At 42.7% G+C, this 125,844-nt stretch overlaps 3 protein-coding genes and 1 long non-coding RNA gene across 12 annotated transcripts; 2 read left to right on the top strand and 2 right to left on the bottom strand.

Moving 5' to 3' along the window:
• The first annotated feature begins 18,364 nt into the window (after positions 1-18,364).
• On the top strand, positions 18,365-38,319 carry Prdx4 (peroxiredoxin 4). Of its 5 annotated transcripts, none has more exons than XM_021250196.2 (8): positions 18,378-18,814; positions 25,925-26,042; positions 27,964-28,080; positions 33,109-33,231; positions 34,925-35,055; positions 36,883-36,917; positions 37,971-38,017; positions 38,211-38,319. In XM_021250196.2, exons 1-8 carry the CDS (start codon positions 18,520-18,522, stop codon positions 38,212-38,214), a joined length of 870 nt encoding a protein of 289 aa, XP_021105855.1. In that variant the 5' UTR covers positions 18,378-18,519; the 3' UTR covers positions 38,215-38,319. The 5 variants fall into 5 exon arrangements, with proteins under 5 accessions (XP_004872272.1, XP_021105855.1, XP_012923770.1 ...); XM_013068316.3 differs by having other exon boundaries at positions 18,379-18,814; positions 37,971-38,021; XM_087193631.1 differs by lacking the exon at positions 18,378-18,814 and adding an exon at positions 20,872-21,189 and having other exon boundaries at positions 37,971-38,021.
• Positions 38,320-50,905: 12,586 nt separating this feature from the next.
• On the bottom strand, positions 50,906-81,021 carry Acot9 (acyl-CoA thioesterase 9). 4 transcript variants are annotated; one of them, XM_004872217.4, is made up of 16 exons: positions 80,831-80,997; positions 73,806-73,903; positions 72,806-72,832; positions 71,752-71,797; positions 69,474-69,644; positions 69,193-69,230; positions 64,194-64,277; positions 63,616-63,719; positions 58,566-58,639; positions 53,780-53,847; positions 53,095-53,206; positions 52,848-52,938; positions 52,587-52,672; positions 52,011-52,098; positions 51,717-51,867; positions 50,906-51,207 (listed from the first exon to the last, which is right to left on the bottom strand). In XM_004872217.4, the coding sequence occupies exons 1-16, from the start codon at positions 80,848-80,850 to the stop codon at positions 51,119-51,121; spliced, it is 1,347 nt and encodes a 448-aa protein (XP_004872274.1). In that variant the 5' UTR covers positions 80,851-80,997; the 3' UTR covers positions 50,906-51,118. The 4 variants fall into 4 exon arrangements, with proteins under 4 accessions (XP_004872274.1, XP_087049756.1, XP_004872275.1 ...); XM_087193630.1 differs by lacking the exon at positions 80,831-80,997 and adding an exon at positions 74,888-74,958; XM_004872218.4 differs by lacking the exon at positions 72,806-72,832 and having other exon boundaries at positions 80,831-81,003.
• A 9,456-nt stretch (positions 81,022-90,477) lies between these two features.
• Positions 90,478-101,635, bottom strand: LOC147823252 (uncharacterized). Of its 2 annotated transcripts, none has more exons than XR_015444099.1 (3): positions 97,595-101,635; positions 93,025-93,189; positions 90,478-92,851 (listed from the first exon to the last, which is right to left on the bottom strand). It is a non-coding gene; the product is annotated as an uncharacterized LOC147823252 (long non-coding RNA). The 2 variants fall into 2 exon arrangements; XR_015444098.1 differs by having other exon boundaries at positions 101,296-101,633.
• Positions 101,636-101,851: 216 nt separating this feature from the next.
• Sat1 (spermidine/spermine N1-acetyltransferase 1) lies at positions 101,852-104,755 on the top strand. Its single transcript, NM_001310241.1, has 6 exons — positions 101,852-102,082; positions 102,252-102,303; positions 102,392-102,475; positions 103,882-103,983; positions 104,075-104,115; positions 104,238-104,755. Exons 1-6 carry the CDS (start codon positions 102,017-102,019, stop codon positions 104,406-104,408), a joined length of 516 nt encoding a protein of 171 aa, NP_001297170.1. The 5' UTR covers positions 101,852-102,016; the 3' UTR covers positions 104,409-104,755.
• Positions 104,756-125,844: the final 21,089 nt, after the last annotated feature.

The following is a 125,844-nucleotide window of genomic DNA, read 5'->3' as shown; positions in this document are numbered from 1 at the left end:
AGCTTTTTTGCTCAGTCCCAAGTGGGCCCTTGTTTGAGGCCTGATTTGAGGACCCCTACACAACCAAATCCTCATTATACTCAAATAATATCAAAAAGCCTCAAAATTTATGCTAACAACTTGCCCCCCCCTTGGTGCATATTTGCCATGGTAACAATGAAGGTATTCCACTGAATCCTCTGTACAAAGACATGTGCAGAATAACACACCTGGAACTTAAGACCTAGGGTGAAAGACTTGATCAGCAATGTCTCTACCAGAAGTCTTACTGGCCCCTTGGTCAGAAGAGGCTCTAGAGCATTGGGTCTCCCTAAAAAGGGCACTAGAACAACTGAAGTTAAGGGGAGGGTCACACTACCAACAAGTGGAACCTATTAACTGCTTAAATAAAGCACTCTTCCAGGGCTGGGACTGGTGTTTATGTGCCATTTGAACAGACTATACTTTATGGAGATGGCACCTTTAATCAGCACTTTCTTTTATTGGTTTGAACCCAGGCCTTTTACCTTCCCCAAAATAATCAATATTTCAGTATAATTTTCAGAATTATACTTTTATAAATTTATACATTTTTAATAAAAATTATACTTTTCAGAATTTCTTTCTAATTTTAGAGATGTAGACTTATTTTAATAACTTGGTCATTGTAAAAGGACAAAGCACAACCTTTTGCTACCATCTAGTGGAACTACTAAGCTTTACACCGAAACCTTTCTTGATTCAACATAGTCATTCTACTGCTTCACTTATCACCAGAAGATGCCCCGAACAAAAACAGCAAGAGAAGTCCTTGGTGCCCATCTTGACCATGCTCTCCAACATACATCACCTCCAGATAGCTCTGAGCTAAGCTTACAATATTCACAAGTACTGTAAAGTTTACATATCCAGAAAAGTAACTAGGATATTTTAAGTTATTAGTAGAGGCTAGCAGAAAGAACAAAAAGAGCTGCAAAAAAGCCAGCATTGTGATGTGATGACCTTTCAGACCTCTCTGTCCTGAGGACATGAGGTCAGCCAACGGAGAAAGGGCAGCTCCAATAATTCTTTACTCTAATCTACTTCAAGTCTGGTTAGAATTCTAAACTGCTATGTGATGAATAATAAAGCTACCTGAGAAAGAGAAATCTAGTTATTGATCAATAACTTGATCTTCTTTTACAGAATTGGTAGCTTTATGTGAGAAAATGGCCAAGCTTCCTGCTACACACCTTAGCCTCTTGCCCCTGCCCTTCCTCCTAGAAGCTACATAGTGGTAAGTAATCCCCAACTTTGTGAAGGAAGGGAACATCTAAGATGACAGAATAAGAAGATAGCAGCCCTAATATCAGCTATAGAGGTCCCACCTGGAATTTTACATCACAGAGAAATGAACAAGTGGGGATGTTAAAGTAGGAAGCTGGAAAGAATAGATGAGACCAGAAAAGGAAATACTAATGGAGATGTCATCTTCACACTGACGAAATTGGACAAAGGAGGGACCTGAGATGAGAAGAAGTTTATTTATTTTTTAAGATAAAATTTGTTTATTAAACCACTCATGAACTGATTATTAAAAACATTTCACGGGTTAATATGTAAATACTCTTTAACTCTTAAAGCTCACTTTTTAGTAACCAAAACCCTAACAATGAGAACACAAGAAACTAATTTTAGTAAAATACTAATTTAGTAAATATAAATATAAAATATTTTGCTTTTAAATCTAGTTTTGTAAGTTTAACTATCTTAGTTACTTTTCTGTTGCTGAGACAAAATACCCAATACATAAAGTTAAAGGAGGAAAGGTTTATTTAGCTCATGGTCTGTCGAGGTTTCAGTCCATAATCGACTGGCTCCAAGGCAGGGTGGCATGGCAGACGGGCAATACAGAGGAGAAACAATTCATGGCAAGCAGAAGGTAGCAAAACAAGTGAGAGACAAGACATGCCTCTTTATGTCCCTTATATTGTATCCAGGCTACTAGGGATTAGGGCAGTGCCAAACCAATCAGTGGACTGATTTAGTAATCACCCACCCTTAATCCTAGCACCCTTAATCCTAACATTGCACCATAAATCAGTCACACATTCTAACTTCAGTCACCTCTGAAAAACCCCCACCTATGACTGAATGAGGCTTTGGGGGGACATCTAGACATAGGTCATAACATTAACCAAGAACATTTCAATATGTTATGAAAACCTTATAGCTTTAGACATGGAAATCTTAACCTTTTAATTATAGCTAACTTAAATATTTCTTAATGATTGCTTTAGATGACTCATGAGAATCAAATCATAACATTTAAATGCTTTAAGCCATACATATTATCTTTAACCAAGGAAAAACTTTTAATTATTGCAGACAAACAATAACAGACATTACATTTATAAAACCAATCTTTTAATATTATCTCAATTAGATAACAAGCTGGATGAAGATATATTACCAACTTTAAAGACTTCTCCATTTTTATCTTGTTAAGTCATTATTAACCTGGTGAACAAAGGTATTTGGGCTCTATCACAAGTATCTATCTATATACCAACTAAAATAGAACATATAACTGAAATTGACACGCAGAAACATATACGGCAACCCAATCACACATAAATGTTATGCTATCAAATGTTAAGGATTTAATTTGTAAGTCCTATGTAAGACTTGAGGCTATCAGTCCTCATCTGATAGTGTTTTTAAATTAATTTTATTGGTATATTTTAGATTTACATTATGATCACATTCATTATAGGGAATATGTACCTGTACATAATGTATCTTTTTTTTCCATTACAGGGAATGTTATTTTACTTTGCATCTCTTGAGTGACTAGTGATGTTGAACATTTTTGCATATATTTATTTGCTGTTTCTACAAAATAGAGGGGGATAGGAAAATTATGGAAATTATGAATGCCCAGGGTAGGAAAGAAATGGAATCCATGAAACAGATTGAATCAGTGGGAAAACTTTTTGCCAGCTGTTCCTCAGAGAAAGGACTAATATCTAGAAGTAGCATCCAACAATGGCTAGTGATGCAAAGAAGAAAAATATAAGATTAATTGGAATCAGTGAAAAAGCAGGAGGTAGCACAAATGACATAAAAAAACCTGTTTACAGAGGTAATGGCAGAATACTTCCCAGAATTGAAAAAGAATTTGACTGACAGATAAGTGAGGCATATAGAACTCCAATTAGCCATGATAAAAAAATCTACCCCAACACATATAATAGTCAAGATTCCAGAAATTTAGCACAAGAACAGAATATTAAAAGCCGTTAGAGAAAAGAAACAAATCTCCTTTAAAGGAAAGCCCATCGGAATTACAGCTGACTTCTCAACACAAACCCTTATGACAAGGAGAGCTTTTAGTGAAGTATTTCAAGCCCTAAAAGAAAACAACCTCCAACCAACATTGATGTACCCTGCAAAACTATCTTTCAAAATTGATAGAGAAATAAGACACTTCCATGACAAAGAACACCTGAAGAAATTCATGACCGCCAAACCAGCACTCCAAAATGTTCTGAAGGATATTCTAGAAAGAGATAACAAAGACTACAACTCCATGAATCCCAACAGAATAAATCCACTAGGCAAGGCAAGGCAAGTAATTAAACAGAAGGGAAATATAGGGAACCAACAAAAGTAAAATAACATGACAAGGATAAGTCAATACGTATCAGTTATAACCATCAATGTAAATGGTCTCAATTCACCAATTAAAGAAACAGACTGGCAGAATGGATCAAGAAACAAGATCCAACAAAATGCTGCATACAAGAAACACATTTAACTAAAAAAGAAATTCATACACTGAAAGTCAAATTCATACACTGGAGTATAAAACAATACTCCATATGACAGGAACCCAGCTATTTTATTTACAGATAAAGTGGATTTCAAGCCAAGACTGATCAGAAAAGACAAAGAAGTTCACTACATCCTTGTAAAGGGAACAATCCGAGAGGAAGAGATAACAATCATAAATATATATGCACCAAATACCAGCACACTCAACTATATAAAGCAAATGTTAATAGACATGAAAAATCAAATAAACACTAATATAATTATAATGAAGGATCTCAATACTGTCACAAGTAGAGAGCTACAATTAGATAAAAAATCAACAAAGAAATATCAGAGCTGAACCAAATTTTTGAACAAATGGACTTAGTAGATGTGTACAGAGTGTTCCACTCCACAACATCAGAATAGGCATTCTTCTCAGCTGCACATGGGATGTTCTCCAAAATGGACCACATAGTAGCTCATAGAACATGCTTAAGTAAATGCAAAGGAATTGAAATTATCTGATGCATATTATCAGACCATGGTGCAATGAAATTAGAAATCAATGGTAAAAGAAACCACTGATTCAATCTGTTTCATGGATTCCATTTCTTTCCTATGCTGGGCATTCATAATTTCCATCATTTTCCTAACCTTTGTATCTGTATCTTCTCTAGATTCACTAATCATGCCCTTTATGGTCATATATGAAATTATCTGAGAAATTATTTCTGATTTGATTTTTTTTCTAGAGTCTCATTCATTTGCTTTGCTACTTCTGCTGTTACCACTTCAGAGAGTCCAGGTGGGTGGCTTTTGAATTGTTCCACTTCATTGGCGCCTGAGTTTGTCACTGGGAATCTGGAAGTCTGGGGTTACTCACTTCCATGTTTTCTCATTCTCTATTTTTTTAGCTCGATTCCTGCATTGATGCTTGTAAATTGTTTATGGTGGGTATCTTTATTGTTAGAACCCTTAGGAAATGATTACTTCTTAGAGATGTCTTCCAGGTGTAGCTGGCTTTTCAGTTTTGAGTCTGTCATGAGATCATACCTCCTTGATTTATTGGGGATGAAAAGTTGCTGCCTATTTGGCCTAGCCCCTGGTTCTTTCACATTGGCCTGTGGTATTGTTTATGACCCTCAGGCAATCTCAGTCTTGGCATACAAGGAAGAACAATTGATTAGAACAATTATGTCACCTTGGCTAAAGTAGTACAATCAGCAATAACAATAGCATCTTACACACCTTAGAAAATGATAAACTGTAGTAACTATTAATTCGCCACCTTTAACTGTATAAACAAACCAGAAAATTGTTTACAGTCAATATCCTCTCAATATGGTGACTTTACTCTCAGGGGAGAAAATTTAAAATATGTTAGGGAAAAAATAGAGAAATAGAAGAAGAGAAAGAGATTAGAAGCAAGGCTGGAGGATAAAGGAAGATTACACAAGCTTTGGGAACTGGTAAAGAAGACAGGAGGGAAAGAAAGAAGGCAGAAACAGAAACAAGAACAGAACAAAACAAAGAAAACTAGAAACAATGTTCTCACACATATAAAAACAAGAACAAGCAATCAAGAAAAAGAAAAAAAAATAGAATAGAAAAAATAAAAAGTAAAGAAAGGAAGAAAAGCAGAAAAAAATGTTCACTTCAGGGAGTGTCTCTGCTGTTGCCAGTAGACAGAAGAGGCAGACAGAGCCCAGATCCATGTTGATTGACCCTAGCAAGCCAGCAATAGAATTATGGTGGTGGTGGATAATCCCAGCAAACCTGGGCCTTTAGTTCCATTGAAGTTCAGGCTGCTTTTTGTTTCTGCCTGTGAGGCTGGGACCCTAGTATTTCAGCCCACAACATTCTAAGTCACTCTTGCCAACTTGAATTCAGCTGTGCCTCACCCTGACACTTGGAAACACTAGATGGAGCAAGCCCACAGCTGCTGAGTTCTAATGTCCATTGGCCCCTTTCCCATTTGGCTACCTGCCAATTGCCCTCCCCTGGGGGACGTCTGAACCCAAATAACTCACCAGCCACCACAGTCCAGTGTCCACTGCTCCATTCCACTGGTGCATTTCTCCATGGAGGTCTCTCAGGTTGCCAGTAGTCACTGTTCCTCTGCAGGTTCAAGCTGCCCCTCCCATGCCATGAGCTTGGACTCAGGGAGAAAGCATCATTTGCCACCTCCCTCTCATTGAGGTCCCTCTCTTCAATCTCTCCATGGACTCTAATCCTCACTTCAGATCCTTACTGGGTCCCGAGGACCCACTTCCCTCCTCCTTTTCTTCTTCACATTGCTATATCCAAGAATCTTGGATTCCAAATATCCAAGAGGCTGTTTCTTGTTGCTCACCATTCCACCATCTTCCCAGAAGTACTGAGGAGTTTAAAGACAAATCTATGGGAAGCACCAAAACTTAGAGAATGGGAGGAGAAAGAGTAGTGATAGAGGGAAGAGTCAGAGCAACAGAATGAACAACAAAGGAGCACAAAAGTCATGGAGATAGAAGGACCATCAGTCATACTGAAGAGGGGAAGGCCTAAGAAAGGCCACATGGATTTGTACACCTATAGGATGTCACTGTGACCACTCCCTTTGGTTCTCTGCTTTTCATACAATCTTCTAATTGTCTTATCTACATAGTGCACCTCGATCATCCTTATGTGGTTCACCAATTCCTTCCTTATATACCTTGTACCACCTTAGAATATCTCCCATCCTCAGACATGTGGCTACACCAGGAACACATTATTAATTATCATTTCATATTCACCATCATTATAACTATTATCTATATTTGCCTTTATTGGTTCAAAAGTATCCACCCTTAAACTCATATGGGTCCATAGTCCAATCATAGAGTTATATCCACAGCCAAAGCAAAGCTTTTTACTATGCTGAGAGCTCCTAGGAACCACAGTGATTTGTCTCAATGTCCATAATTTCTGAAAGGATAGAATCTTTGCATGCCATCAAGTCCCCAACATATCTTGATCAATGAATAAGACCTCTGGTTCCAGTTAAAGGATAGCTCTCTACTTTTACCTTACATCTCTTTGTTCCTGAAAGAAGAAGAGTCTGGGTAGAAAGGTAGCCTTGAGTACTTTAAATAAACAGCAGTCTGAACAAGACAGAGCTCAACAACAGGTTCAAGGTCTCTGTGTCCTCCTCCTGCCATCAGAAAGGTAGTTGTGTCTAGACTGCCTTGGAATATGGGTCAGTCATTAGGCAACGGGGTGATTTCCATACTTTCTTTTCCAGCAAAATTGCCAGGGATCACTCCTCTGTTAGCTGAGAATCCAAGTCTCTATAGCCTTGTGCTTTTGCTCAAGCCTAAACTTTAAGGTCCCTTCCCTCCTCTCTGTGTAGGAATGAACCTCAGTACATTTCTGCATAATTGAGCAACTATGATCAGGAGGGATTATTTTAATCTGTATACACTGTCACCAGTCAAAATAAGCAGATTCTAGGGCAGGGATTTAGCTCAGTGGCGCTGTGCCTGCCTGGCAAGCATAAGAATCTGAGTTCAATCCCCGGTGCAGCAAAAAATTAAAAAAAATTTTAAAAAAGCAGATTCTACATCTCAGTGACACAGAGAGGAAGGCAAAAACTAGGGAATTGTTTTATTGTCTTCTTGAATTCATGGGTTTCTCTTTCTTTGAAAAATCTACATGAATCAGCATAGTTCTCAGGGACAAAGGTCACAAAAACCTCCTGTAGCTAAAGATTTTGGCAACACGATCTGTGGCTGCATGTCAATATTTTAGACATTACAGAGTTTTTTATTCTGCAGTTCTATTCTGGAGAGGAGGAGCACCAAAAAGCCCTGTGTTTCAAGAGACTATGGAGTGGAAAAGAAAGTGCTTCATGACAACCTTTCAAGGGAGATAGGAAGATGAGTGGGACATGGCCTCTAAGGAATTCTTCACAACCTCATATCCTCTCTTGTTCCAGAATGATGTCTATACATTTTGCCATACTCAGTTGAGTTACACTACAAGATTGTCCCTGCAGGGCCTATGTGGATATGTACAAGGTCACCAAGACAATATGCATATGCGGTGCCCTACACATGGGCAACACCAAGGTTTTTGCCTCTGGAGATACCTATAAGTCAAAAGATCTGTTGCTGCAGGATGTACTACCCATCCGGCACCACATGTTTCTCTGCAGAAGTGTGACTTGCATGACTGGAGACCGCAATGGATTATGGGATGAGGTGTGGAATGGATGATGCAAGTGCAACAGCTTCGATAGGCTTTATACATGGCCCTGGGTTAGGAAGATATAAAGACCAGTGTCTGACTCGTGTCTGAAGAGATTCTGGGGCTGGAACTGCCCTTACTAGAATATACAAAAGGAAGCTGGCTAAGGAGTGACCTGTACCTTTACCTCTTACAGAAGAAAAGTTTGTGTTCTCCATGTGGACCCTGAGAAAAAGAGTTCATCACAAAACTGTAATAAACAAATTAGTGTGGTAATGGCATAAAAACAGGCCAATGGAACAAAACAAAGATCCCAGAAATAAATCTACATATATGTATGTGGTCAACTAATCTTTAACAAAGGGCCAAAAATACACAATCGGACAAGGACAGAATCTTCAATAAATGGTGTTGTGAAAATTGGATATATGCACACAAAATAATGAAACTGGACCCTTACATAACATACAAAGATCAACACAGAATGGATTAAAAATTTTAAATTTAAGACATAAAGCCATAAAACTTCCTAGAAGAAAACATAGAAGGAAAACATTTGACATTGATTTTGGCAGGGGTTTTTTTTGGATATAACATGAAAAGGACAGTCAACAAAAGCTACATAAAACAGTGAGACCACATCAAACTAAAAGTTTCTGCACAAGGGAAACAATCAACAGAATGAAATGGCAATCTTCAAAATGGGAGAAAATGTTTGCAAACTATACCTTCCAAGTCATTAATATCCAAATTCTCAGTGGTTCCGCCGCCTGCCTTGCAAGCACAAGGACCCGAGTTCAATCCCCAGTGCCAAAAAAAAAAAAAAGCTCAGCTAATGTCTCCATTGGACCAGGGATTTAGCTCAGTGGTTTCGCCGCCTGCTGCGCAAGCGCAAGGTCCCGAGTTCGATCCCCAGTACCAAAAAAAAAAAAAAAATTAATATCCAAAACATATAAGAACTCCTACAACTCAGCAGCAAAAAAGAAAAAAAACTCAATTTTAAAATACACTCTAGATATGGTAGCACATGTCTGCAGTTCTAGCTATTCAGGAGGCTGAGGGAGGAGGATAGAAAGTACAAACACAGCCTGAGCAACCTAGCAAGACCCTGTCTCAAAATAAAATAAAAAGAGATTTGGATATCTCTGTGGTAAAGTGCTTGCCTAGCATACATGAGGGCCAGTGCCAGGGAGAAAAAAACCTATATTCTCATGTCTACTGCAGCATTATTTACAATAGCCAAAACACAGGAACAATCTAAGTGTCCCTCAATGGATAAAGAAAAGGTAATACATACATACAATGGAAGATTATCCAGACTTACAAAACAAAGAAATCCTGTCATTTGCAACAACACAGATGAACCTTGAGGACATTATGTTTAGTGAAATAAGCCAGATGCAGAAAGATGAATACTCCATGAACTCACCTATATATGGAATCTTAATGAACTCATAGAAACAGAGACCTGAAGGAGAGTTACCAGGGGCTGGAGGTGATATTGGTCAAAGGGTATAAACTTTCAGTTAGCTAAAATGAATAACTTATGGAGATCTAAATACAGCATGGTCACAATAGTTACTAATGTTATAGTATATACTTGTAATTTAAGAGGCTAGATCTTAAATCTCAACACAGACACACACACATACACACAGGTAACTATATAACAGGTGGTTATGTTAGTTGACTTCATTATGATCACTTCACAATGTATACGTACACCAAAACATCAAGTTGCACACCTCAAATATATACAATTTTATGTCAATAATAATTCAATAAAGCTGAGGGGTTTTCTAAGTTTGTCTTATATAGCCTGGAATTAACAAAACTGGGGATTAATATCAGGCTCACACAAATGAAGTCTAGAACGTAGGGCTGGAATGCCCAAACTAGATAATGCACCTCTACCACATGCACAAGAAAGACTGCTTCCCAATGTCCTGTTACAGTTATATTGAGTGACCTGAGACTGTATTAAAATTAAAGCACCTGAGCCAGGGATTTAGCTCAGTGGCGCCAATCTGCCTTTCAAGCACAAGGTCCTGAGTTCGATCCCCAGTACCAAAAAAACATTAAATTAAATTAAATTAAAGCACCCAAGAGGAGCCCTTGGAATGAAAAGAGGGAGAACAACAGAGAGATGAGTCACAAAATCCTGGCCTGAATTGAATGGGCATTTAGTATCAGAGGCTGTATTTGAACTTTACATTTATCATTTCAGCAATTCATTTCACAAATAGCAAGAATTATGAATCTCTCTTAAATACACTTGAAGAAGCATCCAGAACTGCATCAGAAAGTAGCAGGAATGATGGGATGCATGTGTTTGGAATGATGGGAGTATTTTAAGAAGGCTTAATGGCAATGTGCTTTTCACTGTAATACATTTTGAAATATCCACTGTATATTTTGATCACCCCTGTATGTCATCTCATACACAAAAACATGTAAGGCCAAGGACAATGCCCAAATAATTATTCCACTAAAAACCTTTTAAAAACCTCTTTTGTATATTGGCATTTTAATATTCAGAAAGGGAGCAAAAATCAGAATGGGTCAAAAGTAGGTCAGGCATGATGGTACACTCCTGTAATCCCAACACTCTGGGAGGTGAAGACAGGAGAATCACAACTTTGAGCCCAGCCTGGGCAATTTAGAGAGAACCTGTCTCACCGGATGTGGCAGCTCACACCTATAATCCCAGCACTCAGGAGGCTGAGGCAGAAGGATTGCTGTATGTTTGAGGCCAGCCTAGGCATATAGTGAGTTCAAGGCCAGCCTGACCTACATAGTGAGATCCTGTCTCAAAAAACCAAAACAGAGAGAACTTGTCTAAAATTTTAAAAGTTATAAAAAGGGCTAGAGTTGTAGCTCAGTGCAAAGCCCAAGGTTTCAAGCCCCAGTACTGCAAATAACAATAACAATTCATAATAATAATCATAATAATGCAAAAGTGCTACCTCCCTGTGATACATTTTCCATATGTAAAAAGTTAACAAGGTAACAAAGCAGTATGAATGATCTCAATGTGAGCTGTAAAATACCGAACTGCAACTAAATGGTTTTCTCTTCTGTAGCCCCGTGAGCAGGGCAAAACTCTCCGTATCCCCACATACCCCAAAGAGGATGAGAAAATTTCCTCATTAGGACAAGGACTGGAATGGCTGACCCAAGTGCAGCATTTCAGAAAACTCATGTTCCCTGAACTCAGAGCAACATAGGACCTAGTGTCTGATTCTTGTAGAGAGGGAAAAATGGGGCTGAAACTGCCCATGCCAGTAAAGACAGAAAGAGGCTGATGTAGGAGAGATCTGTACTTTCTCTGGCTGCAGAAGAAAGTTTGGCTTATATTCCCCAGAGTTACAGGGATCCTGGACTAATATGTGGTTCGTGGAAATGAAGTCAAGAACCTGGGCCAGGAACTGAGTGCATTGAAGGTCCAAGGGAGGGATGGCTTGCAGTGGACAGCACTTTTACCACCTGCTGGAAGCAGAACTGTGTTTTCCATGGTCATCATATAGAACCGGTGAAAGGAGTGCACTAGACTGTCTTAAATGGAAACCACACAAAAGGAGCAACTAGAGAGACTACAAACCTCAATGGAAGTGAGGACCACAAAGGCCTAGGCACTTGGAGTGAGTCTAACGTCCAAACAGAAGTAGGATCCATGGGCCCTTCCGTTAAATAAAGGCAAGCACTAGTATCAGACTCGCCAGAGAAGAGAAGATGCAAGCAGAGCCACTCTGCTGAAGGAAAGGACCGCATTTGCCCAGGTCAATATGTATACCCTTAGAGATGGTGGGTATTTTCTTGGACAAAGATTACTTTCCCCTAACCTTAATCAAAAAATGTTTTAAGTTAAGAAAGCCTGACTTGTGTCTTCTACAGCTAATGGGACATGGAACTAATGTCTGTCTGACTCATGCAAATGAAGTCGGGAATCAAAGGCTGAAAATGCCCAGCGAGAAGACATAAGAGGCCTTGGCTTAAAAGTGAATTACATTTCTACCACACGCAGAGAAAGGTCTGTGCTTTCCACAGTCAACCTGAGAAGCCTGTGAAAGTGAATTTGTTCAATTTGTCTTAAAAGGAAAGCACCAAGGTGGAGCACACAGATATGATGACCCTAGCAAAAGTGTGCGGCACAAGGTATTAGGGAGCAGGGAAGGGGGGGATCTAATGGCTGGTTGTAGGAAAGGCAATGGATGTGAAAGGAGCTACTGTATTGCCCCCAAAATAAGATTGGGTCTTATATTAATTTTTGCTCAAAAAGATGCAATAGGGCTTATTTTCAAGGAATGTCTTAGTTTTTCATGTACAGCAATCAACATGTATTCATTTCCTCGTGTACAAAAATCTACATTTATTCAAACACAGTCATGTCATCTTCTCCTGGAACATGGCCATAACCCTCCAAACCCCAAATTCCAGCCTAAATTTCTTGTGACTTCACTTCCTGTAGGACCATTGGCCCCAATCTCTCATGTCCAACAATACAGCTCTTCTTAAATGAGCACTTCTTGACCGTGTAGCCGGCTTGTAGTGCACTGACGGCAGAGCTGTCAGGGATTTTATCCCATGAATTCTTCACCCAAGTCACAACCTCTTGCAGGCCAGGCTTCACAAAGTTTCCATTAAATCAAGTGTTAATCGAAGATTTACGAGAGAGGAGTGGCAACAAAAATGATGACAGTGAAGAATGATGGTCCACACAAAAGCGATGAAAACTTTCAGGTACCAAAATTCAGAAAACATTTCTTTATTTCACAAGAGCGTATTAAGTCTGCCCATTACAATACATGTTGTATATGATGTATTGGACTATGAAGATTCATATTAGACACAACCACGTCTTTTGTTATCAAGCCCGCACGTTATTCATGCATTGTGTCCTTGCTCCGATTGGTCATTCAGCAATAAGTTTCGAGTTTATCTATTTATATAGGTGTTTACCTCTCATCCAAAAGTGCTTGGTTAGGTATTTACAAATGCTTAATTATAATTTATATTATAGTTTAAGTATTAATCTCAATAATATTAATTCTTTGTATTTAACTATATATTATTATTATTTTACAATTCAATATGTCCTTCATATGTTGCAACAGACATACTAAATGTGTCTGTCTGTCTGTCTGTCTGACAATCTTAACTGGACCTTATTTTGGGGGTAGGGCTTATATTACCAGTATCCTGAAAAATCATTCTAGGGCTTATTTTCCAGTTAGGTCTTATTTTCAGGAAAATATGGTAGCAGTCTGAGGTCCCTTTGGGATGTTCAAAATATGACCATAAAAGAATCAAATCAGGATTTCCTCTGTTCACAGCCTCAAGGCCACAATCCAACTTTGCCAACCATGCTGGGGTATACTCTTCTCTACCTGTGACTCTCTCCCCACATTAAGAGTGGTGTGGTCAAGAAAAGAAGAGACAAAGACACAAAAGGCAAAAAAGTTATTATATCCATCCTACTACATTTATACATTCAGCACTTAGCAGGATGACAAAAACCCAGGAAAGCTCCAATTGAAGTGGGCAGAAATTTCTCAGTATTCAGGAGTGTAGGGCTTTGAATGACATAGTACACTTGCCTTCTAACTGCTTGGAAGTGACAATGGGATAGTTGATTATTTAAGAGTAAACAGATGATTAGCAAATCTTCCAATGATTCCCTCCTGTACATGGAAAGACTAGATCCCTAAGGCACTTTTCATGTGTACATAGAAGAAAATTTATGCTCCCTTTACGTTCATCAAAGAAATGCACAACAAGCTGCTGCTCACGACCACTTCTGGAAGAAAGTTCTCCTTTTAGAAAAGGATTTGCCTTCTCTCCAACAATTATGGAGCAACAATATAAAAAAAAAAGTACCTCAAAAAAGAAACCAAGAAGGGGAAGAAAAAAAAAAAGAATTGGGATGTGTTATGTACATGTATCGATTCCCCACGATGAATGTCATCATTATGTACTGCAAACACGTACTAATAAAAATTTTTTAAATAAAAAAGAAGCCAAGCTGGAAGCAATTGTGCACACCTATAATCCTAGCACTCTGGGAGACTAAGGTAGGAGGATCATAAGTTTGATCCCAGATTGGAAAAATTTAGTGACTTAGCAAGAAATTGTCTCAAAATAAAAGGACTGGGAATGTACAGTAACTCTGTGTGGAGGCCCTGGGAAGGGAGGAAGGGAAGGGAAGGGAAGGGAAGAGAAAGGAAGGGAGAAAGGGAGGGAGGGAGGAAGAGAGGAAGGGAGGAAAGCCATTCTCAGAAAAGACTGGGCAAATATGAACAGATATCTTCTGGGACAGGAGATGTAATATCCCATTTCCTAGCTAGCCTAGCTTTCCTAGCCTCACTAGGAAGAAGTTAAAATCAGCCTGTATTTCTAGCAGTTGTTAGATGGTCCTTTAAATATGAAAGAAAAGAAGCTGCTTGAAAAACCCACTAGCCTTAAGACCCTGGTTTGCAGGTTGAGAAAGAAGCTCATCCTGGAGATGGTCCTCCATAAACAAGGAAGGTACTATAACTCAGAGACAGCTGAAGGTGATTACACATGTGGTGGGGCCCGTGCTTGCGCACCTAATAGCTCATAGAAGGATAACATGAAGGGACACTGGCTGTCTCTCCTCTCTGTGGCTCTCCACTGGCGGGTTTTCTCTCCTGATCCTCCTTTTTCCTCCATTCTTCTTGATTTTCTCCTGTTTTCTGGGTTCTCCAGCCTCCTTCTTTCCCTTCTTCTTCCTTTTCTCATCCATTTTCCCAAGGAATATCTATGAAGGATGCAGTGGTTCTCTGACTTAGCTTGGGGCCCCAATGGTACAAGGAAACATTCCTATGGAAAAACTTGGACTCATGGGGTCCTGTTGTAATCCATTTCCCCATTCTCATCTTCCAAATGTATGGTGTCTTAGTTACTTTTCTCTTGTTGCTGAGGCAAAATACCTGACACCCACAAGTTAAGGGAGGAAAAGTTTATTTGGCTTACTGTTCATAGAGGTTTCAGTCCACAGTTGGCTGGCTCCAAGGCAGAGTGGCAGGCAAAAACAGCAAGCAAAGGACAAGACAAGCCTCCTTCTGTCCCTTATATTGTATCCAGGCTACTGGGGACTAGGGCGGTGCCAAACCAATCAGTGGACTGATACAGTAATTACCCACCCTTACTCCAAGCACCCTTGATCATATCATTGCACCATGAATCAGTTCCACTATCACACACTCTAGATCCAGCCACCTCCGAAAAAGCCCCGCCTATGACTACATGAGGCTTTGGGGGGACATCTGACACAATCCACAACATATGGTTTCACACAATACATATGCCTGCAAATGCTCTGGGCCTTGAGTATCTCCTACTTCCTGTCAATAACCAGGTTCTCGTGAATATTCTCAATAGTTATTTATTGGTAATAAAGTATATGCCAGACACTCTAATTGTTCCTGACAATACTGTGAGCAAAACAGCAATGGTGCCTTCCATTGTTGAATTCATAGTTTAATGGATATTTATCACTTAATCATAGAAATGTATAATTACTAATTTTAATATCTACTATAAAGGAAAAAGACCAAGCTCTCACATTTTATAAAAGAAACTCAAAATTCTCTCTACCCCTAATCCAAAGACAGAGCATTACAATAAGTGTAGAGCAACAAGGAATCTGAACACTGAACATCTGAACTCTATGCCAGCTTTGCCAATTTCTACCTTAGTTCCCTCCCCTTTCTAGGCTCAACTTTCCTCCTTTCTAACTTATGAGGGTAATTCATGTTACACATTCCCTAGATTTCATTCAGATCCTGACCTTCACTTCATCCCTGCCAATGTCAAGATTTCCACCTTATTGCCAGGCACACACCTTATTGGTGTGCACTTATTGGTGGCGCACACCTGTAATTCCAGCACTCAGAAGACTGAGGCAGGAGGGTGGCAAGTTTGGGGACATGCTGGGTTATATAGTGAATTCAAGAGTGAGGTCAAGGCCAATCTGAGCTATATAGCACATTCTTCTTTCTCAAGAAAAAAAAAGGAAAAGATTTCCTTCTTATTGCTTTCTGGACATGTAGGGTGCTCATCTCCCTTCTTGAAATGAATTTCTTCTACTCAGGATGTTTCCTCACCTTGTTACATCCACCTCTTCTTCAGGACTCAAACATCACTTCCTCAGGAAAACCTTTCCTGAACACTCACCCACCCACCCACCCAGGCTAACTCCTGCGTTCTAAACTATAGACCCTCAGTCATCTGCTATTCCCTTCATTGCACTTATAGGTTCACATTTCTACGTGTATGTGAGCGCTGGCTTCATATCTGTGTGCACTGCTGGGATTTTAGCTTGACAGTTGCTGGAATGTGGTTTTTTATTATTGTTGCCTCCAAATGGCAGTGTCTAGCATGTAGCACATGCCTAAAAAGTATTCCTGAAATTAAGGAGTTAATCTAGGATCCTTTCAAGCAGCTACACCTCTATGAGGATGACCAGGTGCACCGTGACAGATGACTCTCAATACAAGAGTAAGTGGAACAATGACAGTGTTAGGCAGCAGGGAACATGCGTGAGGAAGACATCTGCTACATCCCCTCAATGCCTGTGTAAATATGCACAAAACCTGCCCAGCACAGATACCCTTGATTTTAAAACAATTAAAGATTTTTTTAAGATATTTATCTTTAAAGATTTTTAAATATTATTGTAGCAAAACACATATCCCTGGCTTATGAAATACGCTTGAGAAAAGCCGTTCACTCAGTGCTCTCATTTACTCTAACAAATGTAAATCAAGGTGAAAATTATGTTTGATATTTGCCTTTCTCCTGTCCCCTCCTGCTACCAAACCCTACCTACATATATACAAATTATAAAGTAGCAAAGCATGTCCGTGTTGGTCTGAGGGCTACTTTCAACACTCAAACAGTCAGAACAGCCATTTGTGATTACTACTTTATGAGCCTTTTCTGGCCACCCTACCCCCCCCACCCTCACTTCTTTGAACTCCTACTTTTTCAACTGACTCTGATATTATCTAATATGAATGGGAAGATTAATAATGTTTTTGCCAGGAACTGCACTAAAGCTTTACTTTTAGGGGGCGTAGAACAGTTATTTACTCAACTCACAGTTTATGTGGGTCACAAATTAAGGAATGGCTGGGGACGGGGTCTGGCCCAGGACATTTCGTGAGCTGCAGTCTCATTGCCTATGAGGGCTACAGTTACCAGAACCAACAGGAGCTGGAAGATCTGCTTCCAAGGTGGTACAGTCACAAGGCTGGCAAAGCGGTACCGAGAGTTCAGGGGAGGCCCCCCGTTTCTTTCTACACTGGCCTCTCAAAGGTTGTTTGAATGTCCTCACGACTTGGTACAAGACTTCTAGAATGAGACAGGGACAAGTATTGCAACACCGTTACTTCAACAAAATGACAAAAAATCTTTAGAAAGCTTGGCTTATATCCCCTGCAAGTTAAGGATGATAGAGACTAGCAGTGGTGGCAAACCTGTGGCACACATGTTATTTTTCTTTTAAGACAAATGATGTTAATGTATGAGCTGGGGTTTTTTCTAAACTAAAAACTCAGTATTCAGGTTTAATTGCGGTGTTGGCACTTTGCAAAAGATAAGTGGGTTTTGGCTTGCAGTTTGGGCCCTCATCTCTGTAAGGTTCACCATCACTGGACTAGTTTTTGACTCCCAGGCTGAGGCTGGAGCCTCTCTTGCGAAAAGGAACAATAAAATAGCAGTTTTACATTTATGTAAAGTCAGGCTTTACATTTACCCTGTCATTTCAGTTTTACAACACAAGCAAAGTATCGCCTTCCATCTGCAGAAGCAGAAACTGAGGCTCTAAAAGGTTAAATACATTTCTCAAAGCTTCAATGCCAATGTGAGGTATCAAACCTTAGATTTGGGCCTGGGGGTGTAGCTCAGTGGCACTGTGCCTGCCTTGCAAATGCAAGGTCCTGAGTTTGATCCCAAGTACCGCAAAAAAAAAAAAGCTTAGATTTGAACCTAGAAATGCTGACCCCAAAACCTACGCTCTTAACTGCCATTTGTGGTGATTCTTAACCATATTTGCCCATTTGTGAAACTAGTGATACCCAAGGACCTGTGGAGTTGTGGTCCCTGCCTTTGACTGCTTTTTAACTCCCCAGGTGAGTCCAAGGTGCACCCTAGGTTTAAAAGCACTCCTCTGTGTGTGACAGTTTTTGTTATTAACATGGGTAGGTAAGTGACTCCAGCTGGAGGGCAAGTGCCCAGAGGGCAGCCCCCCCCACCAGCCCCCTGCTGGATGTCACTATGACATCACAAAGTCTGCACGCATTTCATTGGCTGAAAGGAACTGCCACTCAGAATGTCAGCTGCCAAGGGGCTCCAGTGTGCCTGAGAGGCACAGAGTCGGTGCCAGGGAGGTGGCCAACTTGGTCACTCTCCCCGGTGCGCAAGGGGTTCCCTGGGGCCCACTTGGTGAGCAGACCCTGCTACCAACTGGGGAGTCTCAGCTCAGCCCCGGGGGCAAAAAGGCGCAGAGACATAATGCTCTCCCGCCCTTCCTTTCCCAGGGCCAATCTCAGAGGCCCAGTTCAGTCCCTACAGTTTAGGTTGGTGGCTGTTTATCCAGCAGTCACCATGGATCACCGAAGCCGACCAAGAGGCATAGGCCTGAGGGGGTCCCAAACCCCTCGGCTCCCACTCCTCTTCCATGTGGAACAAGAGGCCAGGGAAGGAGAAGAATGGGAGCGACAGCCACCTCATCAGAGGCCACCTCGTCAGAGGCCTCCTCCTACCTATACGCCTCCTGAAAGCGAAGAGCTGCAGGAAAATGTTATGGGTAAGGACAAATTTTCCCTCCCTGAGCACAAGGGGGCTGGCTTTAATCCTTTGCCCACAGAAAGCAGGAGACAGGAAGCAGAAAACAAAGCACGTAGTGGCCAGAAGCAGGGTGAGCAATGTTTGGAAAGGATAGATTTTCTATCTGCCTCGAAGGGTTATCACAAGGATTAAGTATATAATATATGAGAACAACTTGAAAGTGAGAAAGACTTCTTGGAATATTAGGAATTACTTATAAAACCAAGCGCTTACACTATCAAATGCTTATCCAGGTTCTTTGGGAAACAAAGACCAATTAGACATTGATTTCAGCCCCAGGGAGTTGACAGTTGATGGAGGAAAATCAGTTAGAATGGCTTCTGTAGGATTCAGAAAGATGACAAGAATTCCCAGAAAGACACGGGGTTCCTGGGGGCAGAAAGCCTGCTGTTGGCCCCCTCTTTCCAGTGTGTGCTGTGTCTCTTCTCCCAGCCCCTACTTCCCAATCCTAGTCAACATGGGCGGCTGATGGAGTCAATGTCAGAAGAAGCAACAATTATGTTCTGGGAGATGGGTGTTTGTGGGAACTTTTCTGGGTTTCTGTTTTGGTGGTGGTGGTGGTGGTGGTGATGGTGTTTGGTGCTGGGGACTGAACCAAGCCTTACGTTCTCGCGCTGTACCACTGAGCCGCACTCTCAGCTCCACAAGTTTTGATTTTTTAAAAGTACACACCTGCGACACGATTGTGCGCGCACACACACACACGCACGCACACACACACACCCCAACTGCCTGTCTTCCCTGTAGTTCCTTTCCTGCGGGAAGAGAATGGTCTTAGAGATACTGCCTTTCAGATTAGACTTTTTTTCTTTAAGTTTTCCCCTCAGACTGAAAGGGACTACGAATGGAGAGGGGAATTATGACACTGCTTACACATTTTTAAAAAGGATAAATGTTTATTAGAGGACTAGAATGCAAGCCATTAGGCTTTGGGGGACAATAGCATGCAATGGGGCGGCTTTGCAGGATGAAAGGGTCTAAGAGTGGTCAGGGATAGAGGCCGGAAATGGATCACTTCAATGGCCGGAAGCCAGTCCCGCGCAAAGTTTTGTGGGAAAAGTGTGGGAGGAGGAGCACACCCAACTGGAAGCGTCAAATTGACCCAGGGCGCAGGTGCAAAGTTAAGGGGGAAGGCGGGGCTGCACCTAGGCATTGGAGGGCAGAGAAGGCCTAGGGTGGGTAATAGGATAATTGTCACAAGATGGGACAACACTGTACTGGGAGAGGAGTTTTCTGGGAACTTTACAAGTCTTGATTTTTTTTTAAAAAACACCCAAAACTGCCTGTTGTCTGCTTTTAACTTACCCCTAGATTTAAAAGAGCTGCGGCTACAGAGAAGGGTCATGCCACTGTTCGCACCACTAAAAGGGGAAAAAACAGTAAAATGTCTATTAGGATTCTCAATGCATTCTTCCCATCTGAATCTTTGCAGCACTTGACCACCTCTCCATTACCTTCCTTACTCTTCTCTTCTCCCCTCTGATGCCCTTCCTTTTCTCTCATATTTCCCTTCTGTTTTCATGTCATCTCTTTAAAACATTTTAGATTGCACATGAGAAAATACGCCATATTTGACTTTGAGCCAGCATATTCGCTTAATTTCAGTTGATTTGTTCTGGGTACTGGAGATTGAACTCGGGGCCTTCACACTGAGCTACATTCCAGTCCTTTATTTATTTTTTATTTTGAGACAGGAATTTATCCATCCCCCAGCCCCAGTCTCCTAGAGTGCTGGGATTACAAATGTGCACCACCACGCCCAGTTTGGTTTGGTTTCAAGGGGATAGTGTGTAGGGGCTTTATGAAAGAGATGGGCGTGGAAGGACGTCTACGACCTACCCGGAGGACGGCTGCAGCTCTGGAGGCGGTTTGAGGACGCCTTTCCAAAACTGGGCAAGTCGGCCGAAGTCCGCCCCAAGGCGCAGGCGCAGACGCCCACCGCGGGCAAAGAGGCGGGGCCGGAGCCCACGTGGAGCGGGGGGGGGAAATGGGGCGGAGCGGGTCTCGCGAGGCCGCGCCCTAGCTCGCGCGGGTGTTGCGCTAGCGGCGGGAGAAACTGCGCGCGCTACAAGGGACGTGTCTGCGCTCTCGTGGTCATGGAGGCGTCACCGCAGCTACAAGCCGAGAGGACTCTGGCCCCGAGATGGGGCCGAAAGCTGCTGCCGCTGCTGCTGTTCCTGCTCCAGACCGGGGCTCTGCGGGGCTTGGAGACCGAGGAGAGGCCCCGGACCCGAGAAGAGGAGTGCCACTTCTACGCTGGTGGACAAGTGTACCCGGGGGAGGTGTCCCGGGTGTCAGTCGCAGACCACTCCCTGCACCTAAGCAAAGCCAAGAGTAGGTGGTGCCCTGCGGGGTGGGGGGAGCCGGAGACACGTGGACACTGCTCCCCGGGGCTTTGGAGGAAGGGGACTAGGCTTGGGCGGCACTCCCTGGGCTGCCTCCGGGCCCTGACTCTGCTTGCTTCTTCTAGGGGGCTGGAGGGTGGAGGTGGGGAGGTTCCAGTTGTGAAGAAAGGGATGGTTTCTACTGATCAGATTTTGGAAGAGTTAGTGGTTACCCCAAAAGCCACAGATGAGGGAAAGAAAGTGGCTCTAGCCCTGGGCTTACAGACATTGAGGGTGTTGTGCAAACTGAAACAACTTCCTCAAGCATCGTGAAGTGACTTGCGGCACGTCCGGCCTCTTCCCGTGCTCTTTGGGGGAAGCATGCATTGAATGGTTGAATAATGATTCACAGAAAGTTTGATTAAACAGAAAAGTGGTGAAACAATATACAGGTCAAATATTTCATTTTTCCTTTTTTGTTATTGTTGCATTTTATAAAGACTTTTATAAGCCATCTTCCCTAAAAGCTGTATAGTTCATTGATGCTTTTTTTGTATGTTTCCACAAATCGGTCACAAAGTGTACTTTGGAGGGAGGAGGAAGGAGGCTGGAAGCTAGCACATTTGGGTTGATGATAAATCTCGTGGCTTATTTGTGTCCTGCCAGCTTGGCTTTGGATTATTTGCATTTCTGTCCAGTGTACAAAGCTTATGACCACTTGCAGGAGGACACGTCAGACTAAGCAGATAATGAGAAAGTTGTGGACCGCTGCATCTGGATGTTGAGGTAGCCAAAAAGAACTGACCAGGAGGGGATACAAATAAAAGATTATCCCTTGCTTGCTTTTGCATAAGCTACTTTTCCTACAGATCATTTGACATTCAGTAGATGTGTACTTGGCTTTTGTGGTGGTTAGGGCATGTTCTGTGCCAGTATTCAGTGAAAAAAGTAATGCTTTACCATTATGAATCCCCCAGAGGTAAGCCAAGAGCATTGTTTTGAATTACAGTGAAGTGGGAATGATAAAGGAAAAAAACTGTTTGCCTTCTTAAACATTCTTTCATACTGAAAGTTAACTACATTTAGATTTTTGTATTTAGAAAGCAGTCTTGCACTTTCAAAATCACTATTTCCCAGTCCCATTGGTTTCATTTGCCTGGAAAAATATTTTGAAATACATCAGCCAGTTAATTCTTTCCTGATAGTATGTATACTTTCCCTAGGAAAGAAATTCACTTCCAAGTTGCGTATGGAAGCAAATAATAATAGCTTTCCCTTTACCAGAAAATTCTTTCAATTTTTATGTATTTGCTACATCTCTGTGTCATATGTAGACTCATGTAAAATTACAGATACAAGGACTTTTATTCATAAAATGAGGTATTATAGGGCCGGGGATTTAGCTCAGTGGTTCCGGCGCCTGCCTCGAAAGCGCAAGGTCCCAAGTTCGATCCCCGGTACCAAAAAAAAAAAAAAATCAGGTATTATAAAGCCATTAAGACCATATTTTCAAATCATCTTTAGTAACATGAAAAACTTGATACTTTACCATTTCCTTTAAGAAAATAGAAGAAACTAAACTGGGGGCCCAGGACAGGATCTTGGGTGTTTAAAAAAAGACTAGAAAAGATCAAAATATTAATCGTTTGTTAATGCTGGGTGTGGTAGCACACTCCTGAAGTCCCAGCACTAGGGAGACTGAGGCAGGAGGATTGCCAGAGTTCAAGGCCAGCCTGGACTACATAGTAAGACTCTGTCTCAAAAAACAAAAAAAAACTGTTAAGTTGGTAGGTGTTATAAAGTGATTTAAATATTATTTTCTATACATCTCTGCATTTAATAGAATCTGTGTTAATTATATAATTTATATTCAGGACAATTCTTGTTTACTTTTTAATAGATAACAGATTGCTTTGAGAATTCTATTTATAGATCTTAGAAAAGTAACTGCAATTCTTAAATCAAGAACCAAAAATCTCAAATGCCAATTTTCTGAAAAAAAATTTTTTTTCTGATACAGTTTTCCCAATATGCTAAAATCTTTAAAGATTGTCATTGTTACAGATCATTAGAATTATCATAACCTTTTATTTGAGCAGCATTTAAGATATATATATATACACCATGAACGTATGGTTTATATATATAATATAGCTTATATATAGTAGTAGTAGTAATAGCAGTAATAATATATAGTATATAGTATATACCAGTATATACTATATACTACTAGCAATACTATATACTACTATATATACTATATATACTATACTATATAATATACTATACTAATATATAGTATATACTATTTGGGGATTATATTTATAGATCTTAGCAAAGTAACTGCAATTCTTAAATCAAGAACCAAAATCTCAAAAGTCAATTTTCTGAAAAAAAAAATTTTTTCTGATATAGTTTTCCCAATATGCTAAAATCTTTAAGGATTATCATTGTTACAGATCATTAGAATTATCATAACCTTTTATTTGAGTAGCATTTAACATATATATACACACACCATATATATAGTTTATATATATAATATAGCTTATATATAGTAGTAGTAATAGTAATAATATATAGTATATATAGTCTATACTAGTATAGACTATATATACTATACTAGTATATAATATATACTACTAGCAATACTATATACTATATACTACTATATATACTATATATACTATACTAATATAGTATATAGTATATACTATATAACATACTATACTAATATAGTATATACTATATACTATATAATATACTATACTAATATAGTAGCATTTAACATATATATATACCAGAGCCAGGGATTTAGCTCAGTGGTTCCACTGCCTGCCTTGCAAGCGCAAGGACCCGAGTTCAATCCCCGGTACCAAAAAAACATATATATATATATACACCATATATATATAGTTTATAAATATAATATAGCTTATATATAGTAATAGCAATAGCAGTAATAATATATAGTGTATAATATACTATATATAGCATATATAGTATATACTATATATAATATAGCTTATATATAGTAGTAGTAGGTATAGTAGTATATACTACTATACTATAATACACTATATTATAGTATACTATATATACTATACTAGTATATACTACTAGTAATACTATTACTAGTAATAGTATATGTATATGTAGCACATGTATATAGTATATAGTAGCAATATACTATAATATATGTAATATACTATATATACTATGCATAGTGTATATATAGTATATGCTATATATACTATACTAGTATATAGTATATACTACTAGTAATACTATTACTAGTAGTATATGTATATGTAGCACATGTATATAGTAGCAATATACTATGCTATAATGTATTTAATATACTATATTATATATGCTATACATAGTGTATATATAGTATATGCTATATATACTATAATATACTGTATATAGTATATATAGCATATACTATACATAGTGTATATATAGTATATGCTATATATAGTATATACTATATGCTACTAGTAATACTATTACTAGTAGTAGTGATAGTATATGTATATACATATATAGTTTAATACCCTTCTTCTGTCTAATGCTCTCTCCTGGCCTTTACCTAATCAGATCAGGATTATTTATGAGTTAGGCTGCTGGCTCAAGTAATCACGTTATATATTAACTTCACAGAGAAATTCACCCTCAGTTTGTCTTTTCGGAGTAACCACAAATGCTGGCTGTTGTACAAAAGTATAGGTGTTATTTTTCTAGTAATTTCAGTCAAACTTGGAAGCAAGTATTGACCTCAGTGTATGTGATGGTTCTGAAATTATAAATGCATTAACAGCATGAAGCTATATTACAAAAGGGTGTTGGCTACAATTACAGTATGCCCTTACTAGAGAGCAGCACTAACTATTCAGTTTCATCAGGTCATCTGAAACCTGTTCAAGGGGCTCTCTTTTTTTCTAAGCCCTCTAGGAAAATGATCCCATGGACTAGTGCATTTGCTCATTTCTTCCTCCTATAGGGTAACCTGTCTGTGGCAGGTCCTCCCCTGTGTAGGTAAGAAACTGGACAAACTAAATTAGTACATCCAGAAAACTATCGTGAAAAGCTAATTATTTGAAATGTAGAAGTTGATAAGTTGAGGGTGGTTATATTGAAGTATCCAACAGGTTTCTTGCAGGCATGGAGTATAGGGAGTGAGCCTGGATAGAAAAGAAGGCAATTTCACCCCAAGTGAAATTGAACATGTCCTCCTATTATGGACATGGGCAACAAACTCGCTACCTTCATCAGTACTTGCTTGTGTCTGTTGTGAATACAATCACAGATACTTTTGTACTATGTTATAGTTATGGCAGGTGTCTTGAAACGTCATTTCTACTCATTATTTTAAATAGTCATTAAATCACTGCCAGATCCTGTAGCTTTAAAGTGTTGATAAAAGAACACATATATTGCTGTATCACTAATTTAGGTTTTTTAATATTTTGATGGTTGCATTGGTTCCCATAATTCTGTATACAGTATTGTACTTTTTGAATTCAGAAACATTTAAGTTCTTTTTTTTTTTTAAGTTCTGAGAAGTCTTTGAGCTTCACCAGCCTGCCGGTTAGGTGTAGGGGTGCTCAGTGGTAGCTCACTTGCCTAGCATGCATAAGGCCCTGGGTTCAGTCCCTGGCACCACCAAAAAAAAAGAGACAACCTCATGCCATCGTCAACTTTCACAGAGTTACAGAACATCATGTCTTTTTCTTTCTTAGTTTCCAAGCCAGCACCTTATTGGGAAGGAACAGCTGTGATAAATGGAGAATTCAAGGAGCTGAAATTAACTGATTATCATGGGAAATACTTGGTTTTTTTCTTTTACCCACTTGATTTGTAAGTAATACATGTAAATACTGCAGCATCTAGTAAAACCTCCGTCTTCTATCATTCACTATTCAAGAACATCAAATAGTAAGAAATTTCTATTCGGCTGTTGGTTCTTAAAAAGGCAAACTGAAATAAGAAATTAAAAAAGATAGCATCTTAGATGGAGAGTGAAGTTGGCAGATGGGAAGGATTTGAGAATGACAGAGTAAGAGACAAGAGAAGGAATCTTAGAATTGCCCAGGGCTTGGATTAGGATGAGAAAGAGGGGTAAGTGGAGAAATCCTTGGATTGATTAGAGAAGCAGAAACAAAAAAGAAGCCAGAAGAGGCAGTTAAAGAAAGATGTCCACATGCAGAGTGTGGTGGTGCATGTCTATAATCCCAGCACTTGGGAGGCTGAGACAGGAGGCTCACCTTGAGTTTGAGGCCAGTCTGAGCTGCATAGTGAGTTCAAGGCCAGCCTAAACTGTAGTGAGACCTTGTCTCAAAAAAAAAAAAGTCCGCAGTGCTAAGGCCACAAAGATTTCAACGGGGGAAGAAAAATTTGATTTAAGGGATCCCTTTTAGGAGTTGGCATTTTTAAAGCAGGCTTGAAGGCCCTGTACTAAATCTTTTGTGATATTTTCTGTAAAATGTGATGCTTTGTGAAAACTGCATTTTATAAGATGCTGTAATACAGTGTCATTTATGTCACTGGATTAGAGATCTCACATCAAGGAGGAGACATCTGTTGCTATCTTAAGAGAGGAGGATCTTACAAAATGAAACTATCAAACATTTCAATTAAAAAATTACCAATAAAAAATCTTACTGAGGAAAAAGGATAACATCTACCATGTATTTCAGAGTCATAACCCATTAACCTCAGTCTCAGTACTTTAGACTTGAAATCTACACAGTTGTGCTCTTTGGGTTCAATCCCCAGTGCAAGAAAGAAGGAAGGGAAGGGAGGAGACAAAGAAACCTGCCTGATGGACTGTTGGGATCCCACCACAAGCTGTTCGACAGAAAACAATCCCACCCTCATAAGGAAGATCCATGCTTGCTAGATACTTAGCTATACCAGTAGGGTTAAAAGTTTACTTTTTTAAAGTGTTCATTGGAACGCAGTTTAAGGAGTCCCTACCAAGAGATGAAAATACTGCCCTAGGTAATAGTCACTAAACATGTGCTTTTGACAGCATGATGGTGTTATGGTATAAAACCCCTGCTGCACAGGGTGGGAGAGAACCTATACTGAAGGGGTGGGGGTTCCTGGAGAACACCACATCATCTCCAAAATGCAGTTAGCTGGCCATGGTGCACACCTGTAATCCTAGCACTCGGGAGGCTGAGGCAGGATCACCATGAGTTCAAGGCCTGCCTGGGCTACTGAACTACTGCCTCAAAACAAGCACACACACAAAAAATACAAGTTAGATGCATCTAGCTCAGAGGATTGGTAATATAGGAATATGTAAAACAATAGTGAAATGATGTAAAATTTGTGTAGATTACTTGAAAGCTATAAAGCTAATCAGGATGAGAGGAGAAGAGGAAGTAAAAAGAATTAAGATATGTTATATGCATGTACCAACTCCCCATGATGAATGTAATCATTATGTACTACAAACATGTACTAGTAAAAAAGACCAAAAAGAGTTAATAAAATTGGAGTGCTCCTATAAGCGAGAAGGGAATATTGGTTGACCATTGAGCTTACTGAGATATAATTGGGAACTCTGTAATATATATTTATTAAATATTTAATCAAATGACAGTCTTTTAAATCAATTTCATCTTGAGAAGGCCCATATATAAAATTGTTCTTAAGGTGCATTTTTATATATTAAAAGTGTTTGTAAAAATTAAGTCATTTGAACATTCAGGTCATTTGAATATTCTTATTTGAGAATACTGAAATTTTTTTTTTTTTTTTTACCTTTCAGCACATTTGTGTGTCCAACTGAAATTATCGCTTTTGGTGACAGAATTGAAGAATTCAGATCCATAAATACTGAAGTGGTAGCATGTTCTGTTGATTCACAATTCACTCATTTGGCCTGGTCAGTATTTTGTACTTAAATTTGTAGCAAAAAGATAAATGTATTTCCTTCTAAATTGTGGGCAGATAAACATGATAATGCCATTTATCAGACAGTTGGGGAATAGATTTATCTGAGAGCAATATAGTGAGCTGATAGTTCAATGTAGTTATGGTAAAAATGTTAAGAATTGTATCCATCCTTGCAAAATTAGGGAGGAGGGCCAGGGATTTAGCTCAGTGGTTCTGGCACCTGCCTCACAAACGCAGGGTCCCAAGTTCGATTCCCGGTACCAAAAACAAAAAAAATTAGGGAGGAAAGTTAAATATAGGGATGTGATTTCCATAGCAAAAACTACTAGATTATATGATTACTTTGTTATGATCATTTGAGTAATCTTTATCTTTATCTGGAGGAAAAAAATCTTTAAAATATAGCATTTTTCTTCTCTGCAGTTCTTGAGTATGATAAGTCAAAATCATAATACCTTCTATACTTTTCAAAAAGGAATAATTTTAGCCAGGGATTTAGCTCAGTGGTTTCGCCACCTGCTGTGCAAGCGCAAGGACCTGAGTTCAATCCCCTGTACCAAAAAAAAAAAAAAGGAATAATTTTAGAAAGTAATTCTTTTAAATTCATTAGTCATGAAAAATTTTTTTCACCTAGTTACTTACAAAGAATTGCAAATCAAATGACAAAAGATGCCATTTCTCGCTGTCTAATTGGCCAAGATTTGAAAGATTGAAGAGGAAGTAAAAAGAATTGAGATGTGGGCCGGGGATTTAGCTCAGTGGTGCCACCACCTGCCTCACAAGTGCAAGAACCGGAGTTTGATTCCTGGTACCAAAAAAAAAAGAATTGAGATTTGTTATGTACGTGTACCAACTTCCCACGATGAATTTAATCATTGCATACTGCAAATATGTACTCATAAAAATTTTTTAAATTTCGTTAAATTGAAAAACTACATCGAATATTGGCAAAAGTATGAAGAATGGCACTTATGCACAGTGATTCAGCATTTCAGGAGAGCAGCAAGATGTCTCAAAATTTAAAACACACATGTATGTGTAAGCACAATTTTTTGCTCATAATTTTGTGTAACAGAGATCATTCAGAATTCTTTTGGATTTAAAGTTTAATGTTCAATTCATTAAAGTTACAAATTCAAGGGCCGAGGATTTAGCTCAGTGGTTTCACCACCTGCTACGCAAGCACAAGGACCTGAGTTCGATCCCCAGTACCAAAAAAAAAAGTTACAAATTCAAAATACAAATTTTTCTCCACATATTATTACATATACACATACATACACATGTATAAGTATATATAAAAAATTTTAATTGGGGCCAGGGATTTAGTTCAGTGGCACTGCGCCTGCCTTGCAAGCATAAGGTCCAGAGTTCGATCCCTGGTACAAAAAGAAAAAAAATTATAATTGATTAGGGGCTGCAATTTCATTATTGTTCCTTAAGAAATTAATTACTGGACAGGGAATGTAGCTCAGTAGTAAAGCACTTGCCTGGCAGACACAAGGCCCCAGGGTTCAATCCCAAGCACCACACACACAAGAAAGAGTTAATTCCCTTTTCTCAGTTTTCAGCTGGCATGGTGGTGCATGCCTGTAATGCCAGCACTTTGGTAGGCTGAGGCAAGAGGATCTCAAGTTCAAGCCCAGCATGGGCAACTTAGCAATTTAGCAAGATCCTATCTCAAAATAAAAAGTAATGTACAAGAATTTCAGGGATGATCTAACCCCAGTACTCCTTAAACTCTTCAATGAAATCAAGAGAAGTACTCACAAAGCCATTCCTGGAAGCTAGCATTACCCTGATTCCAAAACCAGAAAAGGACACAAAGAAAAAAGAGAACTACAGCCCAATCTCTTTAATGAACATAGACACAAAAATCCTCAACAAGATACTGGCAAACAATGCAGCACATCATCAGAAAGATCATACATCATGACCAAGTAGGATTCACCCCGTGGATGGAGAGATGCTTCAACATACACAAATCAATAACTGATAAATCACATAAACAGAAGGACAAAAATCACATGATCATCTCAATAGATACAGAAAAGGCCTTTGATAAAACCCAGCATCCATTCATTATAAAAACTCTGAAGAAAAGAAATGTAAAAGGACCTTATCTCAATCTGATAAACCATTTAAGACAAACCTGCTGTCAATATCATTAAGTGGGGAGAAGCTAAAAGCTTTCCCTCTAAAATCAGGAACAAGACCACCACTCCTGTTCAATATAGTTTTCAAAACATTAACCAGAGCAATCAGACAAGAAAAAGAAATAAAAGGGATATGTATAAGAAAGGAAAATTAAATTTTCATTATTTGCAAATGACATGATCCTCTCCATACAAGGCCCAAAACATTCCCTCAAAAGACTCCTAGAATTAAAAACCAAATGTAATAGGTGTTTTAGTTACCTTTCTCATTGATGAAACAAAATACCCAATGCTCATAGTTAAGGGAGGAAAGGTTTACTTGACTCAGAGTCTATAGAGGTTTCAGTCCATAATCAGCTGCTCCAAGGCAGGGTGGCATGGCAGACAAGCATCGTTCATGGCGGGTAGAAGATAGCAAAGCAAGGGACAAGACAAGCTTCCTTCTGTCCCTTATATTGTATGCAGGCTACCCACCCTAGGACATGTGTAGCACTCATATTTTTAATCCTAGCCAGAACTTTGCCAAACCAATCAGTGGACTGATTTAATAATCACACACCCTTGATCCCAGCACCACACACTCTAGATTCAGCCACCTCTGAAAAGTGCCAACAAGTCATAACAGTATGGTAACAGAATGCAAAAATCAACACAAAAGTCAATAGCATTCCTGCACATCAGTAATAAACTCACTGGGCCAGGCGTGGTGGGGTACACCTGTAATCCCAACACTCAGAAGGCTGAGGCAGGAGGATTGCTGTAAGTTCAAGGCCAGCCCGAATTACAAAGCAAGACCCTGTCTCAAACAATAAAAATAAACTCTTAAAAAAAGATTGGGGAAACACTGTCTTTCACAGTAGCATCAAGAAAAATGCAGTAAAACCTTGGTTTACAAGAATAATTTGTTCCATTCATAATCCAAAGCAGCAAGAAGCCAGGCGTGGTGGTGCACACCTGTCATCTTAGCACTTGGGAGGCTGAGACAGGAGGATCACTGCATGTTCTAGGCCAACCTGGACTACATAGTGAGTTCAAGGCCAGTCTGAACTGCATAGTGAGACTCTGACTCAAAAAAAAAAAAAGCAGAGAGAAAGAGAAGAACCAGTTGTGATCATGTGACTTTCAGTGTGCCGTACTACTCTTATTGTAATACATTACTCATTTATCAAGTTAGAATTTATTAGAAATGCGTGCTTATCTTCTGGAACACTCGCGGAACAAGTTACTCGTAATCTAAGGTTTGACTATACTTAGAAATTAACCTAACCAAAAAAGTGAAAGACCTCTACAACCAAAACTGCTCAAAAAAAAAAAAATGAGGACATCAGAAAATGGAAAGATATCCCCTGTTTCTGGATAGGCAGAACAAATATTGTCAAAATGGCCATACTCCCAAAACTTACAAACAGATTTAATGCAGTGCCAATCAAAATACCAACAGCAAGCCGGGTGTGGTGGCGCATGCCTGTAATCCCAGCATTTGGGGGCTGAAGCAGGAGGATCACCTGAGTTTGAGGCCAGCCTGGACTACATAGCGAGACCCTGTCTCAAAAAACAAAAAAATAAGCCAGGGATTTAGCTCAGTTGTCTCACTGCCTGCTGCGCAAGTGCAAGAAACCGAGTTCGATCCCCAGTACCAAAAAAAAAAAAATATATATATATATATATATATATAGAGAGAGAGAGAGAGAGAGAGTGCGCTAAATAAAAGGTGAGAATAGGAAATAGCTAAATAGATCTTTTGCATATGGAAAAGGGACCAAGAGATGAAGGAGATGAGAAAAGAATTAAGATGCGTTATGTACATGACCAGCTCTCCATGAAGAATGTGATCATTACATAGTACAAATATGTGCTCAGAAAAAAATAACAAAGTAAAAATAAATAAATTAAGAGTATGAAAAGGGCTGGGGATGTAGCTCAACGCAAAGGACCTGGGTTCAATCCCCAGGACCAGCACCGCCCCCCAAGAAAAAGAAAGTATCTCAATTTTCAGACAAACCTTTTCAAGCACTTAACTAATTCCATTAAGACAAAATCTCCTGAATGTTAAAAGTAACTTAACATATAAATATTGACTGATTAGTTCTTAATACAAAAAATATTAAACCTAGGCTTGTTTGTATAACCATTCCTACCGTGATTCTAAATCTTCCTAGGGTTAAAACATGGCTGTAGGAAAAACTGGATCATCTCAGATAATTTGGGATCACTTTCCCAAGAGAATCTGGGGCTGTGTTCTCAGCCAGATAGGTTTCATACCACTCAAGACTTCGACGTCTTGGTGGAACTGGGGCCGCAGACATCTGGGACAGGATTGCCTTGGTCTCTTGGTGCCGTGTCATTGCCCTCCTGTTAGGACCTCAGCCCATGAGCTCTGTGGCCTCAACTTAACAAAGCACTTCATTCTGAGGATGGCGACTATCTTTCTCCACCTCTTCCTGAGGACACTGCATTGCTTTGCCTCAAGGCTTCTGATCACATTTCTGAGGTTATGTTTGTGACAGTGTGTATCTCGTGATCTGTCAAGTCCATTTCTAGAAATTAATCAGGCAAACATACAAAGATGAGAATACAAGGATGTCTCCATGAAACAGTTTACTGTCTTATCAGTAGAGATTTGTAAAATACAGTATGTCCATTCATCAAAAATGGGTTTTACACACCAATATTTAGTGTTTGAAATGAACATATTGTTAAATGGGGAAAAGACAATAGTAAGCAATTAGCCTGATGATGTTAGAGAAGGAATGTATATATTGAATGTGTGTTCACATATGTGCGCGTGCAAAGAAAGACTGCTTGCTGTTTGAATGCGTGCTGTGTACTCAGCTCTGAGAAGAAAGCGTTCTGTGTTACAGGATTAATACTCCTCGGAGACAAGGAGGCCTGGGGTCGATAAGGATTCCACTTCTTTCAGACCTGAACCATCAGATCTCAAAGGACTATGGTGTCTACCTAGAGGACGCAGGCCACACTCTGAGGTCCTTTTCTGTAGTTTATATTATGAAAAACCCAAGTACATCTATAATCCTCTGGAACTGGATGTTGTTTATAAGTTAGAAGATACAAATTTTGAACAAGTATTTGCTCCGCTTGGCAGAAATGTTGTAGATGTTCTTTAAAATAACCAGCGGGTGCTCTAAACTACATTATTGGAGCTGGAAGGTTATTTAGAGGTCTTTGTCTGACCCTATCTTTTTCCAGATAAAAGATATAGATGCCGAGCCAGGCATGGTAGCACATGCCTGTAATTCCAGCACTCGAGAGGCTGAGGCAGGATGTCACTTAAGAGGCTGAGGCCTGCCTGGGCTACATAGTGAGTTCAAGGCCAGCCTCAACTATATAGTGAGACCTTGTCTCAAAAAACCAAAAAAAAAAAAAATTTAAATAAGCCAAAATAATAATAATCATACATACATACATATAAATATCATAATACTTAACAAACCTGTGTCTTTGGGATGGGAAAAATTAAAGTCATATCTTTTGGGGGGAGGTGTTGAGACAGGGTTTGCTATGTAGTTGAGGCTGGCCTTGGACTCACTGTGTAGCCTAGGCTGGCCTGAAACTCGTGACACTCTCCTGCCTCCGCCTCCCGAGTGCAGGCTTGACAGGTGTGCACCACCACACCCAGCTAAAGCAATATTTTAACCAGCAGCTCTCACTGGGTTATTTGAGCTAACACATGCCAACATCATTCTTTGAAAAAGGGTAGTTTTAGCCTAAAAGGGTGGTAGTTTTGTTATTTTTACATTGCTAATTTACTCTGCAGTGCCAGTAACATGTTTCATGTGAAAGTGTTAGTTTTTTAAATCCTGTTTTTATAACTCGTTTATTCAGTTACAATTCACATACCATACAGTTCACCCATTTAAAGAATACAATTCAGTGCTTTTTAGTACATTCACAGGGTTGTGCAACCATCACCAGAATTTTAGAACATTTTCATTACTCCAGAAAGAAGCCCTGTACCCATTAGCAGTCCCTCCTTATTCCCCTCAGCCCTGGGCAGCTATTCATCTACTCGGAGGCTGCGTGGTTGCCCGGTGTGGACGGTTCATGTAAGTGGAAGCCTGCAGTACGTGCTCTTTGGTTGTCAGCCTCTTCACTCAGCACATTCTCAAGGCCCATCCGTCCTGTATCATGCCGCATTGTCCCAGTTTCTCTCCTTTGTACCTGCCAGGTCCCTAAGGTTTTCTGCTTTCATAAAGTATTACTAGGTTAATTCCCAAAGAGTAAGTATGTCACTAAAAAGACTGAGGCAGTTTTAAAATGTGGAATTATTTGAACATTGACCAAGTAAAATTAATACTGTTTTTAGCTATTTTAACCTTACTTGAATCAAGTTTCTTTTTTAAATTGTTTTCGTTTCCAAAGTGATATACGCACATCGTTGTTTCAAGTCATATAATCCTAAGCAACCATAAATGCTAAGGTACATTTCATAGCCAAAATCAATTTGAAAGCTACCTTTTAACAGTGATAATCCCAAATCCCACAGTAGATGGAGGAGGAGGTACATACATGTCCACGAGTGTGTACTGATAAATAGGGAGCGAGCTGTTGGTCCTGTATAGCATCCTTCCGTGTGGATGGTACAGGTAGTCACATTAACTAATACTTGTCTTAACTGAGAAGCAGTGGCCTCACGTCTGCCCTTCTTGTGTTTCACAGAGGCCTCTTTATTATTGATGACAAAGGAATCCTGAGACAGATTACTCTGAATGACCTTCCTGTGGGCAGATCGGTGGACGAGACCCTACGTTTGGTTCAGGCATTCCAATACACCGACAAACACGGAGAAGGTATCCTGCCACTTCTTAGTGTGGGAGATAGTAGCGTAGTTCATTTGGTTTCTTATCCTGAAGATAATTTGGAAGGTTCCAAAGACTTTTGACTATTTTCAATTTATTAGATCCTTTTAGCAAACCAAAGTATTATTTAAAGTGCTTTCAACAATATATCACTATTCTCCTTCCTGGATAAGAAGTAAAAATACTTAGTATTTACATAGTCATTTTGGATAAACTCAAAGAGAAAAGTCTATGCTACTACAATTTTTCAAACCATGTTTCTGTAAACTTAAAATGTGCCGCTATGGCACATGTTACTGATGTAGCTTTCATTCGCACATTTACATTACTGGATTTGGCTCTTTAAGTAATGTAACCCTTGTGGTTATTCAGTTTCACACTGGTAATCTATGAATTTATCCTTTTACTCCAAGTTTTATCAGTGGCTAAATAGAAAAAGTGAGATTTTGCTAAAATAGAACATGTTATGTACACCTTTTAAATATGTGGCTCAAGGGCTGGGGATTTAGCTGAGCGGCACAGCGCCTGCCTCGCAAGCACAAGGTCCTGAGTTCGATCCCCGGTACAATAAATAAATAAATAAATAAATATGTGACTCAGTACCTGAGTCGGTGTGTCCCGCAGTCTCTGGACAGAAGAGCATGGTTATCAGTGCACGGCGCTGCAGGACAGGAGACAGACATGCTTACTGGAAGTGTGTGTCAGTTTAGAGGAGCCGTTGCCATCCCTTTTCAGCTCACCAGATGACCAAACTTTCCAACTTTGTCAGAGAAGAATTCCACTTCGTTTCTTATATTGAAAGTGTATCTATAAATAAATTAAAGAGCAAAATAATACATAGATAATAGAAAATAGGGAGATAGCTCTTTCACAAAAGGGAAGGGGACCAAAAGAAGGAGGGAAAGGAGGCAGAGGGGGAGGGAAGGGGATGAAAAAAGGATTAAGATGTGTTGTGTACATGCACCAAATCCCCCTGAGGAATGTAAATATTATTCACTGCAAACATGGGCTGATAAAAATTTTAAAAATAAAAATGTAACTAAGCCTAATTGGTAAAAATGGAAATAGATTACCTGCCTACCAGTCAGCTCCACGACTAAAATTTCCTAGTGTGAACAGCTAAGCTAACAGAAGGCAAGTGCTAGCCAAGCACAATGACTCGTGCCTGTAATCCCAGCACCGTGGGAGGCTGAGGCAGGAAGATTACAAGTTCGAGCCCAGCCTAAGCAATTTAGGGAGACCTTATCGCTAAATAAAAAGAGGGGGTGGTGCAAGAGATGTAGCTCAGTACAGAGGCCCTAGGTTCGGTCTCCAGTGCCAAAAAAAAAGTCAAGTGCTTGATGGTCTGGAAATATTAATATATTCTATTTCAGTTTAATATAGAAACAAAAAGTTTAAGAATTGTGTGTTAGGTACTTTTCTCAGGCAAAATACCCAACATCCAAAGTTAAAGGGGAAAGAGTTTATTAAGCTCACGGTTTGTGGAGGTTTCAGTCCATAATCAGCTGGCTCTAACGCAGAGTGGCACATGGCAGAGGGGCATCACAGAGGAAAAACAGTTCATGGTGCCCACATGGTAGCAAAAGCAACAAGGGAACCTTAACAGCATCTTTCTCCCCTTTTATCTCATCCAGACTACTAGTGCCCTTGAGCCTAGCATTGCATCATGAATCAATTCCAGCATCACACACTAGATCAAGCCACCTGTAAAAAGCCTCTGACCACATGAGGCTTTGTGGGGGACATCTAGATACAAATTGCTAAAGAAAGAAACTAAATTCTGTTGTTAAACTGTCTTTTCCATTTTTGCTCCTTTAGTCTGCCCTGCTGGCTGGAAACCTGGTAGTGAAACAGTAAGTCATATTGATTTTTTTGTTAAGGGCATGGCTAGAGCCCAAAAAGCAATATGCTAACCTTAGGGTAAGCTTTCTGGTCACAGAACTGCCTCGATTTCATAGGTGAAGTAAACATTGCTAAGTAGTCCTAGAGTACAGACGTTCTCTGAACTGGAGGAAGAATATATGAAACTGGAAAACACAGAATATGGGGTTTGGTGCTATGAATTTTAAAACTAAGTGTCCAGAGAAATATACTCTTCCAAAAGACAAAAACAAAAGGCAGAGTGGAGACTTGGTAGAGCAAATTTATTTTATGGAATTTCTTCTGATTTTATGATCTAAGAAAACAATCCTATCCAAAACCTTCCTATATGTAATAAAAAACCTTGGAGAAAATCTGGTTTAAAGAACACTGAAATGATTCTCTCCTTGTCATATGAAGAAAGAAAACACTGAAACAGGTACACTATTTTAGGATGGCTGTATGATTTATAAACAATCTCTAAAGTAGTCTCTGGCCAAAATGCAGTTTGGAAACTTGCTTAAATATCTTTAAATTGTTATCTTCTAAAATCAAAAGTTTTAGCCAGGTGTGGTGGCGCACACCTGTGATCCCAGCACTCGGGAGGTTGTGGCAGGAGGAACTCTGAATTCAAAACTGGCCTGGGCTACATAGGGAGACCCTGACTCAGTATGTTATACATTAACATTATACATTAGTTAATGTATAACATAATCTGAAGTCAAGTCATATTAGAAATATTATTTTAAGTCTGAAGTTTCTAAGGCTATGATGCTCTTAGGAGCACTTTTCAGCATATTCATTCACTAGTTATTAAAGATAATAGCATTTTTGAATTCTTGATTTTGGGGTTTGTTTTTTTTTTAATTTGAAGCTTGCGATTAAAAAGTTGCACTCCAGACCTTCAAAACTTCATTTGCTGCCCTCTGAGTGAACACAGTGCCCTCTCTTCAGGCTGTTGTGGCATACCATCATTTAATCTGCAAATGATTTTCCAAATACATTAACATCTGTACCCATGCTCTCAATGTGTTTGATTTAACTAGATCAAACCTGAAGATGCCATGAAAGCCTGGTGGCCAAGAGAAGAGCTGTAAGTAAGTTTTGCGGCACTTGAGTACAGATGTTAATTTATTAAAATTATTTGCATTTTGGGGTCATTGAGATTAGTAGGTAGGACAGATACAGTTTTGTCGAGAAATGGGCAACTAATGCTAGACTACTAGTGATGTACTTTGGCTTTTGAAATGAATAATTTGGTTTTTTCTTATTTTTGTTTTTAACAGATAATTCCAGATCCAGCTGGCAAACTGAAGTATTTCGACAAACAAAATTGAAAAATACTTCAAGTTACAAGGCTTCAAGGTTCTCAATAAAGGTCACTGTTTCATTGCATTACAGTATTAATTTCTTGGAGAATATAAAAAAATCCATGTCACACTCCAAAGATATGTACTGTTAAGGGTAGACAGTGATACCAAAAGACAAGAAATGGCAGATTAGATCAAACTGGTAATGAGGATAATAACTGACACTTACGAAGTGTACACCATGGGCCAGGCTTTGGATTAAACAAGTTGGATGCAGTTCCATTTGGTCCTCAAGAAACACTAGGTGTTCTCAGTTGTAGAGACAAGGAAACAAGCTCAGGTAAGCAGCTAGCAAAGGCAAAAGCAGACGGAACACAGACAGGATCATTCTAGTTTCTGAGCTCGTCACACCCTAGTGATTCACCTCTCCATACCTTTCAGGGTGGCGGTGAAGAACAGGTTGTGACTCCATAGCTCACTGCTTTGTAATAAAAAAGCTCTCTGGCCCCTCTTCAGATTTGCATATTTAACTTGCACCAAATTTCTAAGTATCAGGTTGTGTGTTTGTTTTTAGTTTAAGAAATAGAAGGTGAGCCCCTGGGTACATATAGCTAGCTCTTAACATATGACCACACCCAAAGCAGAACTCCAGTGCTCCACCGTCATCCCAAAATGGCAGTTATTTTATTGTAATCATCCATAGATAGGCCATATAGTCAAATACCAGGAGAATTTACCTCGTCCTGTCTTTCCCTAATCCCCTCTCCTAGTACTCACAAAAGCTCTTCTTCCTGGGGGAGCCAGTCGCTAGAAATGGTGGGATACTACTCGCTTCCTTGATGAAACAATCCTGAGATATAGCAGGTGATCAGTGACAGGCATTTGTGGGTGGACACAGGGATCCCACTGCCATTTATAACCTTTTTCTACAACAAATGCTAGTTAACAGTCAAGATTTTAGAAACCAACCTATTAGTAAAGTTGAAGACTGCTACTACTTTGATGTTTACACAGTTTGTGATAATCTTTTTTTTTTCAATCAATACATTGGAGTTGGGATCCTGTTCTCAGATTTTTTCTTTCTGATTTGAAAACTACAGATTCTCTTCCTCAAAGAACCTGTATCATCTTGATTAATAGTGTCTTTAGAGTCATTTCACCCTCCTGTTAATTTGAGGTAGATTTACAAGGACAGTATTTTTAGATCCACTCCAGAGGAAGCCAGTCATTAATGTTTTGGCTCTCAGCAACTATCAGTCACCTATTCTAAATGCCTGGCATACATTAGTGACCAAGTGCCAAATTTCTGCCCTCAAGGAGCTTAGTATTTGATTACTGAAACAGGTGCTGATAATGTAGTGATTTCTTGATAACTACAGATGAAAATGCACCCAGGCCTACTACTTTTCATATTAACTGGGTGGTATAAGCAGCCTGTGAGTAGAAGTACTTAATGCACCCCTTTTCTGTGCCTGGGATTCGGCCTCTGGGACATGCACATGGCACTGGCTAGAGATGTTCTTAGTTGTCAAAACTGTGGAAGGGTTGGGGGTGTCACTCAGTGGGAAAGCTCGTACTTAGCATGCATGAGGCTCTGAGATTGATCCCCAGCACCAAAAAAGAAAAATATTATTGGCATCTAGCACAGGTGCTGCTAAACATCCTACAGTACACAGGACAGTCCCACAACAAAAAATAAATGGCTTTAAAAAACAAATGGTGAGGTTGAGAAACCTTCCCTAGAGACAGCTGCCAACAGATGAAGGGAAAGTGGGAAAATGGTAGTGTTCAGTAGCTGCCTGTGCAGCATGAGGTCAAAATGCCACGAGTAGGAGCTTATCCATAGCAACAGGTGAAGAGATGACCTGAAGCTTCTGTAGAGCACATCAGGCACTGTCCTTCCGGTGCACTAACATAAATGTCTATTCTTCCAGCTTCTCCCCTAGATTTTGGGTCTTCGGTTGAGTACTTCCCAATTAAGCACTGAAAGTTCTGAATTTCCCATGAGCATAGTGGGATGCTTTTTAAGAAATTCTGTAGTTTCCAGGCTATCAAGCAAGAGATTGTTCCCCACATCCTACCTCCACCCCATCATCTCTGCCCAAAGGCACAGCTGACCCTACATCCTAAACTTCCCATCTATCAGTAGACTTTCAGGTTGGATATTGTTCTCAAACATTAACCACTATTTTATTAATGATACGTTCATATCCTAACCCCCAATATATTTTGTTACCTATAAACTGTACGACAATACTATTGAGGTAGGGTAGAAGAAATAAGTAGATAGAAAGGCAAGGTTGTACTTTTAAGAAGACTACAACTTCTGGGACCCAGTCAAAATCATTCAAAGCAACCCATAGCAGCATTCCTTTGGTTAAATTTAGGCTCCTTTCTGTCCAGACTCCATCAAATTCCTCAGGAATACTGAAAGGCTATAAATTGGCCTACATTGGGAAAGTAAAGAGCAGTAAGCTAAGACAAAGGAATAGGCTGAGAGATTCAATGAATGTTTTGATTACCTATCAAAAAGAATTAAAAACTGGGCCCTTACCTGTAAAACGGCCTAGCACCTGTCTGGGGGTTGAGTCACGTTTTCTCAGGGTTTCCACCCACTCAAGAGCGCATAAATATCCCTACTCTAGGAAATAAGGGCTCCCCCTTCCTATCTCTCTCCCATACTCCATTTCCTTGTGTGTACTAAAATTTCTGTCTAATAAACCCTCGGCCTCTTCCTGATGTGTGCTGAAAATTCTTCTTCTGCAACAGGAGTCAGAACCTGCAATCTTGTTCCACAGGGGAGTGGGTTAGGTTCCTTATCACAGCTCTAATGCTCTCCTTAGACCCTGTTCAGTGACATTTTGTCCTGAAATATCTTCTTTTCTTTTCTCTTGGAGGGTGCTGCAGCTAGAACCCGAGGCATCATACATGCTAGGCAAACATTTTACTACTAAAGTATCACCCTGGCCCTCTGAAATATCTTTGAGTGTTTTAATATATAAAATGTAATGAAATATATGTTTCAGGTAAATAGCTCCATAAAGGTCTGTGTCAAGGGGAGAATATATATATATGTGTGTATTTATATGTATACATACATGTTCATACATTCACACACATGAACATACCTAGCTTTTAAAAAGGAAAGAAAATTGTTCATCATAGTTAATATGTATGTATTTTATAAATAGCAAAGCAACTTTTACCAATATCACTACAAACAATATAATTTTGGCGCAATATTGTACGTTTATGTAAAATGTTAAAAAAACACATTTTAGGGCCAGGCATAGTGGTGCATGCCTGTAATCCCAGCACTCCAGAGGCTGAGGCAGAAGGATCATCACGAGTTTGTGGCCAGGCTACATAGTGAGTTAGAGGTCAGCCTGAACTACATTACATAGCGAGACTCTGATTCAAAAAACAAAAAAAAATTGGGGCTGGGGATTTAGCTCAGTGGTTCTGCCACCTGCCTTGCAAGTGCAAGGACCCGAGTTCCATCACCGGTACCAAAAAAAAAAACACAAAAAAATCATTTTAAAAGATACCTTTCTGAAGCTTAAGCTTGCAATTTTTTTCCAATACTGGATTGAACCTAGTGCTTTTGCTAGCCACATCCCTAGCCTGTTTTTATTTTGAGACAGGGTCTCTTTAAGTTGCTAAATTGCCCAGGCTGGGCTCGAACAAGTCCTTCTGCCTCAGCCTCCTAAAGTACTGGAAATACAGATGGACACCATGTATGGTTCCAAACTTACAATGTTTTTATTTAAAATTCCAGCCAGGTAGAGTGGTGTATACCTGCAATCCCAGCATTTGTGAGGTTAAGGCAGGAGAATCTCAAATTCGAAGCCACCCTGGGTTACATAGTGAGTTCCAGGACATCCTGTCTCAAAAACCCAAAAGAAAAACAATTCAAATGCTAAATCAGACACCCATATTCACCCAAGTCACACATTTGTTCTACAGAAATTATTACCTACACATGTGTAAGATACTTTGCTAGCTAATATTTTTTAAATATGACAACTGCAAAGAGCCTACAGACTCATAAGTGATATCAGTATGTAAAAAAGGAATTGCAATACAGTGTGATAAGCTCTGTGGAGACTCCAGAGCATGAACAAGAAGGCAAGACAGGGAGGATGGAAGGCATCACAGGAGGGAAGATATACACCCATTTCCTGTTATGGTTTACGTCTAGATGTCCCCCAAACCCTCATGAGCTCATAGGTGAGGCTTCTGGGAGGTGCCTGGATCATGGGTGTGTGATACTCTAGTGGAGTAGTTCACTGATGAGGTTATAGCTAAATGAGATGCTGGGAGGTGAAGCCTAGTTGGAGGAGGTGGTCACTGGGGGCGTGGCCTGAAAGCATCTCTCTCCCTCCTCCTCCCTTGATCTCTCTCTGCTTCCCACTGCCATGGCATGAGCTGTTTCTCCTCTGCCCTGCCCCTTTGCAATGCTGCCCTGCCTTGGAGCCTGGACTGAAACCTCTACAAACTGAGCCAAAATAAACCTCTCCTCCTTTAATTTGCCAGTCTCTTGTACTGTGTCTCAGCAATGAGAAAGTACCTAAGACACTATTTCTCCACCGGAGACCACATCTCCTGAGAGCACAGTAGTCCTTACAAAAAAAGACAGTATAGTAGCCCCCACCCCATCCATGGTTTGCTTTCTGAGGTTTCAGTTACCCTCAGTCAACCGCAGTCCAAAAAATATTAAATGAGAAATTGCAGAAATAAATGATTTATGAGCTTTAAACTACCCCATTCTGACCAGTGAGATTGAATCCCATGCCACCCACTCCATCCCATCTGGGACATGGGTCATCCCTTGTCCAGTTCCCATGCTGTACACATGACCTTCCTGTCAAGCACTTAGCCACCTCCATTCTCGGATTGACTGCTGAGATACTGGGTTCGCAGCCCTTGTGTTAGAGTGACCCCTAGGAAGTGGCCTAGCACTGTCACAGTGCCTACTTCATTCACTTCATCTCACCACGTAGGCACTGTACCATGTCACACTGTCACAATACGAACAAGGGTGAGTCCAATAAGATATATTGAGAGAAGGGGCACATTCATGACAGTATTGTATATTATTATCATTAAACTTAATCATAGGTATGTGTGTATAGGAAGAAACAGTTATATATATATATATATATATGGCTCAGTACTAAGCTATCAGGCATCCACTAGGGTTCTTGGAGTGTATCCCCTTGGCCAGGGGGTGGGGGGCATTGTGCTTGTGACCAGCATGAACAGATGAAGACCAACTGGTGTTTCTCTGTCACAATTATCTCCTGGGAAATAGCACAAACTTTAGAGTTGATTGGCTTGGGTTAGGGGTCCAGTTTTGGACAAAGCTAGATGGAAGTTAAAATTGAACCTGTAGTCTTGATTCATTAACTTCAACCTCTGGCCATGTGCACAATTCAGTCAGGATACAAGAAACAGGAGTTGACTGGAGGCTGAGGCAGGAGGACTGCAAATGTGAACCTAGCCACGGAAACTTAGACAAGTAAGCAAGAACCCTGTCTCAAAAAAAAATTGAAAAGGGCTGGGGATGTAGCTCAGTATGAAGGCCCTGGAGAGAGAGGCCTCTCCTTAGCACGGGGGTGGGAGGGGTGGGAGGGGGTGGTTTGCAAGTTTTCTATTAAAGGAAGGCATTGCACCAAAACTGAAAGGCCACAAGATGGCAGCCAGCACAAGAAAATCAGCGACTTGCCACATTCTTGAAGCCCTTTGAGGCTAATCTAAAAGAATAATCAACTCTTGAATGGCTTTTTTTTACAAATCTAACTTTTTTTAAAAGGTAAAACTTTAAAAAAAAAAAGTAAAGTATAAAAATTCAAAACTAAGTACAACTTCGGCATCATAATTTGTACCAAACATATTCTGAACTGAATTTGTACTGAATTTTTTGACGTGTCCAAGTTATAAGTACCTCTTACATCACCTAGTAAATGCCACCTAGTAAATGTACCATGCACATTCATAACAAGTGGCCCACAACTCTTACTATTACTACCTATGATGCTGCATTCCGATACTTTTTCATGTTCACAACTCCCTAAATTTTGACCCACTAATTACTAATTTCAAACCCAGTCTGAAAACATACCTTTTTCCATATATATATATCATGTCTACACTCAGGATGCAATAATGCCTGGTGTGTGTAATTTTCATCTTATTATCATTATGGTTTTGTTCACATACCATTCCTTCTATCAAAGGTACACAATTTCTGTAACACAAAAAAACATTTTTTCTTTGGTTACTGTTATGGTTTGTGGTTAGATGTCCCTCCAAAGCCTCATGAGGATGAGGTGGGACTTTCTTTTTCAGAGGTAGTTGAATCTAGAATGTGTGATGCTAGGACTAAGGGCGTGTGATTACTAAACCACTACACGTGAGTGATCGGTTTGGCACTGCCCTAATCCTGGTAGTTTGAACAAGATAAAAAGGGCAGAAAGATGCTGTTAAACTCTTGTTACCTTTGCTACCTTGTGCTTGCCATGTTGTTTCTCCTCTGGGATGCCTGTCTGCCAACCACCCTGCTTTGGAGCCAACTGATTATGGACTGAAACCTCTTCGAACTGTAAGCCAAATAAACCTCTTCCCCTCGAACTTTGGGAGTTGCGTATTTTGTCTCAGCAAGGAGAGAAATGTAGCTAACACAGTTACTATAATTCTTTCACACCTCTGGGTTAATGAGTGGTTTTCAGAAGGACTTGTTTTATTCTGAGGTTCCAACTGTTTAGCATTCACATCTGAAGTGGGATTTGATGTTTAAGATGATATATAACATATTCATAAAAATGTTTCACTAACTGAACAGCTTTTCCCCCCCATGAAAAGAGTGTACAGCCCTAAATGAGAGGACCGGGAACAAGAAAGATGGCCCTCCTTCCGGGGCAGGAGATAAGACCGGAAGAGGAGAATTCTCCACCTAACTCCCAGAACTAGCTAGGTGCAGAGGTAGTGAAACCTCACAGATACCATGTTTCTCCCAAAATAAGACCTACCTGGAGAACAAGTTCTAGCATGATTCTAGAAGAGACGTCCCCTGAAAATTAACCCTATTTCATCTTTTGGAGCAAAACTTAATGGGTTTTACTTGTTTTCCAGGTAGGTCTTATTTTCAGGGAAACAGTACATACAGTTAGGACAGCCCCACTTCTCAAATGATTTAGCTCAGTGGTGCTGCACCTGCCTTGCAAAGCACAAGGTCCTGAGTTTGATCCCCGGTACCAGGAAAAAAAAATGTCACACTGCCTGCCAAAACACCACCAGCTAGATCAAAGGACCCCCAAATCTACTTCAGGTTGATCCCCTTAAATCACAGTAATCTCATGACACAACAGTTTTACCTAGAAGCAATATATAAAGACCTTTGAATCCATGTTTGAACTTGCCAAATCCTTACTTATTACTGTGTGTGTGTGTGTGTGTGTGTGTGTGTGTGGTACTGGGGATTGAACCCAGAGCCTTCGCACTGAACTATATCCTCAACCTGTTTTTATTTTATTTTGAGACAGGATCTTCCTATGTCAGTAAGTTGCCCAGGTTGGCTTGAACTTTCAATCCCCCTGCCTCAGCCTCCCAGAGTGCTGGGATTAGAGGCGTGTACCACAACACCCAGGTCCAAATCCCTATTTTTAATTCTTCTCTATTATTACCTGTTTTATAGTAAATTCATTATTTGTTACCAAGGAAGGGGAAAGAAAACACAGGTCACTTTAGCGAGTCAATCACAATGGTAGCAAATGTTTTACTCTAAGAGAAGCTTAAAACAAATGTCAAAAATATTTCAGCCATCCTTCTCTCTTATGCTTGAGACCCGACCACATTATATACATATGTGTGTGTATATAAACATATGTATGGGGCCAGTGATTTAGCTCAGTGGTTTCATCGCCTGCTGCGCAAGCTCAAGGACCCGAGTTTGATCCCCGGTACCAACAACAACAAAAAATGTATACATATATATGGCAATAAGTAACACTACCCTAACAGCAGAGAAAATATGTAAAAAATGTGGCAAAAAAACAGGATTCTAGACTTAGTCTGGGCCTAACCCACTTAGACAGTTATAGGGTGGGCTTTGGGAAGCTCCTCTTCCTTTCTAACCCTCAGGCTCCTCACCTGCAAAATGTAGGTGATCATGGTATTGACCTCAAAGAGCTACTGTGAGAATACCTTATGTCATCAGCACAGTACTGAACGCAGCAAGAATCCAACACCTATTAGTCATAGAGATCAAGTCTTTTTGATTGCTAATGACATTGTGTAACTGATTTTTGCCAAGTCTGTGCCACATTTCATGAACATACAAGTTGCCACAAGGTTCTGTAAACTGAACAAGCTCAAATTCCTTCCAGATATTTTCATGCTCAAGTATACAGCGTTATTAAATTTTAGCTTGACAGCACTCAAGAGGAGGAAGGCAGGGAGGATCGCTGTGCTAGGCCAGCCTGGGCTGGTGAGTTCAAGGCCAGCCTGGACTATGTAGCGAGACTCTGTCTCAAAAAAACAAAACAAAAGAAAAATTAAGTAAAAGAAAGAGAGGTGAGAGAAAGCAGAGGTGAGAGCAGAGAGAATGCAGGTACCCGAGGGAATGTAGAATTCCTACAGAAAGAGCCGCAGCGTCATGACACTCGTGTGCAAAGCATGCTGAAGTCAACTCCTTTCCCCCTTGTGCTAATCAGCATTGAATCCTGGGCCTCCTAGGCAAGTGCTCTACCATTGAATTACACCCCCAGACTCCATACTTTCCTTAAGTTTGAGCCAGGGTCTCACTGAGTTGCCCAGGATGGCCTCAAACTGAAAATTCTCCTGCCTCAGCCTCCCAATTAGCTAGGATGACAGGCAAGAACCACCATGCCCCAGTTTAGTGAACTAAACTCTCCTAAAGAAACCAATGATAAAGCAGGTCAAGAGGCTGAGACAGGAAGATCCCAAGTTTGAGCCCAGCCTGGAAAACTTAGCAACACCCTGTCTCAACGTTAAAAGTAAAAGGGCTGGGGATGTAGTTCAATGAAAAGGCCCTGGGTTCGATCCCCAGTACTGGGGGTGGGCAGCAGGAAGAACAGCCAGGAGCGGTGCCTCACGCCTTTCATCCCAGGTATTTGAAAATCTGAACCAGGAGGATTCCAACTTGGAGCCCAGCCTGAGCAACTGAGGACTTAGCAAGATCTGGTCTCCAAAAAAAAAAATTTTTTTTTTAAGGCATGGTGCTGGAGATGTAGCTCAGTGTGAAGGCTCAGAGTTTGTTCTCTGGGACCAGAAAACAGATTTCTGGAGCCGGCCGACGTCAGAAGGGGAGGGTTGGGGCCGGAGCCGGTCCGAGCTCGTAGGGCGGGGCCGGGCGGGGCCGGGCGGGGCCGGGCGGGGCCGGGCGGGGCCGGGCGGGGCCGGGCGGGGCCGGGCGGGGCCGGGCGGGGCCGGGCCGGGCGGGTGCCAATTCCTAAGCAGCTTCGGCTTGCTGGGGAGGGGGCACGGCAACTGTAAGACGCAAGCGCCGGGAGCCCTCTCGTGTATCCTTAGTCTCAGAGTCCAGCGCCGAGGGAGAGGGGAGCTGAGCAGAGCACGGCCTCCTGTACCACCAACTTTGAATAATCCTATTCCACCGCGCAATGGGCGCGCCCAAACGCGCTCTGTCTTCCTTGTCCAATGCCAGTGCTTGATCTGCTTGGAGATCCCAATGGAGTCTGTAACCCTCCCTTGTAACCACACAGTGTGTGAGCCCTGCCTCAAGGCCAACGTGGAGAAAGCAAATTAATGCTGTCCCTTCTGCCACCTCTGATCGCTTCGTGGGCTCGGTCCCACCACCGCACATAGTCTGTCGTCAGGATGGAACTGTGGGGGACAATTCCAAACCACGGTCCCAAGAAATGCAGGCCCAGAGCCTCCAGGCAAGAATCTGTCAGTTGGTCAGTTCCCCAGTTAAGTCACCCTGGGGGAGGGAGGAGAGATGAGGAGGAGACGCGCAGGATGGGGCAGAGTACAGTCCAGCGGGAAGGAAGACAAAGCTAGTGACGAGTACAGAGGTTATTGGCCAAGGAGGAAGGAGGGGGAAAGTTAAGCAGGAGAAAAAAGCCACTCGAGATAGAACAGCTGCAAAAGGGCAACAGGCCAGAAAGCTAACGTTAAAGGTTCCTGTGAGGAAGGGAATCTCGGCTTCTCCTTCGAGGTCCAGAAAATCTGATCTAGTTACAACCTCGTCACCAGAGAAATGGGGGTCCAAACAAATACTGAAGAAGTCCAAGCAAGACCAAATTGCTGAGATAAAGAGTTAGGTGTCATGCTTGAGACTCTACACTCGGAGTTCCTACTCTAGAGAAGCTGAGCCTGGTGGCGAAACAGAGAGGAGGATCGTAGTATCAAGTATGCCCCAGAAAGCTGGAAACGCTGCCACTGAGAAAGAAAAGAGAGCCTCAACACCTGATCAGAAAAGCTATTTCCAAAAGAAAAAGCCAAGCAGCTTCCTTTGAAGCACTCACAGATCCATGCTTTTCTGCCACGAGAAGGGAAATGTTCCCATCTTCCTCAGGTCCCGGGGCAATAACCTTTAAGGCAAAACTGATAAATTTGGAGCACTGATTTTTGAGAGACATAAAGAAGCAGAAGACAGGTTATTTGCAATACAACTTCAGAAACAGATGGATAAAAGTGCAAAATGTGCAGCACCACCAAGAAAAAAAAAGCAACAGAAGGCTAGGATGTAGCTCAGTGGTAGACCCTTTCATGAGGTGCTGTATTCAATCATCAGTACCACAAACATAACAAAAAAGAGGGCTAGGCTGGAGCTGAGTGGTAGATCACTTGCCTATGTGCATGAGGCCTGGGCTTACATCCCCAGAACTGCCAAAGGAAGGAAAAACCACAACAGAAACAAAGAGATTTACTGTACGAGAGCTATACCACAGTATATTATGCTGTAGAACCTGAAACATAACCACGTGTCTGTTTCCTCACTTTTGTTTCCTCGTAGTATCATTTATATTGACTCTTGTTTACAGACAAAAAAAGAAAAGTATGATATGTGGGGTTTGCCCTTTATTACCCTGAAAGTTAAATCAGAAGGCAGTGGTTTCACTTTGTGAAATTTCACTTAGGAGACTGATCTTTTTTCATTAATATAAACTTTTAGCAAACAAAACTTTCTGCTGGTGTCTAATCATCCATCCTTTTAATGTAAAACTATGACCAAATACCCTAGAACTAATTCTAGCTTACATTTGTCAATGTTTTATGTTATTAAGGTATTTTTCTCCAAATTTTGTAACTGAGATTCGGTTAATCTTTGCATATTTGATGGCATATATATCAATATTGATTGGATAACTATGGGGACAATTGGGTGCTAATTTAAAATTTAGTTTGCCCTTTGGAAAAAAACTGCCCTCTGAATGATGATTGTGGTGATATGAAGTATAATCAGAAACCAAATATTTCTAAAATAGACTAGCTTATCAAATCAGTATTCCCTTTAAAAAAAAAAACAGGGTCTTGTTATGTAGTTCAGGCTGGCCTTGAACTCCTGGCAATCCTTCCTGCCTCAGCCTCCTGAGTGCTTGTGACTACAGGTGTGCACCACCACGCCCAGCTCAATATTCCTTTTAAAAGCAATTTCACTTTATGTTTTAGGATAGACACTGTTGAAACTCATTAAAAGTTCTCTATTTAAACCTTAGAATAGCCCAGGACCCAAAAGGGGGGAAAAACAGTTGCTGAAGTTATATATTTAGGATTTACATATTTAACTGTTTGTCTAAAGTTTTCCTAAAGATTTAAGATATATTGTCTCAATTTTTACACTTTCTGACATTATACCAGTTATTCCTTTTTGTTAGAAAATAGTAAAAATTTTGTGTTATTATAATGTACTGCTACTGTTTCTTCTCATTTTGGTGGAAAAGTGTAAGCTAATACTAAAGCTGTGAGGGTGTGAAGAATTGAAAATTAAGAGAATTATTAAAAAGAAAAAAGTTCCCATCAACTGCTGAGGAGGATGCCTACCTAGCATATAGCAAGTGCTCTGTAAGCATGAGCAGCAATTATTATTTTTAATCAGATATAGACTGCCCAGCCCCTAGCAGCATGCCGAAGAGCTGCATAGTAAATGAATGAACAAATGGTCCTGTGTCTCTCCATAGAGATGATTTCTGAATACTTCATGGTATTTTCAGACCTGAAGCTTCCCACAAATCTTTCGGAGGCCATATCCTATGTTGAGTCCCTTCACCCCAATATTTCATCTTCCCTCTGCTAACAACAGTAGCTGAGAAACAGAGGGAAGCAAAATACAATCCTGTAGGGTGAATGGGATTTTAGACAACAAAGGGGAATTGGTCAGGTTTAAAGAACGTCATCCTGCCTGTAATCCGAGCACTTGGGAGGCAGAGGCAGGAGGATGGCAAGTTGGAGCCCAGTCTGAGCAATTTAAGACTGTCTCAAAAAAAAACAAAACTGGGATATAGCTCAGGGTGAAGGCCCTGGGTTCAACCCCCAGCACCACAACAAAGGGGAAAAAAAAGAATGTCCTCCAAATGCCCTGGCAGGAAACCTTGCATACTGACAGTTTAATATGAGCAAGAAAGGAAAGGAACTTGTCCAACTGGGTAAACAGGTATTCTACCCTAATTCCTCAGGTTCACAGTGAATACAGCTTTAAAAGGATTTATTATTTAATAACACTGTCCCCCCTGCCCCATCCAGTCAGTCTCATTCTGCTTCTCTGTTCACCCTATAGGCTGAATGCTTTCTCCTTCCCTATGAGGACGAGAAGCAATACTAATGCCAATGCGTCTGCTCCAGCCTTCTCAAGTGAGATGTGTCGCTGTGGGTGGAGACTGCTTCACAACAAAGGAGGTGAGCTAGGGATCCGCAAGGCAGTCCTTCCTCAAGGTCACTGGGACACTCATGGAGCTGAAATGCCGCTGCCCATCTAAATACAACATGGAATCTGAAACACAAGAAAGATAACCCTGGAGAAATTTGCAGCACTTTGGAAAATCACAAAGTTGACCATTTGGGAACATGGAGACAGTAACGAGCATGCGAAACCGGCAACAGGGATGCGCTGTTGAGCTGCTGGGATGCAGCATTCCCAAGGCAGCAGGCCACACCTCTTGTCACTTTCCTCTGGCTAGACTGGTCCTGAATGACCAGTGGCCGCTGGCACCAGCCCTGCAGACAACAGTCAGGCGGGCAGACCAGCAATAGCTGCCCAAAGCCCGGAGGCATCTTTGGCTTTCAGAGTTGCAGAACCTCAAAAGCAAAATCTCCTAAAGACACATTCTCAGGCCAGTTTAGAAAGAGAACAGGGGATGTAGCTCTCTGGTTGAGCACTTGCCCAGCACATACAAGACCCTTGGTCTGATCCCCAATACAGTACTGCCCCCCACCAAAAAAGTAAAAAATTTCTTTAGAATGTCTTCCCTTCATCAGGGAAACCCAATTATGGCTGCTTACCTCCATATGTTTTGGGGAAAACCAAGGGCACGTCTTTTTCCGACATGAATGTAAAATGAAAGACATTGGTGGTCGTGTGCTCTTTACTTAGGAGAGAGGCCACTTCACTATGTACTCTGACTTGAATGTAATTGTTCTGAGTAAAGCACACCTAAGATTACAGACACCGGTTAGCCAACTGCATTTGGAAGGGGGAAAAGGCAGTCACAAGAGAAATAGCAGCTTCGGAATGGAAACCTCTTCTAGCTCTGAATGACAAAACTCAATAGTTTTTGTCTCTTATCTCACACCTACCTGTGAGGACAGAAAGAGCAATGAGCCAACATCAACAGGTTTCTGAAACATGATATCGTCCACTGCTACCACAAATGGTCGGGAACAACTATTGAAGAAAGGCAGAATCTGGAGTGAAGTTCAAAATTCAAATGGTCTTAAATTTTCCCCTAACACTCAACTAAATCAAAATAGAAATGAACAAAGAATAAACTTAGAGAAGGGAGAAATGATGAGACCAGTGATGAATGGGAAAAGATGCTGCATGTAGCCACACTAGGCCAAAATCACTGTCTCTTTTCCCTTCCACATACTCTCTTCCTATTATTTCAGTGGGTTTCTCTTCTAAAAGGAAATGTCAGAGCCAGCTGGTACAGGTGTGAAAATATAGTCCATTTCCTGACTGGGGATGGAGCTCAATGTGTATAGCACTTGCCTAGCATGCGCAAGCCCCAGGGTTCAACCACTAGCACTGCAAAAATAAATAAACAACATACGGTACTTCCAAACATAGGCAGACTGGTCTAAAATGTTTCCTGTAAGTGAAGTGGTACAAATTGCTTCTCAGAAGTTAAAACTGCCTTAACTCAAACTCACCCGAAGCTACAAGCAGTAGCCCACCCCAGTTCATATGCTTTCCTCATAAGGAAACCACCAAAGATCCGATTGAAAATGTTCCGCTCCTAGAGGATATAAATAAGTATTAATAAATACCAGCGAATGGCCACCCTCATATGCAGAACAAAGGAATTAACAGTTCCACAGAAAAGAGGTCAGTTTAAAGGCATGTCAAATCTTGGACAAATATCATGAAGGCAAGCCAGCCTATGCAGGCTACTTCCCACTCGATTCCAATACCTGAGGGTGGCAAACTTCCAAGCTCTTCAGCTTTGTAGTCTCCATCCACACTGCACCAGGCGGCAAAACTCGACTCTGAAAACTTATAGTCCTGTAGAAATGGAGATTAATCACACTCTATTAATAGCAGGGTTTCACCGCTGAGAAAGAAAAATTTGCAAACAAATCTCAATATATTCAGGCAAGTGTGGCTCGGGAAAAGGCCAAGACTTAAATGCCTCCCTGAATTCTCAGCACCCTCACTTACTTTGGGTCCAGTGTGCTAAGAAACATCTCGTGTATGGTGGTCCTCTCCTGGGCACTGGGCGCCACTTTCAGTAACGAGGTGGAGCTGAGGGCAATCCTCCTCCCCTTGTTCACTGGAACATGGGAGAAGGAGCCATGAGCAGGAGGTCACACTACAGCACAGGGGGGGCGGGGTGCCCTGGAGCCTAGAAAGTCCCATGAGAAATGATATGCATATCCAAGCGAAGGCTGCAGAGACCACAGAAAATTCCCAGTGAGGGGTTCAGGGTACCGTTCAGTGGTAAGCCCTTGCCTAGGATGTGGTGCAAGGCCCTGGGTTCCATCCTCAGCACCACCCTCCAAAATTTCCCATCAGTCTTTGCTTTCAGCTGGAAATGCTGTTGGCTCAGTGTGAGACCACTTGGTATCAGCCTCATCTAGAGCCCTGACCAGCAGTTATGCTGTAGACATTTCCCATTTCAGTAAGAATGAGAAAACAATTCACTTAATGAATGTTGATCAGTGACACTGCTCAAACTATGGACTCTAAGGAGCAAAAACAAAGGTGTTTTTACTTTCAATAAATTCTCAGCATGAGTAAGACATTTGACTGGTATGTACAGTCCATATATAATCTTAAGTAATCTCTTCTGAAGTATAATTAATGTACTTCTAGATTTTCTTTTAGTATAAACAAATTAATGTACGTTCTCCTTGTCTAAAAAGCTCCTCCTCCTCTGGGCTTTCAGGGATGAGTGGATTTACAAATGCTGGCCTAAAAAAAAAAAGAAAAGAATTCAGTTTAAGATGTGCCATTATCTAATAAAAATTGAAGATCCACAACTACTAGTTTTAAAGTACTCTGTCATTTACTTGGGGTAATTCTTACTACCTTACACATGAACACTGGAACAACTAAGGGAGCCTTCTGGTTATAAACTTATCAGTACACTAGAAAGTTCACATTATAAAGATACTGGTGCTAACCAAAAAGTGTAACCTGATTTTAATCACAAGGAAACAAATACTGAATGGGTTGTAAAACATTCTACAAAACAGCTGGCTAAGATTCTTCAAAAATGTCAATGCCAGAGCCAGGCGTGGTGGCACATGCCTGTAATCCCAGCATTGCCTGTGAGCCCAAGGCAAAAGGATTACCTCAAGTTTGAGGCCAGCCTGGGCTGCATAGTGAGTTCAAGGCCAGCCTGAGCCACATAACGAGACCTTTTCTCAAAAACAAACAAACAAACAAAAAGCCTTAAAAGAGAAAATGACAAGGGGACTCTTCTAAAGGAATATACGCAAATGCAATACAAGATCCTTGACTGGATCCTGAATCAAGGAAAACATTATAAAGGATATTTTAGGAACAACTGGTAAAATTTGAATATGGATCACATATAGTGGACCCTTGACTTACAAACTCAATTCACTCACAAGGACGGATTGTAACTCAAGTTGGTCAGTTGAAGGCTCAGGCTCCTCTACACAGCCTTCAAAGTCTCTCTCCTATATACAGGCAGATCTCAGTATCCCTAGAGAGACATTGGCCCAGGATTTCTCAATCCCACACAGGAAAGGATGTGGTAATGTTCCTTCTAGAACTCTTTAAGGGTTAAGTCTGTATCTGAGACCATCTGGAAGCACAAGCGGCCAGCATTCAGCTCGAAACTCAAGACTTTGTTCATAAGTTAAAACTAAAATTCCGGTCATAACTCAAATTGTTCATATGTCAGGCCGGGTGCAACTCCAGAGTCCACTGTATTAGGTAATGTAACTGATGATATTATTGTTAAATTTCTTGGATATAATAAAGGCGTTTAGGTTATATAGAATTACCTTGTTCTTAGGAAATACATGCTGAACTGAACTACTAATGGATAAAGCAGTCTCAAACTTACTTGCAAATGATTTGAAAAAAAAACTGTGTATATGTGTATATTAATAAAGGACAACAGAGTCAGGCAAATGTGGTACAAAGTTAATGGGTGAATTCAGGTGAAGAAACCTGAATTTGTTACATTATTCTTTCTCCTTTTCTGTAAGCATCAAAAACTAAGGGAAAAGTGGGTACTTCACTGTGATAGAATCCAAAGGTCTCACTGGGTGTGGTGGCGCATGCCTGTAATCCCAGCACTCAGGAGGCTGAGGCAGGAGCACTGTGCCAGTTCAATGCCAACCTGGGCTACATAGTGAATTCAAGGCCAGCCTGAAATACACAGCAAGACTCTGTCTCAAAAAACTCCAAAATAATAAACTAATAAATAAAATATCTTTGAAAAAAGAATCCAAAGGTCTGATTAAAGCATAGTGGAAAGAAAAGAACTGAGATGGCAGCTTGGAAAGCTGAAACACATCACCTGGCAGATAAACCTAAAGCAGTGCCTCAGAGGGTGACAGCAGGGGCTGGAAGGAGGAGCGAGAGACGATTCCTTCCTCGGATCAGAGTCATCAAGATTATTTTTCAGTTTTCACTTGGTTTGTCAAGTACACTTTGCATATCACAGAAAAGAATTCTCATTGCTGACTCCTAAATCGAGTTTCTAATACAGATGAGATTTCCCATAGGCCGATAGACTGTCCTATGCAAAGAGCAATCAGTAACGGTCCCTGTTTGGATGCCTTGGGCAGAACTCTCACTGGGAACCAAGAATTCAATTTCAGAGAAAAAAAGATAAAATATAAAGTCAAATAAGGTAAAGTCTATTTGGTTAAATTTGACTTGGAAAGGACCATATGAACATGAGGTTTTTAACATACACCCTAGCCCGGTACATTGAGAAGGCCTAGAAAAAAAGGACAAAATGGTAGTAATATATAGTTCTGGTGCCCAGAATTTGAGCTCTACCTACCAGTTCCCACTAAGAGGAACCCCACAGCTCCCCGGAGAAGTGGCTCATTCTAAGCTTGGGCAGGAAACATATAAGCTAAGCCTAGGTGTCTTGTCATATCAGAGAGCAGAAGGTGTCAGAGGTGAATGAGGACAAGTTCAAAGGACATGGAAGCCCCTACAGACTGAAGACGGCATACCCTGAGCATCAAGAACCATGATGATAATTTACTGAAATAAACCATGGATTCACAGATACCTCTTTTAAAAAGCAAAAGAAAGGTAGGAAAACCATGTCACTGACTAATAAACCAACTCCTTATTCTGAAAATGTATAAAAAAAGGGCAAAGATAAAACAGTGATCCCGACTTTCCTTTATAAATCAAATAGCCCTAATTGAAAAGAGAAAGCTCACCTTTGCAGAACGTCAGCTAACAAGTACAAAATAAATGACAGAACAGGAGAGTCACTTTATACACCCTAATGAAAATGGTTATAGCAGTGATCACCCATGGACATTAAAAGCACTGGAACAAGACTGATGGGGAATTGGCTGGTCACAGGCTAACAAAGTATATCCTGTAATTGTAGATCACAAAAGGAAAAACTGAACTGAATTTCACACTGGACAGATCAAGCTGTCACTACTTTTTGTTTGTTTTTTGGTTTTTTGAGACAGGGTCTCACTGTGTAGTTCAGGCTGGCCTTAAGCTATGTAGCCCAGGCTGGCCCTGAACTTGAAATGATCCTCCTGCCTGGGAAGACAGGCATGTGGCACCACACCCAGCATGCTGTCACTATCCGAACACACACATCAATCTTGGTTAGCATCACTGTGAGTGGAACAACCTGTACCTCTGAAATGATGTGATCAGATACAAGATACGCCACCACCAATGGAGTACTTGCACCAATCTGCTGAATCGCAATTTAATACAAGGCTGTGTATCTGACTTCAGTTTATACAAAACCCCAGGAAGAGAACAAAGTTAAAAAAACATATCATGAAGAAGCACTAAGACAAATCCAGAAAGTAGGGGATTGTATGGAACAACTGACCCAGCCTTTTAACAAGTTAATGATATGAAATAATAAGAAAGCAATAAGGAAGGGCACACAACCATTCTGGATTAAAACAGATTAAGACTCTGCACAATCCTGTAAGTATACCAAAAGCCATTAAACTGCACACTTTCCATGGGTGAATCATGTGATATGTGAATTATATCTTAAGAAAGCAAGCCGGATGTGGTGATGTACACCTATAATGCCAGCACTTAGGAGTCTGAGGCAGGAGGATCACTTGGTGTTTGACCCCAGCCTAGGCTACACAGTGAGTAGAGGGCCAGCCTGAACTGCACAGCATCAAAGAAATGCAAAACAGGGCCGGGGATTTAGCACAGTGGTTTCGCCGCCTGCTGTGCAAGCGCAAGGACCCAAGTTCGATCCCCGGTACCAAAAAAAAAAAGAAATGCAAAACAGGGCCGGGGATTTAGCTCAGTGGTTCTGCAGCCTGCCTCACAAGCACAAGGGCCTGAGTTTGATCCCCAGTACAAAAAAAAAGAAATGCAAATCAAAACTACAACCAGGCCCAAGGCTTGGCATGGTAGCGCATGCCTGTAATATGAGATATTTAGGAGGCCAAGCAGAAGGATCACAGCCTGGGCAATTCAGCAGGACCTTTCTCAAAAAATAAAATAAAAAGGGTTATGGAGGTAGCTCAGTGGCAGAGCAACTGCCTAGCATGCCTGAGGCCCTGGGTTCAATCCCCACTATAAAAAAAAAACTTTATACACTAAGGTTGGGAATGTAAACTCAGCCATTATAGAGAACATAATATATTTAAAGAAACAGATCTACCGTGGGACCCATACAGCCCACTTCCGGATATGCAACCAAAAGAAATGAAGCCAACATACCAGAGATACCTGCATGCCCACGTTTACTGAGGCAATAGACATAGAGTCAACCTAGGTACCCATCACCAGATAAATGCATAACGAAAATAGGGATATACACAAAGAGGGGTGAGCCAGCCATAAAGAAGAATAAAATCCTGTCATTTGCAAGAAAATGGATGAAACCAGAGGTCATTATGTTAAGGTAAATAACCAAGACAGAGATAAGAAGCTAAAAAAAGTCATCTGAACATAGAACAGTGGTCACTAGAAACTCCAAGGGTTGGGTGGGAAAAGGGTGGGTGGATTATGCATGTACAAAAATACCACACCAAACCCCATTAATGTGTGTGATTAATCAGGGTTAGTAAGTATATGCAAATACTCTCATTTGAAAAAGATGTCTACACTGAAGTACTTTGAGGTGAAATGGCATTATGTCTGAGATCTGCTTTAAAATACTATTTCTTAAGAGAAAAAAACAGGGCTGGGGATTTAGCTCAGTGGTTTCGCTGCCTGCTGCGCAAGCGTAAGGACCCGAGTTTGATCCCCAGTACCATAAAAAAAGAAGTTGAAATCACCAATAAATATATGAAAGATATTTAAAAAGAGAGAGAGAAAAACAGCTGAAGTAAATTTGGCAAAAATGTTAAAGTTATTATGTTCAGGTGATGGGTAAATGGAAATTCATCATACTCTTCTCTCTACTTTTATGTATCTTTGAAATTCTTCAAAATAAAGAATTATGAAAAAGCAGCAATTACCCTTTATTGTCAGAATCACGAGCCACCATTACAAATGTCGCATCCAAAACAGGACAAAATTCATCACCATGCAACTAAAGAACAAAGAAAAGACAATGCAGATATAAGAAATGCATTTCTTGGGAAGATGGCACCACTCTGACAGCATGTGTGCTCCAAGAGGTTCCAAAAAGGCGGGAGGAGAGGCACGTGCTCAGCGCCACCTGCTGAAGGTGCAGCCTGAGCCAGTCGGGCAGCAAGGCGCTCTGAGAATGGCGGGAGGGCAAGGGGGAAAAGGACAACTCAAAACCCAAACAGCGCGCAAAGGTCACACATGGACCTTCTGTTCACGGCCCCAAACCTGTCCACAACACATAGACCCTGGGCTTCCTTCTGGCCCCACCCTTCCTCCCGGTAGCACATCTACCCTATGTCCCACCACACTTGGACACAGGCTCTTCAAGGAACTGTGGAGTGCCAGCCACCAGCATGCGCTTATGCCTCCTTAGCCGGGCGCAAGGGAGTTCCCAAGAATGGGCAAAATCAGCGATGGTCCTATGGATTCATTAAATGTTTCTGATGTACAGGCCTTTGAGGTTTTAAGGTGTTTCTTTACTCCTCATAAGTCTGTACTTCTTCCTGGGCGTGGTGACACACACCTGGGATCCCAGCGCTCAGAGGCTGATGAGGCAGGAGGATCACAGGGGATTCAGGTGACCTGGTCACGGCTGCCTGTAGAGGCCCCCACTGGCAGTGCCTGTGCAGTGGGAAGAGTCTCACCAACCTCACTGTGCTCTCCCCTACTCAAGCCTTCCTCTCCTCCTCCCTCTGCCCAACTTTTTCTTTCTTTTTGATTCCAGGCACAATCCTCCATGCCTAGCAGTTCCTCCATTCTGCAAGGCCCTGGCTAATCCCATTAAGAGGCCACACAAGCCCCCAGGATTCCTCTCCAGCGTGCACTGAGGCTGTCCTCTGAGGCTGTACTCATACCTCCACCTCTTTCCGAACCACAGCAAACAACTGAGAGGTGCTGGAATACAGTGGGCTCTGCTCTCCCAGCCACACCTTGGCCTTCCTCATGGGCCTCGGGCTTCCAGATGTCCCACTCCTGCCCTGTCCTTGTTCCCAGGCTAAGCTCATCAGAGTGCAGAAAGTCCTCCCTTCATACACTCCCCAATTTGGAGTTGGTTCATGGAGATGCCATCGCAAAGGGAGCATGTGGAAATGTGTAGAGATGTTTTGAGGGGAGCTTTAGTGGAGGTGTCATCAGGGAGCTAAGCACCTCACAATGCAAGGCACAGGTCTGCAGAACAAACCATTTTCCTATACAGGGCTGCGGATATAGCTCAGTGGTAGCGTGCTTGCCTAACACACATGAGGCTCTGGGTTCACTCCTCAGTACCATAAAAAAAGAATTTCCCTGAGCCAGGAGCAGTGGCACACACTTGTGATCCCAGGACTCTGGGGGGCTGAGGCAAGAAGCTCACAAGGTTAAGCCCAGCCTGGGCAACTTAGTGAGATCCTGTCTGAAAATTAAAAATTAAAAAAGGCTGGGGATATAGCTCAGTGTGAAGGCCCTGGATTCAATCCTCGCTACTGCAAAAAAAAAAAAAAAAAATTCCTGCACAAAACGCTAACAGTGTCCCTACTAAGAAATGGTAAATAATATAATCATTTATGTGGCTGTCATCTGACTGTATGGTGAGCTCTGTGTGGACAAAGTCTATTTTTCTTCATATCTGTATACCCAGAACTCAGCACAAAGACTGGCAGATAGCAGCTTATGTTTGCCAAATGGATGAACGAGGCAGGTCATTATGGAGCACTACTAGAGCACAAATGCTGAAAGAAAGGAACTATGTTTGCTCACTGCTGTCTGCTAAGCATGGATTAGGTGCACAATGAGCAACTGCTAAGTGAATGTTACATGAATGTCAAGAAGTGGGCTGGATGCCTCACACCCAGGGCCCACTGGTGAAGAGTGTTTGCATACTGCAGGAAAGAGGTCAGACAGCAGGTCCTGAGGCAGCAGCTCTGGGGAAGGAAGAGGTGCTACGAGCTGGGAGGACTGGGAAGGGACAAAGCACAAAGTGACCGGGGAGTACAGAGGGACTGTGGCCATGCGGAGCCAGGGCACAGGGAATTTCAGGCAGAGGAAAAAGAACAAGCAGTGAGATTCACTCGCTCCCAATTTCAATTCTGCTTTATTAGAGCAAGCACTCACTAGTGCAGTGCAAAGACTGGGAGTGAGAAGATGTGTAACTCCCCACAATTAGGCTGCTTGGTGTGTACGGGTGAGCTCAGGTGTGCAGATGGGAAAGGACTGGAAAAGTAGGTTGGAGCTGGTTTATGGAGCACCTTGGACCCAAACTAGTTAGAGAGGTTTAGCTTTTAATCCACAGATAATGGTCATTGAAGTTTTTCAGGTTTTTTTCTTCTTGTGGTACTGGGTATTGAACCCAGGGGGCACTGAGCTACATTCCCAGCCCTTTAAAAATTTGTTTTAAATTTTGAAACAGAGCTTCTCTGAACTAGCTGGCATTATAGGTGTGTGTCCCTTCACCCAGCTAAGGTTTTCAAGAAGGGGAGCAACGGGATTCAAGATCAGCTTTGGCAGATTGATCTGTTAAAAATGGATAAAATCTACAAAGAACAGCAGGAGGCAGATGAATGAACAGACATCAAGGCACTCATGCAAGAGGCTATGAGGACTTGAGGAAAACACAGAGATAGGGAAGAAAGGACTTTGGTGAGTGGCTATGGGTGACAACTGGGAGGACTTGCCAGAGGTCTGCACAGGAAAGGGAATAATCAAACCCACCACAAAGAGTTGGAGCTGGGAAAACAGGAGGCTGACAAAGGGGAGACTGGAGGGGGATCAGGGCCTGACGTTTTCAGTTTGAAAGGCACTCAGCTTGAGGTTGCGACAGCACATTGAGGTAGGGAAAGTGAAGAGGCAGAAAGATGAGTGTAAAGGTCAAGCTTAGAATAAAGATTTGGGACCACCTCAAAGGTACTGCTAATAAATTAACAGTATTACCAGGAGCAGTTAGTATGTGACAGGAACCATACCAAGTACTCCTCATGCATGGGTTTGTCTTCATTTCGCCCTTCCCTATTTTCACCTTACACTTAGGAAACAGGCTCAGCAAAGGTAACTAGGTAACTTACATTTACATGGCTAAAAAGTGGCAGGGCAGGGATTTAGCTCAGTGGTTCTGCCGCCTGCCTCACAAGCCCAGGGTCCTGAGTTCGATCCCCAGTACCAAAAAAAAAGTGGCAGAGCTGGGAGTAGAAGCCACATCTACTCAAACCGGAAGCAGAGGGCTAATCTTCCTGCCACTTCTCTGGAATAGACAGGATTACTCCAGTTATGAGTTATTAATCAACTGGCCAATGAGGAAAGCAAATTTTTTTTTAAAAACTCTTTACTTGTCTGATACTGTGTAGCAGTGAGCAGGCTCCTATTAACTAAAAATACTTTTGAAAAGAACACTGACAAATCCAAATTATGGAATATCCCCAGCAACTTCATTATGTTTTATTTTTAAAATAATATCACTAAAAAAAGACAAAAAAAATTTAAACAGGATTACTATCAGTTATATCAACATGGGAGTTGAAAGACTTAACTACTTTGATATATACACAATAAAAAATACTTACTTTGACAAATAACTCTACTACATGGCAAGTTTCAGGCTTTTTATTACGAAAGCAGAAAATTTTCTTCCATCAAAAGGTAAAATGCTTCATAACTCCATGGCAGGAAAAAATGCATCTGAATGATGGGTCTATTGAATACCCTGGCATAACTGAGTAAGTCATTCTTAAATAAGTTTTCCACAGTGAATCTTGGACATACTTTGAATATTTAATTTCTGTACTGAGTACTTGTCAAATTTCATCGTTTGTCTATAAAGCTATCCCCAGTTTTGCTCACTAGAGGAGACTGGCTGTTTCTAACTGCCACCTAAACGGTGGTTATAGGCTGAATTGTGCCCCCTAGTAAGACATGAGAAAGTCCTAACCCTCAGACCTATGAATGTGATTTTATTTGGAAAGGGGACCATTACAGTTAAGAAGAGGTCATACTGAAGTAGGCTGAGGATTAGTAAGGATTAGTACAGTAAGGATTAGTATCCTACCAGGAGACAAGAGACATAAGACACACAAGAGGAAAAGACCATGTGACGATGGGGACAGAGACTGAATCAGGGCTGCAGCTGCAAGCCATGGATTGCCAGCAAGCCGCAAGTAGCAAAGATGAGGCAAGAAGGCTTCTCCCCGCAGGCTTCAGAGACAGCGTGGCCCTGCTGACACCTTGACTTCAAACTTAAAGCCACCAAACTGAGACATTAAATTTCTGTTATTTTTATGCCACCAGTTGGGAGTACCTTGTGGTAGTTGGTGGCATGGCGACCCTAAGAAATTAACACAGTGATCAATTCTATGCACGTGGTTATGGTTAGCTCTGGGGTGTTGCCCAAAAGCTGTAGTGCTGAACAATCTGTTAGGAGGTGGGGTCTGCTTGGGGGCGGGTCACTGGGGCGTGACCTGGAAGCTCCCCGCCCTGGCTCCTCTCTTCCCTCTCTGCTTCAGGCAGAGACCAGAGCCAGGACCAGAGCAGCTGTCCACCACCTAGGCCCTTCCACCATGCTGCTTCTGCCTTGGAGCAGCTGACCAGGAACCCTAACCTAAGCCTAAATCAAATAAACCCTTCCTACTTTAAGTTGTGGGTGTTGGGTATTGTGTCTCAGCCACTTAAGACTAAGATACACGTCTCACGGAACTCAGACTTTTGTAAAATCCTCCTGGGGAAGACCAGAAACAAGCACCTTTAACATGGAGAGGCATATGATTAGAAAATAATAAATATTAAAAGATAAACATCAAACACTGTGTCAGTCTTTGTCTGGGAGGAGGATGTTAACCTACCATCCGTATGACATGAATTTTTAATGATTTAGCTACATACCTGTCTCTGAAAAGACACGTAAATAAAACTTTTCTCTCACTGAGATTAGCTGGTTGTATCTGAGCAGTGGACGATCTTCAGGTGCACATATACCTGGAACATCTGCATCTTCACTTCCATGGATGTCTTCCCAACCCAGCTAACATGGCCACTGAATTTAATGTCCTGTTCTGGGCTTAGGCTCTTCTTACACATATCTGCAAAAGAGAGAATCAGTCTGTGTCCAAACCACACTGAAAACTTTCTATACTGTAAATGGACAATATCATTCAAAAATTTGGCAAATTCCACTACATTTCTATCTTGTCCTCAAAACTAACTTTTTTGACATACAAAAGAAATTTGCTATGTCTATTCAAAAAATGTAGACAGGGCCGGGGATTTAGCTCAGTGGTTTCGCTGCCTGCTGCACAAGCGTAAGGACCCAAGTTCGATTCCCGGTACCAAAAAAAAAAAATGTAGACAGTGCAAAGAATATAAAAAATAAAACCAGAATCATGCAAAAATCCTTCCACATAATTATAATAAATACCTTGATATAATACATTCTAGATATTTTCACACACACATGTATACATTAAAATTCCCTATAAAGGGGACTATTTCATCTAATCTCAATATCTTATAACTACTAAAAATTCCAAGTATACCTAGAAATTGATATTGCTTACCAATCTTGTCCACCAGGGCTGTAACTATCGATAAAGGGGACATCTTAGTTGCGTGATTTTTGGTGTGCATGTAGCAAATGAGAACTGTAGGAAACCAGGAGAATATCAAATAAGAGAAAAGCAAAATCATTTATCAACATTTGCAATTTTCTCCCTGAAATTCATAAAAAAATCTTGTCTTGAAGACCAATCCCTGATAATCCACTAGTGATCTAATCCTAGAACCAAAGACTTTTATAAACTAAAGTAGTGTAATCTGGAGATCCTACTATCTGACTGCTCCCTCAGATTTAGTGTGAGGGAGGAAAATAAAACCCAAAGCCCAGGCCCACAACATGGCTTGTCACCACCCCACAGAGACACAGGGCTTCAGAGTAAGAACCCAGCGTGAGTCTGACAGTAGCAAACATCTGCAGAAAAGAGGAGCAAATCACAAGGACTCAGCTACCTGTTTTCCTCCTGACTCTTTCCTAATCATGAAGCAGTTCTTTCACTCCGCTATCTCTCCTTCCCAGCACCACCCCTGGCTCCCACTTTGTCCTGTGGTCTTCTGTATCCTTTCCCCATCTTAACAAGCATTTCTATGTGCCAAGCATGGTTCTATGCACATCAACTCATTTAAACTTAACATTTCTCCCCTTTAATCCATTCAAATGTGTATCACCCACCATCAAGACAGGGTAGAAATTCAATAATAATATTTGTTTAGTGACAGCAAATCTTTCCATCCATGAACCTGCTACAGGACACAGTAGAAGTGAAAGCCAAGAAAGTCCATTTAAAAGCCTTTCTGAGTTTGTCATGGTGACACACACCTGCAATCCTAGCACTCTGGGGGGACTGAGGTAGAATTGTGAGTTCAATCCCAGCCTGGGTAAATGAGCAACTTTGTGAGACCCTGTCTCAAAATAAAAGATAAAAAGACATAGGGATGTTGCTTAGTATGAAGGCCCTAGGTTAAATCCCCAGTACCAAAAACATAAAAATAAAAAATGAAGCTTTTCTCATGCCTAGAAAAGAAATCATGTCTGACTTATAACAATAGTATTGGAAATGAAACTATTCAAAAGCTAAGAAGACAGATTCAATAAGACTTAAATAAACCCAGGTTTCTCACTTGGGTTAGTGAGAAGCAGAATTCAGAAGGAATACAATAGGCTATTCCCAATGCATTGAATATTTGCAGGTGGTGCTGGGAATCAAACTCAGGGCCTCGTGCATACTAGGCAAACACTCTACCCCTGAGCTATACCGTCAGCCCAACAGGCTGAATTGGAGAAGGGTAATGGTACATCCAAGTGAAAATATCCAATAGGCAGAAGGACAGGCCGGGGTGGTAGTGCACATCTGTAATCTCAGTACTCGGGAGGCTGAGCCAGGAGGATCTCCATGAGTTCAAGGCCAGCCTGGGCTACGTAATGAGTTCAAAGCCAGCATGAAATAAATACTGTACATAGTGAGACCTTACCTCAAAACAAAAAGCAATAGGGGGCTGGGGATTTGGCTTAGTGGTTCCGCCGGCTGCCTCACAAGCACAAGGACCCGAGTTCAACCCCTGGTACCAAATAAAAAAAAGGAAAAAAAAAAGCAATAGGCAGGAGGACAGACTGATTGGAGCTCAGAAAAACAAGCCAGCAAATACAGCTTCAAAAGTGAAAGGGAATATTCTGTAAAGGTTTACAGAACAGAGACAAAACAATAAAACTGATTCCTTATGCTTCTGCTTCAGACAAAAAAAAGTATTCAGCATACTGAAAGCAACTGAAGTTGCTGATATAGCAAGTGTCTTGAAGAGGTGGAACAGAATCAAGTGAACAAATAAAAGAAACTGGCCACCAACAGGAGGCAGTGAGGAAAGAGGGTAATGGCAGAAGAGCTCATGCATACAGGGACACCGAAGTAAACCAAAGTCAAATAGACAAACATAAATGTGTGCGTGTGGAACTTGTTAAAGCCAGTAATTTCTAACTAGCTTTATTCAATGTGGAGAAAAAGGTAGCTAGAATCAGCCTAGCCACAGGCTGGTGTCTGTGTTGTAGAAGCTATCAGAGTCTGTCTTTGAACACTTGCCTGGTGGGCCAGCCCAAAAGCCATGAGGTAGGAGCAGGCAAAGCAGTCTGGAGGGGAGCAAGAAGGACATCTGTACAGCGGGGCAACAAGAACAACAGCCCAGAACACCACAGCCCTGAGCACAGGAAAGAGGGGGAACCCCACACAGAGCCCAGGAGAGACACAGGGAGCAACTATGAGGGGCGAGGGCTGAGAGCAGTGGGAAACTGTCAAGGCAATATATGAAGCATCATAGAGCCAGCTGGAGAAAGGAACTCTAAATATTCAAGTGAGAATCCTGTGGTGTAGAGCTGGAATTGGAGCTACTGTAATGGTAGGAACAACATAGGAATAAACTGAGTGGCACTCAGAGAGACGGAGGGTAACCAAGGCGTATTGCACTTGTGGGCTCAGAGGAGTTTGCCACTCCAAATTCTGAACCCCAAGCAAGGATTATGCTATTCTTTTTATACAGAAGCTACAGAAGCAGAACAAAGGCAGTTACTCAAGCAGTGACAGTTTGTAACTTAACATATCTGGGTATTCTTGGTGAAGAGAATCAGGCTCCCACAGAAACAGGCTGTAGCAAAACCATTATCTATAGGAACAGAGTTGTCAGGACAAAGAACAGCTGCCACAGGGAGGGAGAAAATTAAGGGGGAGATGACAGCATTAGTTGTGGCCTTTAGTGATTTATCTAATACTTAAGACTTAGGTTTTATTTTTTGAAGTTTTGCCTTCCTCATCACTATCAGTAGAACCTAGCTGTAGAATGAGGAAGCAGACAGATGTAACCGTGCACATATGCACCTAAATTCCCCAGCTCTTCCACTGAGAACACATGCAAGTGCTGACAGCCAGCAGCTGCCGCTCCGCAGAGACCTGGGTTTCTCAATATCATTCTCCACTGAAAAGAAGCAGGGCTCCTTGGAGTTGGCTAGCTGGAGCACTAAGCCAGGGAAAGTACATAAGGAGCCTAGAATATACCACTGTGCCAGAAAGTGAAGAAGTGCTCAGAGAATGATAAGGATATATTGAAAAACCAGAAGCGGGGCTAGGGATTTAGCTCAGTGGTGACGCTACCTGCCTCACAAGTACAAGGTCCTGAGTTCAATCCCTGGTAGCAAAAAAAAGAAAGAAACAAAAGAAGCTACCTTGAAAGGACTGAGATGGTATGGGAAGATACGATCATCCAAACAAACGATAATAACATATGACCCACTCAGTAAAATAACAAGCAGTAGCTGGGTGTGGTGGTGTACATTGCTAATTCCAGCCTGGGCTACATAGCAAGTTCAAGGCCAGCTTGGACTACTTACCAAGACCCTGTCTCAAAAAATAAAGAAATAAAATAAGCCAGGGATTTAGCTCAGTGGCACCGCACCTGCCTTGCAAGCGCAAGGTCCTGAGTTCGATCCCTGGTACCAAAAATAAATAAATAAATACATACATACATACATACATAAATAAATTGCTGAGTCTACAGTGATTTAAAAATAATAACTGAGCCAAGCATAGTGGCTCACACGTATAATCCCAGCATTCTGGAAGGCTGAGACAGGAGGATCACAAGTTTGAGCCCAGCCTAAGCTACTTACTGATTTAATGATTCTCTGGTTTCTCTTCAGATCGAATAAATCTTTTGCCTTTTACTTACTGATTTAATGAGGCCCTGACTCAAAAAAAAAAGAACTGGGGCTATAGTTCAGTGCAAAGAACTGGGTTCAATGTCTAGTACTGACCCCCCCCAAAAAAAAGTATGTTGAGGGGCTGGATATGTAGCTCAGTGGGAGCACACCTGCCTAGCATGCACAAGGCTCTGGGTTCAGCCCCCATCACTGCAAATACTTACAACAATAAAAAGCTAAGAGGGCCGGGGATTTAGCTCAGTGGTTCCACCGCCTGCCTTGCAAGCTAAGGACCTGAGTTCGATCCCCGGTATCAAAAAAAATAAAATAAAATAAAAAGCTAAGAGTCTGATGAGGAAGGGGACATTTATTTAAGGGCTCATAGTGCCTCCCTACAATGTATTTATTTACTACAAAGGGAGAAAGAATACAGAAGTCTGGCAGACATCAATCACCTTCATCAAGCAACCAAAGTTTACATCCTCAGTAATGGGACAAACAAACTCATGCACCACTTAGCGGGACGCAGTAAGTATAGCACATCCCTTTGGTGACATCCTGCCCAAGATGGGGGTTCAGAAGCTCATCAGGAGGAAACAGAAGACGAATCCAAAAAGAAGGACAATCCACCAAAGAATTGGCCTGTGGCCTTCAAAAGTATCAAAATAATGAAAGTCAAGGAAAGATTAAGGAACTTTTCCTGACATGACAGATGAATGCAACATGGGAGTTCGAATAGGATCTTCATGCGATAAAGGAGCACTGGCAAAACCTGAATGGGGTGAGGAGCAGACGTTGTATCACGTGGGTGTTGATCTCCTGACTTTGGCAGCTCTACTACAGTTATGTAGGAGAATGTCCTTCTTTATAGGAAATACACATTAAAATATTTGGGTCTGATGTGGCATCGTGTCAGTAACTTACTCTCCCAGGATTCAGAGAAAAACAAGTCTTTATATTGTATTCGCAACTTTTCTGTAAGTTTAAGACTCTTAAAAAATTATCAGAGGGCTGGGGGTGTAGCTTAGTGGTAGAGCACATGCTTAGCATGCATGAGGACCTGGCTTCAATCCTCCATGCCCAAAATAAATTTAAAAATAAAAATTATAAGAAAGCATATTCAGACTGTAACTCCTTAAATAGGAATCTATGTCTACAGAGAGAAAATTAGGACAATTCAAAGGTAGTAGAAGTCTTTCTTTTTCTGTGCTTTTAGAATATCCTCATCTGTGCAGTTTAAAGAGAAAAAAGGCTCTTTTCAGTCATAGGTTTCAACATACAACTAGAAGACGTATTAGAAGTACTACTACTAATACTAGTACCTCCTAAGCTGTCAAGGTCCTCAAGAATCCTGCCAAACCTGTAAAATAAAGAAAACTGTGAATTAAATAAAAATCATGAGGATATTTATTTAAAAATAAATAATGCACTTTGTGGTGAAGAAAATGTTCTAAAATTGATTGCAGTGATGGTTGCATAATATTGTGAAAATACCAAAAGCCACAGAATTGTATACTTTAAATAGGTGACTTGTATGGATTACATCTCAAAGTAGTTACTAAAATAAAAACGAATAACACAAATAAAAACAGTGCCACATTACCTTACAGTGTTTTGAACTGTCAAATATTTCTCTCGTAATTCAGGCTCACTGCCCAAAGGCAAGAGAACTTCGATATAACTGTCCTTCATTCTCCTAGGGGGCAGGCCTTCCTGAGACTTAGCCAAAAAACTGTGAAGCAACTTCCTTTCCTCCATGGCTCTTACATGGTCTCTGAGAAGAAAACGAAAAACTTCATAAAACAAGAGCAGCAGTATCCCACAATTCTAGTGACACCCAGGCCACTCAGACGCCATCAGAGGAGGAAAGTCTGGATCGACTTCATCTTCTGGTCCTTCCCTCCCTTTGCAACCACCACTTGGTGAAACTGAACATTTCTGGTGATATTTCTTAGACTTGCAGATAAGGAAAACAGAAATGGGGCCGGGATTTAGCTCAGTGGTTCCACTGCCTGCTTGGCAAGTGGAAGGTCCCAAGTTCGATCCCCGGTACCAAAAAAAAGAAAAAAGAAAAGAAAAACAAACAGAAATGACATAGATATTCCTGAATGGACCATACAGTCATCAAGAATAGGGTATTTCAAATCAAGTTAAAAATACATAGAGATGGGCACAATAATATATAAAGAATAGCCTCGGGCTGGGGATGAAGCTCAATGGTAGAGTGCTCACCTAGCGCGCACAGGGCCCTAGGTTCAATCCTCAGTGCAGCAAAACAAAAAACAAACAAACAAAAAAAACCAGCCTGGCTCCTGAACTCCGTATTCCCTTTTCTCACCCAGAGAATCCTCAGATTCTCTATGCCCAGCTTGTGTCCCCCCTCCCCCCTCCCCTTCCCTTCCCTCCTCTCTCTTTCTCTTTGGAAAGAGAGGCAGAGGAGGAAAATGGACCATACTCAAGAAGTATCAGGCATATGCCAGCTACACCCAGCTCCTATCTATCTTCTTTTTTCTTTTTGGTACTGGGGATCGAACTTGGGACCTTGCACTTGCAAGGCAAGTGCCAGAACCACTGAGCTAAATCCCCAGCCCCTCCTATTTCCTTAAATGCAGAACAAAAGGTAAAAAGAGAACAATAAAAAGGAGATGGAAGAAAAGGAAGAGAAGAGGAAGGCGAAAGAGAAAAGAGAAATGAAGGGTTAGGGGACTAAAATGGTGACAATATCATTAACTAAGACGTCTAAGATTAATTTATGAAGTAGTATTCCCAAAAATGTTTAGCCTACCGAAAATATAGTAGATAGAAGAACAAGTTAAGTGGTACCAGGTAAACAAGCAAAACAAATGGTCAAAACAAATGGTTTAGCCTCTTAAAAGCCAAACTCAAAGGGGAGATGGGAAGAAAGAATTGTCAATCATTCCAGATTAAGGAGTCATAGCAACCAAATGCATCATATAAACCTATACTGTATCCTGATAGTCTTTAAAAGGCTATAGAAGATATTCTGAAAATAGCTGAGGAAATTTGAATATGGATGAGTAATATACTATTTAGGGGATTAGTATCCATTTCATTGCATAAGAGAATGCCTTATTTATCAGATACACAAAGGCTGATTTTGTGATATAAAAGAAAGTGCTTCTTTACTGGAGATGCATGCTAAAGTGTCAGGATGTCTATAACTTACTTAGAAATGGTTCAGTGAATATGTGTGTATTGGCAAAGATGGCAAAATGTTAACAAGTATTGAATCCAGATGGTGGGTACATAGGTATTCATTCTTCTTTTCTGTAAACTGAAATTTTTCATATAAAAGACTTTAAAAACATGTCATTAGATAATTTGCATACCAACAACAGATTGTATGTCTAGTGGTCACTTGTCCTCTTATCTCATTCTAGCCAAGAAGGATATGATTTTATTTTACAGCAGGGAAATGTTTAGCAAAACAGAAATATGGGAAACCTGAGTAACTGTCAACTGCAAGAGGTAATAAAGAAGTCAAGTTGCATAAAATAGAAAAAACAGGAGACTTGGGTTCAAATCCCAAACTCTGACTCTCTGAGTTTCAGTTTCATGTATAAAAGTGGAAGAGGAACACAGGCCATAAGCATGTCACAAGGTTTGTTATGAAAATCAGTGACATGACATACATGAATCACTTTGAAAAATGCAGAACATGTGTAAATCATGGTATTTTCTGACAGCAGTGTATCAACTAATACATGTATTAAAATGTTGCTCTTTCCCCCCAAGTAAAAATAATCTCTTGGCCCCTCTCCAAACACAGCTCTCCATCCGTACGAGCAGCCCTTCGCCTGGGCCTAACTGCAGCCATAGCCGATACCTTGGAGCTGGAAAATGAACGCAGGAGTGCATACCTCCAGTTTGTGGATGCGCCTACGATCTCCCGCAGCGTATCCCGAACTGCAACAAAAATAAAAAGGTCACTCTGTGAAGCAAAGACACATGAGAACTGGATTACTGCAGTGAGCTCAAGCTAAGAAAAGTGAGTCATGTGCTCAGTAGATTTCAAGACTCATGCATTCCCATTTGTAACAAACAGCTCAGGGAAGGGATCAGGTCTCTGCTTCCTGAAAATCTGAAACACCTATACAGCCTCCTTAGTGCAAATGGGATAGCTTTGAGGCAATCACTGGATTTTTTTCTCCATACCAAGGATTGAACTCAGGACCTTGCACTTGCTAGGCAGGTGTGGTGCCGCTGAGCTACATCCCCAGAGCGCAATCATTGGATTTTATATAAAGAAACAAAGAAGAGTTAAGTTCAATTATCCATTCAATGGGAATGTTAGGAATTGAGTCCTTTTTCTTCTTTTTTTGTTTTTTGGTTTTTGTTTTTGCAGTGCTGGGCATGGAATCCAGGCCCTTGCACACACTGGCCAAGTGATCTACCACCAGCCATAAGTCCCGTTATGATGGAGATAGTATGAACAGGATTCCCACCGCCTTTTTTCTATTTTCTAAAGGACTGGGGATTGAATCCAAGGCCTTCACATTGACTTACATCCCCAGCCCTTTTTGGTTTTTTATTTTGAAACAGGGTCTCACTAAATTGCCTAGATTGGCCTCGAACTTGCAGTCCTCCTGTCTCAGCCTCCCAGGCCACTGGGATTACAGATGTGTGCCACCACACCCAGTTTCAACCCATCTTTTTATAAGCAATATTAAAATCAAATTACTTGGATTAGGGAGTAATATTAATATCCAAATCTGAGTCTAATCATAACTGATTTCTCCCATGTTTGTACTATCCTAATTGTTAAAAGAGCTTAAACTAGAAAAATAAAGCAGAGACAAATAAAGATAAGGCAAAGAATATAATTTTAGTTAATGCTCACTGTGCAAGAACGAATTAGCTTAAAACAAAATGTAAGCACTTCACAGAAAGGTTGATACTAATTACCACACACACCATGATTCACATGTATAGGTGAACATGCTATAAGATAAAGGGAAAATCAGTTAGATAATCAGTAGCAATCAAAGACTAAAAATAAACCTACAGTATAACCAGTGTGATGACTTCACATTTTTTCCCTAGCATTTCAAAATATATATTCCAGTCATGGGAAATTAACTATAGCTACCCTTGGTCCTACAACAACTAAATAATTAAAACAAAATATAGTTAGATTAACATGCACTTTAACTTTTATGCAAAATGGCTGATTTTCTATCAAACAACTGTGTATACATCACAAATGTGATACACACACTTAATTAGTTACATCATAAAGAACTGCAAAAAATAACCATTAGTAAATTACTCTTATTTCTGACTTTTTCCTATTGCATTCCTTCAATAAAAGAATGAACACAAAATACCCCAAATTTAAGCAAACTACTGATGCTCGCTAACATAAAATGATTACTAGTTTAGTCGGTGTGAGAAGAGAGGCAGATATTGACAGCCAAGAAGGAAGCATAATTTTTAATTTTATTTACGTATGTAGACACACATATTTATTTGGACCCTTTAAAAAGCCACAACTTTAATTATAATGAATACTCCAAAATTGAGAAAGGTAATCCATAGTTTTCATATCATATTAGCAAGTGAAATCAACCTCAATTCAGTATGGATTACCAAAACTACCGACTAGGAGTATTTAGTTGGTACAGCTGACAGGCTCAGCTCTTCTGCACGGCTCTTCCTTGCCTTCTAAACCTACACACGGGAAGTGGACATCATTTCACTCAAAGAGTTCAGTTCCTAAGGCTCCAGGAACAACAGCTCGAACTCTGAATGAGCTTGTCCCACAGTCATTCAGCTTTCTTGGTCACTTTAGAAATGAGACGTTTGGAAATAGGTGGGCCTCATGACTCCCAAAGCAGCATTCTATGCACTTCCTGGCTCAAAGGAAAACAGGAGTTTGCACCACACAGGTATGAAAGGGAAAATCCATGCTTGCCTTCCTGGATGTGAAAGAGTCCCTGTCTCCTGGGATCCTGGGGTCCCTGAGTCAGTCCTCGGCCAGCAGGAAACAGCCCCTTGCTCAAGGCACAAAGCCTATAAAACAAGACAGAACACACTTCAGGCAGACTCCCCAGCGATCCCCAGCCCTACAGCTCCTCCGGAGTATATGGCCACACCATCCCCTTAATATAATGTCTTTTTTTTATGTTGGTACTGGATATTAGGGACTGAACCCAGAGCCTTTGCACTGAACCACCACCCTTTCTGCTTTTGAGACAAGGTCTTGCTAAGTTGCCCAGACTGGGCTTGAGGTTGCAATCCTCCTGTCTCAGCCTCCTAGAGTGCTGGGATTACAGGCATGTCCTACCATGCCCAACAGTGTATATACTGTCTTATACAAGTCTGTAGTTGTTTCCCAAGTATATATATATTTGCATGTAAGGGTATTCTAAAAATCATTTCTCCTCTAGAGTAAACATTTCTTGAGAACAGAGACCAATTATATAATTATGTAGAAAATAAATAAAAGATATGAACCAAGTTTAACGGATTTAAACTTGCTCCTTCTATTTTATTGGTTTCAGAAGCCCAGAATTGATTCAGTAAACAACCTGGCAAATGAATTATGAACATTTAGTTTGTTCTTTATTATCACACCCCATTTCCTCAATAAGTCAGTAAACCAATTATAAATTAACTATCTTTGAACACTGAATTAGCCTCTTGTAGATTCAAAGAAAGTACTTACTAGACTTAAGCAGACATTTCCTAGCTCTCTAATAGATAAAAGAAAAGCTACGTGCCCAAGTGTGCTAACCTACCCTCTCAAAATAAGTTGTTTTAAGTTGATCTTGGTTCTACTGCTTAAGTGTGGACTCCTAAGCACACACTGTCACATCATGCGTAACACACATATATTAGGCATTAACGACTGGATCTGTGACAGCACAATTAAGGAATGTGAGGGACTGAGGGGATCAGGAGTCCAAATACTGTCTCTCATTCGAGCTCAAGTTACTAGTAAATGCAAGGATAATGACTAATCAACAATCAATCAATTGGCATAGTGGCACACACCTGTAGTCCCAGCACTCGGGAAGCTGAGGTAGGAGGATGACCATGAGTTCAAGGAAAGCCTGAACACTGGCCTTGTCTCAAAACAAAACAAAACAAAAAAAAATCCATCAGAAAAAGTCAGTAAAAACAGTCTGTAAAATCTATGGGTAGTTTTTTGGGGGGGTACCGGAGATCGAACTCGGGTCCTTGAGCCTGCACAGCAGGCAGCGAAACCACTGAGCTAAATCCCAGGCCCCTATGGGTAGTTTTAACACTGTGTGCTGAGCGAATAAATCCTTGCCTGCCACTACACCGATTAATCTAACTGCAAAGAACACATAAATGTGAGCCCTTGCTCAGTGGGTAAACGAGCTCTGTAGCCATCCAATCATCTCATTTGGTTGTGACATAGTCGCTGCCGGTCCCTCAGGGCCAAAGTGATTGCTAGAGGGCTTTGGGTTTGGGCTTTAGGTTTATTCTTCAATCTCAAAGCTAACAAACCATTATCTTTCTTTGGCTTTATTTTTTCACACTATTTTTTCCATTTGTATACTTTTGTACCTAGATTAATACTCCAGTCTTCTTATTCTTAGTCTTCTAATTTGATTTTCCCAGAATGGGATTTGAATTTTCTCTTTTCACAATTTCACTTTCTGTATTTTCTTTCTGTCTTTTTTGGTTTTTCCAGATAGGATCTCACTATGTAGTTCAGGCTGGCCTTAAACTCACTATGTAGCCTAGGCTTGCCTCGAACTCATGGCGATCCTCCTGCCTCAGCCTCCCAAGTACTGGAATTATAGCATGCACCACCATGCCCAGCACTTTCTGTATTTTCTGTAGGCTCAAATCTCTTACTGAGAGAAGTAGGTTATATATTCCTTCATCCTGCCATCTAAGAAACTTTTACTGTGCAACTGAATATATGTGGCTTTATTTTGTTTGTTTTGAAATTTGTTTTTTGTTTTGTTTTGTTTGTTTTTTGAGCCAGGGTCTCGCGTTGTAATCAGGCTGGCTTTGAACTCACTGTGTACCCTAGGTTGCCCTTGAACTCACAGGGATCCTCCTGCCCCAGCTTCCCAAGTTATATGTGGTTTTAAAAGAAGGTACTTAAGGGCTGGGGATTTAGCTCAGTGGTTCTGCTGCCTGCCTCAAAACCACAAGGTCCTGAGTTCAATCCCCAGTACAAAAAATAAAAATTTGGGGCCGAGGATTTAGCTCAGTGGCTTCACCACCTGCTGCACAAATGCAAAGACTCGAGTTCGATCCCCGGTACCAAAAAAAAAAAAAAAAAAAAAAAAAAGAAGGTACTGGGGGAATCAATTAGATAGACAGATAACACACTAGGAAAAGCTAATACCTTTCCATTGCTACCATTCACTGAAAGAGAAAAAAAAATCATGCCCTCAATACATTAGTTAATAGGGGCCAGGGATGCAGCTCAGCGCTGTGGCACCTGCCTGGCAAGCCTGAGCCCCTGAGTTCGATTCCCAAAAAAGTGCATTAGTTAATAATTATAATAGATGCAGTAACTGTATACACTATAAGAAACAATGAACAATGAGATGTTAATTAGCTTGATTTGACCATTTCAGAATATGCACATCTATCAAAATATTGTATTAAACAGGGTAAATATATATAATTTTTACATGTCAACTATACCTTAATAAAATAAATTATTGTTAAAAAGAAATAGGATCTGATTCTGAATACTTACACGAACTAACAGGAGTTATATAACCAATCTCACATATTTGGACACAGGAATTTTGGCTTTGTTACTCTAATAAGCACCTTTTTCTAAAGAGTGATGAAAGCATTCCTCCTGTCTATATGAGGGGCCATACAGTAAAGAGGCTGCACATGAGCTGAGTGACCTTGGGCCAGTTGTCTACCCTCCCTGAGTCTCAATTTCCTCATCTGTAAAATGGGCATTTTAACAATACCTAACACATAGGATTGTCACAGGGATAAAGAAGGTAACTTTTCACTACAATTTGCTACCCTATCTACTGACAACCTGATAAAAAACTGTGACCTTCATGCCAGCGGTGACAGGAATACATTTTTGCTGCCACACAAAATGGCAGCACTGTTTCAGGAGGTTCATACACGAACCCAATGATAACTCTATAGACTCCAATATGAAAAGAATTCTCATTAGAGCCAACCTGAAGAAAGTGAGGCTTAATTTCAGATGATTTTTCCCCCCAGGTACGAATCAACTAGCACACTGACAGAGCAGATAGAACACAATTCTTCTGATTCTCCCACCAAACAAATACACACACACACACACACACACACACACACACACACACACAAAACTTCAAGTTACTTCCTCTACATGTACGGTCATGCACAGCATGATGTTTTGTCAACAAAGGACTGTATATTTTAAAAATAGAAAAAAACTCACAGAATAAGGATTATATATATATAGATATATGTATATATCTATTTATATGTATATCTATATGTATATATATCTATATATATGTATGTAGATAGATAGATAGATAAAAGAAATATGCCAGGCATGATGGCAGACACCTGTAATCCCAGCTATTCAGGAGGCTGAAAAAGGATCACAAGTTTGAGGCCAGCCTGGGCAACTTAGTGAGACCTTGGCTCAAAATAAAAACGAACGGGGCTTTAGTTTAGCACTCCCTGGATCTGCAGCACAGAAAAAAGGAAAGGAAGATTTTTGCATAGCTGTATAACATGTTTCTAGTTTAAGCTAACTGTTTGACCCAGAGCAGCTTGGAATCTTACAAGCTCCATTAATTTTAAGTGTACACAAGTATACAATTTTTCATCTCATATTTTTTGAGGGCCAGGGATTTAGCTCAGTGGTTCTGCCGCCTGCCCTGAAAGCGCAAGGTCCCAAGTTGGATCCCCAGTACCAAAAAAATATATATCCTATTTTTTGAGACAGGGTCTGGCTATGTAGCCCAGGCTGGTCTGGAACTTGGATTCTTCTGAGCTGGGCATGGTGCTGCACACTTGTAATCCCAGCACTCAGGACACCAAGGCTGGAGGGGCAGGAGGATCACCATGAGTTCGAGGCCAGCCTGAACTGCACAGAGAGATTCTATCTCAAACAAAAACAAAAACAAATACAAAACTTGTATTCTTCCTGCCTCACCCTCCCAAGAACTAGGATTACAAGTGTGTGGCACCACACTCACCCCTATATCATGTTTTTCTAGTATCTTTTCTGTGTTTAGACACAAACTTATTGGCTACAGTATTCTGTACCACACCATGCTGTATAGGTGTGTACCCCAGAAGCTACAGATATATAGGCTGGGTGTATAATAGGCTCTACAGTCTAGGCTGTGACAAAATCATCTAAAAACACACTTCTCAAAATATATCCCCAACTGGGCACAGTGGCACAGGCCTGCAATCTCAGCACTCTAGGAGGCTGAAGCAGGAGGATCACAAGTTCAAGGCCAAGCTGGAAAATTTAGAAACTTAGCAAGAGCCTGTTTCAAGAAATAAAAGGGATTGAGGATGTAGCTCAGTGCAAAGGCCCTGGGCTTAACAACCAGTATCACAACAAAATTGTTAAGCAATGCATGGCTGCAGGGCAGAGGCAGAGGAGGTGGGAGAATGGTTTGATCAATATCCAACCTCAGTACCTCAGAGTCACTGGCTTATCCCCTAAGAGTCTCACTTAAAAACTGTCATGAGTACTTCTCAGATGAAGAATTAGAAATGGCAAATAAATATATGAAGAAATGTTCAACATCATCGGTCATTTGTGAAATGAAATTGAAAAAACACTGAGATTCCACCTCACCCCAGAAAGAATGGCTGCTATCAAGAAATCAACCAATAAACGCTGGTGGGGTTGTGGGGGAAAAGGAACCCTTCTCCACTGCTGGTGGGAATGCAGAATGGTGCAACCACTGTGGAAATCAGTGTGGAGATACCTCAGAAAACTAAAACTAGAGGTTCCATTTGACCCAGCTATTCCCCTGCTGGGTATCTTCCCAAAAGAATTAAAAGCATCATATCACAGCAATATATGCACAGCCATGTTTATAGCAGCACAGTTTGTAACAGCTAAATCTTAGAAGTAGCCCAAATGTCCATCAACTGGTGAGTGGATAAAGAAGATGTTTTTTTTTTTATACAATGGAGTATTGCTCTGCTGTAAAGGATAGGCTTCCGACATTTATCGCTAAATGGATGGACCTTGAGATCATACTCTTAAGTGAAATAAATTGGACACACATGTTTAAATACCACATTGTTTCTCTGGTGTGAGAAACCGAAAGTTGAAATAAGGACTGAAGTGTATAATGGATGTTGGGAAATGGGAAGAAAGTGTTCAAAAGAGAAGGGAAATAAGGGAGGAGGGAGGGAGAAAGGACAAGAAAAAAAGTGAAAATAAAAGGAAAAAATGAACAAAAAAATCTGTCATGAGAACTTTGCAACACTCAGGTCCCAGAACCTTGTAAATGAACCTCTCCAATGAACAAAGAGCGAGGACCCCAGCCCCTCCACACCTCACCTAAGGAGTCCCAAAAGTCACCTGAAGGTGTGAATACAAACAGATTGGCTCATCTTAGATCGAAAGCTTCCAGTGGGTGGCAAGAACCTTCGGTGCAATAACAGGCAATGCTGGGCCGGGGATTTAGCTCAGTGGTTCTGCAGCCTGCCTTGCAAGTGCAAGGACCCGAGTTCGATCCCCGGTACCAAAAAAAACAAAACAAAAAAAAAACCAGGCAATGCCATTTCTATGCCCTCTGCCCTGAGGAAATTCTTCCATTTACAGACTAAAGAAAGTCAGGTACCTTTTGTGAGTCTGAGGGGAGAAGAAGTTACAGAGGCTGCACACCAAATAACCTAATCGTCTCAGTCTGCATTCACTCAAGAACTCTCCCTAGACACTGACCACACGGGGCTCTGGGAGGTCACCACCAAGGAGGGCTTCCAAACTGGGAGAGGCCTGCAGGACACTCCTGCTGGGGAGAACACGCGCACAGGACCAGGGAGCTGGAGGAAGCCTTTCACCTCCCGTCTAATGGAAGCTAACTAAAGTCCACTGTGGCCCCTCTTACGACCGTGAGCCTGTCTTCAAATAGTGTAATGAAGCTTTTATTTTTCAAAGTATTACAGGAGGGCGGGGTCCTGTCCCTTTCAACTAATAATAGCAAGGTCTCCAGGATCGGTGAGAGATCCAGGCCGCGGAGGGAACTGATGGGGTCAGTGGCAGCCAGAATCACTGTGGGTGGCAGCAGACCGGCAGGGCCAAGAGCAGCAGGATGGCTTCAGAAACTAAATCAGGTGAGCCCCCTGGGCCCCAGCCAAGCTGCAAAACCTTGGAAGGGCGGCTGAGGAGAGCCAGGTGTACGCCCGAGTCTAAAGCCCTCAGCGCCTAGCTGCGCCAGCTGCGGAGATCACACACACTCAGTGGCATTCACCTTGCTCAAGTGGCCCAATCAAAGCACCTCCATTTCAAGGGCCTGGCTGCTCCTCAAATGAGAAGCTCCAATCAGCACCAGGGCTCTAGTCACAGAGTCCCCAGGCCAACAGGCATCCTGTATTCTTTGGCCGTCTTGCAATACATCAAAGTTACATTCCTTCCTAGTGTGTCAAGCACGCAACCCTAAAAGAATTTTCAAGGAAGGGCAATTGGCTGGAGAGGAGGCTACTCAACCCCCAAGTTTCCACCCATGAGCAAAGAGAAAGGAATTTCGGGGGACACCCAACTTCCTCCCTTGAAAGTCCTGATTTGCTCTTACTACTGAACTCCATGCCGGGTGTCGCTAAAATGGGGCGAGGTGTACTCATCCTACGCTTAAGGGCCCGGCTCCAGGCGCCCTTTCCTGCCCAGCCCAAGGCCCAAGGCATCAGTGCCACCCTGGGCCTCTTCTCCCGCCCGGCCCTCTCCGAGCTCCACAGCAGGGCGTGGGCGCCGCCTGACAGGCCCTCCACGTAGCTACCTACCGCAGTGCTGCCCGCCTCATTGCGCTCGGCCACCAGCCCCGCGTGGTCAGCCGAGGGAACCGAGGCAACAGAAGGGCGACAGAAGGGCGCAGGCACGGGCGCGAAAAGAATCACCCTCTCCGCGACCTCGCCGTCGCAGCTACGCGGCCCCGGGACTCCGCCGCTACGATGAGGGCGGGGCCACGCTGCCACGGGGCGGGACCACCTCGCTGTGCCCATTCCCACCAATCAGCTAGGCGGGGCGTGCCGCCCATCCTCTTCCCTCCTGCCTTTGTTAAGTGAACTGTGGGGCAGCCCCGGGGGCTTGACCTCCGGGCGAGACTCGGCGTGGCCCTGTCTATCTTCTGTCCTCCTACTGTACCCTACGCCTTCGCGCGGTCTGTAGTTCTTGCTAGCAGCTGCATGTTGGAATCTCCTGAGCAGATTTCTGAAATAGTAGTGCCTCGGGTCCACCCTCTGGAGACTCGGATTTGGTCCCGGTTGCATCCTGGGCTTTGGGGTGGCTCAAGTGCCCCGGGGTGATGCTAATGTCAGCGAAGGCTGAGAACCGCTGGTCTCACGTGGAAAAACCGGTTCCTCTGAATCCCCACCTGCCCCCTCGCCTTTGACAGTTGGACACCTTAGCTGAGTCAGTTTCAAGGCCCAAGAGTTGAAGATGATTATCAATAGACAACGACCTGATTTTCCACTTCATTTAATGACTTCTTATTGAGCTGTTTGCATTATGCCAGGCACTGTGTAAACACTGGGGTCACAAAAATAATTCATTAATTAATTTTAAAAAGACAAATATCACATCAGGGGGCTTATATTCCAGGGAAGATAAATCAACAAACCAAAACTCGGTAAAGCGTATAAAGAGGAAATAAGCATGGTAATGAAAATATTCTCAAGTCTTGTGTTTTTTTCTTTAGTAGTACCTGTTTGTGGGGCATAATGAATACATTCATTAAAGATAGTGATTTCCTAGGAGGCAGGGATCATATCATGTTTGCCCCCCCATACCCCACGCTTAGTAAAAATGTGTTGAATTACACTAGCTGTTTTTTATCACTTCCTGTGCTACAAATGGAGTGCGGTCTTTGGCTTTCTCTTTCCTCTCTTCTGCTTTCTATCAGTGCCACCCAGAAGGCCCCCTTTGGGCCTGCAGGGTTACCCCTTCATTTTTGTTCAGTGGTTGTTTTGTTGTGCTTGGCATCCACTATACTTCCTTATACTCCTAGCATGCAGTGCAATAAATATGGTACTGAATCATACTATTTTTGTTCTTGTTTTTACTTGAAGTTTTGGTTAAAAGAATAGGAGGCTCGGGGAAAATAAAAAAGTTCAAGAGAATTGTTCAGGTTACATATATGGTGTAATGGGTAAAGACAGCTTATAATTTTTGTGCCATTAAGTCACCTTCGACAGATAATAGGAAATACGGAGGGCCTTTGCAAATGGGATAAGGAGCAAGAGATGGAGGGAGGAGAGAAGGAAGAACAGTGACATGAAAAGAATTGCGATGTGTTATGCGCATGCACCACCTCCCCACAAGGAATGTAATTATGGACTACAAACATGCACTAATAAAAATAAAAAATTTTTAAATTAAGTCACTTTCCAATAACTTCCAATCCACAGCCTGCCAGTCTCATCAGTACACAAACAGCATTGATTTCAACTGGAACCGCTGGAAGGAGGACGCGAGGCCAGCAGGATGCCTTCTCTCCCGCACCTATCTTTGCTTTCGTCTGCAGATTAGCTTCATTCTTTTTTCTCTATTTGCTTTCTTAACACAGGAAACGAGGCTCCTGAACTTACCTTTTACAAGCACAGCCACATGGCTAGAGACTGATTCAAATTTCCGTGTCCCAAGTACAAAAGTCCTGAATTCCCAAGCCCTGCTGAGATTAGGTCCACACTCAGAGTAGTCAGGCCTGCAACAGAGTGAGCGAGGGCCTACTGATTCACCTGGGCCCGTAGTCTGGTGCCCGGTCACAGTGAACTAACATGGCTGCTTCCCTAGGGGACCATACAGAAGGGCTATGGAGCATTTTCTTAACAAAGAAGTTCTGAACAACCAACCCCCAAATGTCCACTGTAGATGTCCTTTCAAGGGGAACATTCTGTCACCATTTAACCCACCTTACTTTCAACCTCAAAGAAGCCTCACTAAATCCAGCCAGCCCATCTCATCCATGTGCCTCCATCTCAAATGGTGGCGTGCATATGATTTACATTAAGACAGCTTAGCAACCCGGATTTCTGGGTTTGCTGTTGTAAAGTATATATGCTGTCACATTCTGGATAGCACAGACAGAAGGCAAAGTGCTCACAAAATCAGAGCAGGACACGTGGTAACAATTATGTAACAATCAGCCCTCACTGTCCTTATGGAACACATCCTTGAACCCACCTTTGTGTTCTCTTATTTTGTCCTACTCTATTTTCTGTATGGCCTTGGGATAACAGAGATGGTATCAAATGTATAATTAAAATTGAAATCACTTGATCTGCGTGTGGTGGCCCACTCCTGTGATCCCAGCACTTGGGAGGCTGAGGCAGGAGGATTGATAAGAGTTTGAGGACAGCCTGGGCTACAAAGTGAGTTCAAGCCCAGCTTCAATTACATAGTAAGACCCTATCTCACATCCCCCCTCTCACAAAACCAAAAAAAAAGTAATAATAACAAAATGCATTGACAGAGATATAAAATGCTACCAATGTCATTATTACAAGCAAAACAATAAAGTCAAATAAAAAAACCTACCAATACATCATCGGTTCAATCTTGTTAAGAGTGAAAAATATCTAGTAACCATCTTTCCTTGGGCTGCCAAGCCATATATAATTTTTCAACCATATAATAATTTTGGATATCTGCTCTAGGTAGAGAATGTTCTTGGAAAACTGTCATCAACTTTCAAAAAGAAATTAATGTATGCTCGTTTCATAGTGAAAAACTATTTTTTAAAATTAGCTTATTTTCTGGAGTATATACATAATACAAAAGGATCCCAAAATGAAGTTGGGAGGGAGAAGAGAAAGTGACAAAAAAGTATTTTCCCCTAAAAACGATACAGTTTTTATTTTTGGTTTTTTGGTTTTTTTGTACCAGGGATTGAACTCAGGACCTTGCGCTTGCAAGGAAGGCGCAGTAAAACGTTACCATTTTGATTGACATGTACAGACTCAACTATGGATCTGGAGCAAAGGTGAGATGTTTGGCAGAAGTCAGTTCAAGTATGGAAAGCCCACAAGACACTAACTCATCTAGAAGCAGGAATAAAAAAAACAAATATTGTAGATGCAGAATGTATCATCTATTGGTTCTATCTCTAGAGGCCACACGTTGTCCATCAAGATCCCCTATTGACTAAGCCATGCAGCGCTGGGCATGGTGATGCATACCTGTAATCCTAGCACTTGGGTAGCTGAGTCAGAAGGATCTCTGTGAGTTCGAGGCCAGCCTGGACTACATAGTGAGTAAAGCTTTTATGTAGTGAGACTCTATCTCAAAACAAACAAACAAATAAACAAACAAACAAAATGGGAAGCCATGTAATTTGCATTGATCTCCATTCAAGCCAAAGTTCTCACACATGTAGCCATCAGTCTAAAGTTCAATGCCAATGCCTGGAGCTATGAATGTCCCCAAAGTGTAACTGCAAACACAACCTATGGGACTGCACTGCTGGACACAATGAAGCTCTGGCACAACATGGCAACTGCCAATTCAGAAAAAGGACAGGACCCGAGTGATTAATGCAAACACCTACTGGATAAACAATCTTAAATGAAATATTGCTCCCTAAACAGTTCCATCCAACTACTCGGGAGACCTTCCTCAGGTCCATTATTCATAAAAGCATCGAAGTGGAAACAAGCACCTTTCTCATCTATAACTTGGAGGCGTCACCATGGATGGTCCCCTAGGTCCCAGCCAGCTGCACTATGCCATGTTGGAGGGGAAGGGAGAGGAAATAGAGTTAGATTGTACATATTTCACTCAGCACTAGAATTGCAAACTGTATATTAAAATTTAGATGAGTCTTTTGATAATCGGAGGTACAATTTATACATCCATATTAGAGTATTCAACTGGATAATCACTTTGCTTTCTAGCACTGAGGAAATTTCTCCAATGTCTCCTCAAACTTGGCCTCGGCAATGCTACTCTTCTGCACTCGTGGTGTGTGTGCTTTGCATTTGTCTTCCTCAGGCTTCTCATCCTATGCCCAATCTTCCTGGAATTCAGCCAAATCCGTCTGGGTTTGGGGACGGATTTCTTCTGTGGTGGCGCAAATTAACACCACTCTGGGCCCTTCTCAGGCTGTGGTGTGTGGATGGGGGAGGGGTGGGGAGAAGCGTAATTCAGGGGCATGGAATGAGCGTCCCACCATGGGGACAGCAGGTGGCAGCTCTTGGCACCCAGTTGTGTGTGGAGGCTGTGCCCCGTGAGTTTGGGCCGCCAATGTTTTAAGAGAAGCCAGAAATCTATTTTGTATGTGAAAAGTCTTGGTTCTTAAGCATTTGCATAATTTAGAACACACTGCTAAATTCTTTATGCTAGGTCCGGGGATTTAGCTCAGTGGTTCCACTGCCTGCCTTGCAAGAGCAAGGACCGGAGTTCGATCCCCAGTACCAAAAAAGAAAAAAAAAAAAGTACACAATCTTTATGCTTCATGCATTTCTCTGTCTCTCTTATGCCTGACAATTTAAAAAGACCATTAGGTAGGTAAACAAAAACAAAACAAAAAAAGAAAGAAAAAAAAACAAAACAGGAATGGTCCTTAACATCCAAGAGTTCCTCACCTAGAAATGCAACCAGGGCCGGGTGTGGTGGTGCACGCCTGTAGTCCCAGCACCCCAAAGGCTGAGGCAAGAGGATTGCCATGAGTTTGAGGAAAGCCAGAACTATATAGCCAGATCCTGTCTCAAAAAAACCAAAAAAAGGAAAAGAAAAAGAAAGAAATGTAACCAAACGTCCCAGTGAATAATGAACAGCAAACTATTCACCCTAGCAGGACAGAGCATGGGAGAGGCCTTGGTGAGGAGGCAGGACATGGCTGCAAGCCACAGAGAGGAGGTGACACTTGAGCGAGTCTTCCCTTAAAGAAAAAGAAACTGAACGACCCAAATTGAATTTTCCAGGTTCATAACCCTCAAAAAGAAGCTAAGAGAGCCGGGGATTTAGCTCAGTGGTTCCGCCGCTTGCCTTGCAAGTAGAAGGTCCTGAGTTCGATCCCTGGTACCAAAAAAAAAAAAGAAGAAGAAGCTAAGAAAATTTTTCGAAAACCTAAAAAGAAATGTTTTATTTGTTCTTCTGTTTCATATTAGCACATGCTAGATGCCTGGCTAATTAAAATGTGTCCCTTTAATTCAAGGTACTGGGGAACATGGCCAAGCACCACTGTGTCAACAGTCTAGGAGGCCATCTCCTGGTGACAGTGTCATCATCACCACCAACCCAGATGAATCTTGTACTTTGTGTCCTCAGCAGAAGTTTGTTTCCTAAGCAACAGAGAAGCGATTTCCATACTCTGGGAGAGGTGACCTGCTTCTCTCAGGATGGCTCTGAGCCCAGTGGCACCTTCCTGAGGGGATTTCTTACCTGCTAACATGAATTGGGTCCCTAGGTATACAGTTCCCACACCATCTCTTCCATGTGCCATTTTGAAACATGCCTATCATGGCTGAGAAACCCTAGATACTAGAGCTGCAGAGCTGGGGTATAGCTCCATGGCCGAATGCTTGCCTATATGCATGAGGTCCTGATATAGGAGGTAGCGTGGCAAAGCTGGCTGGGGAAATAAGCTGGAGCTGTCAACTACAAGATCCCAGGACAGAAGGGGAACAGGGGGTGGGGGGTGGAAGGCGAAAGGAGGAAGGGAAAAAGTAAAAATAGAAGAAAAAAATGGAAACAAAGCTTTTGTACATGGTGGGGGGCTTGAGGAGAGGAGGGAATGGGGAAAAACAGGCAGGAGGTATCGAGTACAGGTGCAAATTCCCTATGATGAGTATTATCATTATGTACGTCTAAAATGTACCAAGAAATGTTTTGTTAAAAAACAAAACAAAATAAGATCCCAGGACAGTGCCAAATAATTCCCAGGACCCCGTATGTGGAACTTCTCTAGGGCTTCCATGAGATGTGGATGACAGATAAGGACACAGACACTGCAAGGAGCCTGCTATCTTGATGCCTCCATAGCCTAGTCTGGGTCCCTGGTACACTTTCATTTCTGCTTTTATCCTTTCCTCTCTGTTCAGTCTACATTCACCCTGCAGAGCCAGTTTTTCCCTTATCCCTTCATCCCAAAGAAACTTTTGGCACCATTTTTGGCTTGTCTCCTCTGATGCTTTGCTCAAGGTAAGGAGGACCTATAATACTTTTAATTGGAGAGCCATTTCTTTTTTTGTTTTGGTGGTTTGTTTTTTTGCAGTATCAGGGATGGAACTCAGGACCTTGCGCTTGGGAGGCATTGGAGGTGCCACTGAGCTAAATCCCTGGCCCTGGAGAGCCATTTCTAAAGGAACTACCTGACAACAGTCCTGGGTTCAATCCCCAGCACTGCCAGATGATAGATACATGATAGATAGATAGATAAACAGATATAGATAGACGGACGGATAAAACAGAGAGTGAACACAATAGTCCCTGTCACAGAGGGGCCCATGCCTGGCTTCCTGACCCATTTCACAGACTGAGGAAACTAAGCATCCGAACTCTCTAGTTCTTCCTCTGTTTCGGTCTTACTGCACTCCCTTCATGGGGACCCTTCCTCCATTCATGTATTTTCAAGGCCCAAATAAATCCCAAGAGGATTTCCTGACTCTTGTAATCATTATTACCTTTTACTTTCTCTAAATTGCTCTTTCACAAAGTCCATATCTGACAATTATCACTTAATCTTCTTTGCCTTACATTATTTCTGTAATAATTTAAAGTGTTCATCTTGGTACTCTGGTAATATTGCAACCCTTTTTTTTTTTTTTTGGTAGTACTGGGGATTGAACCCAGGGCCTCTGCACTGAGTTAAATAGCCAGATATTTTTAAATTCTTCATTTTGAGACCGGGTCTCTCTAAGACACTAAGTTGCCCAGGCTGGGTTTGAATTTGTGATCTTCTTGCCTGAGCCTCCCACAGTGCTAGGACTACAAGTGTGCACTACCATACTTGGCTTATTGCAAGATTCTTGTTTTGTTCCGTTTTGTTTGAGACAGGGTCTCACTATATATGTATGTATGTATGTATGTTCAAGGCTGGCCTTGAACTCAGTGTGTAGCCCAAGCTGGCCTCAAACTCATGGGGATCCTCCTGTCTCAGCCTCCCAGGCATTGGGATTACAGGTGTGCACCACCACACCTGGCCTTATTGTAAGATTCTTGAAGACAGGAATCATCCTTTAAATTTCATGTATGGGCACATAGTTAATTCTTTTTTTTTTTTTTTTTTTTGGTGTTTTGAGACAGGGCCTCACTATGTAGTTCAGACCGGCCTTCAACGCACTATGTAGCCCAGGCTAGCCTGGAACTCACAGCAATCCTTCTGCCTCAGCCTCCCAAGTGCTGGGATCACAGGTGTTCGCCACCATGCCTGGCCAGTTCTTTTGGGGGAGGGGGGGTACTGGGGATTGAACTCGGGACCTTGCACTTGCAAGGCAGGCGCCAGAACCACTGAGCTAAATCCCTGGCCCTAGTTAATTCTTTTTTTAAAAAAATTCTTATTTTATTTCAGTTAATTCTTAATATGTATTTAAGATTTAGTTGACTTGGATGGTGGAAACCAGCTCTTGAGCAGGCTAGTAATAGAGGGAGTGCATTGGTAATCAATGCTCCCACCTTCAAAAGCCAGCTTGGTCCAAATCCCGCCTTCAAATTCCAGCTGGATAAGAGCATAATGTAAGAACAGAAGGGACTAGGGGTGTGGCTCCATGGTCAGGTGATTGCCTAGCATTTGCAAAGCCCTGAATGTGATCCCCAGCACCACAAACTTAAAATTTAAAAAAAGCAGGATTTGAATTATATATCATATTCACAACTCACTCAGTGGAAAACTGGGTCCATCACAGTCCTACAAAGGTTGACTGTGATTAGTGTCAACCTCAAAAGCCACCCTCCAGAGCACCCCAAATATAACTGATTTACCGATTACCCATACATTAATCTGAACCCTTGAGTTTTTTTTTCAATTAAAAGTTACTTTTGTCGGGCATGGTGGCACACACCTGTAATCTCAGCACTCAGGAGGCTGAGGCAGAAGGATCACCATGAGTTCGAGGCCAGCCTGGGCTACACAGTGAATTCAAGGTGTCTGAACTACACAGTGAGACTGTCTCAAAAAAAAAAAAAAAAACAACTCAAAAGTTACTTTTTATTCTTGTTGGTATAAAAGGCTGTTTTTCCTCCCCTGCTGCCCTTACTCTTGGAGTCTGAAACCTCCTGGGGCAGCCAGTTTCAAAAGCCACACTGAGGAGGGCACAGTCTGAGCCATCCGCAGCATTTTAATGCAGGGAGAACAGAGCGTGGCAGCGGGACCGCCTGAGTTCCTTCAGCTGATCCTCAGATGGAGCGAGGACCATAAAGGCCTCTTTCTTTCCTTCTCTCTTCCACTCATTTGCAGGTTCGAAGCCCAAGGGAATCCTCAGCCCTCTTCTGCTCTCTGGCCCACCCCACCCAGGGCAAACTCCTCAGGGTGCCTTCTAAGGGTAAGGACAGGAAGGGGCCAAAGGCCTGGCTTCTCCCTGGGCACTGGGAAAAGACGAGGTTCCTGCTTGCTCCTGGACCTAGTGCCAAGTCCAGGTGGATGTTTTGGGTCACTGTTGCATCTATATTTTTTTCTCCTGTCACAGTAAAATTTTTCCCCTAGCAGTTCACTCTTGTTTTGTTTCTGTTCGCTTGTTTTTGTAGTGCTGGGGACCAAAGCCAGGGCCTTGCCTGTGCTAGGCAAGTGCTCCCCCAGTACTTCTGCAGGACTTTCTCTCCTGTACCTGAGGTTCTTCTGAAAATAAAAAGACAAAAGCCTCCATCACATGCAGCTCATTCTAAACCTGCCCATATGGGGCAAAGGCTAAATAGCTTGATAACCCCCTTCTGCCTTTTAGTCAGCCAGAACTTGGCGTAGAGTAGAAAGGCATCTGACGGTGAGCTCTTTCATTAAAAAGAAGTATTTTTTGGTTGATTGTTGGTTTTGTTTTGTTTTTGCTTTTCGATTCTGGGGATTGAACCCAAGGCCTCATGCAAGCTAGGCAAGTATTCAACAAACAGGTCCAAAGAACTCATAAAGGAGAACAGAGTCTTGTTAGTGGAACCAAAAGTATACCCAGAGTCCTGAAGGTCCTGTCTTATTTACTGCTGTGGCTCCTCTACCTGGCACAGTGCCTGACACACTGTAAGTACACAGTAATGAGGATGAAGCCGGGTGTGGTGGCACACGCCTGTAGTCCCAATGCTAGGGAGGCTGAGGCAGGAGGATCACTGCAAGTTGAGGCCAGCCTGGGCTACATAGTGAGTTTGAGACCAGCCTGGACTATATACCAAGACCCTGTCTCATAAAAATAATAATAATAGAACCAAGAGCAGCAGTGATAGCTACCATATGTTCAGTACTTAGCTCAGTACTTAATATGTTGAAAACACATAATAAAGATATGTTGAACAAATGAGGGAACAGTACTAGAGACAGCATTATTTATTGAGCACTTCATCCTCAATGATCTTATTTAATCCTCACAGAACCCATCAGAAGTCTCCATTGTTTCCATTTTATAGATGGGGAAACCATGGATTAGGAACATTAAGTAACTTCCCTGAAAGTCCATATGGCCAGCAAGTGGTGGCCAGGTTGCATTTCACAAACAGCTAGCATGGAGGCGCAGCTACTGTATCCCTGCCTGCCAGGAGGGCTGCGGAGAAACTGAGGTGGAGGGAGGGCTGCTGAGGACGAGGGCAGCGGCTGGAGGGGGATCCCGAGGGAGCAGTTGGACCCCAGCTTCCCTTAACAGTGACAGCTGGGACCAGGGGACATGGCAGAGACAGGGGAGCCAGCCTAAGAGATCTTTTTTCCCCCCACAAATAGGATTTTATTTATCACTATTAAAAATCTAGATTGTAAACAGACTCTCGGACTGGTGGTTCATACCCATCAGCTCGTTCAGCTTCAGCACCAGTCTCTTCCTCAGTGCTATTCCAGGGCTACTACCTTCCCCACGAAGCTGCAGGAGTTTTCCCAGCTCAAACTCGGGCTTCTATTTTTCCTTTTCTGACGAAGACATCATGAAGAGGATAAACAGACCAGCAAGCCTCTTCTATGTCTTTCCCAACGCTGTCTGGACTCCGTTTATTGACCATCTGCACCTCTCGGGTCAGGATTTCCATCCTCTTCCCGACTGTGCGGACCTGCTGACGCTGAGCGGAAGGGGCCTTCCGTATCTGATTGTTTCGGTTTTTCAGTAAAACCGGCATAGAACAAACGAAGCAAATAACCATTGGTAGTCTTGACATCAGCAAGAGCTTCGATCACAGTCTGTCATTTTTTGACGGTGAGTCACATTTTGTCACGGTGAGATCCATGACATGGAAGTTATGTTACAGCACTCGGAGGACAGGCAGACCATGGAAGAGAGCGGCGCTCAGAGAATTGAAAGGAAAGGCAGGTTTATTCACTGGCGGGCTCAGTGGAAGTCGCCTTCCAGAGCCTGAGCCCCGATTCTAAGTTTGTTTTCATTTCGATCTTGCTCTTTAGGCGGGGTGGGGAAGCAAGCAGAATTTTACAGAAGCAGAACTTAGCGCAGGGCTAGGGAGGTGCAGGCAGATGTTGCTTTTACAGATTATCTTTAAGACACAGGGCCGTACAGGCAGCTGTTGTTTCGCCAGTTCATCTTTCGGGCACAGTGGCCTTCGTGGGTTTAGCAGGAGGGGCGCCTTGAGACCGTCAGTCTCTGCCAAGCTTTGAGACTGTTAGTCCCTGCTTTGTCTTTTGTTTTTTCATTTCAGTTAGGCAGGCGGGTTTTGCCCCAAACATCTTCAGTGATCAGCTCGAATTTTCTAAATGCAACTTCATTACTCTGCAGATCAGCAAGGCTCACTTCAAATACATGACCTTTGAGCCCATCCAATGCAATTTTGGTTCCTTGTGCCCTGGTGACTAGCGTTTCTTCCGGTATTTCTGACACTGAACACAGCTAGTGCCTTCAGTAATACAAATCTTTCTTAGAAAAGGATCAACCGCTTTCTCCCTGGCTCCCTTTCTGCTGCCTCCCGCATGGTGCTGTTCAGAGAGCCCAAAGGGGTGATCGACCCCTTCTCATGCACACACTCAACATTCCCCAGGCCTTCAGCCATGTCTCCCTGTTCCACTGTTTCTTCATACAGACAAATGGAGTCTACATTTTTTTTACTTTGGTAAATTATAAAGTAATGAATGACACACAGCTCTAGCTTAGTTGATGAGTTATCATCAAATGGATCCCCCACATACTGCAAACAAAATGTCTTGAAGATCGACATGTCAAAATCCTCGGTCAAGGCAGGCGTTGTGGCGCACACCTGCAATCCCGACACTCAGGAAGCAGAGGCAGGAGGATTACCACGAATTGAAGGCCAGCCTGGGCTGTATAGTGAGTTCAAGGCCAGCCTGAACTACATTGGGAGACCCTGTCTCAAAAAAAAGAAACAAAAACAAACAAACAAAAAAACCCTAGGCCTCCATTTACATTTTCTCAACCTAGGACTCTTTTCTGTTTCAAACGAGTAAATAAGGAAACTCTATTTCTACTTTTTCTACTGTGCTTTGAGAAAAACAGATTCCAAGCTTCTAATGCTATTCCATTGGATCCTTTCAGGTGAATCCAAGTCTGTCTCACTGATGGGCCAGACCTTCACGTGTGTACCATTCTCACCTCCGCTTGGTGTCGTTCACCGCGGAAGAAGCAGGTAAAAGCGGCCCGAAACAAGCGTGGAACTGTGACCAGAATGGCAAGCTGTGAGCTGCTGCTGGAGCTGTGGAGTGTTTCCTACGACGGCGACACAGGACACTGTAAGGCCGAAAGGGAAAATTGGGTGAAAAAGATATAGCAAGTAAATATTTACAAAAATAAAGTTATATTCGTTTCATTAAAAGTCTCCGAACTCAAAACCACCACGAAGATTAAAAGGCACAAACACTGCAAAAGGAAAAATTCACCAAGATAAAAATGAAAACTCTTGCCTGTATCCAACAATATAGTCTTTGACCTTGGTGGTTGGCAAACATCAACAAGAATCACTGCAAATCCAGGAGTGCTGACACACGCCTGTAGGTCCAGCTTCTTGGGAGGCTGAGGCGGGAAGACCGCCATTTGTTCAAGAACAGCCTGGGCTACATTGTGAGACCCTATGAGGGTGAAGGGAGGAAGACAGAAAGAAAATGAGCCTGCTTAAGGACAAGATAAAACAGGTGTAGACACAAACCCTTTCCCTATTGGGCCATTCGCAGCTATTCTTCCTAATCCAAAAGCACTACAAAAGGGTTCACAAATTATTGAATATTCACAGCCATAAGAGGTGGAAACTATGATCATTAACTTCATTTTACACAGATGCACACTGAGATCAAGAACCTCGTCCAATATCACACAGGTAATAACTGGCAGCACTGAAATTTTTACCCAAATCCACCTGGTCTCAAAGATCCCTGCTCTTGTCAGGTGTGGTGGTGCACACTTGTGATCCCAGCACTCAGGAGGCTGAGGCAGGAAGATTATTGAGAGCTGGAGGCCAGCTTGGGCTAAATAGCAAGACCCTGTCTCAAAAAAACGAAAACCACAAGGCATGGACTCGGAGGTAGAACTCAGCAGTATGTATGAGGCCCTGTGTTCAATCTACAATATAATAATATACAAGACATGTACTAATGAAACTGCATTTGGGAGAAGTAGACCAACTGTTTTCCTTATCTCCAATTTTTTTACCTTGCCTAAGTTCCAGCCTTTGGACAGTGTTTGACAAAGTATCTGTTTTTCTATTTACCGTTTTTGTCAGAAGATCCATGAAGCTGGTAATTGTATTATAGACAGATGAGTCAGGTAGAAATATTATAGGCAGTCAGATAGGGCTAGGTCCTCGAGAGGGTCAGGACAAAGGTGAAACACACCACAGTGGTGACCAGAGACACACCGGCTGAAAACCAGGCCTCAAGATAAAGGCAAGATGACCAGACCTACATACTTCCTCAAAGAACAAACACTGGGCCTAATGAAGTCTAGACAGACATCAGCCACCCCAGGGTGGTGGGGGGGGTGACCAGAGACCTCTGGACCCACCACTTCCTAGGAGAATCTTTGTTCTTTCCATCCATGCTTGTTATGTGACTCGTTTCCCAACTGGACCACCATTACCTAAGTGACTATACTTGTAACTTATTGGATGTTCATGGCTGTGGCCCACGTTGTACCCATGTGGGTTTTACCTTATAAAACCTCTGTAAAGTGGGGTTCCCTGGCTACCCACTCGGGTCCCCTCCTGCCCCTCAGGAGCTTCCCCATCAGTAAATATCTTCCTACACTTAACCTCCCTTGTTCCTAGAATTCATTGTTCAATTTTTAGAGAACAAGAACTCGGTATCATACAGCTAGCAGGTTGGGAGATACAATATTTCATGTTTCATCTCCGGTATTATTTCCTGTAACAATTGCACAATGGTGTAGGAAAGCTCCCGGCTAAAAGGAGACACAGGTATACTTCTCACTCTGCCAGTGTCTAACTGTGTAACTACGCACAGGTAGTTTGGCCTCTGAGCTTCTGTTTCCTTAGCCGATAAGGATTTTGGATTCAAGAGCTAAAGACATTATACATTTCCATCAGGGCAGAAATCTCAACAACAGAGCTTAGAGACACTGAAAGGAAAAAACCTCTTATTCTTCCAGATTATAGCCATCCAGACCAGCTTTACCTTTTCTTGTTTATATCTCTTTTTGTTTCTGTTTCTGTTTTTGAGAGCGTTGTCATGCTATGTAGTCTAGGCTGGCCTTGAATTCAAGGTGATCTTCCTGACTCAGCCTCTGGAGTGCTGGAATTACAGGCGTGTACTACCATGCCTGACCAAGACCAGCTTTATTTAAATGCTGATTTTATTCCTAGATTTTCCTGAAGTGTAGAATGGAAATGTATAGTCAAACTTTTTTTTGCATTATAGAGCCACGTATTTTTTAATTTAACAGAATCTATATAAGAAAGTTGGGCATATGTTCAAAAAATAATAATACCTGAAAATTAAAACTAAATAAAGCTGGGCATAGTAGTACATGGCTGTAATCCCAGCACTTAGGGTGGCTGAGGCAGGAGGATTGCAAATTCAAACCCAGTGTAGACAATTTAGTGACGTACCCATATTCTATCTAAAAATAAAACATATTTTTAAAAAGGGCTGGGGATGTAGCTCAGTGTGAAGGCCCTAGATTCAATCTCCAGTACGGGGGGGGGGGGGTAAATAAAAGCACATCTGTAGCCAGGCATGGTAACACACGCCTGTGATCCTGGGAATTGGGAGGCTGAGGCAGGAGGATCACTGCAAGTGGGGCCAGCCTGCACTACATATAGCAAGATCCTGTTTCAAAAATAAATAGGGCCGGGCATTTAGCTCAGTGGTGCCCATGCCTGCCTTGCAAGCACAAGGTCCTGAGTTCAATCCCCAGTACTAAATAAATAAATAAATAAATAAACATCTGTAAAGTGCTAAGCAAGGGATCCCATTCATGATAATCACTAAAAAATGCTGGTTACTGGGGTCTGGGGAGAGCACTTATCTAATACCTACAAGGGCCTGGGTTTGATCCCCAACACTGCAAAAATTTAAAAAAATAAAAGAAATGCTAGTTGCATATCTCCTGTCTTCCTCTGTGGCAGCCTGCCAAATGAACATTGCTCACACTGGGGCCAGAACATGGGAATACTCTTTGCTCCTCAGGCCAGACAGGGGCTGTGTTAGAGTTTATGTCTAGATGTCCCCCCAAGCCTCATGCAATCGTGAGTGGGGCTTCTGGGAGGTGACTGGATTATGGGGGCATGATTCTCATCAGTGGATTAGTTCACTGATGGGTTTATAGCTAAATGTGATGCTGGGAGGTGAAGCCTGGTTAGAGATGGGTCACTGGGGGTGTGGCCTGGAAGGGTCTATATCCCTCCTCCTTCCTAGATCCCTCTCTGCTTCCCACTGCCATGCCAATGGACTGTTTCTCCTCTGCCCTGGCCCTCTGCCATGCTTCCCAGACTTGGAGCCAAGGGGCTATGGACTGAAACCTCCACAAACTGTGAGCCAAAACAAACCTCTCCTGCTTAGAGTTGTGGGTGTTGGGTATTGTGGCTCAGCAATGAGAAAGTAACTATGACAGGTTTCTTGGGAGGAGTTTACTTTCTTGCATTTCCTTGTTTGAAGTATTCTCTGTTTTTCTGGGTTCTCTGTTAATGCTTAATTGCCAGCTTGCAAATGGTACAAAATTTGATAGGCTGAATGGTGAACTTTCAAATCTATTGCATGGACCCAGAGGCCACAGGGAAAAGTGGGGGGTGTCTTATACTTTGAGCACTAATAGGCAATTACTTCCTGTGATCTTACTGAGTAACCACCAAACCTAGATTCAAAGAGCTGATAGTTTAGGAGGTCTAAGAATGGTTGGTTGCACTTTTCAGATCTCCTAAGCATGTGAGCAATCAGAGCCTTGCTCCCCGGAGCAGACAACTAGGTGGCAGTCTTGGATTAGGACACTGCACCAGGAAGGAGGGGGAGGGCAGCTATGAGGAGGTTGATCACATTAAATGGGTTTTAAACTGTGTATTCTGAGGCCATCCGTAATCCTAGCACTCAGGAAGCTGAGGCAGTGACCCTCCTGGACTACAGCCTGGACGAGCATGGACTGCATTCCTGAACTGCCTCAGAACACAACAAAAATGGTTAAGATGATAAACTGTACATTGTATGTTTTCTATCACAATGAAAAAAATGTAAAAAGACTCTATCCAGCTAACAGACACTGACTCCCTGTTGTGAATTGTTATATATTGTTTGTTTGTTTTTGATACTGTGGATCGAACTCAGGACCTTGAGATTGTGAGGCAGGTGGTGGCACCACTGAGCTAAATCCCTGGCTGTTTGTTTTTCGAGACAAGGTCTCACTATGTAGTTCAAGCTGATCTTGAACACCCTATATAGTCCAGGCTGGCATCCAACTTGCAGCCACTCCTGCCTCAGCCTCCCAAGTGCTGGGATTACAGGAGTGCACCACCCCTCTTGGCTCTGTAAACAGCTTTACAGTACTGGACAAGGCCACATGTCAACATAGGCAGCCTCTTGAAACTGCACGTAGCCTCTGGGAGCTGAGGGCCACCTCCAGCCAACAGCCACCAAGAAGCCAAGGCCCCCAGTGAGAAACTGAATTCTGCCAACATCAACAGCTCAAGTGCCTGGAGGCCAAGGGCTGCACCAGAGAACACAGCCCCGCTGACCCTGGAGCGGGGACCTGGCTCTGCCAGGCCTGGATTCCTGGCCCACAGAGCCCACAGTACTAATGTTCGAGTCACTAAGCCAGCAGCAACATGTTCTGCAGCAACAGATAAGCAATGCAGAAGGCAAGGTATAGGGCAACCCAACTCAAATAACTCTGGTGGCTTGGCCCAAGGGAGACATCATAAAGAAGCTTTGGGATCCCAGCTTCTGTGGAACCTAGAAAGAAAAAGTGTCCACAGTGGACAGCAATGGCCCCTGGGCTAATACAACAACCCTAAACCAGGCATGTGGCACACACCTGTAATCCCAGCACTCTGGAGGCTGAAGCAGGAGGATCGATGTGTGAGTTCCAGGCCAGCCCAGGCTACCTGTCTCAAAAACAAAAACACCCCACCAATCTTAAATTGTAAATATTCAAAGCTGTACTCCTTCTTAGCTTGACAATTCTGTAACCTCCGTGAGTCTCGGGTTTTCTAAACTGAAAAGATCAAGCTAACAGCAGGGTGTGAAGTTGCAATACCAATTAGTCAGGAGGCTGAAGCAGTAGGATCATAAGTTCGAAGTCAGCCTAAGCAATTTAGCAAGACCCTGTCCCAAAGTAAAAAAACTAAAAATGATTGGAGATGTAGATCACTGGTTAAGTGTTTGCTTAGTATTCGTGGGGCCCTCGGTTCAATGCCCAGTACCACAGAACAAGACAATGAGTGCCTCAAGTGGTGGTCGCTCTTGGCAACAAAAAGATCAGAACCCCAAGCAGCAAATTTCCCCCAAAGCAATCCAGCCAAGCTCTACTCAGCAGTCATAAAATAAGGCACTAACCCTGACCAAAACAGTGGAGATAAAAATACGTCTTTCTGCCAGTGAGGAAAGGCCTTCTACGAGGCCAAAGTGACCTGGTCCACATGCAAGGTTGATGTATAACTTCAGTTACAATGCAGGGGTTCCTGAAAGATTAACAAGACGCCCTGAAAAACACACTTCTGAGATACCTACATTCAATAACTAAGACCTTTCCCCACATTTTTAATCCCTTATGAAAACCCCAACCTCAGGCCGGGCATGGTGATGCACACCTGTAATCCTGTCACTCAGGAGCCTGAGGCAGGAGGACTGCCGGAGGTGGAGGCCAGCCTGGGCTACAAAACACCTAAACAAATAAATACAAACCAACCAACCCCAACCTCAGCCAGGCATGGTGGTGCATACCTGTAATTTCAGCACTCTGGGAGGCTGAGCCAGGAGGATCTCAAGTTTCAGCCCAACCTGAGCAATTTAGTGAGGCTCTGTCTCAAAAAATAATTTCAAAAAGGACTGGGGCTGTAGCTCAGTGTGAAGGCCCGGGGTTCAGTCCTCGGTGCCACCCAAAAAAATAAATGAAGAAAACCACCTCCTACCCCATCTCTCGGAGTCGCCCGCTGCTCTCCTGTCAGGAAATTCCTTCACCTCCTGGGCTACCGGCCCTCCTCCCTGTCTGGCCTGGCACAGAACACTAGGCCACCCTGCCTCAGCCGTTCGCTTCCTCCTGCCTTCGCCCTCCTCCACCTCAGCCACAATAATCCTTTCTCACAGAGGTTAAATTAGGCCATCCTAAACTACAAACACATCTCAAAAAGTAAACTGTACACCTCCTGGGCGGGCTGCAAAACCTGTGTACCTCGGACAAGGCTCAATAAATACTTGACCAGCTGACTCATTAGCCAATATGATTTTTCCAAATCCAAGGTACAATCACTGTTTAAAAACCATAACACAGATAGAAAATGGCTTTGTTTTTGCTTCAGCTAGACAGCTATCATGAGTGCCTAATTGCAAAGGTCTAATTTCGCACTCTCAGTAAACATGTAACAAATGAAGTCCTCTGCATTTCAGACAGAGCCAGGAAGGAAAGAGTCTATAGTCATCTGTGAGGCGCAGCTCAAGATGTCAAGAAAAACACTGCTTTCAGTAACTCAGGCACACAAAGATCAGTGGTTTTCATTTTTGTTGGCTGTTTGGGTTTTTTTTGGTATTTTGGGACAAGTTCTTACTGTGTAGTTCCAGCTGGCCTCAAACTATGTAGTTCAGGCTGGTCTCAAACTCAAATTGATCCTCCTGCCTCAGCCTCCTGAGGGCTGAGATTACAGGCATGCGCCTCCATGTCCCGCAGTACTAGTTTTTTGTTGTTGTTTTTTACTTTTATTTGCATTTATTTCATGCCTAATCTATCCTTGTGCCATAAGTTTTTCTTCAGTTTCTTCTGGGGTATCTTTTTCTTCTGTGCAACTTCCTCCTCCAGTTTAGGAACAATTTGTTCCTTTTAGGTCAGGATCGTCTCAATGTGGCAGGGGGAGCTTATGTATGGGTTAATCCGGCCATGAGCTCTGTAAGTGCAGCTGCACATCTTGGGTGCTTTGTTCACCTGGATATGTTCAGTGGCCAGAGAATCTACATCTAAACCTGTAAGCTCAGCATCACGCTTTGCACTTTCAAGCATGTGCAGCAAAAATTCGGCACTCTTTTCAGGCCACGTCCCTGTGTCCAGCCCCACTGTTTGGCCTGGGCACACCTACAACTCCACCACTGTAATGCCAGAATGGCATACATTGCTTCTTTAATGTGACATCCTTCAGATATTTGGTGACCTTTTGGATAGGCACACCCTTGATGGCCTGGGCAGTTTTACGGGTGTTCTTAAAGTGAACACGAAGATTTGAGCCTCTTGATTTGCATGATTTTGTGGGGTTTTCTGGGTAAAGAGAGTAGCGAACCATTTTCAGAAGTCACCTCTGGCCACTTCGGCAATGTTAGTTTTAAAGACCTCTGCAGAAGCCACTTCGTAAATGCCTCCAGTGACTCCAAAGGCCTGAACCCCCCGAGGGGGAGGAGTAAGAGAAGGCACTTCTGCTCTACATACGGGACCCTGGCGACTCAGGCAGAGAGCCCCTTGTAGAATGGTGGGGGTGGTCACTGGGTGACAGGCAAACCCCTCATTCTCGGGCTGAGAGCCATGGGCCCCTTTTATTCCTCCTCCTCGTCCTGTGGAAATCCTCCTCTGGCTCATCAAAGAATCGCAGGCAGGGCACACCCAAGGTCTGTCTGGAAAAAATGGCTTGTGAAAGCAGTCGTTCCTCGGAGGCTTGAATACTGGTTCCAGCAGGAACAACCCAGAAATAGCCAGACTGTTCCTGAACATTCAGATCTCAGGACATTTAAAAATTACTAAAGAAGCTGAAGACCTGGGTGTGGTGGCGCATGTTATCCCAGCCCTCATGAGACTGAGGCAGGAGGATCATCACAAGTTAGAGGCCAGCCTGGACTACATAGTGAGACTCTCTCTGACAAACAACGACAAAAAAAAAAAAAAAAGAAGAAGAAGAAGAAGCCGAAGAATGTACCTTCAAAAATTCTGGAAACACAGTACACAAGCACATATTCTGTCAGTCATCAGAGCTATAACATCATTGCATACCCTGTAAATGTATAATTATTTGAAAATTAAAAGTCAAAGGAGAGAGCCAGGTGTGGTGGAGCACGCCTGTAATCCCAGCACTCAGGAGGCTGAGGCAGGAGGTCACCACGAGTTCGAGGCTAGCCTGGGCTACATAGTGAGTTCAAAGCCAGTCTGATCTACATGGTGATAACTTGTCTCAAAAAAGGGGTAAAGTAGCAGAGGGAATGAAGTGAATAGGGATTCCAACAACTTTCAACAGCAATGGAGACCAGGAAGTGGCCAGGTATCATGAGAAAAAAGCAAACCTCCAACCCTCAAAACCTATAAGGAGGGAAACAAATCCTTCAAGAATTTTCCAATGAATTAAAATACTTAGATCACCAAAGGGAGAGCATCTGACAATAGGAGACCTTCACTCGAGGCTATTAAGAGGAACAGATCTCAGCCAGAAGGAAAGCGCTTCCACAAGGAAGCTGAGAGAGTAAAGGAGAACAAAGGAAGAAAACATGTCAACTCTAAAAATGACAAGTATGAGGGAAAGAGATGATTGAGGAATCCGAAGAGCTTACTTTAGGAAATCCTAGGAAATACAACAGGCAAGCACACACTCCTTGAGTCATGAGGGCGATGAGATCATACCCCACTGGCTCTGGAAAATTCCAGAAGAGGGAAAAAGCCAAGTGACCTCAGGACTCGCAGCGGCCCTGGGAACACTTTGAGAACGGCTGCCCCAAACCTTCGCCCATTGCCTGAGATCCAGCCCCCTGCGTTTGTTTCCGCCTGTCTGGGGCTCCGAGGGGATTCCCCTTTTCTTTCTCTAAAGGTCACTGCGGGACGCGCGACGCTCAGGTCGGGTTTCCGGGAAGGCGGCTCCTCCCCGAGGCGCCGCTAGAGGGCGCTGCTGGAGAACTTCTCCGCGCACCTCGCCGTCGTCCCTCCTCCCCTAGCTCGCGCTTCTGGGTTCACACGGGTGCCCGGAAGAGAGGGCGGTGCCCGGAAAAGGGGGCGGTGCGTCGCGGAGTCGCGGCCTCATTGGACGAGCTGCCTCCGTCTCACGGCCCGGGGCGGGGCTTCTTCGCGCTAAAACGCGGATTCTGGCCGCCGCTGCCGAGCGCAGCTCGCAGTTGCATCTCCGCTGAAGGCCCTTCGTCACTTACCGAGGTTCGCTGGGTCATGGTGCCAGCCTGACTGAGAAGAGGACGCTCCCGGGAGACGAATGAGGAACCACCTCCTCCTGCTGTTCAAGTACAGGGGCCTGGTCCGCAAAGGGAAGAAAAGCAAAAGACGAAAATGGCTAAATTCGTGATCCGCCCGGCCACTGCCTCCGACTGCAGTGACATCTTGCGGCTGATCAAGGTAACGGGAGGTCCGGGCTTGCCCCAGGTCAGAGGGTGGCCAAGGCTTGAGGTCCCTTTCTCCTCCTGTCCCCTTCCCCGGGCCCCGATCGGCCGAGTCTGCTGGGTTCCCCGCCTCCCGGCTGGCCCTCATCATCTTTTCTGCTTCTCTTCCATGTGTATCGCCCCAGGAACTGGCTAAATACGAATATATGGAAGACCAAGTGATGTTAACTGAGAAAGGTAACGCAGCAGGGGTGGGGTGGGGCCGAACGGTGGTGCCTGTCACCTGCCCGGAGGCCAACGCCGTCCCTGCCGCCCCTTCTTGCAGATCTGCTAGAGGATGGCTTCGGAGAGCACCCTTTTTACCACTGTCTGGTTGCAGAAGTGCCTAAGGAGCACTGGACTCCGGAAGGTAACCCCTTGCCCTGCCCCGAAGCCAGAGAGAGCGAGTGTTGTGTAAGACTTGCAGCGCCTGCTGTGTAGAAGCCCCGACCTCGCCGGCTGAGGTTACTAGAGAAGCTGGCTGGGGATACTGGCCAGCCGGTATTCAGATTACTGAGGAAAAATTGATACGCTGCGCTTTATAACAGGGCGGGTTAAAAGAGCTGTTTAAGTAAGCCTCAGAGTGCTGTGGAGACCCAGAAGAGTTAGGTATAATGTCATTTGTTGTTGTTCAGTTTCATAAAATGGTTCTTGTTTGACCCTAACCTAACCTTTTTTTTTTTTTGTAATCTTGTTAAATCACATTTTTTTCTTTAATTTGTCCCAATCTTCAGGTTACAGTCTCTAGCTTCGCCATGTACATGGCCCTTCCGTGTACATGGATGGGCGGGGAGGTAACTAAAAGATCCTTTACACAATAAAGTAGATGATCATGATAAATGAGGTAAGGTCCTATTATCACACACTTAAAACACGGTAGATCAGAAACCCTATCATACTCGCTTCCTGACTGTTTGCAAAGAAATATAAAATGGCTAAAAAGTTTAATTTGAAACCTTTGCCTTCGTTTGGAATTGTGGACACCTCTTATGAGGGATTTTTTTTTTTTTTTTGCTGGCCCCTGTTGGCTGGTCAGAAGACAGCTAAAAGGGGAAGTTGTTTGGGTGGGTACTTTCTTGAGTTTCTTTCTGACAGCTGTTCCCCAAGCTAGAAGAAATGAGCTGGTTTTCTAGAGGGGTTCAGTGTTTTTTTTTCCGAGGTCCATGGATGTTACATAATACCTATTTCCGGGTATTGCTTACTTCTTCTGGCTTAAAAACTGGGGAGAGCAAATTGAAAATATTTAAATTGGAAGGCAAGTTCTGAAATTAAACATTGTATTTTTGGCCTGATGTTCTGACCTTAAGGAAGCAAGAGTTGGTAAACGCCAAATATTTACTCTTCTGAACTGCCGTGTAAACCCAACTTGCTCCCAAGTCAGCCTACGAGTATATCATTAGGATGTGAATAATGTGTGTGCTCAGTAGTTTAAGACCGTAGCAGTTGTGCTCTGGCAAGTAATGAAAGCATTCTCGCTTCCTGAGTGTGAGACCAGCAGACTGCAGAGTAGCCAGTCCCCAGTTGTAGCCTGGCTTCAGCTGGCTCTAATGTGTGCTTTTTGCAAAGCCGTGTCTGAGAACAGTGAGCTTGTCCAACAGTGGTCTGGACTGCGCTAAGGTAAAGGTCAGGAGGCAGTCCAGCTGAGTGGCTACTTGTTTCTGTAATATATGTGCATGTATATTTCTTTAAAACCTACCATAGGCTTCTGATTCTGCCGCTACAACTTTATTGGATTGTTTTTCTTCTTGCCATCTCATCTATGTCCTCTTATTCCAGGACACAGCATTGTTGGTTTTGCCATGTACTATTTTACCTATGACCCATGGATTGGCAAACTACTTTATCTTGAAGACTTCTTCGTGATGAGTGATTATAGAGGTATGGTTGAGTTTGGGGATGGGGGAGGTTCTAAAAAGAAAGGGCCCTGGGTCCTTATAGTGAAGTTTTTAATTGTACCTCTTTCTTTTAGGTTTTGGTATAGGATCAGAAATTTTGAAGAATCTAAGTCAGGTATGGCCTAGTTTGGGATTTCTGAATTTGTAAGGGTTACTAGGTTATCGCAATGACTGACTCAAAATTGGATTTTGGAAGCAGGTGAAATGTCACCGAGTTTGCATTTTCTCTCCCGACAGGTCGCCATGAAGTGTCGCTGCAGCAGCATGCACTTCTTGGTAGCGGAATGGAATGAACCATCTATCAACTTCTACAAAAGAAGAGGCGCTTCTGATCTGTCCAGTGAAGAGGGATGGAGGCTCTTCAAGATAGACAAGGAATACTTGCTAAAAATGGCAGCAGAGGAGTGAGGAGTGCTGGTGTAGACAATGACAACCTCCATTCTATTTTAAAACATATTCTCGACTTCTCTTGCTTCCTAGCCTGTTTGTAGTGAAATAATAGTATGAGCACCCATTGCAAAGCTTTATTACCAGTGGCGTTGTTGCATGTTTGAAATACAGTCTGTTTAAAATGGCATTCGTGTATGTGGTTTGGAGTCAGATTTCTCCGTGAACATCTTTTGATAAACAACAAGGTGGTGTGATCTTTATATGAAAAAAAACTTCATTCTTGTGAGTCATTTAAATGTGTACAATGTACACACTGGTACTTAGAGTTTCTGTTTTGACTCTTTTTTAATAAACTACTCTTTGATTTAATTGTTTGTGGAAGCAAGCATTTTTATTAATCCTTCCGTCCTTATACATTTTTCTTGCTGAGGAATATAAAATAAAAATGATCCAAACATCAATAGACAACAAAAATCACTTAAAAACAGTCTTTAACCCATTTTAAGATTTTTATGCTCATGTTGAATTCCAAAGTTGGTAACAACACATATAAAACTTGACTTTACATTGATAACACTGTACATTTCATCCAACAGAATTTTCAAGAACTCAAAAACCAGGTTAGAAAAAGACCCTGAATGAGACAGCCCAAGTTGTACTAGTGAAATGTGAAGGCAGGGTTATGAATCATTGAAAATCTGAAAGAAAAAAGCCAATCCCATCTCACACAAAATGCTTTTTATTTTTATTTATTTATTTTTGTACCAGAGATTGACCTTGCGCTTGCGAGGCAGGTGGCAGAACCACTGAGGTAAATCCCCGGCCCTTGATTTATTTTATTGCACACAGGGTAGGCAAGCGCTCTGCCACTGAGCCACACCGCAGCTTCTCAGCCAAGATGGCACATTTGTCATGGGGAGTTTGGGAAGTAAAAGGAAACTTGCAAACAAGAAGTGTGACCCTGGGACAAATCTGATAAATAAGTTTGTGGCAGTGTGTTAACATAACAGGGCTTCTATAGTAGAGAAACAATAGGTGCCTCTCAAAGTACCAGGGAGAAGTAAACAGCCTTTCTCAAGGACTGAAAATGAAACAGAAGAAGCAAGGAAAGTTTTCTCCTTAGACATGCGGACCTCTTTTATTACTCATTATGTTGACGTACATTCCTGAACCCACTAATTTCTACAATAATGAAAATGATAGTTGATAAGAACTAGTGTAGACTAATGTCCAAGAGTTAAGTTTTCTGAGAGAAGTTGAAAGCTACCTGAAAAACAACAGCTCTGTGTTCTCCAGGAAAGCAGTAATGGCTTTCCACTGGAAAGGGATTTTGTCCTGCTTTCCTTTCTCTCGGCATCTCTTTTGCCTTCCTCCTAGGTTCAAAGGCAGCCCCTGGAAAAGTGGGGTCCTGTACTGTGTTTAATACAGGAGGGCTTTGGGATTTATGGGTGGTGTGGAGAGCACGCCGGGATACAGGTTTACACAGTCCGCTCCCATCTGGGTCCCTGCTAGCATAGTGAGTTGCAGGAGAACACTGGTAAAAGTAAAAGGAAACGCAAAGAAGAGGCTTGTAACAGAAGTAAGACATTTGGAAAATTGTGGGAACTGGGTCTTCTAGAGGGAAACAACCACATGCTGACTGTGGTGAGGTACAGTGTATGAGTAAGTTCAGTTGACTGTGAGTTGCCACACAACTATTTTCTCATCCTTAGAGTTTAGCCTTTAGGTCCAGTGTTATCAAGAAAGCTTGTTTAAAAAAAAAAAAAAGAAAGCTTGTTTTGTTTTTTGACACAGGTTCTCAATATGTGTTCAGGCCAGCATGAACTCACTATGTAGCCCAGGCTGGCTTCAAACTTGTAGGAATTCTGGATCCTCCTGTCTCAGCCTCCTCAATGCTGAGGTGATGGTAGTGCACCAACTTGCCTGGCAAGAGGAAAGCTTTCATGAAGCTTTTATATCCATTTTGGAGAATCCCTTGAGTATAAAAATGTTGAGGTGGGGCCAGGGATTTAGCTCAGTGGCACTGCACCTGCCTCGAAAGTGCAAGGTCCTGAGTTTGATTCCTTGTACCGGGAAAAAAAAAATGTGGAGGTGCTTGTGAGCCCGGCTCTGCAGTCTGGGCTCTCCTTGAGTGTTGTGGGCTGGAGGCCAGTTCTGAACAAGCAGATTCTGTCCTTTCCAAGTCCCTTAGGTGTATTCCATGTTCCTACACCACCAGACACAGTATGCACAGTGCGTCCAGCCTCAGGCTTTGGGACACGCTGATGGCGCTGTCCCCAGAAGGCTGGCGAGAAGGACTGACTTGCTCTGCTGCCTCTGATGAGAACGGACTGCAAGGACACAGCCAAGGGCCAAGCCTCCCACAAAACAAGCAACTGTGTGGCCCAAGCAAATCCCCTCAGGGATGTCATTGGCGTTGGTGCCTTCAGGCAAGATCGTGAGGTGACATCCAGTAGCCATGGGGTGGGGGGACCCTATCAGACAGTGTGTGCTGCACAACAGCCAAAACTGCCCTGTTTACAGACAGGACTGAGAGGCACAAAAGGCAAACAAAAGCAAAGGAAACTAGAAATGAAGGGACTATGGGAGTCGAGTAAAAATTCCGCTGAAAAAGAACTGCCGATTCCGACTGAATCTGCCAAGAAGTGTCCTTGGAAGAACAGTGGCCAGTTCCCTCACCAGCATCTGTACAGGGCTTTTAGACATAATTTCGATGGATTTTAAAAGGCATCAAAGTGTTTAAGCAGTGGACTAAACTATAATGGATATTGATGTACACTTTGAGAATAAAACTGTAAAGACACATGAGGAAGCCATAACTGGAAAAGGAGTAGGAGTAGCTGGGGGGGGCGGGGGGCTTGTCATTGTGACTCAGCACTTGGTGGGGCTCTTGGAGTGGCTGGCACAGTTGTTTTGTTTCGTTTTGTTTTGTTTTATTGGGAATTGAACCCAGTAGCACTCTACCATTGACCTCCAGCCCTTTTTATTGTAAGACAGGATCTCACTAAACTGCTCAGGCTGGGCTCAAACTTGGGATGCTCCTGCCTCAGCCTTCTCAGTAGCTGTGATTACAGGTGTGCACCACTGTGTTCAGCTAAGAGTTGTTTCTTGACCTGGGCAACAGTTGGAAGGGTGTCTCCTTATTTCTTTTTTTTTGTTTTCTGGTACCAGGGATCAAACTCAGGACCTTGTGCTTGCCAGGTGCAACACCACTGAGCTACATCCCTGGCCCCTTACTTTTTTTTTTTTTAAGAAATAGGGTCTTTGGGCTGGGAGTATAACTAAGTGGAAGTGGCAGAGCACTTGCTTAGCATGCATGAGGACCTGGGTTAAATCACCAACTGAAACAAACAAACAAAAAAAACCCATGCAAATGTGGTCTCACTGTTACCTAGGCCTGGCTCCACTCCTGGGCCTCAAGGTATCTTCTTGCCTCTGCCTCCCGAGTAGCAGGGTGTTATGGTTTACATCAAGAAGTCCCACCAAAGCCTCATGCACTCATAGGTGGGGCTTCTGGCAAGTGACTGGATCATGGGTGTGTGATACTCTTTAGTGGAGTAGTTCACTGATAAGGTTATAGCTAAGTGTGATATTAGGAGTTAAAGCCTGGTTGGAGGTGGGTCACTGGGGGTGTGGCCTGGAAGAGTCTATCTCCCTCCTTCTCCCTTGATCCCTCTCTGCTTCCTGCCACCATGCCATGAGCTGCTCTCTGCCATGTCCCTCTGCCATGCCACCCTGCCTTGGAGCCAGCCGGCTATGGACTTAAACCTCTACAAACTGTGAGCCAAGATAAACATTTCCTCCTTAGAGTTGTGGGTGTTGGATATTGTGGCTCAACAATGAGGAAGTAACTAGAACACAAGGGACTAGAGAGGTGCCTGGCCTTCCTTATTTTTTTAAACTATACTTTGGTTTATGTGATTGTTTTGTTATAAAAGATTAGGATTAAGCCAGGCTTAGTGGCTCACACCTATAGTCTCAGCACTCAAGAGGCTGAAGTAGGAGGATTTTGAGTTTGAGGTCACCTAGATTATACAGTGAAACCCTGTGTAAAAAAAATGGTCAGGAATCAAAATATTTTTTAAAGCAAAAAAGTATAAAATTTAGGACCTGAAACCCCTCAGCATCAGCCCAATGAAGGTGCAAATCAATTACAAAGACACCTTTTTAAACCCTGAACTATGAAGCAGGGCATGGAGATGCATGCCTGTAATCCCAGCACTTCAGAGGCTGAGGCAGGAGGATCGCTCCAAGTTTGAGGCCAGCCTGGGCTATACAGTGAGTTCAAGGCCAGCCTGGACAATACAGCCCAACTCAAAATACCAAAGGGAAAAAAAACCCAAATTGAACTCTAAAGCAAAATCTGAACAGCTTGAAGTCACCAAGTAAGACAACATGTTATGGGCAAATTATCTAAAAGGAAACAAGAGCAATAAACCTCCAAAAGAAGAACAATCCATGTAAGCAACACCTGTGTAGAGAGACAATGGACCCTAAATGACCAACCTGACATAAAAACAGCTTGGGTTACAACCAGAATTTTCATTTTTAACTTGCGAACAAAGTCTTGAGTTATGACCCAAATGCCGGCAGCTTGTGCTTCCAGATGGTCTCAGACACAGATTTAACCCTTATAAAGTTCTGGAAGGAACATCACCACATCCTTTCCTGTGTGGGGTTAATTGAGAAATCCTGGGTCAATGTCTCTCTTGAGGACACTGAGATCTAGACTTTGCAGGCTGTGTAGAGGCGCCTGAGGCTTCAACTGACCAACTTGAGTTACAACCAGCCCTCGTGAGCAAAGTGAGTTCATAAGTGAAGGGTCTACTATAGCTTTAAGATTACTATTTTACTAAAATATTATGCCTGCCATAATCACTTGGGAGCAATGGTATTTCAAGCCTGAGGACTTGCCAATTATTACATATTTTTGGGTTTACTCTGTTTTTGTTTTCAAAAACAGCTGTTACTTGTTAAGTCTATGATGTCCCTAAAAGACTTATGAAATCAAATTTTTGACACTGTTAAAGCAAGAAAGAGCTGGGTGTGTCCATGCACAGGCTTAAGGGATCCTGCTACTGATATGACCTCAGGGTTGACAGTAAGCCATGATCTGTCACTGTCCCAACCAGTGCCCAACCGCTTAGATTCCAGTGGGTGCCAGTCTTTCTAGGGAAAGAAAACAGAGTTTTAGAGCTGGGCGTGGTGGCACACATCTGCAATCCCAGCACTCTGGAGGCTGAGGCAGGAGGATCGCCACAAGTCTGAGGCCAACCTGGGCTGCATAAAGAGTTCTAGGCCAGCCTGAACTACAGCCAAACAAACAAACAAGAAAGCAGGGTGTTTTCCACAGAAATGCAAAATAAACAATTCAGAAGAAACTTAATGATTTAGTGAAGCCTTAGACCTTCTCTGCCTGTACCTGGGAGTCTCCTTTGTACCAGGTACCCAGCAGGGCCAAGAACAGATGACACCTGCAGCAGGCCCTAGAACAGATGTCATTGCTCCTTGAGGGAAGTGGCTGCCATGTGCTGGGAACCAGTCATGGCGCACAGCTCCCTCTCGGCCTGGCAGGCATGGCCTCACTCAGCCTCTGAAGGTGGCCATGTCTGCCCCCGGAATCCCATCTGCTTGACTAGCGCCATCTTTGTTTTCTTGTTCCTTCATCATCTCTTACTGAGCTGTCACCTCAGGGTGACCTTGTGCTTCATTCTCCTCCTTTCCCTTGGAGTTTCCAGTCAGGGCTTCAAGCCAGTCAGCTGTTACCTGCAGCTCAGACTGACAGACAAGCCACATCCTCCTCAAACCCACCCGACCATCATTATGTTGTCCCACCTCTCAAAGGCCACCAAGTGCCCTTGCTGGAAAATTTTCCCAGCACTCTATGCCCCCATCAGCTCTCTTTCTTTCTGTGGCTCTTATCTGGCCAGCAAGCATTTTGGTAGCTTCCCGATGGTTATCAACGTAATAGCTAATGCTAACAGCTAACGGTACATACTCACCAGAAACTTGGGCCTCTTCCCAAGAGAGTTAAAGACACCATACTACAGGGATATTTCATCCCTGTGCTTGTCACAGCACAGTTCGAAATGGCTAGGCTCTGTAAAACAGCCTAAGTGCCCATCAACGGATGAATGGATAAAGAAAATGTTGCATTTGTCCACAATGGAATTTTATTCAGCCATAAAGAAAGATGAATTCATGTCATTTGTAGGAAAACAGATGGGTCTTGAGACCGGAACACTAAGTGGAATAAGTCAGACAAAGAACATTAAATGCCTAATGGTTTCTCTTACATGAGAAACCCAAAATCTAAATAAATGAAAGTGAAAAATGGCCAGGTGTGCTGGTGCATGCCTGTCATCCCAGCACTCGGGAAGGCAGAGGCAGGAGGATTCCCACGAGTTCAAGGCCAGCCTGGGCTACATAGTGAGTTCAAGGCTAGCCTGGACTATATAACAAGACCCTGTCTCAGGCAAAACAAAACAAAACAGTAAAATGAAGCCAGACTTTTTGAAGATAGAGAAGGGGAAGAGAGACGGTGGGGTGGGAAAGGGATTGAAAATGATCAAGATATGTTTTATACACATACCAATTCCCCAAAACAAATGTGATATCATGTATTGCAAACATATACCAATAACAAAGAAAGCAAGCATTAAGTGTGTAACAATTTGTATACATTATTATCTCATCTAAGTCTCACAACCACCCTGTGAAGTGTGTACCGTCTTAACTACTTTCTTTTGCTGGCACAAAATACCAGACATCCACAATTTAAAGAAGGAAAGGTTTATGTGGCTCACAGTTTGTAGAGGTTTCAATCCATAGTCAGCTGCCTCCAAGGCAGGGAAGCATGCCAGAGGGGGCAGGGCACAGGAGAAATAACTCGGGGCACGGTGGCAGGAAGCAGAGAGGGATCAAAGGAGAAGGAAGGAAACAGACTCTTCCATGTTACCCAGGCTGGTCTTGATCCTTTGACTGAAGTGCTCCTCCAGCCTCAGCCTTCCAGGTAGCTGGGACTACAAGCACATGCCATCATGCCTGCTTTCTAGTTTCTTTCTCTATTGAGAAGCTAAATCTCAGACATGTTAAATTGTCCAAGGCCACACAGCTAGGCCTGGAAATCAAGCTCCAAACCAATTGCGAAGTCCCTGGGGAGTTCCTGCCATGTTCTCAGAGGACCTCAAAACTAGGAGAATGACTGAATCTCCTGTTTTTTCCAGCTTAGACTGAGGAACAATCAGTATCAGCAAAGTCAGTGGTCTCAGGATTGGCCACACACTAGAAAAATTTTGAAAAACACTAATGCCCCACCCTGAGGGATTTCTGATGTACGGATTTTTCACGTGTATTCCAAAGTGAAGCCGGGTGGGCACCATGTAGTTATCAGTGAGTGCTTGCCAAGCAAGGACCAAGTGGTTCACAGCGCACTGCATGGAGGGAAACCTTCTAAGGTTGGATTTTTAAGAGCCTCGCTTATGCAGTTCAGGCTGCCCTTGAACTCACTATGTAGCCCAGGCTGGCCTCAAACTCATGGCAATCCTCCTGCCTCAGCCTCCCAAGCACTAGGATTACAGACCTGCGCCACCATTCTCCCAACCATAAGAGAGGAGTGGTTGGGAGAATCATCATCCTACTCCATACCGAACAGAAACCAAAGAACACCCACACTAGCTTGAGTTCTAGGTTCTTTGTAAGGCGGCAACCTCATTTCAGCAGAAACCTTTCTTAAATCACTGTTGTTCATTTGAATTTTATTAGTTTAGAAGTGTTTGTATTTGATTTGTAAACATATATTGGTTTCATAGTTGTATAGAAGCAGTAAACATAAATGTTCACATCTAGTTGCATGTTTATTAGTAATACAGCAAGTGTAGTTTCAATCACCACCAGGGGTCTGAGAATTTTGTTTTCTTTAAAAGGGGTCTGGGCCAGGGACTTAGCTCAGCGGCTCCACGCCTGTCTGGCAAGTGCAAGGTCCTGAGTTAGATTCCCAGTACAGGAAAAAATAAAAAGGGCCGGGGATTTAGTTGAGTGGCATCATGCCTGCCTAGCAAGCGAAAGGTCCTGAGTTTGATCCCTGGTATGGAAAAAATAATAATAATAATAAAAGGGTCCATGTTACTCAAGTTTAACAAACACTACTATAACCATTATGCAATACTGCCACCTTCTGTGTGATTTTTTTTTTAAGTGCCATGGAGTGCACACCAGTTCAAGGCCAGCCTGGGCACCTAGTGGTAAAGCACACACTTAGAATGCACAGGATCCTAGGATGGATTCCCAGCGCTGTGGGAAAATAGAGTGCCAAAGGTTATCAGGTAAGTGAGGCTTTTCCATCAAGAGGTGTATGGCTAGATATGTCTGTGCTGCTCACAGTCATTAGTTAATATTAATATGTAGGTCCATTGTTTCACTAGCTGTCACAAAATGGTGACATTCTATTCCTCTTTTGTTTGTTGGGTTTTTTTCTTTCTTTTTTTGCAGTATCAGGGATTGAACTCAGGACCTTGCACTTGTGAGGCAGGCACAGTGCCACTGAGCTAAATCCCCAGCCTGTGTTTGTTGGTTTTTTGAGACAGGGTCTAGCTATGTATTCCAGGCTGCCCTGGAACTCACTGTGTAGACCAGGATGGCCTTGAACTGGTGGTAATCTTCCTGCTTTGGCCTCCTGAGTCCTGGGATTACAGGCATGTGGCACCATGCCCAGCTCTATTTCTGTCATTCCTTCTTCATTTATTTTAGAAAGAGAATATCCCCCGTCTTAGTTTCTCATCCCTGAGACACAGTACCCAACAGCCACAACTTAAAGGAGGAAAGGTTTATTTTGGCTCACAGTTTGTAGAGGTTTCAGTCCATAGCTGGCTGGGAGAGTGGCATGGCAGAGGGGCAGGGCAGAGGAGGAGCTCACAGAGTGGCAGCAGGAAGCTGAGAGGGATCAAGGGAGGAGGAGGGAGAGAGACTTCCAGGCCATGCCCCCAGCAACCCACCTCTCCCCAGCAGCCTTCAGCCCCAGCATCACACCCAGCTAGAACCCAGGATCACACCCCATGACCCAGTCTCCTCCCAAAGCCCTACCTGTGAGCACACAGGCCTTCAGGAACATCTGGATATCAGATTTACCTAATGCCCAGTGAGAGCTGCTTCAAGTTGGCTCCAGATTCCTTTGGACCCGTCAGCTTCCACCTGTCACATTGCTGCAGGCTTGGCCGGTCCACTTCCCTCCTCAGCCTGCATCCATGGCCAGGTACTGTACTTCAGAGCTGCGGCTCCGGAGGAAGCATTTATTGAGAGCAGGCTGTCTTTTGATAACGACATGGGCACAGCAGGGAGATCCTTTTAAACAGGACAGAAAGTGGTGGCCCTCACTTCAGGCTTGCTCCAGAGGGTGGCACCCACTGTGGGCCAGCCCGTGGCTGTCTTCCATCTCCTTGCTTAGCTGCTTTCTTTCATCAGAAACAACAAAAAAGTGCGTTCAATGCAGCCAAATCCACAGCCACGTTGTTTGTTGGCAGAGTAATAGGATCCAGAGCCAGCCTGCATCTGTGGAGCACAACCTAGAGTCAGAGGAAACTTAAATTAGATGTGGGCTCTTTTTTGTTCATGAAAATAAAAATAAACCTCAAGCCAGGCATGGTGGTGCACACCTGTGATCAGGACTCAGGAGGCTGAGGCAGGAAGATCGCTATGAGTTTGAGGCCACCCTAGATTACATAGTGAGACCCTGTCTCAAAAATCAACCAATCAGGGGCCAGGGATTTAGCTCAGTGGTTTCGCCGCCTGCTGCACAAGCGCAAGGACCTGAGTTCGATCCCCAGTACCTTAAAAAAAAAAAATCAACCAATCAAACAAAAAACAAATAAACTTCAGTTCTGAGATCAAAAATAAACTACCTCAGAGTTGTTGTGAGGACATGAGCTTATGAATATGGACATGTTATGTAGAATGTTTATCAGTTTATTCCATGTGCGATATTTACGGCAAGCCTATGCTGAGCGTTCACAGTGTGCCAGGCACCAGCTTTATTCCATTAATGCCCACGATATTATAGGGTGTTCCAGCGGTGTGGTGGTAGTTGGGGGTAGCAGTAACCTTTTTGGGGGAGAGCGGGTTGAGACAGGGCCCCGATATGTAGTTTAGGCTGGCCTTGAACTCACTATGCAGCCCATGCTGGCCATGAACTCAAGGTGACCTTCCTGCCTCAGCCTCCTGAGTGCTGGGATACAGGTGTGTGTCTACACTATTTGAGATCACAATGACTCATTTATTCATGCTTTTGGTATAAATGTGATCAAAAAATATTTACTTTCCCTAACTGTAAACATCCTGGGAACAGGGACCAGTCCCATAGTTTTCATTTCCTCAGGGCTTCATTCCATTTTTGGAACACAATAGGCACCGAATAAACAGCTGTGAAATAAATGGAATAAGCCAGTGTGCCCCTTCCCCAGAACCCACCCTCCACTGTAGGGGATGTTTTGTAGTTTTATTTTTTCCTCCCTTTTTCCTCTCTTTTTACTCAGCCTAAACTCACTCTGCAGAGCCTGTTTTTCCCTTACCCTTCTGTTTTTTTCCTACCATTAATAGATGTGAAATTTTGCCACCATAAATAAATAAATAAATGGAACAAAGCAGCCCCAGTTTTAGGGAAAACAGAGATAGAACTTAATTTTAATACCATTCTTTACTTGTAATAGACACTCATTTTGAGAAGCACTGCTTAATTGAAAAAAAGCCAAAGATTATAGGGTACTTCGTACACCCCATATGTTATAAATGGATCATGCCATTTAATCTTTAAAACAAAGCCTTTTTTCTTTTTTTTAGAGTCTCATTATGCAGTTCAGGCTGGGTTTGAACTCACTATGTAGCCCAGGTTGGCCTCGAACTCATGGTGATCCTCCTGCCTCAGCTTCCTAAGTGCTGGGATTACAGGTGTGCGCCACCACGCCTGGCCAAAAACAAGCCATTCCTTTGCATTTGAGGGTATAGGGATCCAGACGATTTATTTTATGAATGGTGCGGTGGAGTTCCACATACACTCACAAGCCACAGCTCACTGTCTAATTGAACCTCACGTGGTAGCCTTTTCTTGTCAAATGCCACTGATGCTTTAGGGCTGAGACTACTTTTCTGAAACCTGAAAAGGTCTCAGATGAGGTTGGAGGTCTTCCTATAGCCTGCTACCTACCTCAACACTTCCCAGCCAGCTCAGCAAAAAAATTCGCCTTTCCCACGAAAGAGCAGCTCGAGAACAAGGCAAGTGGGCTGGGAACTATCCCACTTCATTTTCTCCTCCTTGAATATTTGAGTTCTGTCCCTAGAAACAAAAACTTGCTTTCTTAAACTTTCCACACAAGCCTCCAAGGAGTTAAAAAGCAAAAATCATTTTCCAGTCTCCCTGGCTCCGAGCCTGGTTCTCCGAGGAGATGGAGCACTAATCGCAGTCCAAATGCCTGTGGGTGAGGCGGTCATTATGTACACTGGCAAGCGGTCCCGAGCCTTCTTGAGCAATGTTGTTATAGCACCATGTTCTAATTACACCGGGCCTTGTTTCCCGCACAACTCGCAGATGCTTATCCATCAGCAGGGTGTTAGCTGACAAGCACTCTGAACAGGCCTGGACAGAGAAATAATAGCGGTAACCTGAGGAACTTCTGAGGGAGCGGACAGCTGAGCTTCCAGAATGTTCTACCAGTTCATAACTTTCTTCCTGGCAAGGCTAACGTCAGGCTGCATTTCTACCTTTTCTTGTTCCGCCTTTGATCTCTCTGTCCTCTCTTATCCTGTCCAAAACAATGTCATTCAACCCCTCTGTACCTTAAATTTACATGGAGACTCAGAGGCTGGAGCTGGAGCTCAGTGGTAGATTATGTACAAGGTTCAACCCCAGCACAGAAGAAAAACAAAACAGAGCAAAACACAGAGACTTAAGGCATGAACTAATAGGGGAAATTCTTACAACTCCTTACTCTAATCCTATCCCACCCCCCAGAAAGGCTAATATGTAAAGGAGGTGACAGGCCTGCTGGTGGCTAGAACCCCTGACCGGGGCTCTCTACCCACTGTCCTCTTGCTCCTCCCCTAGGATGAGAGGGCAAGGGTTGTCACAGATACTGTGGTCTTAGCCAAAGCAGATGGAATTCTGGGAAAATACTCCCACCAAAATCCAGGGAAACAGGGAGGAGAAAGCTCCCAAGGGAAGACTAGGTGGTGTAGTATGTAGTTTACTTGTGTGTGTGTGTGTGTGTGTGTGTGTGTGTGTGCGCGCGCGCGTGCGTGCTTAAAGAGGTTTCCAAGCTGGTTTTAATTAACCTCTGGATGTAACTTGCTAAACAAGTTTTGCAACTCAGATAATTGTGTTAGTATTTTTGTGGGTGTTTTGCTCTAGGTTTGAATTTCATGAAATTTATTATTCTTTGTAACTACAACTCAGTAGAAAAAAGTAGGGTGAACCTTTTGAAACCTAGGTATTTCCTGCCTATGACTTGCAGGAAAGAATGATACCTTCCTATGATTTGGTTCACGAGAAGTAAGAATTTAAAGTTGCCATTTTTAAGTGATAAAGAGACAAAATCAAAAGTATAGTTTTAAAGAATATGCCTTCCTTCTAATGAAATGCACAGTCTTTGGGTTCAGACAAGAATTATTTAAGATTTACCTTTTAAAATAAACCTCGCATTCCAGCACTCGGGAGGCTGAGGCAGGAGGATCGGCACAAGGTCAAGGCCAGCCTGGGCTACATAGTGAATTCAGGGCCAGTCTGAACTATAAAGCGAGACACTGTCTCTAAATAAATAAATAAATAAATAAACCTTGTTCTGGGCTTGGTGGTGCACACCTGTAATCCTAGCACTCAGGAGGCTGAGGCAGGAGGATCACCATGAGTTCAGGCCAGCCTGGGCTACATAGTGAGTTCAAGACCAGTCTGCACTACATAGTCAGACCCCGCCTAAAAAAAACTAAAAAATAAAATAAAATAAACCTTGAGGTTTCATATGTCCCAGCCTCGAGGGGACAAATCCAGAACAGTTTGCTTCTTTCTTTTAGAGCCTGTTCTTAATGACCACCACAGGATCTTTCTGGAACAATAACCACTGGATAAAAATCCCCGTGTCTTCCTCAGGGAGCAGCTAAGAAGAGTGGGCTCTGGGATGTCATCTTTCCTCATCTCACACCTCCAAGGAAAGTCAGGTTAGCAAGAAAAAAGCACAGCAACTTTATTTAATCAAAGGGTTTTTTCTTTTGTTTTTTTGAGACAGTCTTTTTTTCTCTCTCTTAAATCCTTTTATTGGTACATTTAGGTATACAATATAGTTACATTCATCATCAGGATCTTGTACCTTTACATGACATATCTTGGTTCTTATTTTTTCCCCATTCCCCTGCCCTCCCTTCACCCCCTCCATCCTTCCCTATTTACAAAGGTTTTGTTTCCATTTATTTCTTATCTCATAATTTTTCCTTTCCCTTCTTTCCTTTCCCCTACACCTCCCATTTCCCCTACCCCTTTGGACCTTTTCTTCCTATTTCACATTATCAATTATTCATTTTAATCCTTATTTACACTTTCAGTCTCACGCCAGAGAAACTATTCAGTATTTACACATGTGTGTCCTATTCATTTCACTTAAGAGTATGTCCTCAATGTGCATCCATTTAGCTATAAATGTCTCTAATTTTTCATTCTTTATGGCTGAGTAGTACTCCATTAAAAAAAACATTTTCTTTATCCAGTCTCCAGCTGATGGGCACTTGGGCTGTTTCCAAGCTTTAGCTATTACAAACTGTGCCGCTATAAACATGGGTGCACATATATTGCTGTGGTATTGAGACAGAGTCTTGCTATATAGTTCAGGATGGCCTTGAATTCACTATTATAGCCCAGGCTGGCTTTGAACTTAAATTCAGTCCTGTAGGAAGTTCTCGTATCTCTCAAGTGGCAAATGTTTCCCAGCTGGATGTCCCTGAACTAGATGGCCCTTACATGCTGTCGGCAGAGGTTTATATAAATGACTCTAACCCAGCATGGTGGCCCATGCCTGTGATTCCAGCGCTCAAGAGGCTGAGGCAGGAGGATTGCCATGAGTTCGAGGCCACCTTGGGCCACATGGTAAGTTCAAGCCAGCCCAAACTACATAGCGAGACACTGTCTCAAACAAAACAAGACTCTCGAGTGACTCACTAGAGATAATGTTACGTGATTACTCCAGAGGGCCCTGGGCCTCTCCAGCCTCTGGGGCAGCACCTGGTCTCCCTGAGCCTTCCCTGTTGGGCTCAGCACATCACCCCACGCAGGGCACTGTGCCGTGTACCATGTGGGGTCCTCCGAACTGAAGGCCAGCAAAGGGCTCTGAGGCGAAGACTCTCTAACCACCTCCTGCCCCTCTGTCCCCTGCTGCCCGTCCCCCCGGGGCAACTGCAGAAACTGGATTCCTCCTCCCCAGGTGGGCCGGGGCCACTGAAGCCCCTGTCCCCAAAGTCAGCCGTCACCCTAGCAATGCCACTGTCCGCCTCCGCCTGTCTGTGTCACAGCTGCTCCTGGAGACAGACACTGGCTTACGTCCTTTATCTGGGAGCTGGGGGCCTTTCCTGTAGTCAGGAGGGAGACCACACCGGGAAAGACCAGGTCGTCTGAGCAGACAGGGCCTGCTACTTCTTGCCCCAACAGCCTCTCTGTCCGCCTCAGCCCTAAACACTGTTCATGCTACATCAGGTCTACGTATAAAAACACTTTCCTGGGACTGTAGGTCTTCATTTCTCAAGGCTCATGTGCATGTAAATCTTTGAGCTGGGCGTGGTGGCGAATGTCCATCATCTCAGCACTTGGGAAGCTGAGGCAGGAAGATCACTTTGAATTCAAGGCTAGCCTGGGCTACATAGCAAGAGCTTGTCTCAAAAAACAAAAGGAAAGAGAGAAAGAAGAAAGAAAGGTGGAACCGTCGCCCACCCTGAATCTTCACACAGTGTGCCACCCCAGAGTGTAAAAACCTCTGGGCTTTCCGCCAAGAATGCCCAGGAGAATACCCAGCTCCTAGGGGCACAGTCCCTGAGAGCTAAGCCGGCTTCTCAGATGGCATAGGAACACATACCAGGCTTTGTTTTGTTTTTGTTATCTGAGACCAGGTTTTACTATGTTGACCTGGCTGGCCTCAAACTCCTGGGCTCAAGCAATCCTGGTGTCTCAGCTTCCCGAATAGCTGAGACTACAGGCACGCACCACTGCGCAGGCTCACAGCTGTACTTCAGACTGCACATGGAGAGAGCTCTTGAATAGGCCAACTGAAGATTCTGTCTTCCTGGAGATCCAGGGAACTGTTATGCCAGCGGTCAGTCAGCTGGAGGACCCTAACTTTCCAGAAAGATTACTCAAGCATTTTATCACAGTGGCTCATTGCCTCCAAAGACCACAAATTACATCAGACAACAAACCTCTACTGGCCTAGGTTTGGAACAATTTTCTTTCTCAAGACCTGAAAAAAAAAAAGAGAACTTCGGTTTAAAAAAAAAAAGTTTTTTGAAGGAAATTGCAACTTATTTTACCCGGGTGACAAAATGCTTTATGTAGGCATTTGAAGTAGAAGTGAGGAAGTGGGGCAGCACTCGGGAGGCTGAGGCAGGAGGATCCCAAATCCCAGCCCAGCCTGGGCAACTAGGTGACTAGGGAGGGTGCTGAGGATGCAGGTCAGTGTGAAGACCCTGGGTTCAATCCCCAGTACCACGCACACACGCGCGTGCACACACACACACACACACACAGATATACACACAACAACAACAAAACCGACAACCTTTGACACTATGTAAAGTGTACAACTTTCTAAGTGGGTTAGAGAAAAAACAGTTCACAAAAAATGCCGAGGCTCACTGGGCGAGGTGGTGCATGCCTGTAATCACAGCACTCAGAAGGCTGAGGCAGGAAGATCCCTGAAAGTTCAATCAAGGACAGCCTGGGGTACATAGTGAATTCAGGACCAGTCTGAACTACAGAGTGAGACCCTTAAAAAAATGCTGAGTCTCAAAAAATAAAAATAGATGCAGCCTGACATTTTGTTCCTAAAATTGTCCAGTAACTTCTCATCCCGCTTCTAACTCCAACTGTCCTAATCTCAGAATGTCAGATAATTATGACAGGCTTATTTTCTGATCATCATGTAAGTCAGAAATTTTTAAGTTACATTTTAAATTGTAGATCACACCATTACATGACTTGTCTATAAAGTAATCTGATTTCAAAGGCAATTTAATTTTAAAACTACTTCCACAGAAATGTTCAGCTAATGATGTTTAAGACAATTCTGTTCTGGTGAATCAGCATGATTTCTTCATCAAGTTAGGTTCTTTGCTTTGTGTAACACTGGCAGTTTCGTTTCCTGTTAAAATAGTATCATCTAGAACCCAGATAAGCCTTTACCTTTACTTTTTGAGCACTGAATATAAACAGAATATAAAACATACATCTATATTTGGGGGAGGTATATTAAATATTGTTTTAATATTCTTTGAAGGTTGGGAAGGGGATTGTTTATTCTGAGTGAAAAAAATTCTTTTTGAGACAGGTAGTTCAGGCAGACCTTGAACTCACTATGTAGCCCAGGCTGGCCTCGAACTTGTGGCAATCCTCCTGCCTCAGCCTCCCAAGTGCTGGAATTATAGGTGTGCCCCTCCATGCCCAGCAAAAAAAAAAATCTCTTAATAAAAGTATTTGTATGGAAACCTCCTTATTGAAGCTGCTCTGGCTGGTAAGATTGGATTTATGCCTAACTTCTTTCTTTTTTAAAAAAAATCATATCACAGTCTCCACTGTCCTCTCCCAGAAAGTCTGGGATGATCTCAACTTCCTCAGAATATGTTCACAGCATATCCTAACAACCTGTAGGAGAGGTTTTCATTACTAACATTTGGATTTAGAAAAAGTCCAAGGCAAGACATAGTGAGAATGCTCAACAACATGGAAGATGAGCAAGAGAAAGCATTTAAAAATAGAATCACATGACTTGCAAGCAGGGTAAGGGAAGAGAACAAGAAAAACAAAGGCGTTAGGAGGACTAAGGGGGGCGGGGGCGCAGTGGCACCTGCCTGCCTGCCTGTCACCTTGCACAGGGACCAGGACGAAGCAGGAGGATGGGGAGTTGGTGTACGAGGCTGTAATGATCGAACACTTTTGGAAGTGTTCGCCTCGGAGCTGCTGTGACAAGGACCTGAACACGGAGTCCTGTGGATGGCTCGGAGAGTTACGTATGGATTGTCTGGCTTCTGTGGGAAAGTTTACATTTTCAGTTTTCTGTCTGGAGAGCAAAAAGCCACCAAGTACCATGGCCTGATGGCAAGAGCCTTTGCCAGCCCCTGCCCTGAGTCCCTTCGCTTGCTCATTGGTGGGGCGCCCTACCACCTGCATGGTGCCCCGATGCTTGGTCCCTCTCTGGGACCTGGGCCACTGCCCCCAGGAGTTGGCCCCGCAGTTTCAGCAGAGTTCAGAAGCTGGGAGCTGCTTGCCTGGAGGGTGCACCTTGTGCAGCTGAAGGGTGGCAGAAGCCTCCCTCCCACGACACCCACTCTGACAAGGAAGACTGAGCAAAGGCACCTGAAAAACAGCAGATGCAAGACGCGCATTCAGATCTCCTTTTGTTGCAGCTCAGTGGTACAGGGCGTGCCCAGCAGGCAAGCCATGCCACACTTCCAGCCCCAGCACCCCCGAGAGGAGTTGCTGTAGGTTTGTCTGATCGCCTGTTTCCTTTGGAAAACAGGAGAGAAAACCTCGCCTAAGAAAGACAAGGTGAGGGTTCTACCAAGAGAACAGAAACATCCTTCCATGGGGCCTCCTGGCAGGGCGAAGTCTATATAAACAGACTTTGTCCAAATAATTCTCTTCCTTTGGCCTCCACACATAACTCTGTTGCTTCTCCACAACCAGCTCTTTGTTCCCACCCATCCACCAGCAAGTGGATCCTGCAACTTCTTCGGGTCTTTGTTTCCTTATGAGGGCTCTCCGGGTCCTGTAAAACTTTCGTTACATGTGCATGTTCTCCTCCTGTTGGTGTAGTTTATGCCAACTGAATTCTCAGACCAAGCTGGGACCCTAGGAAAGGAGACACCCGTGGGAGTCAGCGCAAGGCACGGAGATGACTGCACAGTGGTTCAGGAAGCCTCTCCTGGCTGATCCCTACCCTGTTCTTGGCCCTTGAACTTGGAGCTCCAGGCTCCGCCCAAGGCCGAAAGGATCTTTCCAGCTCAGCACGCAGCCCCTGTTTAGAAACCGCCTCCCATTGCTTAACAGATCACATGGTAGCCTTGCTCCCTGCTGAGTCCTAAAGGCTTGCTTAGCAGTTCAGGTTGCTTTTCTGTTTCTCCCTTCTAACTTACACAGAACACGCTTGGCACGTAGTAGAGTACTAGGTAAGACTTGGGAAATTTGATTTTTTTGTTTTTGAGACAGGGTCTCGAAATGTAGTTAAGGCTGGTATTGAATTCACTATGCAGCCCAGGCTGGCCTAGAACTCACAGCAATCCTCCTGCCTCAGCCTCCTGAGTGCTGGGGTTACCCTTGTGTGGCACCACACCCAGCTGATTCTTTATAACAACAAGTATTGTGTAATAAAACCAGGATGTTTTTCTCCTATGTGATCACATAGTTAGCTCAAAGAATGACATTTACTGTGCATAACTTACATTATCTTGTTCACTCTGCACCACCAGCCAGGCGTGGTGGCACATGCCCATGATTCTAGCACTTGGGAGGCTGAGGCAGGAGGATTGGCAAGAGTTCAAGGTCAGTCTGGGCTACCTCATGAATTCAAGGCCAGCTTGGACTACCTAGTGAAATCCTGTCTCAAAAAGCAAAATATCAAATACGGAAAATATCTGCTCAATCAACTTGTGAGGTTCAAGTTTATGACCTTAGAATCTTGAAATGAGTTATAAATTCAAATGGAAGCATGTATCTCTGACTCCAAATGAGGCATAAGAAAACAACTACCCACAAGGCCTCCTCTTCACCCCTCCTGCCAACCAATAAGCAAACTCGTATCCTATTACTATATCTAGAATCGCAGGGGTAAGGGAATTCAGGGACAAGGTCATACGTGCTGCATAAACTGGGACAAATTCTCGACCTGAGTTTTGTCAACTATGTTTCCAAAGCAGTAAAATATGTGCTTCACCAGAGGAAAAACTAATTGTGGATACAGACGACACTAGGCCAAGCACAATATTCTGCCTCTGAAGGAGAAGCCTCCATCGCAGGGCTAGGTGGAGGGAGGACAAACCACAGCTGTAGCCCTAGAAAGGACAGCTGACCTGGGCCTTTCATTTGCTTCCACTTCGTGCGTGCACTTAATTCCAGAGTTGCACATAACAGGAAATGAACCACAGCAATAGCCAGTGAGCATCAAAGGTAGCAGGAGAGCAGGAGGCAGACTGTTAAAGGAATGAAAGGGGAAACATATGAGTCACAAGCATTCAATGCCCAGTAGAAGGCAAAACTGCGTGGGAACTAACAGGCAGGCAGCCCGAGCTAGCGCAGACTTGGAACTCTTTAAAAAGTGTAAACTTCTATACAAACGTGAGAGACAATAGCTAAGCCACAGTGAGGTCACACAGTCACACTAGAGACATGATTTTGTTCATGGAGATCATGCAAGTTAATTTGGGACACACTGATTTGCAGCGCACACTTTCTTTTAAGTACTGGGGATCAACCCCAGGGGTGCTCTACAACTGAGCTAAATTCCCAATCCTTTTTATTTTTTTATTTTTTTTGTTTTGTTTTGTTTTTTGGTTTTTTTTTGCTACCAGGGATCGAACTTGGGTCCTTGTGCTTGCACAGCAGGCGGCGAAACCACTGAGCTAAATCCCCAGCCCAATCCTTTTTATTTTTTATTCTGAGACAGAGTCTTGCTAGGTTGCCCAGGCTGGATTCCAACTTGGAATCTTCCTGCCTCAGCCTCTTGAGTAGCTGGGATAACTGCCCAATCGCATTGTTTTGGTTTTGTCCATTTGCTTTTTCTTGTAGAAAGAATGATCTTGTTCTTATGCTTATTGAATGGAAGATTCATGGACTATGTGGCACTTGAACCCCCCCCCCTTTTATTAGTACAGGGATGCGTTGGTCCATGAACTTAATTCTTTCCATGTTTCTGGTCACAAACCTAACTGGATGAGAACCGAATCAAATTCAATGGTTAGGTTCAATGTTGACCAAATAGGTAGTAAATTTGATTCGGTTCTCATCCAGTTAGGTTTGTGACCAGAAACGTGGAATGAATTAAGTTACTTAATTCCTTGCGAGCTATACATGTTTGTTTTGCATAATAAATACAGTAAAACCTTGGTTTGTGAGCATGACTCATTCTGGAAACACACTTGTAATCCAAAGCACTTGTATGTCAAAGTGAATTTCCCTATAAGAAATAATGGAAACTCAGATGATTCATTCCACAACCCAAAAATATTCATGTAAAATGATTATAATATTGTAATATAATATAAAATGATAAAATACAAAATATAAAGATAAATAATTAATTTGACCTGCACTTACCTTTGAAAACCTTCGTGGCTGGTGTGAGGGAGACAAGACAGAGCAGGGTTATTGTGTCTGACAACTTTCACTGTCACTAATGGAATCACTGCTATCTATTGGCTCAATGGAATCTTTTACCTTTCACACATCTTTAACAAGGAACCTATCCAGTGACACCTGCTTTAGCCTCCTTTTGAGGAAATGTGACATTGCGTTGTCATTAAACAGATTCATTGCTCGCACTGCTACAGTTTATTCAGGTGGTGCTTGTCTACAGAATTTTGCACGTTTCCCACATTTTACACATCTCCCTAAACTCATTTGAAGTGAGAGATTCCTTCGCCTTTTTCTCCTCCTCCTCTGCAGACAAGATCTCCTCCATAACCTCTTACTGTTGGGAAACAATCACCCACAATCTCACAATGAGAGAGAGAGAGAGAGAGAGGGAACTCAGTTGTGATCATGTGATAACCATTCATATTGCAAGGCATCACTCGTTTATCAAGTTAAAATTTATCAGAAATGTTTGCCTGTCTTGCAGAACACTTGTGGAACAAGTTACTTGCAATCCAAGGTTTGACCATACATTCACGGCAGGGCACTGGGGTGTATACATACGGCATCTTGATCCTTTTTACTTCCCTTTCCCCTCTCTCCCCTCTACCCCCATCTCCAGCCTCCCCATACCCACAGGCATTTCAACTCTGCAATGGAAGTTTGCTGTTTTCTACCCACCTTAGAACCATGATTTGAAAATTTATCATTTTTAGTAAAGAACAACATGGCGATCCTCCTGTCTCAGCCTCCCAAGTGCTGGGATTACAGGCCTGCAGCACCTTACCCAGCATATCCCCTTTAGTTTAGGGAGCTCTCCCTAGAATGTGCTCTCAGAGAGCCAAGAATCCAAGCATCAGATAATGCTGTGTAATC

The sequence above is a fragment of the Heterocephalus glaber genome, unplaced genomic scaffold (assembly GCF_053883595.1).
Source record: "Heterocephalus glaber isolate CG9 unplaced genomic scaffold, H.glaber_assembly_v1.0 deba00001594, whole genome shotgun sequence".
Lineage (NCBI taxonomy): Eukaryota > Metazoa > Chordata > Mammalia > Rodentia > Bathyergidae > Heterocephalus > Heterocephalus glaber.
Note: the sequence above shows the minus strand (reverse complement) of the source record. Positions and strands in the feature narration are given on the sequence as shown.

What these genes read in the sequence shown, in the direction of transcription:
- Prdx4 (XM_004872215.3), top strand. Translation starts at nt 18,520, where the DNA reads ATGCTCTCCCGCCCTTCCTTTCCCAGGGCCAATCTCAGAGGCCCAGTT. An exon ending in GCTGCAGGAAAATGTTATGG is followed by an intron (nt 18,815 to 25,924) that starts GTAAGGACAAAT and finishes TTTCTTTCTTAG; the next exon opens with TTTCCAAGCCAGCACCTTAT. An exon ending in TTCTTTTACCCACTTGATTT is followed by an intron (nt 26,043 to 27,963) that starts GTAAGTAATACA and finishes TTTACCTTTCAG; the next exon opens with CACATTTGTGTGTCCAACTG.
- Acot9 (XM_087193630.1), bottom strand. Translation starts at nt 74,931, where the DNA reads ATGGTCATCCTCCTACCTCAGCTTCCCGAGTGCTGGGACTACAG. An exon ending in ACAGTTCAAAACACTGTAAG is followed by an intron (nt 69,231 to 69,473) that starts GTAATGTGGCAC and finishes TTTATTTTACAG; the next exon opens with GTTTGGCAGGATTCTTGAGG. An exon ending in TGCTCTTTCTGTCCTCACAG is followed by an intron (nt 51,868 to 52,010) that starts GTAGGTGTGAGA and finishes CTGTAATCTTAG; the next exon opens with GTGTGCTTTACTCAGAACAA.
- Sat1 (NM_001310241.1), top strand. Translation starts at nt 102,017, where the DNA reads ATGGCTAAATTCGTGATCCGCCCGGCCACTGCCTCCGACTGCAGTGAC. An exon ending in CGTGATGAGTGATTATAGAG is followed by an intron (nt 103,984 to 104,074) that starts GTATGGTTGAGT and finishes TCTTTCTTTTAG; the next exon opens with GTTTTGGTATAGGATCAGAA. An exon ending in TTTTGAAGAATCTAAGTCAG is followed by an intron (nt 104,116 to 104,237) that starts GTATGGCCTAGT and finishes CTCTCCCGACAG; the next exon opens with GTCGCCATGAAGTGTCGCTG.